Source organism: Capricornis sumatraensis, chromosome 8 (assembly GCF_032405125.1).
Source record: "Capricornis sumatraensis isolate serow.1 chromosome 8, serow.2, whole genome shotgun sequence".
NCBI lineage: Eukaryota > Metazoa > Chordata > Mammalia > Artiodactyla > Bovidae > Capricornis > Capricornis sumatraensis.
In genome coordinates this window covers 94,684,566-94,823,668 of record NC_091076.1, presented here as the reverse complement: position 1 = coordinate 94,823,668, position 139,103 = coordinate 94,684,566, and the positions used below count along the sequence as shown (strand labels likewise).

General features: G+C 50.5%; 7 protein-coding genes across 7 annotated transcripts; 4 read left to right on the top strand and 3 right to left on the bottom strand.

Annotated features, from left to right (window-relative positions):
• Positions 1 to 25,970: 25,970 nt before the first annotated feature.
• C1QL1 (complement C1q like 1) lies at positions 25,971 to 33,023 on the top strand. Its single transcript, XM_068978347.1, has 2 exons — positions 25,971 to 26,567; positions 32,464 to 33,023. Exons 1-2 carry the CDS (start codon positions 25,971 to 25,973, stop codon positions 32,641 to 32,643), a joined length of 777 nt encoding a protein of 258 aa, XP_068834448.1. The 3' UTR covers positions 32,644 to 33,023.
• A 7,379-nt stretch (positions 33,024 to 40,402) lies between these two features.
• On the top strand, positions 40,403 to 61,619 carry KIF18B (kinesin family member 18B). The gene is made up of 16 exons (XM_068978068.1): positions 40,403 to 40,510; positions 50,026 to 50,352; positions 50,865 to 51,022; positions 51,349 to 51,453; positions 51,663 to 51,773; positions 51,854 to 52,051; positions 52,498 to 52,674; positions 53,287 to 53,361; positions 53,501 to 53,601; positions 54,267 to 54,418; positions 54,744 to 54,870; positions 58,085 to 58,290; positions 58,498 to 59,050; positions 59,961 to 60,050; positions 60,586 to 60,689; positions 60,925 to 61,619. Exons 2-16 carry the CDS (start codon positions 50,034 to 50,036, stop codon positions 61,029 to 61,031), a joined length of 2,583 nt encoding a protein of 860 aa, XP_068834169.1. The 5' UTR covers positions 40,403 to 40,510; positions 50,026 to 50,033; the 3' UTR covers positions 61,032 to 61,619.
• Positions 61,620 to 69,524: 7,905 nt separating this feature from the next.
• GFAP (glial fibrillary acidic protein) lies at positions 69,525 to 77,410 on the top strand. Its single transcript, XM_068978460.1, has 9 exons — positions 69,525 to 69,973; positions 70,950 to 71,010; positions 71,208 to 71,303; positions 72,091 to 72,252; positions 73,610 to 73,735; positions 73,911 to 74,131; positions 74,911 to 74,954; positions 76,672 to 76,757; positions 77,369 to 77,410. Exons 1-9 carry the CDS (start codon positions 69,525 to 69,527, stop codon positions 77,408 to 77,410), a joined length of 1,287 nt encoding a protein of 428 aa, XP_068834561.1.
• A 523-nt stretch (positions 77,411 to 77,933) lies between these two features.
• On the bottom strand, positions 77,934 to 80,942 carry FAM187A (family with sequence similarity 187 member A). The gene is made up of 3 exons (XM_068977485.1): positions 79,760 to 80,942; positions 79,316 to 79,344; positions 77,934 to 77,945 (listed from the first exon to the last, which is right to left on the bottom strand). The coding sequence occupies exons 1-3, from the start codon at positions 80,940 to 80,942 to the stop codon at positions 77,934 to 77,936; spliced, it is 1,224 nt and encodes a 407-aa protein (XP_068833586.1).
• A 1,287-nt stretch (positions 80,943 to 82,229) lies between these two features.
• On the bottom strand, positions 82,230 to 83,991 carry CCDC103 (coiled-coil domain containing 103). Its single transcript, XM_068979056.1, has 3 exons — positions 83,849 to 83,991; positions 83,323 to 83,455; positions 82,230 to 82,661 (listed from the first exon to the last, which is right to left on the bottom strand). The coding sequence occupies exons 1-3, from the start codon at positions 83,989 to 83,991 to the stop codon at positions 82,230 to 82,232; spliced, it is 708 nt and encodes a 235-aa protein (XP_068835157.1).
• Positions 83,992 to 86,305: 2,314 nt separating this feature from the next.
• EFTUD2 (elongation factor Tu GTP binding domain containing 2) lies at positions 86,306 to 124,864 on the top strand. Its single transcript, XM_068979183.1, has 28 exons — positions 86,306 to 86,375; positions 89,338 to 89,446; positions 97,667 to 97,832; positions 98,498 to 98,576; positions 99,953 to 100,028; positions 100,504 to 100,569; positions 101,347 to 101,382; positions 104,108 to 104,198; positions 105,233 to 105,315; positions 106,775 to 106,941; positions 108,674 to 108,798; positions 112,819 to 112,882; positions 113,265 to 113,355; positions 114,725 to 114,860; positions 116,016 to 116,143; positions 116,901 to 117,094; positions 118,230 to 118,341; positions 119,164 to 119,304; positions 119,805 to 119,906; positions 120,861 to 120,943; positions 121,588 to 121,674; positions 121,896 to 122,022; positions 122,228 to 122,315; positions 122,936 to 123,054; positions 123,150 to 123,244; positions 123,690 to 123,843; positions 123,993 to 124,100; positions 124,438 to 124,864. Exons 2-28 carry the CDS (start codon positions 89,342 to 89,344, stop codon positions 124,531 to 124,533), a joined length of 2,919 nt encoding a protein of 972 aa, XP_068835284.1. The 5' UTR covers positions 86,306 to 86,375; positions 89,338 to 89,341; the 3' UTR covers positions 124,534 to 124,864.
• Positions 124,865 to 125,346: 482 nt separating this feature from the next.
• HIGD1B (HIG1 hypoxia inducible domain family member 1B) lies at positions 125,347 to 127,764 on the bottom strand. Its single transcript, XM_068978970.1, has 4 exons — positions 127,692 to 127,764; positions 126,787 to 126,937; positions 126,032 to 126,166; positions 125,347 to 125,411 (listed from the first exon to the last, which is right to left on the bottom strand). The coding sequence occupies exons 2-4, from the start codon at positions 126,884 to 126,886 to the stop codon at positions 125,347 to 125,349; spliced, it is 300 nt and encodes a 99-aa protein (XP_068835071.1). The 5' UTR covers positions 126,887 to 126,937; positions 127,692 to 127,764.
• Between the last annotated feature and the right edge of the window lie 11,339 nt (positions 127,765 to 139,103).

The following is a 139,103-nucleotide window of genomic DNA, read 5'->3' as shown; positions in this document are numbered from 1 at the left end:
TTGCAGTTGGCTCACTCCACTCCAGTACTCTTGCCTGGAAAATCCCATGGATGGAGGAGCCTGGTAGGCTGCAGTCCATGGGGTCACGAAGAGTTGGACATGCTGAGCGACTTCACTTTCACTTTTCACTTTCATGCATTGGAGAAGGAAATGGCAACCCACTCCAGTGTTCTTGCCTGGAGAATCCCAGGGACAGAGGAGCCTGGTAGGAGGTCGTCTATGGGGTTGCACAGAGTCGGACACTACTGAAGCAACTTAGCAGCAGCAGCAGCAGTTGGCTCACGCAGGTCCCTGGATGGCCCTGCAGAAGATGAGGATGGACAGACAGCTGCCCAACCCTGAGGCCAGGGCTGGACCAGAGCTTCCAGGGACAGAGTGATTTCCTGTCACTTGGCCCCAGAGCAGCTGCTCCCTCAATTAATTAATGGCCCCGATTCTGAGGATTTGATGAAGGGGGATCACATGCAGTAGCCTGCTGGAGTCTCCACGGAGCCTTCTATTAAGTAAGGGCAGCAGGACAGACGGCAGGGGCTGGGCAGCACACAGGCCACGTGCTGACAGCTGTGCCTGCTGCCCCCTCTCATCTTCTTTCCTGTCCTCGCCGTTTCTTAGCTCCTTGCTTCCTCCTCCCCTTGGCCAGTTCAGCGCCCATCCCCTGCCCTGACAGGCCCCCTCTGCATTTATCCTCTACCCCTTCTCAGAGCCTCCCCCGACTCATTCTCCTTGGAGTCTGGGTCTGGGAGGAAGTGGGCATGGAAGGTGCCCCCTTCCACCTACAGTTCACATCAACAGAGGCAATCTTTTTTTCTGAGTATTTGTTTGTGTATTGTTTATTTTTTACTTGGCTGTGTTGGGTTTGTTTCAGCACAGGGGATCTCCAATTTTCATTCTGGCAGTCATGATCTTTGGTTGTTGTGTGTGGAATCTAGCTCCCTGACTAGGGATTGAACCTGGGACCCTGCATTGGGAGGGCAGAGTCTTAGTCACTGGACCACCAGGGAGGTCCCCAGGGAAGCAATCTTGGGACTTTTCAGCCCTGCCTCGAGCCATGACCTTCCATAGATGGTCACTTCTAGCAACTAACATCCTAACTTGGGAGTTGGGAGGGTGATGGAGGTGTCTAGCAAGCAGCAGCCAGACTTCTCTGAGGACAGCTCAGGGACAGTGAGAAAAGCCCTTCCCAATCACGCTCTGCAGTGCTGGCTTGGATGAGTTGTTGGGCTGGTCAGATGGAGAGGAACAGGACAAGAGACCCAAAGGCGCCACTGCAGGCTGACCGGATGGGTCCCAGGAGCTGGCGGAAGTTCAGATTAGTGCTGGTCAGGGTTAGGGCAGTCTAACTGTGACCAGCAGACATCTGAAGAGCTGCAAAAGCACAGAGTCCAGCAGAAAGCAACAGCAAGTAGTCAGTGATGGGAGTGGGGACCTTGTTAGGTAGCATCTTACAACAGTGAAGAGGGGTCAACCTAGGTGGTTAGTTTGAGAGATCTGTACAGAGGGTCATTCCTGGATATTGAGGTAAACACGTTGGTGATGTGTGGCCAGTGTTAAAAGAATGTATTAGCCTGCTTATTTAACTTATATGCAGAATACATCATGCAAAATGCCGGGCTGGATGAAGCACAAGCTGGAATCAAGATTGCTGAGGGAAACATCAGTAATCTCAGATATGCAGATAACACTACCATTATGGCAGAAAGCAAAAAGGAAGTAAAGGGCCTCCTGATGAAGGTGAAAGAGGAGAGTGAAAAGCCTGGCTTAAAACTCAGCATTCAGAAAACTAAGATCATGGCATCTGGTCCCATTACTTCATGGCAAGTAGATGGGGAAAAAATGGAAACAGTGATAAACTTTATATTCCTGGGCTCCAAAATCACTGCAGATGGTGACTGTAGCCATGAAATCAAAAGACGCTTGTTCCCTGGAAGAAAAGCTATGACAAACCTAGATAGCTTATTAAAATTAAGAGACATTACTTTGCCTATTAAGGTCTGAATAGTCGAAGCTATGGTTTTTCCAGTAGTCATGTACAGATATGACAGCTGGACAATAAAAATGGCTGAGCGCCAAAGAATTGATGCCTTCAAACTGTGGTGCTGGAGAAGACTCTTGAGAGTCCCTTGGACTGCAAGGAGATCAAACTGATCAATACTAAAGGGAATCAACTCTGAACATTCATTGGAAATACTGATCTTAAAGCTGAAGCTCCAATATTTTGGCCACCTAATGCAAAGAGGAAAAGACCCTGATGCAGGGAAAGATTGAAGGTAGGAGGAGAAGGGGATGACAGAGGATGAGATGGTTGGATGGCATCATGGACTCAATGGACATGAGTTTGAGCAAGCTCTGGGAGATGGTGAAGGACAGGGACGTCTGGGGCACTGCAGTCCATGGGATCACAAAAAGTTGGACACGACTGAGCAACTGAACAGCAAAGCACATTGATGTCAGGCCAATAGGAGTGGCAGATATTGGACAGTTCGTTGGGTCATCAGTATTGGGAGCCTGAGCTGGGTGACAGGTGGTCAGTACTGCTGGGTCAGTACTCTCACTTGATTAGTCAGTGTTAAGAGGTAGATGTTGGGATCTCCTTGGTGGTCCAGTGGTTAAGAATCTGCCTGCCAGTGCAGGGGATACAAGTTCGATCCCTGGTCCTGGAAGATCTCATATACCTCAGAGCAACTAAGCCTAGGTGTCACAACTACTGAGCCCATGCACCGCAACATGAGAAGCCACCGCGATGAGAAGCCTGCACACCGCAACTAGAAAAAGCCCGAACTCAGCAACGAAGACCTAGCACAGCTAACACTAAAATAAAGTAAGTTTAAAAATGAAGAGTAGATATTGAAGAGTGAGTATGTGAAGAAAAGTGAAAATGAAGTCACTCAGTAGTGTTCGAATCTTTGTGACCCCACGGACTGTAGCCTTCCAGGTTCCTCTGTCCATGGGATTTTCCAGGCCAGAATACTGGAGTGGGTTGCCATTTTCTTCTCCAGGAGATGTTCCCGACCCAGGGATTGAACCCGGGTCTCGTGCACTGTAGGCAGATGCTTTACAGTCTGAGCCACCAGGACAAAGTGGTCAGTTTCCAGTCTGAGGGCATGGCACGCTCTGTGTGACTTTGCATGGTAACTGATAAAGCAGCTGAAGCTCAGCTCCTGATTCCCTGCCCCAGGGCCTCCTCCAGCCCCAGGCTACACTCCTGGCTTAGTCATAGCAAAGCTGTCCTGGGGCGGAGGTGGGGGGCTTAGTCTCTCGGGATTGTGGCCAACCTAGAAGCAATGCCTGGGGCATGGGGGATGGAGCAGGTTGGGAGCTGGAGTGCTTAGGGATGCAGCAAAGCTCCACAGGGGCTGTGGGCCTCAAGGCCAGGATGCTCATTGATGAATCGATTCCCATTATTGATGCTGCTGGGAGAAGTTTCAAAAGATGGAATCGGGGGAGAGGATGGGGTTCTCATAGAAAAAGCGATGGTGGAGCCTGGCCACTCAGAATACAAATGAGACCATCTGCTCACCTGGCCCTCCACAGCTGCCCCTTACAGTGCTGAGTGGGGAGGGGGAGGACATGCTCCTGGGCACATAATGAGCTGCAGATGTGGGTGTTGGGGCACCCCCCCCCCCCCGGTAGGCCATGAGATGCCATTCTTGAATGGAGCACTCCAGCTTTGGAAAAGCCACAGATTTGTAGGCAGACATGAAGGGAACACCAGGTTAGCATAGGGCAATCACAAGGAGATGGATTTTGGCTTCCAGTGGGGACAATTCCTCCAGAAAACCAGGCTGTCTCCATAAGAAAAAGCTTCCCTACTTCCAGAGGCACTGAATGCCATGGCCTGGAGGTGTCCAAGTAGAGTTTGGAAGACCCTCCTCCCAAAAAAGATGGTCTCTGAGGCCACCAGCCCTGCCCCTATATGGTCATCAGGGTCCCCTGAGTGATGCAAATGGTGGGAAATGACCGTAACCAGCCAGGGGCATTTGGATGGTTCCCATGAAAAGCAAGGCGTGGTGGCTCTGTTGACCATCCTGGCTAAGGGGCCAGGCTCAAGGAAGAGTGACAACTTGGGAGAGTGCTCCCGTGGGTAACAGGTACCTGGAATGAAAACACTGGTCGGCCCTTGGGCAGAAGCCAGGAAGGGACGGGATAACTCACTGCTGGGAGGTGGGGCTGGGGGTGGGGTTCAGGTTGGAGCTAAAGCTAGAGCTGCTGCGACCATCAGATCACAGGGGCAGAGGCTGGGGGCGGGGAGGAATCTGATGGGGGAAGCACGATCTCTGCCTTAGGTGAAGGTTGGTCTAATGGGGAAGACTCAGTTCCTGCCCTGGGAGCCCGATTTGATGGAAGAGATATCGTCTCTGCCGTGGGGAGCCCTCAAGTCTAAAGGGGGAAACAGGGCCTACCCCCAGAGTATCCATCCGTGGGGCAGAAAACAAGAGGCAAGTTGTCCTGATTGGAGCAGATAGGCAGTGCCCCAAACCTGAGAGCGGAGGCAGGAAGGTGGAGGCCAGCATGGCCCCAGGTCTGCAGCTGAGAGGGCTCAGGCTGAGGACCAGGCATGCTGACTTCCGGTCTCCACCTTTCCAGTGCTGGCCCAAATTCAGCACCGCTGGCTGTGCCACTCCTCACCCCATCCTCTGCTCACAGCTCTGTCCCTGATGAATTATTGAAGATGCTCAAACCAGCAGGAGGCCAGGACCGCCGCTCCCTGGCCAAGAGGTGGCATTCTCCGGGTGTGCCTCCTTTACGGAGCACACGTGTGCACGCTACGCCTGCTTGGGGTCCATGCCCTCTTCCCAGGGAGGTCCGTGGGTCTCCCTCATCCCCCGTCTCCTGAGCATCCCAGCCACAGGAAATCTCCAGGGGGACAGGTTTAAATGGGGAGACGTGCCCTCTGCATCAGACTCAAATCCCTAGCCCAGCTGCAGTGACAACTTGTTCTGGGACTCTGGGCAAGTCCCTTTCCCTCTATCCCTCTGGACGACGGGTGGATTGGACCCAAAGGCCCCCTGGGTCCCAGTAAGCGCTGACCCTCTCTGAGCAGATGGAATGATACAGAGCAGTATCTTGAGGCTTTGCCACGAAGCAGCAACACGTGACCTTGGGCAACAGTTTTACCTCCTGGAGCCTCAGTTTTCTGTAAAATGGGCACAAGAAGATAAAAGGACACAAGAGCTAAACTGCCTCCTGGGGTTGTTGTGAAGACCAGGGAGATAAAGCCAGTAAAGTGCCTGGCACGTAGGAAGTGCTTGGGAAACATGACTCATGACTCCTGCTTTTTGTTTCTCTGTTTATTTTAATACTTATTTTTATTTATAAATGTATTTGACTGCATCAGGTCTTAGTTGCAGCAAGTGGGATCTAGTTCCCAGACCAGGGATAGAACCCTGGGCACCCTGCATTGGGAGCTCGGACTCTTAGCTACTGGACCACCAGGGAAGTCCTCATGACTCTTATTGTTGCTATTATTTCCTGCCCAGGAGCAGCAAGGTCTCTGACACTCTTCTCTGGATCCATTCCCCCTTCTCCAGGCAGCTCTGCCACTGCTGGGCCTTCTGCCCAATCCTTGCCCCATGTGATCAGCTCCCACACAGCCCACCATTCTGTCCTCACAAGTGCCACCTGCCCACAGGGCCCCCCTTCCAGGGGACAAGGCTGCACAGCCCCCTCCCTCTATACCCGTTACCACTCAGAGGGTCTGGTCCCTCTCCCAGCCCCCTTCTCCTGCAATTATGTAGAGCAAACAAGAGCAGCTGATGGGAAAGGAGCTGCTATTAGCTTAACCTTTCGGGACTGGAGCTGCTGGGAGGAGATGGGGAGGCCCATGGGAGGGGGCTTTTGAAGCAGGTGGGACCGGGGAAGGGAAGGGAGGCAAAGGCGGGGGCACTAGCTCTGAGCTCCTAAAGGGTAGGATGCAGGCCCTGAAAACGTGAAAAAAAAAAAAAAAAAAAGGCGGGGGTCTACAGAGAAGGAAAGGAAGATGTAGAAGTGGAATTAAGGAGATGAACGAAGAAACAATAGAAGAGGAGGGAGGCAGAGGAAAGGCGAGGAAACAAAGCCCAGCCCAGACAGCTGTGGCGATGGCCCCTGCAGGCTCACCACAGTCCCCCGGTCCCAGAGGCTGCAGACAGGGTTACTCCATCTGACGCTACGGAGAACTGTAGAATGAGGATTGCTGGAGCTGCCAGAGACCTCAGACACCGCACAGTTCCACGCTCCCATTTTACAGATAGAGAAACTGAGGCTCAGAGAGGGCTTCTGCATTTCCCAAAGTCACAGTGAATGTTCAGAGAAACCAGGTGAGCATTCAGGCCCCTGACTCATGACCCTGAGCTCCTCTCTTCACATCACCTCCCATCTGTCCATCTTTCCAAGCAGGCAAGGCCCACTTCGCAGCCTGAAGGGGCTTAAATAGGGTGAGAGTGACCCATGGAAATGAGGAAATAAAACACAGAGTAGAGAGAGTCCCACAGAGAGACAAAGTTCCCATTGGGCAAGACATGCAACGGCCTCTTCTCAGTATGTTTAATATTATTAAAGTGTGTACAGCATGTTCTTCCATGTGAATCAAGGAGACTTCACGGAGGAGGTGACTTTGGTCTGGGGCTTGAAGGATGAATTGGAGAATGTTGTGACAATTGCAGTTTGCCCAGCAGGGTTGGCTCAGGCGCAAGTAGAAGCTGGGGCTTCAGAGGAGTCCCTTCCTCCTTTCTCCTCTGGGAAGGAGTCCTGGGAAGCAGAGTGAGGCAGGAGTGCAGGGAGGTGGAGAAGGGACCTCAGCTAAGCGCAGGCCTCTCCCTCAGAGGTGGGAGAGGTGATAAAGGGGCTCCTGTGAAATTGGTCTGGAGCTACCTGAAATTGGTCAGGTACCGGAGGGCAGCTCCTGCCTGTCTTCCCACCCATGTCTCCCCTGCCTCTCCCTGCCCAGTTCCGGTGGCCTAGCTAGGAGGGGGAGGAGCAGTAGGGAGCCAGAGATTTGGGGAGGCCTCTGGGGTGGAAGAGAGTTCTTCTGCCTGACCTTGGCTTGGCCAGGCCCTGAGGTCGCCCTTGACCTTTCACCCTGCAGCAGCCCATCCAGGGGATCAGGGGAGGGGTTGGGGGGGGCAGGGGGTAGGGAGGCTTGACTCACACTTAGCCCACAGCCTTGGTGGCAGTGGCGAGACAGCAAGGAATATTTTTAGGAGCTCATTAAACAGGGAAGAAAGAAAGGGAAGGGAAGGGAAGGAAGGAAGACGAGGATTATGCATTATTTTTCATCCAAGTGACAGCTCTGAGCATCTCCACTGGAACTGTCATGCAAAAGAAATGGCATGTCTAATATTATTACGGAACGGGAGTGAGCGTGCGTGTGTGTGTGTGCGTGTGTAAGCACGTGTGCCTCCGGTGTGCACTTCTGTGGGGTAGGGGGCCAGCAGGTGAGCCTGAGAGCGACCACGTGTCTGCGAGCGTCGGGTGGGGGCGGGGGGCAGTGTGTGGTTGCAGGAGGCGGTGTGTGTCACTGCGGGAGACGAAGCTGGGGCTGAAACTGTGGGAGAAACTCTGTGAAACTGTGTGTAATGGGGCGTGCAGGCTGTGTACAACTCTGTGTAATTGGCTGTGTGTAACTCTGGGTGCGTGAGACGTCGCCGGAAAGCTTGTACCCCCGAAACTGTGGGGTGGGGGTGGGGACCAGGGGGACTTATCTCAGGTGAGGCTGCACAGGTGGGAGGGGGGAGTGGGCGTGACTCAGAGTCAATCCCCCAGAAGGTGATGGGAAATGGGAGGGTGAGGGCAGCCCTGGGACCCCCCAGCCCCCCACCCTCTCACTGTCCCCTCTCTGATCCACCTGACTGCCCGACCACACCTGCCCCGTGGGTGTGAGTGGAAGGTTCTCTCTGAGCTTCAACTCTGCCGGGTGCTCCAGACGGTCTCAGAATTTTCACCCCTTCTGGTGAGGCAGGTACTGTTACTACTCTCATTTCATGAGTAAGGTGCTCCCCAGGGTAACTGAGGCTCAGCAGGGTCAAGAAATTTCCCTGAAGTTGCTGGAGCTAGCAGGAAGCAAAGCTGAGATTTGAACTGGCCTCTGCTGTGTCTCCACTTCACTTCATGGGACTGAAGAGCTGAGCGCAGGAGTCGAGGTTAGAGGGAAGGGGGTCAGCCTGGGGGGGCTGTGACTGTGAGCTTGAGGTTCCAGGAGCCTTCCCAGGACTTCTTTGGGGCTCTTGGGGGAGTCTGTCTCAACCATGGGTATCCAGTTTGGGAAGGGGACCCCGGAGAGCTGGTGGGATGCTCTGGAGCAGCTGGTCAGGCGGGGAGTAAGGAGATTCGCTCCCTCAGTTACTGAGCAGCGGCGCAGGCCATGCCGACTCGGTAACTAAAGCCAACCTCGTAAGTGGCTAATTGATTTCTGTTCTCTGATTAAATGTGCAGCACTTTACATGGCAGCAGAAGGAGGTCAGTGCTCCCCCCACTTCTCCAGCGCCGCGTGCGGAGAGACAAAGAAATTGATTTTCCAATCGATGCTTTGAGCAATGATTAAATGTTCTCTGCACAGCGGGCCTAATGAGTCCCCGAGGGGCGTGCCGGTCCTTTAATTAGAGACTCCCATGGGGGCCAGGGGTAGGGGCTGTCCTAGAGAGAAGGATCAGGCCGGGGGGCGGCCTCACCACCCCAGGATCGGTGGGCTGCGCCTCTGGGGGACCACCCTCACCTAAAAGATGCTATCGAGAGGTCCCTGAACATAGACTCTCTGTGGAGGGGTCCCTGGGTGCTCAGGCCCATGCCAAGGCCTCCCTGCCTTCGCCTACCCCCAGCATCCTGGTAGCCAGGGTTCTTTCGGTCAGTTCAGCTCTTGCGTCCTGGCAGAGACCAGACCGGACCACACCCCTAAGCGGCTGCGTTTTCATTGCCCAGCCACCCCATTGGAGGAGCCGACTAAAGACTTCAGAAATTCAAATGAGGCTCTCGGGGGAGAGCGGGGCTTAAACATTCCCCTGTGCAGGCGGCTTTATTGAAGGAATAAACTATATTTGCAAAGTAAGATATTGAGGCTGTCAGTTTCTCTTAGGGATATAATGAGATCCTGGGAGGGAGAGAGGCCAGCAGGATGGAGCTCCCGAGGACGGGAGCCGGAGCCAGGAGCTGGGGTGAGCCGCCTGCCATGGACCAGGCAGAGCCCTTCACCCTCCCCATGTGACTGCTCTCTGGTGAAACTCAGCCCCTCTCCCACCCCATGATCCTCACCTTCCCTGGCAGGGCTCCTGAGAGATGTTAAGGCAAGAAAATAGAATGACCCTGCTGGCCATGGAAACCCCACGACAGCAGAGCCCCCCAAAGTCCCAGACATACACACATACTTACCCACCAGCTCTCCTCCCTTGTGCCCTCTGAAAGCAGAAGTAGAGGGCAGGAGTCAAGTCTCTGGTAGGGCCAGTCAAAATGGCCATCATCAACAAATCCACAAAGAATAAATGCTGTAGAGGGTATGGAGAGAAGGGAGCCCTCCCGTACTATTGTTGGGGATGTAAATTGGTACAGCCCCTATGGAGAACAGAATGGAGGGGGAGCTCCTTAAAAACTAAAAATAGAACTACCATATGACCCTGCATTCCCATTCCTGGGCATGTATCTGAAGAAAACCATGATCCAAAAGGATACATGTACCCAGGTGTTCATTGCAGCACTGTTTACGATAGCCAAGACATGGAAGCAGCCTAATGTCCATTGACAGAAGAATGGATAAAGACGATGTGGTACATACATACAATGGAATATTATTCGGCCATTAAAAAAAGAATGAAACAATGCCATTTGCACCATGCATGCATGGACCTAGAGATTGTCACACTGAGCGAATGAAGTAGGTCAGACAGAGAAGGAGAAATACTGTGTGACATCCTTTAAAGAAATGATACAAATGAACTGACTCGTAAAACAGAAACAGACCTAGACTTGGAGAATGAACTTACTGGCTGTAGGTCGTGAGGGGAAGGATGGGGGCAAGGGATAGAAGGTTTGGGGTGGACATATACACTCTGCTATATTTAAAATGGATAACCAGGGCTTCCCTGGGGGTCCAGTGGTTAAGAATCTACCTTGCAATGCAGGGGACACAGATTTGATCCCTGGCCCAGGAAGATCCCACATACCATGGGCAACTAAGCCCCTGCACCACAACTACTGAGCCTCCTCTCTGGAACTCAAGAGCTGCAACTACTGGAGCCTGTGTGCGTCACAACAAAGAAGCCACTGTAATGAGAAGCCCCACACCACGACTAGAGAGTAGCCCCCACTTACCAAACCTAGAGAAAGCCCAAGCACAGCAATGACGATCCAGTGCGGCCATAAATAAATAAAGTGGATAGCCAACAAGGACCTACTGTATAGCACATGGAACTCTGCTCAACGTTGTGTGGCAGCCTGTATGGGAGGGGAGTTTGGGGGAGAATGGATACATGTGTATGTGAGTCCCTTTGCTGTTTACCTGAAACTATCCCAACTGTGTTCATTAGTTATGAGTTCAGTTCAGTTCAGTCACTCAGTCGTGTCCGATTCTTTGCAACCCCATGGACTGCAGCACACCAGGCTTCCCTGTTCATCACCAACTCCCAGAGCTTACTCAAACTCATGTCCATCTCATTGGTAACGCCATCCAACCATCTCATCCTCTGTTGTCCCCTTCTCCTCCTGCCTTCAATCTTTCCCAGTATCAGGGTCTTTTCCAGTGAGTCAGTTCTTCCCATCAGGTGGCCAAAGCATTGGAGTTTCAGCTTCAGCATCAGTCCTTCCAATGAATATCCATGATTGATTTCCTTTAGGACTGACTAGGTTTGACCTCCTTGCAGTCCAAGGAATGCTCAAGAGTCTTCTCCAACACCACAGTTCAAAAGCATCAATTCTTCAGCGCTCAGCTTTCTTTATAGTTGAACTCTCACATTCATACATGACTACTGGAAAAATCATAGCTTTGACTAGACAGACTTTTGTTGGCAAAATAATGTCTCTGCTTTTTATATGCTCTCTAGGTTTGTCATAGCTTTTCTTCCAAGGAGCAAGCGTCTTTTAATTAGTTATACCCCAATACAAAATAAAAAGTTTAAAAAGAAGACTCTGGTGGGGGCTGGGTCTGAGTCTAGGCTCTGCTATTTGCTAGTTGTTGATCTTGGGCAAGTTACTTAACCTCACTCTACCTCAGCTGTCTCATCTCTAAAATTTTAGTACCTGCCTCATTGGGTTGTTGGGAAGGTTAAATGAACTGTTACATATAAAGTACCGAGCATGCACCTATTTTGTGAATGACACTCAATTATAGTAGCTATTACTAAAGAAGTGGGGGAAGATATAGAGGAAGATAGTGACCAGTCAACCCCCTTCCCTCCAGGAGGCCCCGCCTTACTCTGATCACCACCATCACCATCATCTCCACCACCATCATCACTGTGACTCAGACAGAGTCAGACACATAGCTTTGAGACTGAAGGGATGATCGAAGGGGTTAGAGAGAGTGGAACTGTATGGAATGAGTCCTGGCAGGCTTCTTGGGGGAGGGAGCCTTGGACAGTGTGCCACCTGGTCACCATTCTTTGTCTCCTCTTCCCTTTCTCACTAATTCCTGGGGGCCAAGGTGGAGCTACCCATTTTTTTTTTTTTCCCAAGCAGGAGACTAAGATCCAGAACCAGAAAAGGATGAAGACCAGACCCCCATGCTCACCACCTCAGAGCTCAAACAGGGGTGAGGGTGGAGGGTGTCAGTTTCCATCCCTCCAGCTCAGTGCCAGTCCGAGTGGCTGCAGCCCAGGGAGCAGGCCAGAGGAGCCCACGGTCAGATCTGGGGGAGGGGTGTCAAGTGTAACGGGTCAGGCGGCAGCTGGGCGTCTGTCACTCTCACTCTGAGGCTGGGGAAGCAGACTGGAATTGACAGTGTAGAGGGTCACAGGAGGACAGGGGGTAGATACAGAAGCTGCCCTGGCGGCCTGATGAGGGCCGGGCTCTGGGCCTCTGTCAGGGCTGCAGGGGGATACACTGGAGGTCCTTCCATCCTCCTGAGTGAGACCTCTGCCCCTGCTGAGATCTGGAACAGAGAAAACAGCTAGGCTCTGCGTCTCACTGCTGCACGACCTTGGGTAAATCAATTAACCTCTCTGGGTCTCCAGTTCCCTACTGTCCATGTGGCGTAAGAAGGAACCTGGGGCTAGGAGTCAAAGGACCCAGGGCTTAAGTACCTTTCCATGTCTTACTAGCTGTGAGCTGGTAGCCAGGTCACTTGTTCTCTCTGAACTCAGTGTCCTTATCTGTAAGAGGAGACAGCGATCTCTGTGCACTGCTGTGGAAATGAAGTGAGCCCCACAGGGCCTGGTACGTAGTAGGCCCTCAACAGATCAGCGGGAACTAGGCTTCTTCCAGCTGTCAAAAATCTGAGCACAGGATTCTGAAATGAGCTCCTACCACCGCTATCACTACCTCTACCACTCAAACTATTATTACCTCCACCATCACTTCCATCATCATCACCCCACCCCCACCAATACCGTCTTTACCTCCACCGTCACCTCCACCATCAGCACCATCACCCTCCATCACCACCTTCACCATCACTGCACCATCCCCGTCAGTACTATTTTCACCTCCACCATCATCTCCATCGCCAGCTTCACCAACATCACCAGCCCCACCAACGCAGCATAGCCTCCACCATCACCTGCCTCACCCCTTCACCATCACCACCCTTACCAATACCTTCGTCACCTCCACCATCACCGGCATCACCACCACCCAATACCATTATCACCAGAACTGTCACCTCCATCACCAACTTCACCATCATCATCACCACCACCATCCCACAACCACCACACACACAAGAATGCTTGTTTATACTTGAGAGCCAGAGGGCGTGGACACAGAATGAAGAAAGGGGCTGTTTTCTGGGATGTGCAGGTGGTCCAAGAGACAAAGCCAGATCTCTCCAATCTTCTTACCTGCAAATAAGAGTCTTCCCTCGGAGGAGAACTGGACTTCCTGGGAGGACTGCATGAAGCGCAGATTCCTGGTGCATGACTGTCAGGATTTCCCAAGCCCCAAACCTCCCCTCAGTTTCCTCCCCCTGCCAGTGAGGAGAGAGGCAGTGCAGACTTCCAGCAAAGGGTAGAAGAAGAGGCTAGCATGAGTTGAGGCCCCCACAGTGTGCCAGGCTTGATATACGTAATATCAGCTGTATTGGTGCTTTATACACTTAATCTTTGGTGTTTTATATACTTAATCTCCTTTGATGCTAAGGGTACCCCTGTGACAGGTTTAAGTCACTGCGTTTTATTTATTATCTATTAGTATTTATTTAGATAAATAAATAAATAGGTCACACAGAGTCGGACACAACTGGCGTGACTTAGCAGCAGCAGCAGCAGTATTTATTTATTTAGCCCTGTTGGGTCTTAGTTGCAGCGCAGAGGTCTTCGCGACATCACGTGGATATTTTGTTGCAGTGCACAGACTCTCTGGTTGTGGTACGTGGGCTCAGTAGTTGTGGCATGGGGGCTTAGTTGCTCTGTGGCACATGGGATCTTAGTTCTCCAACCAGGGATCCAACTGGTATCCTCTGCATTGCAAGGCAGGACCTTGCACTGGACCACCAGGGAGGTCCTGCATTTTAAAAAGAGAAGGAAACTGCGACTCGATGAACGGTTTGCTTGAGGTCACCCGGGCAGTGGGTGTCCAAGCCAAGAGTCAGTCTCACATTTACACTCTTTCCGCCATGCTTAGCAGGCATGGCTACCCAAGAAGGCAGACCTGCAGAGGTGGAGAGGGATGAGAAGGGCTTGGATCCTGGAATGAGAGAGGGACTCTGTGTCATTTTCACAACATTCGGCTGCGAGAGCAGGACATCTGGATTTGTTGTCTGTTTTTTCGTGTGTTTTTGGCTGGGCTGGGTGCACGCATGTGAGAGCTTAGCTCCCTGACCAGGGCTCAAACCCATGCCCCATACATTAGAAGCACAGATTCTCAACCACTGGACCACCAGCTAAGCGGGGACAAGAGCCAGGTGGGGTCCCTAGATATTGCTTCCTGGCCTCCTGGGGGCACCAGGCTTTGTCATGTGTTTATCTTCTTTGATTGACTCTAAACACATGTGTGGGTTTCCCAGGTGCCTCAGTGGTAACGAATCTGCCTGCCAGGAGACTCGAGTTCTATCCCGGGGTCAGGAAGATCCCCTGGAGGAGGAAATGACAACCCACTCCAGTATTCTTGCTTGGAAAATCCCATGGACAGAGGAGCCTGGCGGGCCACAGTCCATGGGGTCGCAAAGAGTCGTACAGGACTGAATGACTGAGCGTGCACATACCCACGAAAACACTGTGCAGGCTAGAACCTTGCCTGGTGTTTGCCCTGGCTCCCAGAATGCAGCACACGGCCTGGCACCTGCATGAGTAACGGCTGTTGAGCAGATACGTGAATGAATCCATGAAAGCATGAATTAATCAGGACCTCAAAACAGGGGTGGAAAGCTGCACTGGCAACTAAGAAAACAGGAAAACAGCAGTTGGCCTAAGTTTCCCCATTTTCCAAGCTTTTCATTATTATTATTTGTTTGCCTTTCTAATTTTATAGAAATGGTTGCTCCCAGATGGCAGAGCACAAATTGACTGATTGATGCCCCAGAACTAATACCCTGAGACGAACCCACGGCGAGCAAGATGATTATTTAACTCAGCACCCAGGGGCAAAGTGTGGGGACATCATTGTGCGAGCAGGAAAGCAAATAGCATACAAGTTTATGCCAAAGATATGTTTAGTTCCTCCCAGTGACTTTCCTTCCCTCAAGCCCCTGCCTCAGGTGCGGGTTCCTGTCCACGTCCGCTGGATCCAGGGAATCCCGGGAGCAGAGAGTAGGCCCTGCTTCCCGAGCCCAGGCCGGAGGGCCTGGACAAGGTTTGGTTTCACTGCCTGCTTTGGCAGGAGGGGGATCTGGTTGCCTCCCTCCTCCTCTGTGGCCCTGAGAGGTAAGGACAGCCAGGCAGGTCACTGGTCTCATCTGGGTCCCTGTGGGTGATGAGATGGGCACTGATGGGTGAGTTGGCAGCCAGGCTGGAGTGGCACAGCTTGCTGCCCTGGGCACTGTCTTCCCTGCTTGTCACCACTCCCGGCTGCCCAAGCAGCAAAGCAAAACCACAGTGACAAGATCCAGAGGGGAGAGGCTCCAGCTGGGGGTTGGTGCTGGTCTCACGGGCCACTGGAGCAGCGACGTGACAGCTTCTCATGGAGGGAGGGGGCCCTCTGTCCCCAGTTCCCACCCGGTCTTCCTTGACCCTTGTCCATCTCCATTCCCTTGGCCTGCCTTTGCCTCTGTCTTCCTTCAGTTATGGGCTGTTAGCAGCTCTGAGGGGCTGTTAGTCCATACCTTCTCCCTCTCCCTTACCCCCTGACCTCAGGGCCTATTCCCTCCTGCTACACACGCACGCACACACACACACACACACACACACACACACCCCTCAGACAGAAAACAAGAGGCTCTCTCCCAGGACCTCTGATTAAGACCTGTGAGGAGTAACTGGGATCTGGGGCTCCACTGGGTTTGTGAGTGTGAACTGGTGTGTGTGTAAAGCAGGTGTGTGTGAGAGCAAGCATCAACATGGATGTGGGAGTTAGAAAGTGTGCGTGTGCGTGCCTGCACGTGGCACTGAATGGACAAGTCTTTCGAGGCTGTGTGTGAGGGCAGAGTCAGCACGGTGATGGCTGCGTGGATGCACCAGTGGGCTGGGGTGAGGGTGCCAGGATTTGACCATGCGGGAGTGACTCTGAGGGTGGAAGCAGAGCCCGGGAGGTGGGGGGGCGGCAGATAGACATACATCCTCTGAGGTGGGGTGTCTCAGTGTGGAGGCGGCCAGCCCCCACCCAATGTGATCACCCCCATCTCTGCCATCCCGGCTGGGCTCCCTCAAATCAGGTCAGGGGGTGGGGAAGGCAGGGTGAAGTCACTGAGCTCCACACAGGGCCCCTGCCCGCTCCTTGGGCCTGTCAGCCACTGATCGGTTCCATGTTCCTATAAATATTTACAAATCCCAGCTGCTGAAGAACAAGACATTCTCCACCAGCTGGGGCTCCCAGCCTGGAAGCTGAAGGGGAGGGAATGTGGGGGAGAAAGAGGGGACTGCCCTGGAGAGACAGGACCCCCAGGGCCCCCGCTTTCAGCTCCTAGTTAAGCCACAGGTTAGCCTAGGCACCCCAGTGTCTTCCTCAGGGACTATGGAGCCAGAAATCCTCTCCCTGAGGCCTCAACCTCAGGAAGCCTGTACCTCGCCCACCAGATGGAGAGGGGAAGCTTCACAGCCAATCTGCTGCCTCCTGTTCAAGTCTCTCATTCGAGGTGAGGGGAGGGTGCTGTGCTCTGCTTAGTCACTCAGCTGTGTCCAGCTCTTTGAGACGCCATGGACTGTAGCCCACTAGGCCCCTTTGTCCATGGGGATTCTCCAAGCCAGAATACTGGAGTGGGTTGCCATGCCCTCCTCCAGGGGATCTTCCCAACCCAGGGATCGACCCTTGGTCTGCCACATTGCAGGCAGATTCCTCACCGTTTGAGCCATTAGGGAAGCCTAACGGGACGGCGGTCTTACTTTTTTTCCTTTTTTGGCCACCGCGTGCTCATGCAAGATCCTAGTTCCCCAACCAGGGATCGAACCCGCACTTCCTGCCTTGGAAGCACAGAGTCTTAACCACTGGACCGCCAGGGAAGTCCCAAGGGGTCTTACTTTTGAAAAAACACAGAGAATTTTCCCCGAGTCCCTGGAAGGTATTTTTTCTCTTCACTCAAAATCTTCCCCAGGACAACAACCTTGTTAAATCCATCTGGATCTTTCTAAACTGGAGGCTAGAGGACTCGCTGTCAGTCACCCCTCCCCATCACAAGAGCCCCCTCAGTAGCCCCTGAGGACAGCTTAAGCATGCTCACCTGATCTCAGGCGCCACCCCTTGTCACTTTCAGAGCTGGGTTGCTCGTGGGAACGGGGAGAAAGAGGGGCTGGGTGGGACCGTTCAACACCATGGCCCAGGCTGGTGGTCAGACACCCTGGAGAACCAGCTCAAGAAAGTAGGCCTTGTCAGGCAGAGATTGATTATTGATTACTGAGAGATTGATTATTGATTATTTCCTCCATAGCTGGCACCCAGCACAGAGTCAGACACACCACAGGTCCTCTGGCAAATGTGTGGAGTCATCAGTCATGTGCCTGGATGACCAAAGCAAGTTTTCCCAGCTTCCAGCTCCTAGTCCTACAGGGCACGTGCCTGGAGAGTGGCCCTACAGTCCTAGGCGTCCGGGGCGTCCCAGCACAGGCAGACAGGAACTCCTGCAAGCTGAGCTCGCCTCCCCATCTTGGCTAGAATTTCTGATTTCTTCATACTGGACCTTCCTGGCCCGTGGGACTCCCCTTGGCCTTGCCCAGGTGATACCTACATTCTGGTGTAGGTCTGTCCAGGAAGTCAAGACACTGGAGTGGGAGAAAAAGAAGGACAGGGACCTCCACAATATTGTGGGGGCTCTGGCTGCTGCGTGGAACACCCAGCTGGAAACACAAAGCTAATGCAGCATCGAAGTCAGGCCGGCAGGTGCTGCTGCCCTGTGGCTTCCCATCTCCCTCCCGGGGGCCCAGACCAGCTGTTTTCACTAGGGTCGGGGAGCCTAACTATCCCGCTTTCACAAGATGAGAAGAAAGGGCTGGATGATGCTGAAAATGGACAATCTCCTTAGGCCAGAGCTGTGATGAGGAGGAGAGGGAGGGGTGCAGGGTTCAGGGGCCACAGATGGGCACTTTCCTTGGCAAAAGGCACCCAGCCCCACCCCCAGAAAACTGTCCTTCCAGCTGCCAGAAAGGAAGAGCAGGGGCCAGGGTCGGGGCGGAGGGAACAGGAGAAAGACAGCCCAGAGCGGGCATGCCCTCTGGAAGAGAAGTCCAGTGTTGGCAGTGGTATGGGAAGAGTTAAGAATATTCCTAAAATAGTCCAGCCAGAGCCTAAGCCAGCCGGCTAGTGCCTCTCCCAGAGAGCGGATCTATAGCTGGAAAAGTCAGCCTGCTCTGTGCCCACCGCCTGCTGCCTGGCTGGGGTTGCTAATTAAGCCTCCCTCTCTCCACCAGTTCCTCCTACTTGAGCCGGCAGGGATGGGACTAAGCGGAGGGGCCACATCTTCCCAAGACACAGGGAACTCCTGCTGGGACCAGAAGTCTTGTGGCCAGACATCCCTCTCCAAACACGCCCCCAACCTGGGTCATTGAAAGGGTCAGGCTTTGAGGGGGTGGGGACCCCCCAGTAGCTCATCGAACACCAGCTTCTCCTCGCTCTGTGCTTCCCTCCGCCTGGGGCCTCTGGGGGTAATGTTGGAACAAGGAGGAGGCAGGCTGCCTTGTTTCAGGGCAGGACCACCTGCAAAATTAACTGGCCCCAGAATGAAATGAAAATGTGGAGTTGCATGATCAAAAATTGTTAAGAACTTCAAGGTGGTGCTAGCAGAGAATTAAACCAAGTGCAGGTCCCTTCTGAGTGCAGGCCTCTGTCAGTAAACAAGTTGCATGTCCACGAAGCTGGCACCGTCAGGGTGCGTTTAACCAACATTTCCTAAACACCCACTGCTCTGTTCCACTGCCCTTGTAGCTCTGCCACCTCAGAGATCCCCTCTCAGTCACTCCTGTTCTCAAATGTACGAAGATGAGGTGCTCAAAGACCCCTCTCTGAACACGGAAGGGAGGCTGGGCCACCTCCCACCCCTGGCTGACTTGGACTCTCCAAGAATACTGCAGCCAGAGTTCCACCCCCTTCTCTGAGCTCCACCCTCCACTACTGCCCTCAGAGGGCCTTTGGGGATTACCCAGGATGTGGGTGAGCAATCAATCTTCTTCTCCTTGCTCCCTGACCGCCACCAGTGGGGTCCTAAGAAGAGCCCCCGCAGGTCCCATTTGACTCTGTCTCAGACTGGCCAATGACCTTGGGCCAGCCAGTTCCCCTCTTTGGGCCTTGGTGTCCCTGTCTGTAGAAGAAGACTTCTCTAAGACCTTTTTAGACCCTAAGTTCTAGTTTTCCTGGGTGAGAATGCAAGGAAAGGTTTTTTCTAGAAGAGGGAGGGCTTCCCAGGAGAAAGCCCTCCACAGTCTTCCTGGGGAGCAGGAGGCTTTCTCCCTTACACCCCCATCTTTAGGCCTGGGAGTGTCTTCCCCAGGAGGCAGGAAAGCCCCCATCAGCCAGGTCCCTCCTCCTCCGCCCTCTCCCCAGGACTCCTCCTCCCTGTCTTCCCCGACTTGAGTCTGGGGGATTTGGGGGCTCTGGGGGAGCTGAGGCCTGCCAGAGGAGGTGGGAAGCCCGTGCACTGCGCTGGCCGGGCGGGGCCTTCCCTCTGCTGCCTTTGCAAGAGGCTCAGCATAATTGCACTGCCTGTCACTCCTGCGTCCCGCTATCTGTCTCTCAGGCTGACCCCGCGCACCCGCCATTATATTGGTTCCTGTTGGGGCTGCAGAACCTCATTACTTATACATGCAGCTGGGAGATGCAGGCTGGGCTGAGGGGAGACGGCCCCTCCGATTAGGTCTCCCCTCCCACAGCCGGGGCCTTTTCAGCGCTGCCTCCCTGGAGCTGGATTGGGATGGCCTGCCCATCAGAAAGGGAGGGCGAGGGAGGGGGCCCAGGGCTGGACATGTCCCTAGAAGCTTCAGGCAGGAAACCCAGAGTCCTTTGGCAAAGGAGCATCAGAAAACCTGCCCGTGACCTGGGTACCTGGGCTCGGACCACTTCATCCTACTCTCTCCTCCTAGGATATGGGGCTGGGAGAGGGGCTCCTGAAGGAGGTTCCTCACCAACCTGAGTCCCAGCCTGGTGTGTCCTGCCTCCCCACCAAATGACAATACAACTTCCATTCTCCCAAATGTCCCCTCTCTAAAGAGGGACTGCGATTATGGAGGCTTTTCCTCTGGAGGATCTGCAAGTGTCTGAGTTGAAATGTCATGAAGGGATTTTAAATATTTTAACAGATGACAATGAGTTTTCTTTTAAAGAGAACCACAGCCTCTCAGAGCTGCCCTGGACAATTCTCCAGCCCACAGAAAGAAATGGAAGCCCTGCAATGTGATAGACTTCTCCAAACACATAAGGCAAGTTGGGGGCCTAACTGGGCATTGATAGCCAGTCTCTGCCTCTTGGTGCCCAGTTTCCCATTCTGCCCAAGACAGGACTGTAGACCAGTGGCATCATCCAAAAACCATAAATATGCCCTTTTATACAACTGAGCCTTAACTCAAGCTGTTCTTCATCCCTAAAGGATCTATCCTTGGTTTATCCACCAGGTATGCACCTGTTGGGCTAAGTGGTGAAGAGCCCCGACTCAAGGTCAAACAGACCCAAGTTCTAATTCTGACTTTCTCTCCTCCTAGCTGTGTGATCTCAGGGAAATACCTTCACCTCTCTGAGCCTCAGTATCCTCATCTCCAATGTAAAGATGACAATGCTTATTATTCCTTACACTTTTAGTGAGTATTAAGTGAAAGAGTACATAAAGTGTCTGGTACATATTGGTACCCAGGTAATGGCAAAACCACTCATCCACCCTTCATCAATTTCATAAACATTTCCTAATCTTTCCAGAAATCTGCAAGTCTCCTGCTCCCTGTTCCACCCCCATCCCATCCAGATCAGGCCACTATAAGCTCTCACTTCTGTTTTAATCCCTGCTCCCCACAGTAGCCAATGTGATCCTTCTAATCTGAAAAAGTCTGATACCACTCACCCGACACTCTTCAATAGTTTCTAATTGCCCTTTGGATAAATTATACATCTCTTGTCACAGCCCATGAGGCCCTGCAAGCTTGTCCTCAGAACATGCTCTTCCCTTTGCCTGCAATAATCTTTCCTCCCTCCCTCCCTCCCTCCCTCCCTCCCTCCCTCTCTCTTCCGTCTCTGGCAGCCATCCCCTTCACCAGTGCTATCCTTTCATCAGGCTTTAGCATAAATATCACCTCCTCCAGGAAGCTTCCCATGATTCCCCACCTCCACATTAATTTAGCCATCACTGCTGCATGTTCCTATAGCATCCCACACATTCCCAGGCAGCACGTCCAGTTAGATAGCAGTTGTTTGTTTAAGTATCCAAGTTTCTACCATATGCTGTAACTACACAGGGTCAGAAGACTTTTCATGCTCACCACTACATCTTGTGATAATATGAGATCAACCAATATGGGCTTATAGAATAAATGGAGATGGGCAAATGGATGAATAAACAAATGGGAAAAATAATACCTCTCCTGTAGAGTCCTCTGGGCAGGGAGTTTTCCATGGGTACCTCAGAATACCTAGGGCAAACCTCTACCCAAGCCTTAGTTTCCTCAGCTGTACAAGGGGGGAAATAATAGTATCTACTTGGGGTTATTGATACAAGCTATGTAATAGTTAATATAAGCTATGTAATAGTTCTTAACTTATTATTAATAGGCTGTTAAATTTAAATGAGATAATCCACGTAAAGTGCTTAGAACAAGGTCTCATACTTAGGGATGTCCCTGGTGGTCCAGTGGCTAAGACTCTTTGCTCCCAATGCATGGGGTCCTGGGTTTGATCCCTGGCCAGGGAACTAGATCCTACATGCTGCAATTAAGAGTTCACATGCCACAACTAAGACCTGGCCCAGTCAAATAAGTAAATAATATTTTTTTTAATCTTGTACTTTACCCGTGGCTGGTTTATGTCAATGTATGGCAAAAACTGCCACAATACTGTAATGTAATTAGCTCCAATTAAAATAAATAAAATATCTTGTACTTAGTAAGTACTTTTTAGAAGTTCATCATTATCATAGTATTTGTCATTTCTTTCTGCCTTTTTCCCCTGCCAAAATGTGAGTGCCTCAGGAATACTGCTTAGGATTTGGGGACACACCACCACTACCACCTCCCAGGGCCCAGCTAGGTGCTTTCAGTAAATGTTTACTGAGTGAATAAATGAACGCAGATTTGCCAGCCAATGAGTCAGGGCACTGCACTGCCTTTCATCACTCACAAACCCAGACACACACTAACGCAAACAGTCTCTTACACATTCACACCCACTCACATTCATTCAAAGAACCCCAAAATACCACAGAACTACCACCCAGCTTCCTGATGTCAGCCGTGCATCAAAGAAGAGCCTTACCCACTTTCCTGCATCCACCATACTCCCCCACCAATGCCCAGGACTCCTGCCTCACCTCTGGAATGACGGGGGGTGCAGGAGGAAGGAAAGCCTAGCTGGACCTTTAGCTCCCAGCATGGGCAGTATCCCATCTACAGATGGCACTCCCCTCCTCCCTTCCTTGGGGCTCACCTCTTTCCTCTGCTGAAAACCTGGATCCCTGGGCTTGGCATGTGGTTGAAGAAGAGGCCTGGGAGCCAGAACTCCTGGGTTCCTTCCTCACTCATCTAGTCCTGTCTCTGAATCCAGGCGCACAGTAGGCCATTGTCCTCCTCTCCTAGCACCAGCACAGCAATTTGTAGGAAAAAAGGCAGGAGGAGACCCCATGCCCGGAGTGGAAGGGCCTTAATGTGAAATAATTATATAGGACCCTTTCAGTTCAGTTCAGTTCAGTCGCTCAGTCGTGTCCGACTCTTTGCGACCCAATGAATCGCACGCAGCACGCCAGGCCTTCCTGTCCATCACCAGCTCCCGGAGTTCACTCAGATTCACGTCCATTGAGTCAGTGACACCATCCAGCCATCTCATCCTCTGCCGTCCCCCTCTCCTCCTGCCTCAAATCCCTCCCAGCATCAAAGTCTTTTCCAATGAGTCAACTCTTTGCATGAGGTGGCCAAAGTACTGGAGTTTCAGCTCTAGCATCATTCCTTCCAAAGAAATCCCAGGGCTGATCTCCTTCAGAATGGACTGGTTGGATCTTCTTGCAGTCCAAGGGACTCTCAAGAGTCTTCTCCAACACCACAGTTCAAAAGCATCAATTCTTCGGCACTCAGCCTTCTTCACAGTCCAATTCTCACATCCATAGACACTGGGTGCCTAATAAGGGTCAGATACTGAGGCCAGTGCTTTGCTACCTTCGTGATAACTCATTTAATCCTTACAACAACCCTTTTCCAGAAGAATTCCCCTGAGATGCCGCTAGTTAGCCTAAAATCACCAGCTGAGACTGGCGCGCAGGTCTTGAACCCCAGAATCATCAACTGTCAGGATTTAGACAGTTGGGGGCGGGTGGGGTGGAAGGGCTGGAGGTCCTTAGGGATGAACCTGGGGAAAGGGGTCCCCAGGCAGCACCCGTCCCCCAATCAGCCAGGCCCTGGCATTCGGGGATAAAGGGGCTCGGAGAGCCGCAGCGGGGGTCCCTCTCCTGAGGGGACCTGGGCGGGGCCGGGGCGCGACCCGCTAGCCCCGGGAGGCGCGGGGCGGTGGCCCAGGCTCATAGGCCAAGATGGCTGTTAATTAAAGTGCTGGCACCGGCTCCTCTCTGCAAAGTTTGAAGCCGTTATTTTCCACTCCAGCGAAGCGGGGAGAATCCGGCTGGGCTGACAGAGACGCCACACCGCGCCTGGGGAGCGGGCGCTATTTCTGTGGAGGGGGGCGGACCGCCCTGCCACACCGAGCTCGCCCTGGGACACCCGGGCGAGGCCGGGGGTGCGTGCTCCTGCCCCTCCGCGGCCTCGGGCAGCCAGCCGCAGTTTCACCGGCGGATTCTGGAAGGATTCCCGGTGGCGGACGAGCCCCAGCGGCGTAGCGGAGGAGGGACCCGTGTGCGCGCGAACTAGGGGGCGGGGGGGCGGGGTTTTGTATATATCAGACACCGATGACCGCGCACTTGTCCCTCGGGTCACCAGCCTGTCACTCTTGGGGGCAGTCATACTGGAGAAACCTCCGTGGGAGACGGGAGGCCGGACTGACAGCTGAGAGTCAGGACTACTCTTCCTGAGCCTGGGAAGGTCTCACTGACTTCCTTCTCCTGCGCTCGAAGCCTACCTCCTTTTGGGCAGTAAACGCTATTCAAAGACCCAACAGGAGGGTTGGAGGAGCTTGGAGTCAGGCTGCCAGTTTGAATACCGGCTCTGTCCCTTAATAGTTGCGTGACTTTGGGCAAATCTCTCAACTTCCCAGAGCCCCAGTGCTCCCTCTGTGAAATGAAAATAATGATGGGCTTTACCTCTTTGAATTGCAGTTGAGATCTGGTGTGATGGTGTATGTGAAGCATTCAACACAGGGCCTGGCACACTGTAAGCCCTGAATAAAATGCTATTGATTGCATTTTTAGCTCCTTCCATGGTGAGGGGATCACTCTAACCAGGGCTCAGCTGTGCTTGAAAGGTCCTGTCTCACCGCCCCTGCGTTGACATCCTCTTGTCCCTGTCCTCCTCCCAGCTCAGGTGGGGTTAATCAATCCCAGATTTGGGAGGGAAGAAAGGAGAGGGGCTGGAGGGTCATCCTTTAGCAGCAGCTAGTGGCCTCTGAATGGCAGAGCCCTCCCGAGTAGACTAGATACACGAGGGTGAGAGGAGCAGTGCAGCAGCATGAACTGGGCTTCAAATAATGTGACAAATATTTTGATGGAAGCAGACGCCTTTTAGTTTATGCAGCCTAAACACTTTACTGCACTTGAGGAAAAGGATTGCCTCATACAATCTGATGGAGAAAAGAGTTAGCAGCCCAGGAGGCTGGAGGCAGGGAAGGAGGGTGCGGGGCGAGGGGCTGGCTGAGATCAACCCCTCTTGGAGGCTGGGAAAGGGGGCGTCACCACCCAGGGACATGTCTGTACCCGTCAGAATGGAGAAATTACCTGGGGTGCCCACTTTCTCAGTGCCCCAATTTCCGCCTTGTCTAAAAGCAGGGAGAAAGGAATTGATCAGAGTAAGATGGAGGAGTCCCTGGCCCCATCCCCGGGGAAAAGCAGCCTGACCTGGCCTGGAGTGCAGGGAGGAAGAAGTAGAGGTTAAGGAGGTGTGGGTAGAAGATCCTGCTCCTCCTGGGGTTAGGCGGTGCCGGGAACATCCAGGTGCCCCCCCCCCCAAAAAAAAGAGGAGGAGGGAGCAGCTGCGGTTAGTACTTGGAATTCTGTGGGCACCCTGACAGGCGTACCGGCCCACCCCCATCTCCCAAAAGGGGGATCTGCGAGACCTGAGTGCAGACTCGGCCCATCGACGCCCTCCGCAGACTCGGCCCATCGACGCCCTCCTGCCTTCCCCTCTTCTCCCCGTTCATAACACGCTTCCTTGTCCTTCCTTCTTGCTCCTCTCTCCGTCCTCCTCTCAATCGCTCTTTGTCCCCTGAAGACCGAGGCGCCCTACTGCAGCCCCCACCTCCTGCGGGCAGTGGCCCCTCGCGCCTCTCTCTGCTTCTCTCGGTTTTCTGCATACCAGACCCTCGAGGCCTCTCCTCTCCTAGTCACCCTCGGGGCTCTCTAGTTCTCCCTAGGGCCCCCTCTTCCACTAGTCCCTACTCTCACTTTCTCTAGGGGAGCCTCTCCTGCGTCCCGGACTCTAGCCCCCTCTCCGTCTCCGACGCTCAGTCTCTTGCTCGCCTTGGCTCCAGCCCTCTACCCGGCGGCCCCGCCCCGGGCCCCGCCCCTCTAAGTGGGAGGAGTCACACCTCTCACGACCCAATTAGGCGCCGGCCCAGCCTTCAGCCCCACCCCTCGCGGCGCAGAGCGGGCGGGGCTGGACCGCGCGGAGGGGGCGGTGGTTCCAGCAGAGGGAGGCGGGAGGAATCGGCAGCAGGCGGCGGCCGCTGCGCTCAGTTCGGCCGCGCAGCGGGAGGGAGGCGCGAGGCAGGAGCCGGCGGCTGGGCTCGGCAGCGCATCCAGCGCAGCGCGGCGCCCCGGGCCCGGCCCCATGCCCGCAGTCCAGCCGGACCGCCCTTGAGCGCGGGCGCCTCGCCCGCGCCCCCCGCCCGCCGGCACCATTGCCCCGACGGCGCGGCCGGGCGGCCCGGCGCTCCCCAGGCTCCGCGCCGGCCGGAAGACTCTGCTGGCGGCCGCCGCGGGCGTGGTGATGCTGCTGGTGCTGGTGGTGCTCATCCCCGTGCTGGTGAGCTCGGGAGGCCCGGATGGCCACTATGAGATGCTGGGCACCTGCCGCATGGTGTGCGACCCCTACCCCGCGCGGGGCCCCGGCGCCGGCGCGCGGCCCGACGGCGGCGACGCCCTGAGCGAGCAGAGCGGCGCGCCCCCGCCCTCCACGCTGGTGCAGGGCCCCCAGGGGAAACCGGGACGCACAGGCAAGCCGGGCCCCCCTGGGCCCCCCGGGGACCCAGGTCCTCCGGGTCCTGTAGGGCCACCCGGGGAGAAGGGTGAGCCGGGCAAGACCGGCCCTCCCGGGCTGCCAGGCGCGGGGGGCAGCGGCGCCATCAGCACGGCCACCTACACCACGGTGCCGCGCGTGGCCTTCTACGCCGGCCTCAAGAATCCTCACGAGGGTTACGAGGTGCTCAAGTTCGACGACGTGGTCACCAACCTCGGCAACAACTACGACGCGACCAGTGGCAAGTTTACGTGCAATATTCCCGGCACCTACTTTTTCACCTACCACGTCCTCATGCGCGGCGGCGACGGCACCAGTATGTGGGCGGACCTCTGCAAGAACGGCCAGGTGGGCCCGCCGGGGGCATGGGGCTGGCCTGGGGGCAGGGCACCCAGGGAGCCCGGGGCCCACGGGTACGGACGGGCGCAGATGGAGACCCGGAGCGGCTTAGACATTACAGGCGGGGATGATCCAGGCTAGCGGGCACCCCTGATTCCTCGGCTCCTGGGCGCCAGCTCCAAGGCAAGTGCTGCTGGGCACCTGCGGCACGGAAATGCGGGAAACACATCCAACTAATAATCAGAGCGCAGGCCGCGCGGACTGGCCCTTGGGGGCTTGGCCCGTGGGAAACAGCATCTCAGAGCTAGGATTCTGGTTGATACCAGCTAGCGGTGAGGGGCCGGATTAGGATGGGCTCTGGGGAAAGGCAGCGTCTGCGCCCGCGGGCGCTTGGGCGCACCGCTAGGCGCGCAAGCGGAGAAGGCGAGCTGTAGGAGATGTTTTGCGCACAAAGGCAAAGGGAGCCAAGCGCACAAAGCCTTAGCTACAATACATCCCCCGCCCTTAGGAAGGGACCATTGGGCAGATCTGCCACCCTCTGCAAAACCCGGGACTGCGCGGCCCCTTGCCACTGTGTCAGAGCTAAGCGTCCAAAAAAGATGGCCAGAAGGGAAAAGTTTTTCCTTCTGAGACAGGACAAAGAGGTGGAAACTCCCCCTCCTCTTTGCCTGCCAGCTGCAATTCCTGATTCCTGGGGTGTCGGGGGATCCTCTTCCTTCCCTGTCCCCATCAGAGAGACCAGAGTGGCAGGCACCAAGCTCATGAGGTCTTTGGTACCTGGGACCATCGATGTCTGGTGTTCTCCTTAGAACTGCTGCCCCAGGACCAGTCTTGACCTAACCCTGCTCCAGGGTGACAGTTTTACCCAGCTCCTTTCGCTTTGATCCCCCCTCCCTTCCCAGTGCTCCCAGACCACAGGAGACCTGGGGCCCCTGCAGTAGTCAAGCAGAGCATCCTTGTGGAAGCAGGTGCCTGTGTGGATCAGAACTAAAGCTTTAGTGGGAGTTGGGAGGGAATCTCCTGTGACTGAGACCCAAGGTCCTGCTGGAACCCTTCCACTGCAGCCCTACCTGAGGTGGACCCCATTTAGGGGTGGGGAAAGGACAGGCCTAAGAGTCAGCTAAAAGCCTACCAGGTGCTTGTAAGTCTGCCCCTCTCCCCCCTCCCCTGCCTGCCCTCCCTCTTGTTTCCGCCTCTCCCTTTCCTCTTCCTCTTTCTCCCCTCTCCCCATCTCTTGTGCTTGCCTCTCTCCTGTGTCTACCAGTCTGATCTGTTGCTCCCTTGGTTTCTGGTCCCCCACCCCTGTGTTTAATCCCCCTTTTTATTCCTTGGGTGTCTCTCTCCCACTTGTGTCCGTCAGGCTTTCTGTGTCTCTCCTCTTTGTCCTTCATTCTTGACCAAATGGGAGGCCCCAGTATCCAGTAAGGACTCTCTCTGCAGACAGCCCCACAATTCCCCTTATTAATCACCAATAAGGGATTCAACAATGTCACCTTCATCAGTGGAATTTCTTCCTTTCCTAAAGAAAGTTTGGGCTGGCACCAAGTCAAGGTTTCAGGGGGCTGGGACCACAGCTTGCCTGGATAGGGAGGTGGTCACCAGGCCACCAGTGGGCCCCACTGTGCTACTCAAGAGGGTGCCGCAGGGCCCCAGAGGTGAGACAAGAGGAGGCCCCAAAGATGGTGGATGCTTGGGGCAGGCGTACTTGCTTCAGTCACTGGGAGGTGAAACTGACTCAAAAGGCTCTTCCTACCCCTCTCGTAGGGGCAGGGCACTGGCAGAGCCTGACAAGGAGGTGGCACCACAGGCTGGTAGAATAGAGGAGGTGACTTTAACCAGGGGTTTCAGAGACCTAGTATTTTAACAATTACTCAGACCATTTCCTGCCCCCATTCCACACACATAAATCCAAGACAGACAGTGGGGTGATAGGCCCTGGACCTCCTCCACATCCTTTGTGACTTCTTCCAGATTGTCCAAGAGACTCATTTCCTCTCACTAGTCATTCCGTATCACTAGTTCTGAGCTCCGAGTAGGAGCCAGGTTTGGGGTTCCAGGGGTTCAGTCTGCTTTCCCTCCAGGACCACATGGTCTGTGCAGGGGAGACAGCAGTAACCACAGAATAACACACCCCAGCCATTATTGTGAGGGAGAGGAGACCAGGAGCCCACTGATACTCCTGTTCTCAGATGTGTTGGCTGGAGGGAGTGATTCAATGGGCCCTAGCTCAGACCAACCTGGTCGGGGGAGAGGATGATGAACCTCAGTCATCCAGGGGAGAAGACACAGCTAGGGAGAAAATGAAAAGTCAAGTGTAGGGAAAGGCCGGCTCAGAGGTGGAAGAGGACATTTAAGCCAGCAGAGAGCAAAAATGACAGGGCTGGACAATGGGTGGGAACAGAAGGGAGGAGCCGGCTCCTCCCATGCCTTCAAGACTAGGGGCAGCCCTGGGCTCTGTGCTTTTCCTTCCTGGCTTCCTGCCTGCAGAGAGACTTCCAGAATTTCCTCTAGAAAGCAGAGCCGCATCTGGGCCCTGGTCCTTCCCTGGGCAAGATGGGGAAAGCGGGGAGTCAGCACCTTCCTGCCTGGTGCCAGGTCCCTTTCCCTAGGGGTAGCTCTGAGTCACCGCTGCACGGCCAGATGGCATTGAGGCCTGGTCATTATGACACAGGGACCTGAGGAGCCTGAGGAAGGGACTCTAGGCTGGAGCCGGTGCCCTGAGTGACAGGAGCTCCCTGCGGTTCCTTCTAAGACCACAGTTCAGATGTGTCCCAGAGAATGTGAAACTGATACACCGGGCTAGGGAAGGGGGGCTGTGGGGGGACGGTCAGGGCCTGTGGGAAGGGGAGTACTACAAATGGGCAGGGACTTGGACACCAGAGTCTGAGTGATGGGGGAGGTGGTGGGGTGTGTAAATTGGGGACTGTGGTACGCGAAGACCTGACTGGGGATCAGCCTCTCTCATGAGGGGATATGGCCTCTCTGCCCACCCCCCCCCCCCCATCTTGCCACTGTCCTCTCTGGCCTCTAATGCCTTTCACAGGACAGAGCACTGTGCCTGGCACAGTAGGAACTCAGGCATTGTGTGAAAGCACACAGGGGCCAGGCTGGCTGCCCATGAGAGCCACACCTACATACCCAAGACCCCAGCTTTGCTCTGGGGGCAGGGGCACATTTCCTGGGTTCTTGGCCCCTACCCTACCCCCACTCCAGACCTCTAATCAGACCAATGCCTCAGTTTCACTTATTGGCAGCCCTTGAGGAGGTGCTTCTATTGTACCCCCACATGACAAGTCCCAGACTTGCATTCCCACTTCCACAACAAAATGAACTCCCCAGACTTCCCCTCGACCCCCGGGAGGGACTGGATGCCTCTACTATTTCCAGTCTTGGACAGAGAATCAGGACCCCTGGGTTCCATTGCTGGCTCCCCCACCGTCTACGGATGGAAGAGCATTAATTCTCCCTGCCTCCATGGATAATTAGGATAATCACAGCAACAATCATGGTGATGAATAAATAATAAACATAAGCATAACAGTACTGATGCCTGTCACATCACCAGGAGATTCCTGATGACAGATGATTGTATTCTAATGGATCTGGCTATTAAGCAGCACACTGTTTTAATGAGTTAAGGCTAAATTAATCTGGGTAATAAAAATAATTGTTATTAGAAGTAATTTATTAGCAAAGATAATGAAATGCATGTGTAATAATAAATACCACCAGGATTAGGGCCCAGGGAACAATACAGAAGTTGGCTGCTTGTTTTCAGCTCTTTCCTGGTAGCTCAAAGCCCCATCAAGATTAAAATTTTTTTTCCTTTGCCATCAAAAGGCATTTATAATGGTGGCAGTGGGTGAGGCAGGATCTCATCCGTTTTCTAAACAGAGAAACCGAGCTCCTTAGACGGCATCCCTCCTTCATTTGATTTCCCCTCACCTTTAGCTGGACCAAGAGTTTTCCCAACTAAGTGTCCCCAAACAATTCCCTCCCAGGTTGGAGGAGAAAAGCTTGAGGGGTGAGAAGGGCCTGAAAGGATCTGGGCTTTCAATGGCAGACTGCACGCAAATATGTCAGTCGGGTCCTTCCGGTGCAACATTGTTGCTGAGTCAGGAGCTTTGGCACAGACGACCTACAGTGCTGCCTCCTGACCAGGAGGAGGGATGGGTCCCTCTCCTGATCTGGCTTTGTCCAGCCCTGACTGTCAGCCTTTGGGGGTGCTGCCTTCAGGGAAGGGGCAGGATGGAGAGGGGCTGTTGAGGAGCCTGGCTGAGAGGACCCCATTCAGTACAGGCTCTGCCCATCCTCCACTCAGACTATCCCGGAGAGGCCCCCGATCAGAGGGCTCAGGACTTGTGTTGGCCTCAGCGGTTGGAAAGGAATGCCTGGAGAGAATGTGTCCATCACCCCACGTCCTCAATATCTTATGATTATAGCTCCCCTCCCTCACCAATGATGTGTCAGGCTTCAAATCCAAAGGCTGGCGCTCCCCTGCCCCTCCTGATGCTCCTGCCTGTCCTTCCCCTCCTCCATCAAAACAAGGACCAGCAAGGATATCAGAGCAGACTGAGGATCACAGAGGGATGTAAGGTTTCAGAAGGGATGATTCCTTTCTTCCCATCCACTTCCTTTTACCACCTTCTACCGCCATGGGGGTGATGCCGCCGGAGGAGCCAGAAGTCCTCTTGGGATGGGGTAATAGTCACAGGTGTAGCTACAACTCCTTGAGGTGGGATGCAGGCCCAGCCTGAGCCTTGGGAAGGGAAATGATTCCCAGGCCTTCCATCTCACTGCTCTTGTTTGAAAGACTCCAGAATGGACTTCAGACAGGGAGTTGACACAGAATGGACCTCAGACAAGGAATCCACACAGAAGGTCTCAGTTTTAGGGTTGTTGCTTACTAGCAGCCTGGTATTGATCCAGGCCTAGACCTGTAAGGCCAAGGGGCACCCTCCTGTCCAGCCACTGACATGAGAATGGGTGGATGTGGCTAATGTAAGCATCATTATTGCAATAAAGCAGAGGGTGGGGGGATGGCAGGACAGGGGGATTTGCTTGGCTGTCTAATAGTCAAGAATTCATACTCCCATTGCAGGGGGCATGGATTCAATCCCGGGTTGGGGTACTAAGATTTCATGCCACATGACCAAAAAAAAAAGTTATATATATATATATATATATATATATATATATATATATATAAAATTTTAAAAAGGAGAGAGAAAAGAATGAGAGGGGACAGCTCTCCATCCCTTGGGGGTCCAGAGAATTCCTCTCTGCAAGCAGGAGTTCCAGGCTGGGGAGTTCTGGAGACACTGCTGAGGTCCTCAATGGGCCAGACAGTGAGTGGGGCTTCCCTAGTGGCTCAGACGGTAAAGAATCTGCCTGAAATGCAAGAGACCCGGGTTTGATCCCTGGGTTGGGAAGATGCCTTGGAGAAGGGAATGGCTACCCACTCCAGAATTCTTGCCTAGAGAAATCCCTGGACAGAAGAGCCTGGCAGGCTACAGTCTGTGGGGTCACAAAGAGGCAGACACGACTGAGTGGCTAACACTTCAGTGGGCCAGACAGTGAGACCTAGGGGAGTTAAGGAAGCTGATTACACTGAATTACACTGCCAATTCAGACCCAGATTATACCTGCCCTAGAAATCCAAGGCTCCTCTCTAACCCCTTCCCTAAACACACAGTCAGGATTGCAAAAGGGCAGTGCTAGGATGATGGGAGGAAAGCAGACTGAGAGCCCTGATGGTGCTGCAGGTGGGGATCTGGGACCCTTCAGATTCTTTCCCTGCCTTCTCTCTGACAATCCCCCTCCCTCCTGGACCCCGCTTCTCTCCCTTCTCCTCCACTACCCTCTCGCACATACCCTTACTCTCCTAACGGCCCAACCCCCACAGGTGCGGGCCAGCGCCATCGCCCAGGACGCAGACCAGAACTATGACTACGCCAGCAACAGCGTGATCTTGCACCTGGATGCGGGGGACGAGGTCTTCATCAAACTGGATGGGGGCAAAGCGCACGGAGGCAACAGCAACAAGTACAGCACCTTCTCCGGCTTCATCATCTACTCTGATTGAGCTCCTCCATCCCCTATTCCCCCGGGGCTCCCCCTCCGGGTGGGATAAAGGATGACTCGTCCACCCCCTCGCAGCCCTCCCGGCTATGACGCCCCTGGCCCGTCCTCACCACCTTCCGGGCGCAGCTAGCCCTCCCGCCGGCTCACCGCAGAGCCGGGTGCAGCACGCCCTGTCCTGGTTCCCCGGGAGGCGGCGTTGACCGTCCCCGCCCCGGCCCACACTGTATATTTGTACAGTAGGATTGTTTATTGCCCACCCTACCCACCAGCCCGCCCCAGCAGGTGTCGGGGAGAGGCCTCAGCGGGTTCCTCCCCGTGCTCGGATGCGCTGCCCACCTGCTCTGGGGGAGCGCCACCTGGGGGAGGGGTTGGTTGGGGGCTGGATGGCTTCCCAGCTACAGCCCTTGGCAGGCTGCTGCCCGTCTGACCAAAGCTATAATAAAACACTTCCACCCCGCTGGCTTTCTGACTGTGCCCTGGAGAGGAGTTGCAGGAGGGGACTGTGAACCCTGCACTCCTCCAGACGGGGAATGAGTCTACTGGAAGTTTCTCCTGAATCTGGGAAAAGCCAGAGTCAGAGGTGCTCCAGGAAGAGGTGGGCCAAGGGGCCCAAAGCCCACCATGGCCCAAGAGGGTCCGGGCAACTGGATAAGAGGCATAGGAGACAGCCTGCTTACACCATCATTTTCCAGGGTGGAAAAGCTCCATCTCTTTGACCTTGAAAGTCGCATCAGCATTGCAAAGGCACAGCCAGGTTTAAATTGGGAGACCTGGGTTCTGGCCCCAGTGCCACCCTGTAGGATGCTGGCTAAGTCACTCTCTTCTGACTCAGTTCTGGGTTAGTGATGGCAATGAAAGGAACTAGCTTTGTCTTAAATGCTGGTTGACCTTGACCCAAGCACTTCACCCCTGGGCCTCAGTTTTCTCATTATAATGAGACCTATCTCACTTGACTGAGGGTTGACGAGGATCATGTATGTGCTCAATAAACACAGCTTTTATTATTTATATATCACTTTAAAATTTGCCAAAGGCTTCCTCGTGGCTCAGATGGTAAAGAATCTGCCTGCAGTGCGGGAGACTTGGGTTCAATCCCTGGGTCGGGAAGATTCCCTGGAGAACTCCATGGACTGGCAGGCTACAGCCCATGGGGTGGCAAAAAGTCCAACACAGTCCGTCCAACACACACTTTCACATACCTGAAGTGAAAGTCTTCCAAGAGCACTGGGAGGTTGGATGAGTAGATTTTATTCTTCTTCAAAAGAGGTTAAATAGCTTTTTAAATAAGACACAATCAATCTTGATTGCACTTGAGTTCAAGAAGACCTTGCTGGCTGGAGACAACACACCAAATCTCTTTGCCTTGTCACTGCCTCCCTCATGTATAACTGGGGCCATGATGGTTGCACACAGTTAGAGCATTCCTCAATTATAATAGCTAATACTTAGAGTACATCCACTTTTGTCTGACACCATAGAAGAACTTTATAAATATTATCTCATGGAAATGTGTATGGGTTGGGAGTGGATTGGCAAGGAATACTCCCATGCCCTTTAACATGGATGCTGTTTTATCCATTTCAGATGAGGAAACTGAGGCTCAGAGGATAAATGCTTCGTCATAGTCACAGAACTAGGAAGGAGCAAACATCAGCATTTGAACCAAAGACCATCCTTTTACCCAGCACACCGTATATCATAAAGATTTGGGGTTTCCAAAGCAGAACCAAGGAAGCGGGGCTTGGAGACATCCCAGTGCTTCCACTCCAGTGCTGTCCTGTGGAGGCTTGATGGGATTTACAAGCATCTGCCCTGGGTGGCAGCCATGGGTGAGCCTCTTGGAGAATCCCAAGGCTCTACACTGAGGAAGAGTTCCCATCTGGCCTCCCCCTCCCAACCCCCACTGGCTCAGCTGGAGAGACAGGAAGGAGGGGTGGCCTCCCTCCCAGTCAGGCCCCATGTATGGAGCCTTGTCGTGGCTGGCAGACTTGAATGACTTTCTTTATCCTCTCTCCTCTCCCCTACTTCCCCCTACTGCCAGCTGTGGCCATTTAATAAAATTAGCTTAATACTTGTTCCTTCCCTGTGGGGTCTGGAGATTGAAATCTGCGGGTCCCCACAAACCCAATAAAACCCCTGGCAGGTCTGTCTGGAACGAGAGTTTCCTTGGGAAGACTGATTAGATTAGCCAGCAACACCCCCCCCCCCCCCCCGCTTCTTCCACCCCCCCAGTGCCACCCACAGCACAGCCTCTTATGATTCTTTAATGGCCGCGCTGGCCCAAAATTATCCAGTCACTGCACCTGGGAGGCTCCCCAGCCCTCTCCCAGAGACCACAGGTACTGGCCTAGGACTCTGCTACAGCGAAAAGCATATTAATCATTTCTGAAGGGAGTGGCTGGCTGGCTGGCTGGCTTTTCTTTCTGGTGACTGGCCGATCCTCACGTCACTTTGAGAGATGGGACTAAGATCTCCACATTGCAGATGAGGAAAGCATGGTCTGAAGAAAATCCGTGACTTGTCTATGGTCACACTGCAAGTTTGTCACGCAACTGGGACAGGACTAAAGCCAAGGACTTTTTTTTTTCCTGTGCAGGGCACCAGAAGTGTCTGGCAGTGCCAGCTGGTTGGGGAGCATCTCCCCCATCAGACAGGGGCTCCCCAAGGGCAAAGTCTATTTTTGTACCCCTCAGACTTGGCCATCCTGAGGACAATGACTTCATCTCTACTCTCAGAATGGGAAACTTGAAGGTGAGACTGTGCCTCCTCCATCAGACTGGGGGTGGGGGTCCTCAAAGATAGTGTTTTGGGTGAATTAAGGGCGAGGTGTGTATCCCCAGATACTGGGGATGAGGGTGCAGTTTCCCAGTTGCAAAGAGTATGGCTGCCCTGTCAGTGGCTCCAAGGGCAGATGCTATGCTTTTTCTATTTAACTGGGGCTTTCTGAGACCAGCCCCCGGGACTGGGGTTTCCCTGAAGCAGGCGTGTGTCTCCCCTCTTCCTCAGTCAGGGGCATTTCTGGCACAGAAACATTCCATGGGGCAGGGCTGGCAGATGGGAAGGAGGCTGGACAGGCAGAATGGCGGTTCCACTCTAGAGGAAGGAAGGAAGACGCCTCCCCAGGCCGCCTCCCCTTTAAAAAGATGTGTGATTAATTAATGAATAATCTCCCTGCCAAGGGAGAGTGAGGGTGGCACTGCCCCCGGAGCTCACTCACATGAGAAATGGCAGGCTATCCTGTGCCCAGACGGCTGTCAGCCCCCGGAGTCCATGCCACCCTGGTTTCTGGGGTCATGGGGAGCAGAGGAGGCAGCAGGAGCCCACCGCTGGGGGCTACCCTAATTGGATGACTTTGCAGGAAGGCCAGGCAGGTGCGCTCAGCTCTCCGCTTCAGCTTGCTACAAACACATCTGCCAGGGTGAGGTCTAGGGGTTAATTGCCTCCCGCCTCACTCCTGGTAACCGATATTTCATTTACTGCTCGGAGGGGAAGCTGCCCAGAGAATCAATCGTGGACAACCGTCCAGGAGACAGGGGAGCCTCGGAGGCATGGGAGCTGTTTCCCGGAGGATCTCAGCACCAGAAGAGGAGGCAGGACGCAAGGACCAATTGCTCAAGGCGACTCTGGGGCTCACCCACATTCTGCTGACCCTGACAACAGCTCCAGGACATCCATGAGCTGGGAGAAAACCCCAGGGGTCCAGAGGCTTTGCCACTTCAGCTAACTGTTGTTTCCTCTGCTGTGGTCCTTTATGCATGTACTTATCCAGGTGCCCCCATAAGTGGTAGCAGGTTAGATGCTGTTAATAAGGTTGTTTTCACAAGCGATGAAGGTATATTTGAAAAGCGGAACTGGAGGTGTGAGCTCCTCGCTCCCTTCCAGGTAACAAACCTTAAAATCCTACAAATGAAGTGATAATAAAGTGGAAGTGAAAAGTCTACACGTGTTTGGGGCTGGAAGGGTGTGGAAGGGTTACTGAGAGGTGGCAGCTGGGGAGCTGAGGGGAAAGGGACCAGAGGGCTCACCACCCCTGTGCTTTTCACATGCTCCCTATTTGCCCCATCTGCCAAAACTGAGAATCAGAATAACAGAATGGGTAACTCCCATTATACAGCTGGAAAAACTGAGACCCAAAGAGAAACTCCAGATTGCTCAGGCTGGTTAAGGGCAGAGCTAGAACCTAAGACACCAGGACTCAACAGACATGCAGCAACTGGAATTAGAAAAACTGGGCTCAAGTCCTGCCTATGTTTGTGTTTCAGGAAAAGACATTCACTTTTCTGAGCCTCAGTTTCTCCATCTGAAAAATGGGCCTAATAAAAATATCACCCCTTGCATTAGAAGGACAGAGTTTCAACTACTGGATGACCGGGGAAGTCCCATGAGAAACAATTTGTATGTTATAAAGGAGAATTCTTTTCTCTTGACCTCTATGATTCATTTGTCAAACAAACTCACTCCCCCTTCGGACCTCAGCTTCATGTCACTTTCCTCTGACATCCTCAGATGTTTCCATTATAGCCCATCTCTCACATCATTGTTAGTCCTTGTTTAATAGGGTGATTTCTCCATAGACTACGTGCTCTATGAGTGTAGGAGGTGGGTGTTTATCAACTTCCCTATCTTCTTAGCCCACTTGTCTCATAATAGTAAATGCTTGTTGAATGAATGATTATAAGAACCCCCCATTACCACTTCATTGAATGTCTGCAAGTTGCTTTACCTATATTATTTCTAATCCCTGTAACAAGCTAAATATTATATTCCTTTTAAAAAAATAACTGCAGAAACTGAGGCTCTGAGAGGCTGACTTGCCCCAAAAGATCAAGCAAGTAAGTGTTCCCTTTCCACTGCCCATAGGAGGACCAGCCTTGGCTCCTTGCCTCACTATGACTCACCTCATCGTCTCCAGCTAATTGTCAGGGGCAGAATAGGACCAGGAAAGACTTGGCTACAGGGCACAAAAGGCTCCTATTCCCCTGGTGGTTCCTGGGGACCCCAAGCCTTCAACCATACTCCAAACCTCTGTTAAAATGCATATCCCTGTGAGGAGGGAGGGTATCTTTAAGCTGGAAGTCATTCCTTCTGTTTTTTTGGCTGCACCGTGTGGCTTGTGGCATTTTAGTTCCCCATCCAGGGATGGAACCCAGATCCATGGCAGTGAAAGCCCTAGTCTTATCCACTGGATTGCCAGGGAATTCCCTGAAAGTCATTCTTTGACAGTTTTATTTCTCTTGGGTAGCAAAGATGGCAAGAATACCCTGGTTTTCTTGTAGTTTTATAATCTTTGCACTGTTGTCTTATTTTATTCTCACCAAACCAACAGTGTTAACCCGCTGGACAAAGAGCAATAGAGAAGTTCAGGTAGGTGAATGGAGTTTGGGTCAAATCAACCAGTTATTATATAGTGACTCTACCATCTTGATCCCAAAAGAAAGGCAAAGAAAGGCAATGCCAAAGAATGCTCAAACTACCGCACAATTACACTCATCTCACATGCTGGTAAAGTACTGCTCAAAATTCTCCAAGCCAGGCTTCAACAATACGTGAACTGTGAACTTCCAGATGTTCAAGCTGGTTTTAGAAAAGGCAGAGGAACCAGACATCAAATTGCCAACATCTGCTGGATCATCGAGACAGCAAGAGAGTTCCAGAAAAACATCTACTTCTGCTTTATTGACTATGCCAAAGCCTTTGACTATGTGGATCACAATAAACTGTGGACAATTCTGAAAGAGGTGGGAATACCAGACCACCTGACCTGCCTTCTGAGAAACCTATATGCAGGTCAGGAAGCAACAGTTAGAACTGGACATGGAACAACAGACTGGTTCCAAATAGGAAAAGGAGGATGTCAAGGGTGTATATTGTCACCCTGCTTATTTAACTTATATGCAGAGTACATCATGAGAAAGGCTGGGCTGGAGGAAGCACAAGCTGGAATCAAGATTGCCGGGAGAAATATCAATAACCTCAGATATGCAGATGACACCACCCTTATGATGGAAAGTGAAGAAGAACTAAAGAGCCTCTTGATGAAAATCAAAGGGGAGAGTGAAAAAGTTAACTTAAAGCTCAACATTCAGAAAACGAAGATCATGGCATCCGGTCCCATCACTTCATGGCAAATAGATGGAGAAACAGTGGAAACAGTGGCAGACTTTATTTCTGGGGGCTCCAAAATCACTGCAGATGGTAACTGCAGCCGTGAAATTGAAAGGCGCTTACTCCTTGGAAGAAAAGTTATGACCAACCTAGACAGCATATTAAAAAGCAGAGACATTACTTTGCCAACAAAGGTCCGTCTAGTCAAGGCTATGGTTTTTCCAGTAATCGTGTATGGATGTGAGAGTTGGACTATAAAGAAAACTGAGCGCCAAAGAATTGAGCTTTTGAACTGTGGTGTTGGAGAAGACTCTTGAGAGTCCCTTGGACTGCAAGGGGATCCAACCAGTCCATCCTAAAGGAGATCAGTCCTGAGTGTTCACTGGAAGGACTGATGTTGAAGCTGAAACTTCAGTACTTTGATCACCTGATGCGAAGAGCTGACTCATTGGAAAAGACCCTGATGCTGGGAAAGATTGAAGGCAGGAGGAGAAGGGGATGACAGAGGATGAGATGGTTGGATGGCATCACGGACTCAATGGACATGAGTTTGGTAAACTCTGGGAGTTGGTGATGGACAGGGAGGCCTGGCATGCTGCAGTCCATGGGGGTCACAAAGAGTCCGACGCGACTGAGCAACTGAACTGAACTGAACTGAACCATCTTCATAGTAGACCTGCTAGCGAACTACGACTCTTGCTTTCTTGTATGCCTCAACCTGCTTATGGTCCTGTCTTGGGGCAGATCAGACCAATGAAAGGGTGGAGCAACTGGCTCCTGACAGCCACTACTGCTTCATCCTAATCAGACTAGATAGCTACCCCCTTACATATGATGAGGCTTAAGACGGTTCTCCATCCATGCTCTTCTGATAAGTTGGAAGGACAGGATATTTGTCCCATTTTATAGATGAGAAAGAAGCAGCCAGAGAAACGGAAGTGACTTCCACAGTCTCAGCACTAATTGATGATTCCGTCACTAGTGACTGGAATCAGACTTCCTGACTCCAGTGCAAGGCTCTCAATTCGACCTCCACAAACCCCGGGGTTGGGGATCAGCATGAGTGTGGCCCACCAGAATCCAAGCAGCTGGCCGCCGTGGATGATGGAGACAGTGCTGCCCAGAGGTGCCCTAAAGTGTGCTACTCATACTCAACAGCCTGTCCATGATAATCCTGACACTGAAAGTGGGCCATTCTCTGCCTCCGCTGCCTTGAAGTTCATTCTTTGGATGGTCATGGAAGAGAAGAAACCCTGGCCAGCAACTGAAAATCCCTTTTGGGATAAGTGGAAGCCGACTGAGACCACAGAAAATGCAGGTTTGAAAACGTGTTTGACGTCTGGCTATTGCATTTGATGACGAACTCAGTCCCAGGGGTAAGTGAGACAGGCCATAACTGGCCCCCTGGGTACCTCTACCCAGTACTGGTTTCTGCCGCTCTTTCCGACCGGTGCAGTCTCAGGCACACTGCCTCAAACCTCCAGCAAGCAGGAAGACGAAGTGCGCAAGCGCACTATGGACTACGCCCGCCACCGCCGAGCTGTACTTTGTTTCTTAGGAAACAGCCAATCAGCGATCCGGGCAGCGACCAATGGGAAGCGCAGAAGAGCCGGGCCGGCTAATTTGAACACGCGGCGCGGGCCGGAGGTTGGCCCAGGTAGGGTACTTGGGGAGAGGGCGATCTCTCGTGGTCCGGGTTTCCGGTCTGCTGCGGCGGGACCCTGCAGCGAGCGGCGACACCAGCGACGGAGAACCGACGAAGGGTAAGCACTGGCCCAAGGCTGAGCCGGTTCCGCGGGTTCCTGCGCTCTTGTCTGGACTCGCGGACCGAGCTGCTGGCGGCGGCGGAAGCCGGAGCCGGGCCTCTGTGCTGTACACAGAGGTGCAGCCTGAAGACCAATCAGGTCCTGGGTGGTCCTCTCCGAACATTGCGTGGGGCGGTGCGGGGAAAAGTCGCTTCCTTAGATGCCTGCGCGGGAGATCTGAACCCTCTGCTTATTTACGCGACCTTGACTGGGGCCCGCACATCTGCACCTCGGCCCAGCCCTCTGTACATCCGCTCTGGGAAAGGTCTTCTTACTCACACGTAAGGAAGAATTGGGTCCTTCCGCGCGCTAGGAGTGGAGACCTGGGACTGCACATCTGTATGGAGTAGCTAAGACCCTCGCTGTACATCTATGCAGAACTGTTTGCAGAGCTGTGCCAGGGGCCGTAACTTAGTTACTGGGGCACCTAGTAAATATTTGATGGAATAAAAGAAGGAATGAAAGAACGTCTGCATGACAGAACACCAGGCCTTCTGCTGTTGCTTCTAGGATGCCCTTTCTCTTAGCTCTGACTCTTTAATGTACTGAAGTGACACGGAAAACATAAGCTTGGTCTGTCTTGGGAAATAGGTTTTTTTGTTTGTTTTAACTTCAGACTGTGGATCTTCTGGTATCAGGGGGAAATGCCAGTAGGTCATATAAATTCTGATTATGTTGGCTAACATTTATTGACTTACCAGGTTTGAGTTAACTCATTTAATCCTCACAACAACCCAATGGCATAGATACTTAGATTTACATTTTACAGGTTAGGACGCAGAGAAATTAAGCTTAGCTCTGAGGAGAACATCCACATTTTTCTGTATAAGCTTCTCCTGGATGTTACCTTACTTTCTCCAGTCTCATCACTATCCTTTCTGGTCACCAAATTCCATGCTTCAAACAACTACCAACATATCCAGTCCTCCTCTGCCTATTTCATGACTGAATTTTTCCACCCTCAGAAAGACTTTAAAGTGTCTCAATTTGTTGCTCTTTATATTTATTATCCAGCCTAACTCCATTTTTTTTTACCTTTTTTTGAGAAAAAAGTATGCAAGTAGCATATATTTAGAGGTCTTTATAAAAATTGTCTCTATCTGGCCACAAAATGAATCTAAAGAGTTTTCATAGTACTGTACAAACCATATTCTATTTCCACAAGGAGTTAAGCTTAAGATACAAAAGAAAAAGGAATAAACTCACACTTGGATTTAAAAAAAATTTTTTTAATGACTTAGTCAAATAGGATATCATTGTAATTAAAAATAATTAGCATTAAACAGTGATAATGCCATTTATAAACCTTTGGGTGATGCAGTTAAAGAACACTTAGAGGTAAATTTATAGTCTTAAATGCTTACATTAGAACATTTTCAAGCTCAAAGTGAGGCAAATATCCAATTTTAATAAGATAGAACAGAACAACAGAATAAAAGTGTAGAAAATAAAATGAGTTAAGGGCAAAAATTAATGAAATAGAATTTTACTATATGATAGAGATGATTAACTTAGCCAAGAACTGTATCTTTGAAAAGACTAATAAAAAAGCCAGACCTCTGGTAATATTAAGACTAAAGAAACATGAAAAAATGACCTTAGGAATTAAAATAGGGACATAACTTTGGCTACTCAAAGATTAAAAGAGAAAGACTTCAATGGGAACCCTTTTTGATAATGCTTTTGGGCAAATTTCTAAGAAAAACAACTCACCAAAACTGATTTAGAAGATATGAAAATTTTCAACAAACCTAGGACTATTGAAGAAATTTAATTAGTTTAAAAACTACCTTCTCTGCCATGCCCTGTGGTGCTAAGTCACTTCAGTCGGGCAACCCTATAAACTGTAGCTCGCCAGGCTCATCTGTCCATGAGATTCTCCAGGCAAGAATACTGGAGTGGATTGCCATTCCCTTTTCCAGGAGATCTTCCCCACCCAGGGATCCAACGGGCTGTTTCCGTCTAACCTGCACTGGCAGGCGGGTTCTTTACCACTAGCGCCACCTACCTTCAAACACATTAAAACCCCACCAAATTCCACCAGAAATATACAGGCCATCTAAACACCGAGAAGACAATGGCACCCCACTCCAGTACTCTTGCCTGGAAACTCCCATGGGCGGAGGAGCCTGGTGGGCTGCGGTCCATGGGGTCGCTAAGGGTGGGACACGACTGAGCAACTTCACTTTCATTTTTCACTTTCATGCATTGGAGAAGGAAATGGCAACCCACTCCAGTGTTCTTGCCTGGAGAATCCCAGGGACGGGGGAGCCTGGTGGGCTGCTGTCTATAGGGTTGCACAGAGTCGGACAGGACTGGAGCGACTTAGCCGCAGCAGCAAACATGCAGAAACTCTCCCTAAAAGAAGAGAAAAGAAAACATTTCCAGTCTATTTTGTTTTACCAAAAATGAGGCAAAGAAAATTTCAAGTCATTCTCTTTTATAAATGTAGTTGTAAAAATCTGAAATAAAATATTAGTAACCAGAAGCCAACAATGTATTTAAAAAACTACATTATGATCATATTGGATTTATCACAGGAATGGGAGAATAGTTCAATGCTGGAAGATCTACTCATACAATTTACACATTTACAGATTAAAGGGAAAAAAACATATTCCATTAGGCACAAAAGTATAAGTCAATAGCCATTTATGTTTTTTTTTACTGGTAAGCTGGAAATAGAGGCGGGCTTCCCTGATAGCTCAGTTGGTAAAGAATCCACCTGCAATGCAGGAGACCCCGGTTCAATTCCTGGGTTGGGAAGATCCTCTAGAAAAGGGATAGGCTACCTACTCCAGTTTCCTTGGGTTTCCCTTGTAGCTCAGCTGGTAAAGAATCTGCCTGCAATGCAGGAGACCTGGGTTCGATCCCCGTGTTGGGAAGATCCCCTGGAGAAGGGAACGACTACCCACTCCAGTATTCTGGCCTAAAGAATTCCATGGACTGTATAGTCCATCAAACACGACTGAGAGATCTTCACTTCACTTCACTTCAGAAATAGAGGCAAATCTCCTTAAACCAACAAAAAAGTGAAATAATAGGAACATTCCCTGTAAAATCGGGAAAGAGACAAGACTGCTCACTATTGCTGCTTTCTTTTTTTTTTTTTCAGTCTATATTTTATTTATTTATTTATTTTTGGCCGTGCTGGGTGCTGTGCAGGCTTTTGTCTAGTTGTGGCAAGCTGGGGCTACTCTCTGGTTGCAGTACGGAGGCTTGTTATGTTGCAAAGCACAGTCTCTAGGGCTCAAGGGCTTCAGTAGTTGCAGCACATGCATTCTGTAGTTGCGGCTCCCAGGTCCTAGAGCACAGCCTCAATAGTTGTGGCACGAGGGCTTAGTTGCTCTGCAGCATGTGGGATCTTCCCAGCCCAGGGATCAAACTCGTGTCTCCTGCTTTGCCAGGTGGATTCTTTACCACTGAGCCACCAGGGAAGCCCCTATTGCTGCTTTCAAAATTGTACCCAAGGTCCTAGCTAGACAAGAAGAATAAATATCCTCGCCTGCAAGACAAGAAGAATAAAAAAATGATTAAAAAGGAATAAACAAAACTGTCCTTAGTTACAGTTTTGTCTTTTTCAAAAAACAAAAGAACACAGTGCTATCTCTGCACTACCACCCATAGAAAGAAACAGTCATCTTTGGATGTTTTTCACTAAGGTGAGGGGAAATAGGACTTGCAAAAGCTCAGGTAGAGGGCAGAACAGCCTTGGTTGAAGAGTAGTGCCTCTGATGACAAGACAAACTGAAGTTCTGGCCTTGCTACTTACCACCGACGTGACAATGTCCTTCCTGAGCCTCAGTTTGCTTTGTAGAGTAGGGAGGTAACAATTGTATCAGTAACTACAGAATGAGATTGTTGTGAAAATTAAATGAAACACTTGTAAAGCACTTAGCATAGTACCTGACATATAGTAAGTGCTCAATAAATGTTAGCTATTATATACTGCATATTATATATATAATATATATTATATATATATAAGATGGATACTTATGGTATCCATCTTATTTCCTTTTATGCGCTGGTTATTAGGAATCTGGAGAAGGAAATGGCAACCCACTCCAGTATCCTTGCCTGGAGAATCCTGTGGACAGAGGATCCTGGTGGGCTGCTGTCTATAGGGTTGCAGAGTTGGACATGACTGAAGCGACTTAGCATGCATGCGTAGCATTATATATTAATTATTTTTAGGCTTTTGGCTTCAGCCTGGTTTTTCTGGCCTTTATTCATTCATAGGACAAATATTACACAGTATCTACTGTGTTCTGGATTTGGTTCCGAGTTATCTGGGATGCACAGAGGGTCCCAATCTCTTGGAGCTTAACGACAAGAAACACTATGTTAGAGTTGTGAAGAAGCAATGAAGGGGGCCACAACAATTGCTGTAAAAAGTACAACACCCAAGGATAGGGACCTGCCTTCTGAGCTCCCAATGTCTGCAGGCAGACCCCCTCTAGTCCTCAAACATTCTTCTTCAGGGGCTTCTGAGGAGCATGGGTTTGTTTGTTCTATCCGTCCCTATGATGGTGGGCAGAGGAAGCTACCCTGAAAACAACTGAATCTTGGCTTCCCAGCCCCAGCTTGGCAGCGAACTAGCCTCCGGGTTTTAATGAGCTGCCCCGGGTTAGAAACAGGACGTGACTGTGGCTCGCTCAGAACCCTGAAGATCTTATTAAAGAATCATCTCCCTTGTACTTTGGGCTGAAATGCTCTTTCCAACTGAGGATCAAAGCAAACTTGACAAACGTTCTCTCATTAATCTCCCATCCCCCTGGGGCAGGCGCAGATCAGTAGCTGTTCTCTCCAGCTCTCAAAGGGAGAAGCTGATGTGACATCCACGAGGTGTGGCTGGTGGAAAGACCTCCCCAGCAGTCAGAGGCCAAAGCAGAGACCAGGACCCAGGTGTCCTGACTGGGGCCATGCCAGTGTCACCCTCCCCCCTCCCCACCTCCTACCCCACGCCCCCAGCACTTTCTCGGTAAGAAGGAAAACATCTCATTAGGCAAACAGTCTGCCTCGCTGGCCCTCAGGAGGCGGAGAGGAGAGAGCTGCAAAGGTTAGGCGCACTCTGCTGCCAGTGCCCTTTTTAATTTCCTGCTTTGAATGTGACGCCGCTCTGTGGTTCCTCCTCAGCTAATACCCTCTCAACGGGGAGCTGGGACTGGCCTTAAGGCAGCCAGTATAGACTCAGACGGTGGGACCAGGCACCCTCTGCCTTCACTTGCCTGGTCACAGGAGTGGAGTTCCTAGGAATTGCCTGGCAGTCCACTGGTTAGGACTCTGTGCTTTCACTGCCAAGGGCCCAGGTTCGATCCCTGGTCAGGGTACTAAGATCCTGCAAGCTGTGTGGTGAAACCAGAAAAAAAGTGAAGTTCCCTGGAGGTGGGAATGTGAGGATAGGAAACAGGCATTCTGAGTGTCGAAAATTAGGTCCAGTCCATTTATCTGAAAGTGTTTGCAGAAGGCGTAATGCTAGTTACATGAAAGGGATTATAATTATTATACAAACATAAGGGACCATTACAACAGTGTGAGCATGAGAGCGTAGTATATAATGTCATTATGAGGCATTGTAGCAGGCTCTATGGCCAGACTGCCTGGGTTGGAACTAGGATTCATCACTCCCTACCACTGGGATCTTGGGCAAGTTGTTTAACCCTTTCTGTCTCAATTTTGTCCTTGAAAAATGACTGAGAATAGTATCTATTAGAACTTACCTGGCAGTTCAGCAGTTAAGACTCCCTGCTTGCACTGTGAGGTTTCAATCCCCTGGTCTGGAAACAAAGATGCCTCATGCTGCCAGGTGTGGCCCAAAAGTAAAAAATAGAAATAATAATAATAGTATCTATCTTGTGGGGTTGCAACAGAGTCGAAAGGAGATGAAAAGTGTAAGGTGTCCAGAATGGTTCCTGAGTGGACACTTACCTATTATGTTTATTATTGTGATGGCCTGATGGCTGAGACAGGAATAGAATTAATTACTCAAAAAGATAATCATTGGTTGACATCTCTGTTCTGTGTGGGAAGAAGTTGGGACGTTTAGGGGTGAAGGACAAGAGTTTGAAATCAACTCAGTTGTGCCTCATCCCCCAAGGGAAGCATAAGTTGTTTGCTGGAGTATTAGGTAGAAATCCCACGTTTCTTTCCTGCATGACCTTGGTAATGGTGACCCGTTGGCAGAACCTAGTCTTTCCTAGGAAAGCATTCATCTATCCCTATCCCCCCAACCTTGAACAGCTGCCCCCCAACCCCCACGGCCTTTTCTTATCCCTGTTAATATATTCCTGGACTTGAGCTGAACTTTTCCAGGAATATCTGTGATTCCTGCATTCCAGAAATTCCATCTCTACCCTTGGTAGGCTGGCTTGAAGGAGAAATGAAAAAAGCACACAGAAAGGTCTGAGGGGAATTCAAGAGGGAATACATAAATAAGCTTTTGAAACGACTACCAGGGCAACATTAGGAAATCTATCCATGTCACCCTCTACAGGAACAGACTAAAGGAGAAACACCGTGTGATCATCTTAGCAAGTGCCAAAAAAGCATTCGATAAAATTTAGCACCCATTCCTAATGGGTAGTGGGGGGGGGGGGACTAAATATAGAAGAGCTAAAAATAGAAAGTAGCTGTCATTATTTACAAACTTATCATCATTTAATTGAAAACCTAAGAGAATCAATGACAATCTAATAGAACTCATAAGGGAGTTCAACAAGGTGGCCAGATACAAGATCCGCATATACGAGATCCGCATACAGAAATCGGTAGCTTTCCTACGTTCTGGCAAAACGAATTAGAAAATGTAATTTTTAAAAGAGCCTATTTCCAATATAGCAAAGACTGTACAGTAACTATTTGTAAATCTATCGAGAAATTTGCAAAATTTATGTGAGGAAAATAATAAAATTTTACTAAAGATTATAAAGTTGTGAATGATGAAAAGAGATACAATATTCCTATATGGGAAGACTTCATATTGTAAAGATGCTAATTCTCATATTAATCTATAAATTCAAAATAATTCCAATTAAAATCTTAGCAGGGTTTTTCATAGAACTTCATAAGCTGACTCTAAAATCATATAACGATAAGCTGCCCAAGAATGACCAAGAAAAAGAACAGTAAGGTGGTATAGAACCACAATAATTACAACAGTGAGTTACTGGAAAAGGAGAACAGAATGGGGAATCCAGAAACAAATTAATGTTTACATGAGAATTTAGTTATGTTAAATGTGGCATTTAAATTAGTGGAGAGTGAATGCACTGTTTAATAAATGATCTTGAGATAATTGCTTGCCATTTGGAAAGAAAAGATATTTAGAAATATTCTCATACCATTCACACACACAAAAATAAATTCCATCTGGATAAAGACCTAAATGTAAGAAAGGAAGAGTACTAGAAATATTTTTTTTAAGTGTTTATTACTTTGGGGAAGGACTGTCTTCTTAAATATGACATAAAAATAACAAAAGAAGAGGTTGACATATTTGACCATTTGAAAATTGGAAATTTCAAGTATGGCCGGAGTAGGATATTTCTTCAAGAATGCATAGTTGGGGTACCTCCCTGGTGGTTCAGTGGCTAAAACTCTGTGTTCCCAATGCAGGTGGCTCAGGTTCAGTCGCTGGTCAGGGAACCAGATCCTGCGTGCCACTAAATGGTTTGCATGCCGCAACTAAACATCCCACATTGCCAAAATGAAGATGGAAGATCCTGCATGCTGCAACTAAGACCAGGAGCAGCCAAATAAATAAATAAAAATAGATATTAAAAAAAAAGAATACATGATTGATTTGATGCCAAGAATAATATCAAGTAATTTACCACGCTAACAAAATAAAGGAGGAAAAAAAGCATATAATCATATCAGGAGATGCTGAAAGAGCATCAGATAAAGTTCTAGATATTCCTGGTAACAACTCTGAGTAAAAATAAGAACAGATGAAATTACTAATATGATAATGACCTATTTGTCTAAAAGTCAAAAACTAATATCTCTATAGTGAAGCAGTAAAGATCAAGATCCTTTAAGATCAAAAATAAGACAGGGGTGCCTATTTTCACCATTAGCATTTAACTCAAGGGAATGCAATAGACAATAAATGAAATATTTAGTATAATCGTGGAGAAGAAAGGGTAAAATAATTATTTTGTGATATATAATTGTGTACTCAGAAAACTCAGTAAGCTCTAATAAAAAACAGTTGAAATTAATAAGAGAGTTTGAGGATTGTAGGTAAAAGGCAAATATGTAAAAATCAATCTGTTTTTCCCTACTAGTGTTTACCGCTTGGAAATAGAGATTGGGGAAGGTATTCCATTCATATTAGCAATTAAGTTCATAAAGTACTTGGGAATTATATTAAAAGAACAATGATATTAAAAAAAGAAAAAGAAAATATCTGAATCTACAAAAAATACCTGAACAAATCAACAGGTAATAGCCATGTTCTTATATGAAAACATCTAATATAAAATAAATATGTAAATTTAATATTGATTCCAATTGTAATCCCAGCTAGGTTTTTTGAGGGGGAATTGGTTCTGAGATGGAGATGGAATTGATAAAGATATTCTTAAAGTCAAATAGAAAAAAGAAATGATTGAAAATAGCCAAGAAAATCATGAAACAGTAATCTGGGGGTAGGGTTAGGTCTGGCCTTGCTGGATAAGAAGCAACTGTGGGGACTTCCCTGGTGGTCAGTGGTTGGGACTCCATGTTCCTATTGTGGGTGGCTGGGTTCGACCCCTAGTCAGGGAAACCGTATCCCGCATGTCACAACCAAGACCCACTGTGGTCAAATAAATGCATTAAAAAATTTTTTTTAAGGAATGGTGTTCCTTTTAAAAAGAACTGTTGTGTTGGCACAGGAATAGACAGACTAGTGGAACATAATAGAAAGTCCACCTATACAGTCACTTGGATGTGGCAAAGGTGGTATTTCAAGAGAAAAAGATTTGTGCTATGCTGTTCTTAGTAGCTCAGTTGTGTCTGACTCTTTGTGACCCCATAGACTGCAGCCCGCCAGACTCCTCTGTCCATGGAGATTCTCCAGGCAAGAATACTGGAGTTACTATAGCCTCCTCCAGGGGATCTTCCCAACCCAGGGATTGAACCCAGGTCTCCCACTTTGCAAACGGATTCTTTACCATCTGAGCCACCAAGGAAGCTCAGGAATACTGGAGTGGGTAGCCTATCCCTTCTCCAGGGGATCTTCCCTACCCAGAAATCGAACTGGGGTCTCCTGCATTGCAGGCGGATTCTTTAGCAGCTGAGCTACCAGGGAAGAAGAAAGATATTTGTTAGTGATTGGTGCTGGCATCAGTATTTTTATTCTCTCGAGGTATAAAACGGAGATGAGCTATAGAGGAGGTGGGAGAAGGTCCCTGAATACTAGACTGAGGGATACCCGGTCAGGCCTGAGTCAGATTGGGCCTCATCGCCATCGCCTCTGTGCCCAGGTGTTGCCATGGTGATGGCGGTGGAGGACAGCATGTTGCGGGTTGTGGTGCGTCTGCGGCCCCCGACTCTGAAGGAGCTGGAGAGTCAGCGGCGGCCTGTGGTTCAGGTGGTAGACGAGCGTGTGCTGGTGTTCGACCCTGAGGAGCCCGATGGGGGCTTTCTTGGCCTGAAATGGGGCAGCGCCCAAGATGGCCCCAGGAAGAAGGGCAAAGACCTGACGTTTGTCTTTGACCGGGTCTTCGGTGAGACGGCCACCCAACAGGATGTGTTCCAGCACACCACCCACAGCATCCTGGACAGCTTCCTCCAGGGCTACAACTGCTCAGGTGAGCCGGCCTGCCCCTCCGCTGGGCACCAGATGAGGAAGGCTCTGGCCCTGCCTTCTCTGTGGGCCCCTCAGTCTTCTCTGATGTGGGGGCCACTCTGCTGGGCCCTGGGATACAATAGGTCAGACAGACAGGGTTCCTGCCCTCTGGATGCTTACAGTCTAGGGCAGGGAGAAGACACGTCACAAAATCACACCTGCAAGGGTGCGCTTATCAACTGATTCCATAGAGGAAGCCACCCAGGCTGCAGAAGGTGCCCTGAGGAAGGGATGGATAAGCTTCCACCCGCGGTGGCGACCCCTCTGCCCTCACGTCCACAGGCCTACAGGGGGACCAGGAATGGACACGGAGAACTCGACAGCTGGGAACGTGGGGGCTGCGGGTGGGTGGGAGCAGTGCGACCATGCACGTGGAAGGAAGCAAAGGGGTTTGGAGGAGAAGAGGGGCTGAGCGGATGAAAATGCACTGGGGGAGCCCTCTCACCACCCTCCTCCCTACTCTGTCCTCTCTAGTGTTTGCCTATGGGGCCACTGGGGCCGGGAAGACACACACCATGCTGGGAAGAGAGGGGGACCCTGGCGTCATGTACCTGACCACCATGGAGCTGTACAGAAGACTTGAGGCCTGCCAGGAGGAGAAGAGATTCGAGGTGCTCATCAGCTACCTGGAGGTACGGCTCTTGGCGCCCCAGGACGGGGCAGCCTCATCCCTCATTCTCACAACCACCTGAAGAGGGAGTGGGGTGGAGCAGGCAGGAGGGAAAGAGGGTAGTAGGAAGTGGGAGGACAGGGGCCCAGAGGGCGGACACAGCTCCAAGAGAGACTGCGTGTGAACTGACCCTAGTCGTCACATTACGTCATCTCGCCAGGGTCATTCACCAAGCATGTCTTGTCATTTTCTCCAGCCCAGGAACTCTGCCCTCCCCCAGCCCCCTAGGGGAGAGACTTCCTGACCAGCCTCTCCACCAGGCCCCTCCTTGGCCTCCTTTCTCCTCAGGTGTACAATGAGCAGATCCACGACCTCCTGGAGCCCAAGGGGCCCCTTGCCATCCGTGAGGACCCCGACAAAGGGGTGGTGGTACAAGGACTTTCCTTCCACCAGGTAAGACTTGGGCTTAGGTGGGACGGGCAGCCCCACTGGTCCTCTGGGATCCCCTCACCAGGAAGTTTGGGGATGTCCTGGATCCTGTCGGGGGGGCAGTGGTGATAGGTGATAGTGGGGTGACATTGGTTCTGAAGAGCTGCCCTTCTGCTGGGGAAAAGTCCTGGTTGGAGAGACCACAGCCCCCGCCCATTGTGTCTCCTCTGCAGCCAACCTCGGCTGAGCAGCTGTTGGGCATGCTGACCCGGGGGAACCGTAACCGCACACAGCACCCCACTGATGCCAACGCTACATCCTCCCGCTCCCATGCCATCTTCCAGGTGAGCAGGGACCACCGGCCAGGATCTGAGTTTGGACTCCTGGTGGCCAGCATCCCCTCACCCTGGCCTTCTGCCCCCAGATATTCGTGAAGCAGCAGGACCGGATCCCAGGTCTGACCCAGGCCCTTCGCGTGGCCAAGATGAGCCTCATCGACCTGGCGGGCTCCGAGCGGGCATCCAGCACCCACGCCAAGGGGGAGCGGCTACGGGAGGGAGCCAACATCAACCGTTCGCTGCTGGCTCTCATCAATGTCCTCAATGCCCTGGCGGACGCAAAGGTAAATCCGCATGGAGCCAGGCTCCTCCCCAGGGCAACAACCCAGTGCCAAGGACGAGGGTCCCTACCTCCAGCCCTGGGCCAAGATTCCCTGGTGGTCCAGTGGTTAGAACTCGGTGCTTTCACTGTAGTGGCCCTGGTTCAATCCCTAGTTGGAGAACTAAGATCTTGCAAGCCCAGTAGCTTAGTCAGAAAACAAAACAAAAGCAAAAACAGGGACTTCTCTGGAAGTTTAGTGGCTAAGACTCCATGCTCACAATGCAGGGGACCTGGGTTCCATCCCTGGTCACGAAACTAAATCCCGCGTGCCACAATCAAGACCCAGTGTAGCCAAATAAATAAATTTTAAAAAATATATAAATACCCCCCAAAACCCCAAAGCTATCGAGTCTCGGCTTGGGTCTGTCTAGTCTAGACACTCACTCCACACCCGCCCCCCGTCCCCAGGGCCGAAAGTCTCACGTGCCGTACCGGGACAGCAAGCTGACCCGCCTCCTCAAGGACTCCATCGGGGGCAACTGCCGAACAGTGATGATCGCTGCCATCAGCCCCTCCAGCCTGACCTACGAGGACACCTACAACACCCTCAAGTATGCCGACCGGGCCAAGGAGATCAAACTCTCGGTGCGTGCCAGCCGGGACGGCCAGCCTGGGGTAGGGGTGTAGGGGTGTCGGGGGAGCCCCCAGACTGGGAGGAGGAGGGGACAGGACCCAGCAGCTTCCTCCAGTACCTGGAGCGAGCATTCCCGCAAGGCCCAGAGGAGAGGTGACCCAATCTTCGTCCTTCAAATACCCCAGCACTGGGATGGTTGAGGCTGAATGATCTCGAGAGGAAAGCAACAGAGAGGAATGGCCGAGTGTCAGCCAGTGATCTTTGTCAGATTTGTTTTTAGCAGCAGGCCCTTATTTTTGGTAAAACAACATATGATGCAGATAGAAGCAGAGTTGCCTGGTTTCCCCTGCCTCCCACAGGGAGCCCCGGGGCTCCCGGATCCACTGCTGCAAAGCCCCTGGGCTGGGGAGAGTGTATAGGTCAGGGAGCCCGGGGTCTCAGGGTCAAATGCAAGCTCTCCTCCTGCTGTGTTAGGTGAGCCCCTGGCCTCCCCGTTTCCTCAGTCCTGAGGGTGAGCAGCCGGGGTGTGAGTGAGGTGCCTAGCAGTGTCTGGCTGTTGGAAGTAGTTGCCAAAAGCTGCTTTGAATAAACAAACAGATCTCTCCCCTGTGTCCCCACCTCAGCTGAAGAGCAGCGTGATCAGCCTGGACTGCCACATCAGCCAGTATGCCGCCGTCTGCCAGCAGCTCCAGGCTGAGGTGAGGAGCCGCCTGGGGAGCTTGACCAGGGGGCAGGGCACTCGGAGGGCAGGCCAGGAGCGCCGGGGTGCCGCCAGGGTGCTCTGCCACCACCCTGCGCTCAGCCGGTGCTCTGAGGGGATGGGCCGCTTTGTTCCAGGTGGCCGCCCTGAGGGAGAAGCTCCGGGTGTATGAGGCAGGAGCCCAGGCCCCACCGCACGGCCCTCCACGGTCCCCCGAGCCAGGCGCTCCGCGCCAGCCGTGAGTTCTGTCACCCTATCCCGCCCTGTCCTTTCCCCAGCCTGTGGAGGGCTAGGACTCCTCGACTCTGTTCTGGCACCTGGGGTCAGGGATTCTCATTCAGTGCTCAGCACTCTGATTGTCACCTAGAATGTTCTGTGCTGGAGGAGTAAATCACACCCCAGTCCATATAAGCAGCATCTGCTGTTCACAAGAAGGTGCGTTCAAGGAGTGGGTGTCATTGTTTTCCGGGCTTCCCAGGTGGCACTGCTGGTAAAGAACCTGCCTGCCAATGCAGGACATGTAAGAGAAGCGGGTTCGATCCCTGGGTTGGGAAGATCTCCTGGCGGAGGGCATGGCAACCCACTCCAGTATTCCTGCCTGGAGAATCCCATGGACAGAGGAACCTGGCAGGCTACAGTCCATGGGGTCGCAAAGAGTTGGACACGCCTGAAGTGATTTAACGTGCCCGCACGTTAAACCAGAAAATCCTTGACTCCTTCTTCACCCTCAGCTACTAGCCACCTGTTACCTGAGCATCCAACCCCTTACAGACTCTGTACCACCTGAAGCCACAGAGGTCCTGCCCCGCCCTGCTTTTCCCACTTGCCGCTGCTTCACACCTCGCAAACCTCTCCTTTCCTCCTTAGCATCCCCAGCTGCCCCTCACCATCCCACCTCCCCAGCCAGCCCCGCACCCCAGAGCTCCAGCCAGGGTCAGCAGTCCTTCAAGAGGAGAGCCTGGGATCAGAGGCCCCAGGGGAGAAGGTGATGGACGGGAACTCCTCAAATAGGGAGCAGCCCCCAGAAGATAAGGATGAAGGCCCGGCCAAGGAGGTAGGGCTTGGAGCTGGTGGAATATTAGAAGAAAATCCCCTCTCCCAACTCATGGGTCCCTTCAGTCTTGGCTTCTCTGCTTGGATGGCTTATATCTCAGTCATTGGAAGACTTTCAGATTCTGTGCAGGAAGAACTAGTCAGATCCGGTGTGTCTGAAAGCAGGGAGCCTGTGTATTACCAGAAGGGGAGGAGGGAGGGAGGACCTGAACTGGGAGAGAGAAGGACCCTACTAGGACCAAGTCATTCTGGGAGCTGTCATTCCCGCTCTTGGGGGATGGGTGGGTTTCAGGAGGCTCTCTACCTGTGACACTCTTCCTCTCCAAATTCCAACCCAGGTGCCAGAACAGAACCTCAGACACCCTTCGCCCAGGTCCCCTGACCTGACCATGCAGCCCAAGCCAGTCGTGGACCCCCTCCCACCACCAAACTTGGACAGGGACCGTTCTAAGCAGTAGGTATCTTCTTGCTCCTCTCCAGACTCCAAAGTGGGCGGTGATGGGTTCCAGGCCCCCTGGAAGGAGAAAAGTGAAAGTCGCTCAGTCGTTTCTGACTCTTTGCAACCCCACAGACTGTAGCCTGCCAGGCTCCTCTGACCATGGAATTCTCCCTGGAAGGAGAAGTGGTGCCAAGCATATCACAGAAGCTCTGTTTGTGTTTTAGTTAAAGAGGCAGGTCTTTATTTTTTTGGCTGCTCTGGGTCTTCATTGCTGCACATGGGCTTTCTCCAGTTGAGGCGAGCAGTGAATATTCTTCATTGCAGAGGCTTCTCTTGTTGCAGCTTGTGGGCTCTAGAGAGCAGGCTCAGTACTTGTGGTGCACAGGCTTAGTTGCTCCAAGGCATGTGGGATCTTCCCAGATCAGGGATCAAACCCCATGTCCCCTGCATTGGCAGATGGATTCTTAACCACCACACCAGGGAAGTCCAAGAGGCGAGTCTTTCGTCATCCAATTGTCCCATACCTGCTGTCAACAATTTGAGATTATCGCCTACTCTGTTTACGTAGCAGCCTCTCTTTATTACTCTGTGTAGCTGGCAGTTTGACAAGAGGGAAGCAAAACACCAAATTCCATCCAGACAGCTGGCGAATGCCAAGGTAGGGCAGGGCTGCCTGGGGCTGGAGCTATGCTTTCCAGTTTAAGGGCCAAGCTGCCCGTGCTCAGCCAAGAGAAGTTGGGCAGCCGCTGAGGATGGGACAGCCTTCCTGAGTCAGGTGTTCGTCGTCTGTCTCATTGACAGATTGACTGAGGCTATTTCTCCTCAGAAGTAAATACAAACCCAGAGAGAAATGGCTTTTGGACCATTCTTTCTGTGCTTAATAGAGAGGTGCTGCTAGTATTTTCTTCCTTGGCCCCCAGAACATAAATCCTTTGCCACTTAGCTTTGCTGCTGCCAACCCGACACCTCCCTCCACAGCACGCCTCACGCTAGGCAGTGTATTTAAAGCTTCTGGACAGAAGGGCCTGTTTAATTTTATTTCTTGTTGAGGAGTATCTGTTCCCGACTCAGCAAAAATGCTGCAGCCTGAATAATCAGTGGCTTATTATCTGTCTCCTGCTGCCGACTCCTCAGGGCCCAGGAGTGGCAGGAATGTACTGGCAGGATGTCCCCTGGGCCCCCAGGGAACAACCACGGGCTGCCACTGATGACTCAGGGTCTCTTGGCCTGGAGTCCTCTGTTGCGAAGACAGGGGACACCAGGGTTCTCATTTCTGCTTTGCCTCTGATTTTGTGGTTTCTGACAAGCGGCTTCAACCTTGGCTACGATTTGGGCATCACGGTCCAGAGCTAAAAATGTTGTTTAGTTGCTAAGTCCTGTCTGACTCTTTTGCTCCCCCATGGACTATAGCCCACCAGGCTCTTCTGTCCATGTTATTTCCCAGGCAGGAATACTGGCGTGGATTACCATTTCCTTCTCCAGGAGATCTTCCCGACCCAAGGATCAAACCTGCGTCTCCTACATTGGGAGGCAGGTTCTTTACCACTGAGCCACTAGGGAAGCAGAGCTAATAACAGATACTAATAAAAGTGATGGGAGACCCAAAGTATCAGGGGTTGTGGAACATTCTAGATCCGCAGCCCCTGATACTTGGGAACACCCTAACAACCAGATAATCGAAAGTAATTTCACTTTGACTTTAGAATTTAGAATCTTAGACCACCGGGACACTGAGTAGATTTTAGATTTTCCAGTTCAGTGGTTTTGCAGAATTTTTTTTTTAGCAGCAAAGCCCTGTCTTCAAATGAAATCTTATCCTGAGGTCTAATATGTAGAACAGATAAAGCAGAGCTGTTCCATTAAAAATGTCCTCTGATGGGTTTCTTGAAACCTAAATTGAAAACTCGTGGTATAGGCCAGCTCCCCGTTTGCCAGGGCTACAGGACAAGAGGGACGGAGTCAGACCTGGGTCATCTGACAGCCAGGTCAGACCGTTTGTCCCTAGATCCCCACTTTTCCCAGTTGTCTTATTTTCATATGATTTGTGGCTCAGGCAGATATGGAATGAGTTTCTGCAGTGTCCTTTTTAATTTATATCCTGCCTTCTTTCACAGGGGCCTGGAGGCTGCTTTATAAAATGAGTTTGGGCTCCCTGTGCACACACTGAGGGCAGAGGAGGGGGCTCAGAGATGCCCAGGCAGGAAGTGCTGCCCAAGGATACATGATTGGCCATGAATCATTCCCACCGAGATAACTGTGTTTATTCTTTTATCATAGGTGTGCCTCACAGAAAGAAAATTTGCTTTATTAGAATCTAAATTTATAACATCAATAATCACATTATCCTCGTAATTTCCTTTAAATAGCCCCTCAGTGCATGCAAAGTACATGTTAATACACACACACTCTTTTCAGGATCCCAATTGTTAAATAGAAAGTGCAGGCTGAATGCATTTTTGAGGGTCTCCTCAGAACCAAGATCAACACGCCTGTCTTATTTAATCTCCTCTTACCCTAATGAGGTAGACGGCATGATTATTATTATTATAGAATACAATAATTAGCTAACCTTACAGTGCTGAGTATGTACCAAGTACTCATTAAACAGTTTATATCTAAAATAACCCGCTGGAGTCTGGTGGTTAGGACTCTAAATTTTCACTGCTAAGGGTCCGGGGTTCAATCCCTGATCAGGGAATTAGGATCCCGCAAGCCGCCAGGCATGGCCAGAAATTTTAAAAATAACCCATTTCATCTTCCCAGCAATCCTATGAGGTAGCTGCCTGTGTTATCCTCATTTTAGGGATGTGGACACTGAGGGTGCCAGGTGATCCAGGGTCACACAGCTAGGAAGTGTTGGAGCTGGAATTTGAGCTGTTGGTCTGGCTTGAGCCGGCCTCTTCCCTGCGACCTCTCATGGCCCCTGGGAAATGGACTTACTCACAGCACTCGTAGGTGGCAGAGCTGAGAGGAAACTCAGAAGTTCCGAGGCCATTCACTCCCCTTTCCCCACTTCCCGAGTACCGTCTTTGTCAGGGGACATTTTTAGTGGGTGAAGCCTCCCACCCTTACCCACAGTCATCTCCGCCAGCCTTGGTCTTCAGCACAACTGGGAGGGTGATGAGGCTGGCCAGGCGGTCCCGTCAAGGCAGAAGGGGTCCAGTGTGTGTGTGCTGCTCACGGCCGAGAGAGCTGAGGCGGGGCGGGGACCCCCTTGCCTCTCTTCCAGGTTGGCCCTGAGGGTGCTGCGCCTGGCCCAGCGCCAGTATTCCCTGCTCCAAGCAGCCAACCTCCTGACCCCCGACATGATCGCAGAATTTGAGACGCTACAGCAGCTGTTGCGAGAGGAAAACGCTGAGCCTGGAGGGGAGGCTTCTGGGGAGCCTGGCCCAGCCAGGAAGGCACCTCTGGCTCAAGAGCTGCGTTCAGAGTCAAGTGAGTCTCAGCCCTGCTCTGCTTCCTTCTGCCAAGGGGTGCCCACAGCCTCAGATGCATGGTTTGGTGGGAGGCTGGACCCCTGGGACTATGGGCATCTGCACAGAGAGGCCCAGGAGTCACGCAGACCTGAGGAGTCAGGCGTTCCTGCCTGTCTCGTGTCTCCCCAGATTCTAGAAACTCTTCTCCCTTCAACCCCTGATCCCTCTCCGCACCCTCCTCCTCTCTGCCCAGAGTCTGCAGGATACTCGGGCCCTGTGACTCGGACCATGGCAAGACAACTGAGTGCCCTCGCACACACTCTAGGGGTCCCCCGTGGGCCAGACTGCACTCCACCCCAGGCATCTCGGGAGGCCACAGAGAAGAAGAGGAGGAGACCGAGCCCCTCAGAGCCAGACAGCCCCCCAGCCCCAAAACTGGGGACCAAGCGCCAGCGCCAGTCCCTCCTGCCCTGCCTGAGGAGGGGGACCCTGCCTGAGGCTCGGCTTCCATGTGGGCCCAGCACCCCCACGGGGAAGAGGGCCCCCTCTCCCTGCCCATCCCCTCGCTTCTGCCCAGCTACCGTCATCAAAAGCCGGGTGCCCCTGGGCCCTTCCGCTCTGCAGAACTGCTCCACTCCTCTGCCCCTGCCCTTTCGGGACCTCAACGCCACCTTTGACCTCTCCGAGGAGCCCCTTGCAAAGCTGGGCCTCCACGAATGCGTTGGCTGGGACAGTGTGCCCCAGGAGCTGAACAGGCTGGATCAGCCCTTCATCCCCAGGTGAGTCTCCCTTCCAGCCTCCCAACAGGGGATCAGGGGTCAGCGAGGGCCAGAGGTGCTGTCAAAGGGAAGAGGAGACAGTCCGCTCTGAGTTGACTCTACGACTCTCTCCCTTCGGTCTGACCAGCATCCTGGCCCAGGGGAGCAGAGGATGAGTTTCTGTCGAGGCGTGGCTTCTCTTGGGGGTCCTGCCTTGTCTGTCTATACTTCAGAGCCACCAGCTCTGTGCTGGTTTGTGACATGCCCACAGTAGCTCACAGAAGCCCCCTGCCAGCAGGGAGTAGGAACTAACCCGGGGTGCCCACCCCACTCTGTTTTTCTGCATCACTCAGGCCTGGCCTGAGTTGTGTGTTCCTCTGAGAAGTACCTGTTTCCACCACTTCCACCCCAGATCCAGCCCAGCGTCTGGAACTGGGAAGGGAGGGAAATCCTGAGAAAACTTCATTTGGCGTTTTCAGGTGGAAAGCTGCTCTCCCCCCTTGCCCTCTGCCTGCATGGCAGGGCAGGGGAGCAGCGGCCAGCTCAGGACCACAAACAGGCTGCAGACTAACCTGGACTCAGGAGGCCAAGGGTGGCAGGCTGCCCGCTACCCCCATCCCTCCCACAGCCTAAACCCTCCTCTCGGTAACAAGCTCAGAGCCAGGCAGGTGCAAGGGTGAAACTGTCTGAACTCCAGTTCCCTGGACACGCCACAAACTGACACCTGGATGTTCTCCCAGAACAGGGCTGTCACTCAGCTGTCAGCCGAGGCCGAGTGAGGCAGGGAGAGGAATCCGCCTCGTAGGAGAAGGAAACCTCAGAGGTCATCCTGTCCACCCTCCCAGCCCCGCCAGCCCAGGCGCCGGAGAGGGGAGTGGCTGGCACCCGTTTCTGGTTCCCTTCTGATCCCTTCGTCTCCCTCCCTCCCCAGCGGCCCCATGCCCCTGTTCACCATGAAGGGCCCCAAGCCAGCATCTTCCTTCCCTGGGACCTCAGCCCGCAAGAAGAGGCGTGCTGTGAGGTGAGGTTGGGGGGATGTGTGGGGTGGGGGCAGAGAAAGAGCTTTTACCAGGGCAGCGGATGCCCAGGCAAACTACAGGCTTTGTACGCGCGTGTGCACGCGCGTGTGCGTGTCCGTGTGTGTGTGAGTGGACCCCTTGGAGCCAGTAGTAGTGTGGGAGTCTTGTGAGCAGGGCCAGCATCTGATTGTCTGACTGAGGGTCCCAAGTTCCTGCTATTACGGGATTATACTAGAGGTGGGTGTCTCCCCGCTTTGGTAAAGGCTGCGGGCCCCCTCTTCACGAGCGAGACATGTTCGTTGGATAACCCAGGCAGTGGACTACCCCACCCTTCACTGCTACTTCCCTTCCAAACCCCACTCAGCTCCCCTTCCTTTTGATGCTCAAGTCTCCCCCTGCTCCCAAGGCTCGGTGTCTAGCTCTCACCACCACCACCCATCCCCCACCCCGACCCCCACCCCCACCCCACCCCCATAGTCCACAGACTTGGCTGTGACCTTCCCACCCTTCTTGCTTCCTTCCTTCCCCCCACTGCAGTTCCTCCGTCTTCCGCTCACTGGGAGTCGCCCGGGGCTGCAGCCGCATCGCTCGCCTTCCCAGCACCACCCTGAAGAGGCCAGCTGGGCCCCTGGCAATCCCAGGTGACTGGCATTTGGGAGCAGGATGATCTGGGCCACAGTGGCAGATGGAGACAAGAAGTAGGAGGGGACAGGGTGGGCTGAGACCTGGGTGAGAGGAGGGCCTAGGGTCCTTCCAAGCACCTCAGTGACCCTAGTAGGAGGGGAGACATGGGTTTTGGGGTGGGGGAAGGGAATTGTGGGAGGTAGCCTCATTTTCTCCTTCCTCCCGACCGCCCCTCATCCAACTGGCCTGCAGAGACCCCCTCCAGTCCCCACTACCCTGGAAACCAGAAAAGCCAGGAGGAACTGATGGGGGTTAAGGGGGCACTGTCAGCTGGGAGCTGCTCCATCAAGGTGTCCTGACCGCCTGGCCCCTCTTGGTCCCTGGAGCCGCCTGCATCAGGAGCCCTGACCTGCCTTCCTGACTCACAGCAATTAAGGCCAACACCCTCTTCCTTTATTAACAGTCCTCCCCCAGCTGTTCATTCTGCTACTCACCCTCTTTATTAATCTCTTGTTACACTCAGCTTCTCAGTGTGTATATATTCATCTGTGAGTGTTAACGTGTTGCTATTTGAAAGGGTGCTGCCATCATTCCCCCCTAGTTTATAATGCCCTCCAGGCAGGAAGCTAGCTATGGGGGGCTTTGTTTCCTACTCTCCTTCCCCCACCCCCCACCCCCCCCATCTAACACAGGGCTCTGTGCAGTGGAGGAGGGGTGAGCATGGGAAGAGGAGCAGATGGGGGAGAGTCCCAGCTTGCCTCTTCTTCCTGGCTTTTAGAGAAAGGCCTCTTCAGCCCCATCCCCCGAGCCTGAAGCAAGAGCCCAGCCCCCTGCAGCAGTCCTAACGATCATGCTGATAATGGTGCCTTGATTTCCAAATGAAAAGAGTTAATCATTTTTACCCTATTGTAAACAGGATACACACTCAGTGTAAGAAGAAGTGTAAACCTTAATGCTACCACCTTGATGTAAGAACTATTAATACTTGGGTTTATATCCTCTGATCCTTTATTTCTGCATATATACACCCACATATATATAGGTGGATATATATTTTTTTATTAAAATGATCAATAAACCATCTCCATCTTTGGTGTGTGTTTTTCTCTGTATACCTAGATAGAACAGCAACCTCTTCTGACTCTAAGGCCTCAAGAAACTTTATTTTTTGCCTTTGCGTCCTAGGGAGATGTGGGATGTTAGTTCCCCAATCAGGGATCGATCGAACCCTTGCTCCACTGCAGTGGCAATGCAGAGTCTTAACCACTGAACTACCAGAGAAGTCCTGAAACAATCTTTTTTTTTTTTAGAAGCATCTGGGTATAAAAACATCCCCGCTGTGCCTCCTTTTGCACCCTTCTGGGTGGGACCTGCCCCTTATTCTGCAGCACCACCTGCTACTAAAGGTCTCTCTGAGTGAGTGAAGGTGTGATCGTACTTGAAGGCTCATTCTATCCTCCTAAGCCTGGGTGTGGGTTGCGCCGAGTTCCACCATCAGGGAGAGCATTTCAGTGGTCCCCAGGTCTTAGTAAGACTCCAGGCTGAGCCCTCACCTGCTTGAACCCACCACAGTCCTCCTCCCTCTAGCTCCAAAAGTCCACTCCCCATGTCATTCGCGGCTCTCCTCTCCACTCACTCGGATTGCGACAGTTCAACCCAAGTTTACCTCTGTCTCCCCAAGAAGACGTGCCTGGCTATGAATGAATAGCGTAAACAAAATTACAGGAATCTTGTGTTTAAATTGCTTCTGAAAACAAACATGTTAAAGGCATTTAGCACTTTGTGAGTAGTGTGTAAATAATGCTGCTTATTTCAAACTGCTCTGGGGGTGCCTGCTCCCCTTTTACCTGGGGCACCCCTCCTTGCTCAGTTTCCATGCCTTTTTGGAGGAGCGCAGCATGCAAAGGGGTACCTTGCATTCCTTCTGGCTGTAGGCAGCTCACAACTTCATGACCTTACGCAGTATAATGAGGAAATGGACAGAAAGGTTAACAAAACGTGCCTGGAGTTAGATGGCAAGTGGCAGCTTTAGGACTCATACCGGAGTCTAGTTGGATCTATGCATGACACCAAGCTGCTTCCCTTTAGAAGTGAGCAGACATCATTTCTTTCCACGAGCTGGGATTTCCTCCTCTCCAATTAGTCTTAATGAGTTTTTTCCCTTTGTGTACCATGTCCCACAGAAGCAGTCACCGCCTCACATCTGGAGCCCCCAGCGGCCTGGTGTGACGCCTTGACCTCAGGAGGCCTCGCTTCTTGCTGGTTGGATCGACATTGAATAACTTCCACATTTCCTGGGGCCCTCACATACATTATCTCATTTGATCATCACCATCACCCCTGCAAGTGCAGAGGCGGGCAGGCACAGAGCAAAGCAGCTGGTAACCAGGGCCAGGAGGGCAAGCTTCGCACAACAGGCTCCGTTGTAGGAGGCTGAAGTCACTTGGGCTGGGGGCCGCTCACAAGAGGAAGAGGTCACTCTTGACAAGGTTGTTCTGCAGCCAACCATTTGCTAGGCAAACACCCATGGCTCCATGGTGCAAAATGTGCTCTAGGGTGACCCATTAAATGTACAAAGTCTCCGCCGATGGAGTTAAGCATGTGGGCTCCTGGTCTCAATCGGGGTCAGGCTGAGGTGTCCAGCTCACAAGGAGGCAGCCTGGCTGGTACAGGGAGCTGGCAGAGGCTAGGGGGTGGGGGGACAGCAAGCTGACAGCCAGCTCCCAGCTGACCTCCGTGGGCAGCGATGACACTGAGATCGGATTGTTCTCGCGTAGGGTCATCCATGAGAGGCGGCAATCGATGGCTCCCCCATCCGCTGCCCTAAAGCCCCCTCCCGCTTCAGCCTGCCAGCCTTGGCAGGGAGGGGGGGGCTCGCTCTACTTCAGGGAGTTCAGAAGTTCTCTCTTCCCCTGATCTTCACACCCACCCCAGGCCCCGCAGCTCAGGTCTGGGTCCCACCCAGGGGCACCAATTCCGGCCCCAGTTCAGAGACCCAGGCTCAGTGCCAGGAGCTGCAGACAGAACGACATGAGTCAGGATGGAGTCCTTGTCACCTGTGCGTCAACTCAAACCTCCATCACTGTTGAGACCTGTCGGGAGGAAGGGACTGGGCTTTTTCCACTGGGTCCTTCCCACACCCAGCCATTAGCTTGGCACCCACAGGGAACCTCATCACCGCATGGGGATCCTCCTTGGCAGCTGCTAAACTCAGGCCTCCTGCCTCCCAGACCCCTCCTCATCAGTCTTCAGACTCCCAGAATATTCCTTTGGCTCTTAGGCTAAGTTTGGGGGATCCTGGTTCCCAGATAGAATCTAGGTCCTGGCTGTGTTCCCCTTCTCCATGTTTTTTTTGGTGACTAGGAACCAGGAGGCCTTGGGATGGAGTTTGTTGGGGGGAGGGGGGAGGAAGGAACCAGTCATGCCCAGGAACCTGGAGACCTTGGCTGTGTCTTCCAGCTCATCCCGGGGCTCTCCCCAGCTTGCCTGCAGCGCTGCCCTCCTAGCTCATCCTGTCCATTTGGAAGACCACTGGATTGGAAATAACACGCTGCCCGCCAGCCCTCTCCTCCCTCCAGGGACACATCTGGTCTCCGCCTCTTACTCTCTCAAAGGGACGCAGTCAGCCAGGGAGATGGAAGGGAGCATGGCGCAGAGCAGATCAAAGAAAGCAATTAAAGAGCTGGTCTCAGAGTTAGAGGCTGGGAGGTGGGGGGCAGGCTGGAGCAGGCCCTGGCTGGGTGGGGAGATGGGGGCAGAGAAGGGCCCAAACTTATTAACCCCAAAGCAGCAGCCTGGCCCCTGGGTCTGTGAAGGTGAATGAGCTGATGCCTCCGAAAGGCTGAGGGACCGGAGAAGAGAAGGGGAAGGAGACTGGGTGTTCGGCTGAGAACACTTCTGCAGCCACAAGAGTTGGATGCTTCTAACCTACAGGGTGAGGCTGGGCACAGGCTCAGGATGGGAGAAGGAACCATCCCCGGCCCAAGGCAGCCGTCCTCCAACAGAAGGATGTTGCCTGTCCTCAGAAGCTCCCAGCTGACAGTGAACCATGGATCCTCTGATCAGATGGGTCCCACCCAAGGAAAGAGGCAGCTTCTGTCTATGGTTGCCTTAGTCTGAAGTGGGAGACCGACTCTACCCTTAGATGCATCCCAGTCTGATGACGACATAGACATAGCACTGGGAAGACCCCATCTACTGGGGGCCTTGTCCTTGGGAAGCCTCAGGTTCAAGTGTAGAAGAGATCCATCCCCATGGGAGATGTTGACACACCAAGAGGTTCTCAAGCCAATGGAACTGTGGGTCTCAAGTCCACAAGGTCTGGGAAAGGGCAAAGAAGGAAGGATAGAGCCCACGGGGGGAGTCAGGGAGATGAGAAAGCAGGGTGGGAAACAGCTTCTATTCAGTCTCCACTAGGACAGTGGGACCTAACTCTCACGTGTTCCCTGGGAGACCCAAAGCTATAAACAACTAGTGGTCTGGAGTGAAGAGTGCTGACTCCCACCTTCTCTTCACTGGCTGCCACCTCCTCCCACACTGCCCTTTGTGGGGTGCTGCTGCCCACATGCTGTCCCTGCCCCAACCCCAATGGAGTCGACAGGACATGGCAGCTCCCCTGGAAGACCCAGCTCCCAGCCGTCCAGGCCCACCCCATCAGAGATGTGCTAACACGGAAACAGGTAAAGCACTTGGTGCACGTGTGCCAAGTCACTCAGTCGTGTCTGACTCTTTGCAACCCTATGGACTGTAGCCTGCCGGGCTCCTCTGTCCATGGAATTTTCCAGGCAAGACTATGGAATGGGTTGCCATTTCCTCCTCCAAGGGATCTTCCCAACCCAGGGATCGAACTCTTGTCTCGGGCACCTCCTGCGTTGGCAGGTGAGTTCTTTACCACTAGCGCTAGCACCACCCAGGAAGCCCCTGGTAGGTGTTATTAAACAGAAGCTAGGATTTGTCAAGCACCTGCTGTGTCTGGCTTTCACTGATAGTTATTCTTACAACTACCTTGGAATAAGTTTGTCTAGACCTCATTATACAGATGTGGAAATGGAGACTCAAAGAAGGTTCCTGAGTCATCCGCAATCATACAGCTATTGAATGGCCTTGCTCTCTCCCCTAGAGGGCGCTGCCATAACAGTCAGAGGCAATTCTAGTGACCGCTCTTTTAGAGGTTTTAGAAAGCCTGATGCACTTTGGGGTTTTAGAAAGCCTGAGACCAGCTTTCTTCCTGCCTCCAAAGGGCTATGGCCACCAGGCCGCTCAGATCTGGGCAGCTCAGCACTGCCATCTAGTGGTCACTCAGTTCCCTTCCTCAAGGATGGGTCCCGGAGTGCATGGACTCTGGCAAGGGGTTGCCCAGAGACCCATGTTCCCTCCATCCCACTCATGCTTGCCAACCCCCATGCTGTGTCAGGCACTGGGAGAGCAGCAGGGAGTCAGTGGGCAGAGTCGAGGGACAAAAGGGCCCCTTGAATTGGAGGCTGGCAAATTTGGAACATGCTGGGCACCTTTTGTGTGGGTGGAGGGTCGATCTGTCCTGGAAGGTACTTGGGCTATAGACAGGAGGTCATCCTGGAAGATTCTGATGTAGAGGATGGGCATAGCAAGTGAAAGGTCATCTTGTTCCCAATGCAGCTTGAATTGTTCCCAGCTCAGCTTGAAATAAGACCTGATTTGGCTGAAAGCTGTGGGGATGGGTGTCTAGGCATCCTCTTCCCAGAGCCAGCAGCGTTCTGCTGTCCAGTCCAGAAGGCCATCCAGGGACTGGCCTGAGGCTTTGCATAACGAGTCTTCCAAAGATTAGGGAAGCAGGAGAGGAGGTGCCAAGGAGAATGGGGCTTCAGCCAGACAGGGAGGAGGCGAGTAGAGGTAGAGGCTGGGAGCTATGTCTACCTGGAGCAAATGTGCATCACAGTGTAATCTAGAACAAAGAGAGAGAAAGGACAGAACTGTGCAACAATAGGGCCTGGTTACAACCATGCACGGGCTTCCCTGGTGGCTCAGATAGTAAAGAATCTGCCTGCAATTCAGGAGACAGACCTGGGTTTGATCCCTGGCTTGGGGAGATCCCCTGGAGAAGGGAATGGCTACCCACTCCAGTATACTTGCCTGGAGAATCCCGTGGACTGAGGAGCCTGGCGGGCTATATAGTCTATAGGGTCACAAAGAGTCGGACACGGCTGAAGCGACTTAGCAGTCACACACATTCATGCACATGGTGGAAAACCATGCAACTGTTAAAATGATGATGGGGATAAATATTTATGGATATGAAAAGATGTTCACAATATATTGTCGAGGGAAAAAAAAGCAAATTACAAAATAATTTGTACAGCATGAGCCTACTTTTAAAAAATGAATTTATACATGTAGAAAACAAATCTGTTTATATCTCCAGGTGGCAAAATGATGGCTAATTTTTTTATTCTGCTTATCTGTATTTTCTGATTTTTCTACAATGCATGTACATAAAAAGTAATGAAGTTTTGACAAACGACCATGGCCAAATCTGTCCACCACCTCTTTGCTTCTGTGTGTGAACATCACATAGATAAGGGCTGAGTGTAGGGATGTGTTTGAAGGAGAGACAGGGGTTGAAGATAGAGGGAGAGGATGCAGGTGGGTGACAGGGGCCCAGTGAGGTGGCTGAAGCGGGTGAAGAGGGGACCTCACCTGCTGCTGCTGAAACAAGCCTGTGTTTCACAAAAACAGTTTACTGAGCGTTCCTGACAAGCCCTTTCTGCTCTATTACAGCTTGTCCCTCCAGGACTGCTCTGTACTCATTTCAACTAGATTTCACTTGGACAAAGAGAGAAGGATACACTGTGACTTGCCTGGCAAGCTGGAAGAGCAGCCACTCCAAGCCACAGAGAGGAGTTGGGACAAGGGCTTGTCCCCAGCCTTGTTCTTCCTCCAAGGTCACTCCCCACCCCCATCCTTCCTCAGCTCCCCAAACCACAACAGGATCAAGTCACTGGGTGCCCCCTTCTCATGATTCCCCTCCCCGTGATACTGCTCAGGCCCAGCAGCAGACTCCGCTAAACAATTAGGAAGTCCCTGGTGGTCCAGTGGTTAAGACTGCGCTTCCAAGGCAGGGAATGCTGGTTCGATCCCTGGTTGGGGAACTGAGATGGCAGATGCTACGAGGCATAGCGCCCCTCCAAAAAAAAATTAGGAGTGGTGCTCATCTCTCTTTGCCTGAGACTAACAGGGAAATCTCGTCAAGCAGCCTGTAAAACATGCCCAAATGAAGAGTACCTCCCCTGGTGTGGAGGAAGGGGTATTGCTGGGACAGGGGCTTAGGGGCTGAGCTGGCTCTGAGAGCAGGGGAGGGGACTAGCAGTCAGGCCTTGTCTGCAGTGCTGGAGCCCTGGCACTGCTGGTCCACCCCCCAGGGCCTTTCCTGGTGCCCACTGAATGACTCACCTTGGCACAGACACAATGGTCAGGGTGGGCACAGAGCCCGCTCCCCGCAGCACCCCAGCTCCCCTCAAATGCTTTCCGAGAAGCTCTTTGAGCAAGGGGCTTGGGCTGCACCCCGCCCAATGGGCTGGCATCTTGGGATGAAAACAGCACAGCCCCCCGCAGGGGCTGCCCTCGCTGAGCGACGCCCTCACCAGTGGTGGAGAACAAGGCTTCATTCAGCAAGTGCCCGGGAAAAGGGATCGGAGGCCCAGACATGGGCAGTGGGCAGCAAGAGGGGGTGGTGCAGGAGAGGAAGGCTGCCTGCTTCCCAGAAGTCCAGGGGCACAGATGGCTGAGGGCCTGGGTAGACCACCAGGCAGCCAGATAGAAGGGGTGGATGGATCTGAAATCTCAAGGGCCCACAGGGCACTGGACCCGGGTTCCCAGTTCAGAACCACTGGCTCCTCAGTACCCAAACCCACTCATCCCCAGAAACCTTTCCCAGCCTTTCAGCCTGGGAACTTGTGTGGGAACTTGAAGGAGATAAATCTCCACTGTGAGAGTGAGGTGAGAGGGGGCCAGGGAAATGGGATGTTACAGGGACAAAGATGGGAGTTGGGACAGCCAGCTCATTCATAAGTGCTTTGTGGAGCTGTCAAGGCCTGGGCTCTGGGAGGGGTTGCAGGGAGGCTGGGGTGAACCCAGTGAGGCTGAGCCCGGAGCTTCAGGGTGGCCCCAGGGGTGGGGTGGGGGCCTGGGAGTGCAGCACCTGCCCCCTCTGGCCCTTACAGGAGCCCCACATTCCTTCCATCATCCCCCCACTGCTAGATAGAGGCCTCGATTGACCCTCCAGACAAAGGGTTGGTTCTAATTCCAGCCCACAGCCCCAAAACTCCAGGGGATGGGGAGACAGCAGGAATGCAGACGCCTGCACTCAGAGGGGAGGATGGCAGGAATATGCTGGGACTGAGGCTGTCAGGAAATCTAACACAGGCTGTTTCTTGAGAGTAGGGAACAGGTTTATTCAAGTTCCCAACATCTACCAGGCACTGGAAGGAGAACGCTGAAGGAGGGCCTGAGTCATGGGATCTAAGAGTTAGAAGACGGGTCAGGGGTCATCTGGTCCAGCCCTTCCCTGACCCACCGTCCCAGAGAAAGAGTCTGCTTGCTCAGTGGTCAGAGTTTCAGACACAGCATCGGCCCCAGGAACTGCCCACTAGCAGCTCTGTCTGGAGCCAGACGGAGGCTGGCATGCTCTGGTGGCCCTGCCTCGGGGCACAGTGGCCTCGGTGGGGTGAGAGGCGCTCTCCCCGTGGCTGGGCTGTGGCCCAGCACCACCCCCTCAGGCTATGCCAGGGGGCGTTGCCAGGGGCAGCCTGGGCCGTGCCAGGCCGGTCCCCTCCTCCTTAAAGCCTGCACATCTCAGGAGCGGGCAGAGCGAGGCCAGGATGGAGAGGAGACGGGTCACCTCAGCCGCTCGCCGCTCCTATGTCTCCTCCTCGGAGATGGTGGTGGGGGGCCGCCGCCTGGGTCCCGGCACCCGCCTGTCCCTGGCTCGAATGCCACCTCCACTCCCGGCCCGGGTGGACTTCTCCCTGGCCGGGGCACTCAACTCCGGCTTCAAGGAGACCCGGGCCAGCGAGAGGGCAGAGATGATGGAGCTCAATGACCGCTTCGCCAGCTACATTGAGAAGGTGCGCTTCCTGGAGCAGCAGAACAAGGCGCTGGCTGCCGAGCTCAACCAGCTGCGGGCCAAGGAGCCCACCAAGCTGGCCGACGTCTACCAGGCAGAGCTGCGCGAGCTGCGCCTACGGCTCGATCAACTCACCGCCGACAGCGCCCGGCTCGAAGTGGAGAGGGGCAACCTGGCACAGGACCTGGGCACCCTGAGGCAGAAGTGAGGAGGGGGGCCGCAGAGGGGCCTCCTGAACCGGGAGGACTGAGTCCCGGGAAGGGGCGCCTGCAGGTCTCAGGCGGGGCTCTGCCTCCCTGTTCCCGTTTCCCGCCTTTAGGAGGGAGGGCGATCCTTGTTTCCAGATGATGGAGGGCCTGGCGATCCTTGTTTCCAGATGATGGAGGGCCTGGGACGAGGCCCAGAATCTGATTTCCGGGGATCTGATTCCCAAAAACCTTCTTCCAGGGAGCCGCTGTACCGTCAGCACCTTCCTGCTGAGGAAAGCGGACAGTCGGGGACCCTAGCGGGCAGGCTCTCTGTTTTATTCACTGCGGGGCCTTGCGACTGTGCACAGAGAATACACTTATTCTGAGCTCTGTCTAGAGGAGGAACTGGAGGGGAATATGGGGGTGCACCAGGAGGACTGGGCTGGGGTACAGGCCATAGGGAGACAGCAGGTAAGCCTGGCTTCAGAACACAGGTGACTCTGCCTGTCCCCAGCTTATGACCCTAGTCAAGGTGCTTCAACTAGCACAGCTGTAAAGTGAAGATCTTAATAAACCCATTTCCGAAGGTCAGAGGAAATGCCAGGGGCATGGTCCTTGCCAAGCTGGCAGAGTATGCGTGTGTGACTTCAAGTGCGAGAAGACGTGTGTGGGGTGTGTGTGGGTGTGTGTGTGTGTGTGTGTGGGTGTGTGTGTGTATGGCAGGAGCGAGTATAGGTTGGTGGAAGCGCCTGTGTGAGCAGGAGCAGGTGCAGCAACCCTGATAAGGCACCTTGGTAATGACTTCAAGCGCAGGCTCTTGTCTGCTCACCCTTCTGGCCAAGGCTCTGTCTAGAATCCTTCTGCCCCTCACTCCTCCTTCTGCTCCACTGCTCCTGAGGGTGGGAGAGTATCTCTCTGGCAGAGGGATCAGGGGAGAGGTCCCCATAGTCATCAGAAGAGCCCAGACCCAGGAGTGTATCTCCCTACCTCAGGCTCCAGGATGAAACCAACCAGAGGCTGGAGGCTGAGAACAACCTGGCTGCCTATCGACAGGTCAGGGTGGTGGGGAAGGATCAGGGAGGGGGGAAAATGTTGATGGCAGCCCGCCCAAACAGTCCCTAAGCCCAACCCTCCAGAGCAACGTGCTCTCCCTGCCCCCCACCCGCCGCAAAAGGAGAGATCAGATTAGACTAGGGAGCAGAGAGGATGAGTCTGGGGTCAGAGTGGCCCTTTGCCCCGCCCTGCTCCAGGAAGCAGATGAAGCCACCCTGGCCCGTCTGGATCTGGAGAGGAAGATTGAGTCTCTGGAGGAGGAAATCCGGTTCTTGAGGAAGATCCATGAGGAGGTAAGATCGGGAAGGAAGGGAAAAAAGGCCAACACAGAGACTGGAACTGAGGGAAAGAGATGGGGAGACAGAGACACATATTCAGAGAGAGAAAGGGACATATTGACAGAGAAAGAAAATGAGAGAGAGACAGAGAAAGAGAGGCAGAGAAAGACTGAGGGAGGCAGAGCTAGAGACAGATAAGAGAGCACCCCCAGCCCCTAGTAAAATGCACCCAGACACACCCTCCACTTAAAGTGGGCCCTGTTACCTCATTCTTCTTCACTACAGCCCTGTGAGATAGGGATGGTTCCAGTGTTATCTCCTTTTCACAGAGGAGAACCCTGAAGCCCAGAGAGGCTAAAGAATGTGCTAAGGTCACACAGTTGGTCTCTATGACTTCACTCCCTCTGCCATCTCTTTCCATTGAAATGACAGCCATACATTAAAAAAAAAAAAAAAAAGACCCCACTGAGCTCTGATTTCAGATAATAGATTCAGAATCCATGGACTCAGGGAACCCAGGAACCCATAGGGACACCCACACCACAGGACTCAGACGTTCTTTCATGAGAACACAGACATGCTTCCAGTGCTCCTGACTTCCGGGCCTGGGAGAAGGACATCCCGGGGCCCCCAAACTAACCCGCTTCTTCCCTTATCCTGGACAACACCATTTCCTCCAACTAGGAGCCTCCCATCTCCCCTAGCCAACGTCCATGTCCAAGGAAGAGGGCATGATGCTAGGGGGAAGCCCCAGTTGCAGCTGGTCCCTGAGGCCTGGCAACCCTTCTCTCACCCTGGCCAGGAGGTGCGGGAGCTACAGGAGCAGCTGGCCCAGCATCAGGTCCACGTGGAGATGGATGTGGCCAAGCCTGATCTCACAGCGGCTCTGAGAGAGATCCGCACACAGTATGAGGCAGTGGCGTCCAGCAACATGCAAGAGGCGGAGGAGTGGTACCGGTCCAAGGTAGCCCTGACTTTGGGGCAGCCTGCCTTCTCCAGGCAGCCCTCCTGGCTCCATACAAAAGAATCAGGGAAGGAGGGTGGAGGAAGCTGAGAGAGGATCCTCTCTGAGTGACTGACCTTCACCAAAGAAGTGAGGTGACTTGCCCAGGGTCATACAGGCACTATTACTTCCAATAAGTACTTATTAGTATCTGTTGCGATTGACTACTAGCCAACACTCTTGTGTTTTAGGCCCTGTGCTTTGCAAGGATTATCTTACCATGAAGTAGGTACTGTCCTTTGATAGATGACAGAACTGAAGTCCAGAGAGGTTAACCAATTTGACCAAACTCACACAGCTCCTAAGCAATAGAGCTGGATTTCTAACCCTAGCTGTCTCACTTAAGAGCCTGTATTCTTTTCTTTTTTTTGTTTTTAACTGTTTATCTGGGGGGCTTTCTTGGTCATGCCTCTAAGCATGTGGGATGTTAGTTCCTTGACCAGGGATCAAACCCACACCTCCCGCATTGGAAGGGAGGAGCCTTAACCACTGGACTGCCGGGGAAGTCCCAAGCCCACATTCTTGATGCTTCTGCCATCTGCATCCTGGGTTATTGAGTATCTGCTGCATGCCAGGCTCTGCCCAGCATACAGAGACACGTCTGACCAGGGAGATGTGATGTCACTCAGTCTGATGTCTATGAAGAACACAGCAGGGCAGGGTTTACACGCATTGTGGAAGCAGGACAGATTTCATGGGAGGGCAGTGGGGCCAGGCGGGACTGGCAGCCTATGAACATAAAGAGAAGAGAGAAAGGGCATTCAGGAAGGGCGTGCAGGACACAGCCTGAGTAGAGGCCATAAAGCACAGAAAAGTGGGGGCCCGGAGATCCTGGCCCAGGGCATGGAGCTGAGGAGTGTAAGTGGCAGAAGTCAGTGATGGTTCTGAGCAGGTTAAGGCGTGATGGAACCATGAGGGATTCAGAGCAGGCTGAAGGAGAGAGGGTTATTAGAACCTGGTCTCTGCTCACCAGAGCTCCCTGTGTGTGACCGAGGAGGACAGGATTCAGTCCCGAGGATGGAGCTACTGGAGAGTCTGGGCTCTGTGACACCCTCTGCTCATTCACGCGTTCCCTCATCAGGCACTGAGCTAGATGCTAGAGAAGTACCAGTGTCGCCTGTGTCTGTGTCCATGGGGCACGGGTAACTGTGAATAATCCCACCCAGTGCCAATGGCGTGGGGTGGGCTGGAAAACAGCCCTACCGTCCGGCCCATCTCCCTGATGCTCCAGACCGCGTACCAACCCCCCGGGCCCACTAAGCTCCCGCGATATGCGGCCCCAGACCGCCTTCCAGCATAAAGCCCTCTCCTCATCTAGTTTGCGGACCTGAACGACGCCGCCGCCCGCAACGCGGAGCTGCTCCGCCAGGCCAAGCATGAGGCTAACGACTACCGACGGCAGCTGCAGGCCTTGACCTGCGACCTGGAGTCCTTGCGCGGCACGGTGAGCACGGGCGGGGCCGCAGGCGGAGGAGGGGTACGGGTGAGCGAGCCGGGGACCTAGGACCGACAGCCCTAGCACCGACAGCCCTAGCAGACGCTGAAGGACCGGCTCGGGGCGGAGCTCTGAAAAGTTTCTTGGGGCGGGGCCTCGGGGAACGGTCCGGCTCCACCCACAGAACGAGTCCCTGGAGCGGCAGATGCGCGAGCAAGAGGAGCGCCACGCGCGGGAGGCGGCGAGTTACCAGGAGGCGCTGGCCCGGCTGGAGGAAGAGGGGCAGAGCCTCAAGGACGAGATGGCGCGCCACCTGCAGGAATACCAGGATCTGCTCAACGTCAAACTGGCCCTGGACATCGAGATCGCCACCTACAGGAAGCTGCTGGAGGGCGAGGAGAACCGGTGAGCCCAGACCGGCCGCCTGCCCTACTGCCCAGCCCCAGAGTCGCCTTGCTCCCTTCACGCATACACGTGTGCTCGGACATGTCCAACTCTTTGCGACTCCCATAGATGGTAGCCCGTCAGGCTCCTATGTCCATGGGATTTCCCAGGCAAGAATACTGGAGTGAGTTGCCATTTCCTTCTCCAGCGGGTCTTCCCGACCCAGGGATAGAACCCACGTCTCTTGTGTCTCCTGCTTTGGCAGGTGTGTTCTTTACCACTGCGCCATCTGGGAAGCCCCATCAGGGACTGTCTTATTCAGCCTCGTGACCAGCCCCCTCCTATCCCAGCGCCCAGCACAGTGCTCACCTAACACACAGTTGGTATTCATAAATGCCTGATGAATGAATGGATGGATTCAATTCAGCCCATGTTGATCAGATCCTAGGGTAAGGACTTGGGTTATCTTCCAAACTAAAAGGCTCACTCCCCACCCTCCCAACAAAGACTGGACTTCTTTTCTGCTGACCAATCTCCTCTGCCTCCTGGGAACTCTCTTCACTGCTCTCCCCTCCCCTCTGTCATCCTCAGAGCACTCACTCTCTTTTGAGTGGAGGTGTTCCCCCAGAGCTCTTACAGCCCGGGGAGTGTGTTGGCTGCTGGAGAAGCTAAGAGATGGAGGTCTGCCTTTCCTGGCAAGGAAGAGGGCCTCGAAGCTATTATGGTGACCCTGGACCAGGATCTGGCCTGGGAATGTCCTCTGGCAGGCTGGTCACCCCTCTCCTTCTGCTGTCTTTCAGCATCACCATTCCTGTGCAGACCTTCTCCAACCTGCAGATCCGAGGTCAGTAGAACAGGGTTTTGTGGGCAGAGTGTTGGATTCCCGCCCCCTTCCCCAGGCCTGTGGGTTGCTCTTCTGGTCTGAGGCCGAGGACCAGGGCAGAGGGGCCCAGTGCTCTCTGTGGGGATCTTCAATATTCACGGCAGAACTTCCAGCCAGAACACACCATTCCAGAGCATTCCAGGTGGGGCTTGCAGCCACTCCTGTCCTGCTCTGCCCTTTGTCCCTCCTCCCATGCCTACTCCCCATTCCACTGCAGAACTGAGTGAGGGTCTTAACCTCTCACCTGTCTGCAGATCCCTGTCCAGCTGAGTGTTTGATGTTTGTGTGTTTTTTTTAACTGCTTGTCACTACAGGGGGCAAAAGCACCAAAGAAGGGGAAAGTCACAAGGTCACAAGACATCTCAAAAGCCTCACAATACAAGTTATACCAATTCAGGCTCACCAGGTTGTAGATGGAGCCCCGCCGGCTCTCGGTTAGCTGCCTGCCTTTTAGACATGGTGCTTTTCTCACCTTAATAGGGAGCAAGCTCACCAAGCCCACTTTCCCCATCTTCTTGAGCTCCCTCCTCCCAGGTTTCCCTAAAGGGCCAACCCTGTGTCATTTCCCCAGCAATCTCGGCACCCAGTCCAGGACTTGGCACAGGGTAAATGTACATTAAAGTAGTAGAGTTGGCCAGTGTTCAAGGTGCTAAGTCCTCGGGTACTCAGCTCAGATGCTCTGGGCCTCTGAGCAAACACCAGCTTCTGCCTCACCTCTTCCCCATCACCAGGAGGGCCCCTAGAGTCTCACGGTGCCTGGCAGCCAGGCTCTTGGCCTGATTCCTCTGTCCCCGAGGCTCGGTTGTTCAGCTCAGGGCTGATTCAGCCCAGAGGATTATTTCCCTCTAGACTGCTGCTCTTGGAGTGAATAAAGTTCTATGTCCCCTGCTCTTAATATTAAACATTAGTGAGTGTGACATGTTACATTTTTCTCTCTGCAGGGGGGAATAAATTACTTCTTACTTGTATGTGGCCCTCAAATAATTCTCAGCTGAGGGAAAAAATAATTCTTCTGGACTAGAAATTTAGGAACACTAGCTATGCATGTCCGAGGGCTTAGTTCAGTATCAGAAGAGTTAACCAGCAGACCAGGTAGAGGCAATACTGCCACATGCCAGACAGAAAAGGGTCCTAGAGAAGTGGCAGAGAGAGGCAGGAAAAGGGAAGAGGGACGGGAGAGGGACCCATGTGTACGGAACACGAATACGTGCCCATTGTTTTACACACATTGTTTCAGTTAACTGACTCACTACTTCGACCTAGGAAGTAGGCAGCAGCATCCCCATTTTGCAGATGAGGACACTGAGGTTGGAAGAGGTAAATTAACTTACCCACAGTCGTGTGGCTGAGCTGGGACTCGAGCTCTGGTCTGCCTGACTTCAATAACCACATGCTCTTTCCTTGGCGTGATACTGGGTTGTCAGGGAGCCAGGGGCCAGGTGAGGAACTGCAGAGGGGCTGAAATGCAGCCAGGCCAGGACAGCAAGCAGGGAAGTGAGGGCTTGCTTGGCACTGTGGGGACCTAGGAGGTTGCCAGCCCCTCTGGGAGAGCCTAGGACTTCTCTGGTTGGATAGGCTTTTGTACTCACGATTAGGGGTCTCAGGGGGAAACCAAGGGTGGGAGAGGATGTCTAGGGCCCTGAGAGCCTATGGAGGCCTCCTCTCCTCATGTCTGCAGAAACCAGCCTGGACACCAAGTCCGTGTCAGAAGGCCACCTCAAGAGGAACATTGTGGTGAAGACCGTGGAGATGCGGGATGGAGAGGTGAGGAGGGCAGGCCCAAGATTCTGGCCCCAGCAGGCTCTGGGAGAAAGCCTGGACTGGCATATAGAAGGTTCTCCATAACTCCCAAGAGTTCCTCTGGGAGGCTCTGGAAGAGGGGAAGGAGCCCGGATATAATTCCATTCCCCAGTCCCTACACTAAGGGGAGCCTAGATGCTTAGGCCACAGGTCGGGGTCCTGACTTTGACTTTCTTTCTCCCTTTCTCACCCTCAGACTCAGGTGCCCCCACAGCAGGCCTGGGGGAGACAGAATGAAAATTAAATTTAGTAACTTTCACTCCCAACGTTCAACTTTCAGCTTGGTGAAAGGGACCTGGCAGAAGAATGGGAAGAGGAGATTGGGCATATCCCCTCCCCACCGTACCAGCAGAATTAGCTAATCTTACAACAGCAGCTCAGCATGTGCCAGGCAGATGTTTGCTAGATGTTTGACAGGATTAGCTCGTTTCACCCTCTGCTGCGTGGCGGCATTCCGGTTACTATCATAGAAAAGTTGGAAGGCTGGGAACTTGTCCCAGGTCACATTGCCTAGCCATGGTGGACCTGGAGTCTGTGTGAGCTCCTAACTGTGGCACCTTCTCTGTCCCCTTCAGGTCATTAAGGAGTCCAAGCAGGAGCACAAGGATGTGATGTGAGCAGGACCCATCTGGCGGTCACTGCCCCACCGTTTGAGGTGTCTGCAGCAGGAGTCGGGGTAGCTGTCTCTTCTCTGCTAGTTAATTTCCCCAGAATTGAGTTCCCACCCAATCCAGTTGCTCCTCTTCCTGCTCCATCTCTATGCCAGCTTGCCACCCTAGGCTCCATCAGCATTAAGCCTGTCAGACAGCACCCACCCCACACCCAGCAACACTAACAGGGCACTCACCCCAAAGGGCAGCCTGGAGGGGCACGGCCAGCAGCTTGGGTTAGAATTGGGAGGGAGGAGAGAAAGCGGGGAGACCTCATAAATCACCCTGCCCGCTGTATCGCGAACCTCTGTTGTCATGGCAACTGTTGCCAGAGCTGGAGGTGTCTGGGGGTATCTGGGAATGGGGCCTTTGGGCTGCTGGAGGAAAACTGAGAGTCTGAGACAAGCAGAGGAAGTCCCCAAGGCAACGTGGCCTTGGCCAGAGGCTTATTCTTCTAGACTGACTCTGACCAGTCTGAGGGTGGGTGGGGCTATCCTGCCAACTGGGAGAGTCAGCAGACAGAATTCCTGGCCTGCTCAGATTGCAGAGGGGCCTCCTGAGCAATGTGTCGAGTGTCTCAGCCCCACTGAGCTGCCACGTGGGCATGCCATGGGCCCGTGGGAGCTTGATTCTCCATGCTTGGGGGAAGTATAGTGTAAGTGCAGAGGAAAGGGGTGCTGGGAGGGAGTAGAAGGGGGCCTTGCCCATTGCTGTGGGTACAGAGAGGTCAAGCCCAGGAGGACTCTGATACAGGCTGGAGTGGGCAGGTAGAGATGGTGGGGGCAGTGCTTGGGATGATGCTAGACATCAGAGTGGGGGTCGTGGGTAAGCAGTTACACTTGGCCTTTGGGTTGTGGGAATCAAGAAAGTGACTCATCCTCTTGAAGATGCTGACACAGGAAAGGAAGAGGCTGGTGTTCATGGGAGTGGGGCCTGCTTTGTCCCAGCTCTCAAGGACCTTTCCTTGCTGTGTAAACCTTGTCCACCCAGGCCTGTGAGCCCCTGCAACTGCCACCTGACCCCAGGAAACTCTGCTAGGCGAAGCCTCTGTTGCCACCCAACCTCCTCTCCCCACAGTGATCACTGCTCTTCCCTAAACCAAGGACCCTATAGTCCCCTCTTAGTCAAATACAAAACGTACCCCCCTCCCCATGTTTTAGGTAGCACTTTATTTTATGATTTGGAACCCGAGGCCCATGCAGAGTGAAGACACTGGTTTGTGTTCCTGCAGCCTGGAGGCAGGAAAGCTTGGGGCAGACACTTTCACCCTGAGCACCTGTTCTGCTGTTCACAGGGAGACTGATGGGCATGAGATGATCAGTGCCCACAAGAGGGTCCCCATCTCCCTCCAAGTCAGAGGGACTTGACTGCATACCCTTCCCCTACTCCCTCCTGCCACCCACTGCTGCTAACCTTCAGGGCATTGCCACGAGCTTTAGTCACTGACATAAATGCAACAAATAAAGACGACTGCTGTGGCCTTCCCCAGAGTGGACTCTGATCTGTTCAGCGGAGGCTGAGGCTGGGGCAGAGGACAGTAAGTAGCCTCAGGCAAGACACAACTTGCTTCTTATCACTGATCATCTTGGGGCCCCCAGCATCCCCAGAAGTGGCCACATGACAAATCCCGCCTCCAACCCTGCTCTGCTCTCCAGCCCTGGTGCCCCACGCACCCACTGCCTTTGCTTCTGGCTCCTCACCTCCGGCCCCAGGCTGGGTGCCATCTCTCAGGAAAGCCCTGAATTCAGTCTCCACTTTCCTCACCCATTTCTCCTGTCCTGGTCTCTACCTTTATTCTCAAACTCACCATTTCTACCTGCTGGTTCCGGGATGAGGCTGGGAAAGAAGGCAAAGAGGATATATACTAGGTACCCCAACTCTTTTCTTCCTCTCTCTGCTACCTTCAGTTCAAACAGCACCCACTTGGCAATCCAATAAAGCACATCGAACACAGAAGGCAAGAAAATAAAGCACATCAAACATAGTCAGCACCAGACAGATGATAAATATTAGGGTCACTTCTTCCTTCTCTGAGCATGAAGTCAGAAGACATGTGTACTCCGACTACTTCCATCCTGGACGCAGTTCCCCATCTCCCACCTGCTCAGGCTTCCCTGCTTCCCAGATGAGGTTCTAGACTTGCTCACGAAAATGGGGGGCAGGTTCGCATGCCCCGCCCCCAACCGGAGGCATCTGGTACCATTTAACGAACACATTTGAGCACAGCTGGCCTTCAGAGCTAGGGGAGAGAGAGCCTAGGGGAGAAGTTGGGACAAAAACGGAATAAGTAACAGCAGCAACGACAAAGGTGAATGCTGATAAAGATGACCGTGATAAGCATGTAGCCTATCAGAATGAGCCCCAGGGCGGCCCGAGTCTCGGGGTCGGAGAAGGAGACCGGGTAGCGACCTGGAGATGTCACGCCCAGTCGGAACCCAGCAATGCGCTCGCCCTGCCGCCAGCAATAGTAGATGCCCCGGTCTTCCAGCTGGGTGAAGCGGATGTGGAGATGGTTGCCGTGGTCGATGAACACCCTCATGGATCCATTGACGCCCTTCAGGTACTGCGTGCGGTAGAGGTACTGGTGGTCCTTGTCCCAGGCCACGGCGTGCTCTGGCCGGGCTCCGGGGCAGGAGATGATGAGTCCATGGCCCAGCCTCTGCTGGTGGAACTGAATGGGCACCTGGGGCAACCAGGGCCGACTGCCCACTTTGGACACATAGTTGAAGATGGCCATCACGCCCTCCTGGACCTTCTTCTTCTTCTCGCAGGGCATCAGGCAGCTCCGAACCAGCAGCTCGGGGTTGTGGTCGCTGGCCTTGGCCCGGAGCTGCCTGGGCACAGCCCTCGAACCACAAGACACCACGTTGGGCAGTATCTTGCGGTAGCGGGGAGAGAGGTCCGGGCTCTGCAGGTAGCACAGACCGATACGCCACTGCTCCCCGCGCACCCCGCAGCGGTCGCAGGGGGTCCACTCCCAGAAGGTGGTGAAGACGCGGAGGCTCCCGTGGTACTCGTCTTCCAAGGGCTCCTGGCCCTGGTCCTTGAAGGTAGCCACCATCCCCTCACTGCTCTGGATGTCCACGTCGTAGGCGTAAAAGTAGTCCCCCTTGCGGGTGCCGCAGAAATACAGGCCGGAATCCTCTGGCTGCGCCCGGAAGACCAAGAGGCTGAACATGCGGATGCTGAAGCGGACCAGCATGTCGCTGCCCACGCGCACCTGGGCTGCCTCCGTCAGCACCCGCCCATCGAAGTCCGTCAGCACTTTGGTGTGGCTGCTGCCCAGGTGCTTCTGATAGTACCAGACGACAGCGGACACCTCCTCCGGCTTGCAGGGGCAGGGGAGCTCGAAGCTCATGTCGGCCAGGTAGGCCGCGTTGTCAAACATCAGGAAAGCTGGGCAGGGGGTCCTCTGAAAGATGTTCTCTTTCTCCACTATTTCAAAGGCCTGGAGGCTCCCCCACGCCCACAGGAGCACAGTGGTGTGGGCCAGGTTCATGCCTGCGCAAGGGAAGGGTCAGAGGGGGCAGGGCAAACCCAAGGCACTAAAGGCCTATGGGGCTTCTAGAAATCACTGCTAGGAGGAGGCATCTGTATGAGGAAAGGATTAAGCAGCCAGGAAAAGAAGCAACAGTCTGCAGAGGAAGCTGCCATAGGCAAGGCAGTTGATTCCTAGTTAACATACAAGATGCCCTTTTCATGTTCCAGATGTGCTCTTGAGGAGAAAACCATTCTAGAATCTGGCTCCCTCTCCCCTTTCTAGAACTCTAGCATTCTAGAACAGTGGGTCAGGGGAAGCCAGGAGGAGAAACAAGGGCCCAGGTACAAGTTCGGGAAAATCTCTGCCCTTCTGCTTCAGACTCTGCCCTGCCTGCGGGCCTGGTGCAAAGATCTTCCCTTTGGATAATCTGAGAGTTGAAGGAAACCCTCCCACCTGCACATCTGGCCATCTGAAGATACCTGGGAGGCTGGCCAGGCCTGAGCTGAAGGCTTGGGGCTTTCTCAGGCCCAACCTGCATGGGAACTCAGCCCCTGGAGAAAAATAGTCCACTTCAAATGAGGTAGCATTTGATCATTTATTGACTTAAATGTCCATTCATTGGTTTCTGGTGATGAATACTCTTGTTTAAGGGCTATGGAGGATGAACTGGGAGATTGGGATTGACCATATGTACACTGCTATGTATAAAATAGATAACTAATGAGAACCTACTGTGTACCACAGGGAACTCTACTCAGTGCTCTGTGGTCACCTAAATGGGAAGGACATCAAAAAAGAAGATAGATAGATAGATAGATAGATAGACATATAAATGATTCACTTTGCTATACTGAAAAACTAACAACATTTAAGGCAACTATACTCCAATAAAAATCAACTTTAAAAAAAGAACTATGGAGATCAGTATTTGTTAACCATGGAGGATTAACAATTTTGTTTTTTCCTTGTTTTGAGCGGAGGCTGCAATGGGTGGTACCAGTGTTTGGTTGGGTGCTCACCCATATCTCAGGGCCATGGGCTAGCAGACTGGCAGACTCTAAGGGTGGGAAGCAAAGGTCTTTCAGCTTGGCCCTTGACCATCCTGTAGATCTACAAAGTTCAGAATATGAAGCCCCCAAGGGGCTGGGGGAAAAGTGAAAATTCAGTTCCTGCTTTGGTTGTGAAAATTCTAAATCCAAATGGGAATCAGGTGTGGGTTTCTGATTAGAGTCCTGCAGAGCCCCCCAAGACCATCAGAAAATGCCTCTGATGACCACTGGGGGCCTCTGAAGGTAAATGGTCCCCTCAGTCCAGGTGGTATAGCATCAGCAGCTCTTGCAGCAGACCTTCCTCCTCCTGAAGCCCACCCAGCTGCTCCCCCAGACCCTGCCCCTCCAGACTGGGGGTGCCCATGGCCTGCAACTTCTGAAATAAGGCTCTGCAGCTCTCTCTCTCTGCATGGCTCATCAGGCTCAGGTTCAGGGTGAAGCGCCCAGTGCTGGCCAGGCTGTGCAGGATCCCCAGCACCGCCCAGCGGTCAGCAGGCCTCACATGATCGGCCAGTGCCACCAGCATCTCCCCTAGAAGTCCAAACCCCACGTCCATCTGGAAGAGGCGGCTCAGCTTCGGGCCCCCGAGCTGCAGCAGGGCCTCGTAGCGCTCTGGCCCGCTGCGCAAGTGTCGCCGCCAGTCACGGTAGAACTCGGCTGAGGTCTCAGGCTGGAAGAGCGTTTTCTCCTGGATCACAAAGGAAAGGAAAGAGAGTCCAGAGCTCTTCCAGCTGCGCTGTGACAGCAAGGGGAACCCATGGGTTTTCAGCTCTGGTATTAGTCTCTGAGCATTGGCAAGGTCGCAGTCCCTGTGGGCCTCATTTTCAGATGAAGGAACAGGGGATGGGATGGGGAGGGAGGGTCCCAAGAGGAAAAAATGCAGGCCACGATGTGAGATTCTTAGCTGTACCAAGACTTTCCTACTGATGAGTGTGGACACAGCCCTGTTCTACAAGTTTAAGTCAGACTACACTCTGAGCAGGGTGGGGGTGGGAGGTATTGGGAAACTTCAGGAGGAGAAAAAAGAACTCAAGTGTTCAGGATCTGACAGGCTGTATCTCCTTCCCAACCCTGAGGGCAGACTCTCTACCATATAACCCAAGGCAGGGCACCCCAAATCTGATCTGGGAATGCAAGCCAAGGGCTGATGGACAGGGGCCTGCCAAGTACACCTTTCTGACTTGATCTGGCAGGTTTGGGCCTCATCACCCACAGGTTGCTTTTCTTGCTGGAATTGGAGGCAGAAGGTTGCTTCTGTTGGCTTTACATGAGACACACGGAAAATATATGTGTTGTAAGAAGATAAGACGGGAGGCTGAGGGCAGAAATTCCTGCTGGGCCTCACCTACCGGGGAGAGTTCAGTGGTTTCATCCTGGGAGGGCCTTCCCTGACTAGTGTGACAATTCCAGAGCGCAGGCCTCTTTCCTCCCATTTTGTCCTTCTGTTCCAGCGGCTTCAGATGTGATGCAAGGACGATACCCCTATGGGCAAAGGCCAGAGATTAGGGGATGGACCTTATGCTGCCTGTAAGTATGAGGTGGCTGGACTCTGCATGAAATAGGCTGGACCTGTTGGCAAGCCCATATGAGAAAAATAACAACAGCAAAAGTAACTGATAATTTTTTAGCACTTTCCATGTGTTAGGTATCATGCTCAGAATCTTATGTGCAATAATGTTTAATCATGACAATAGTTACTCTCTGTTACAGATGAGGAATAGTGGCTTAGATAGGGAAAATAATTTGCATAAGATCACACAGGTAGCAGAAGGTAGGGCTAAGACTGAGCCCAGAATGGTCTGAGGCCAGGTGCATGCTCTTATCCACTATAGTAAACCAGAACAGGAGAGCCTGAGAAAACAGCATTAAGCTGACCTGAATTCCTCATAGGAAGCTACCTTCTGTTCCACTGCCCGTAACTTGGCAGCATTCTCCCGTTTGTACTTCTCATCAGCAATGAGTGCAGCCTGCAGCTCATTCTCCAAAGCCTTGAAGTTGATGACATCATTCCTTTTCATGGCCGCTGCCTAGGAAGGCAAAAGGAATGAATGTCAAACAGAAGACGAACATCAGGGATGGGGAGGAGAGATAGTGGGCGTTTGCATCTGGATTCTTTGCCAGCCAACAAAATGACCCCAAAGCACTCTGGACATCTAGTCACTTATCTTGGGGAGTATTACAAAAATCTAGTTCTCTGTTTTACAGAGGGGAGCGGAGTCACACAGTGAGGTCTTGCTTAAGATCTGTTGTCGCCGAAAACAGTCTTGACTTTCAATTTAGTGCCTTATCTTAATTTTGTTCTCTGCCTCTGAAAATATTTTTAATTGTAATTTAATCGACATTAAATGTTATATTAGTTTCAGGTGTACAACACAGTAATTCAACATTTATATACATTACCAGATGATCAACACAATGTTTAGTTACCATCTGTCATAATTTATTACAATATTATTGACTTATTCCCTATTCTGTATGTTACATTCTCATAACAATATATTTTATGGCTGGAAGTTTGTGCCTCTTAATCTATTTCATCCATTCCCCCCCTCACACCTTCCCCTGTAGCAACCACCAATGTGTTCTCAGTATCTGTGAATCTTTGTTTTCCTTTTTAGATTTCGCATATAAGTGAAATCATGCAGTATTTAACTTTCTCGGTCTTAAAATACCTGGTAATACTCTATAAAACCCTCTAGGTCCATCCATGTTGTTTCAAATAGCAATTTTTCATTCTTTTTTATTCTGTCTCTAAAAATATTTTAGATTGGTGCCTTGGCTGAGGAAGCATTTCGATTTCAGAATTTAGTTCCTTCACATTTCCACAGGACTCACTATATACAAGTTGCGATAGAGGCCCTCACACAAAATCAGAACTACTGTAAGCTATTCTTGAGCCCAGGGATAAAAATTCACCCATTGCTAAATTAAGCATCAGTCGTTCTGTCCTGTCACACCTGCGACCTCATGGATTGTAGCCCACCAGGCGGCTCTTGGATGGCATCATCGACTCGATGGACATGGGTTTGGGTGGACTCCGGAGTTGGTGATGGACAGGGAGGCCTGATGTGCTGCAGTTCGTGGGGTCGCAAAGAGTCGGACAGGACTGAGCGACTGCACTGAACTGAACTGAAGGCGGCTCTGTCCATGAAATTCTCCAGGCAAGAGTACTGGAGTGGGTTGCCATTCCCTTCTCCAGTGTTTATATTCCCGATCCAGGGATCCAACCCGGGTCTCCCACACTGCAGGCAGATTCTTTACGATCTGAGCCACCAGGGAAGCACCCATACTTAAATGTCTTATAAGGAGAAAAGATACTTTCCACCCGAAACCAGATACAATGACTGAGCAGGAAATCAAGTAGACGCGACAGAGGAAGGGGCTTAATGATCCCCGTTCTCAAATCCCTCTGTCCAGCCCAAGGCTGGAGCATAAATCTCTAGGTACTTGGGCAACCTCTTTAGTTCTGTCTCTGTACTTCTGCAACTTCCGCGTGTCTGAGGCTGACTGATTCGTTCTATAGAGATCACCTATACGAGTTTTAATCTTGGATCCGCGTTTACTGCTGTGAGACCTTTCTGAACCTTACTACTACTGCTCCGAGCTATTAGCTAAAGATCACGTGGCGAAGTCATCCCCACCAAGCTCCTCAGTCCCTGGGATCTCCCAGGCAAAAATACTGGAGTGGGTTGCCATTTCCTCCTCCAGGGCATCTTCCTAGCCCAGGTCTCCAGCACTGCAGGCAGATTCTTTACCGTCTGAGCCACCAGGCAAGCCCCAACACGGAAGCAGGAGGTCTAAAACCAACCCTCCACCCTAACATGGGTAAGCGAAAGACCAAGAAGTAGGGTGGGCTGGCCAGGAACTGAACTCAGGTGTCCTGACTCCTGCCTAGTTCTAAGCCTTTCCCAGTCGCTGAAAATCTAGAACACCTAATCCTCCTGCCCCCTGACCTTCACCCCACCAGCCGGGGCCTCGGTTTCCTTTCTTTCTTTGGGGATGCCCAGATACTGCCCGAAGAAGTCAGCTCAGCGTAGACCACGCCCAGCAGCTGTGGTTGCCCAGCAACTGCTACATCAGCCTCCCACGTGATCGCCCCGAAGGCCCCCAGTCAGGGTGGCCCCGAGGCGCCTGATCAGATTCACGCCTCCTCAGGCCTCGCTTTCTCTGGAGCAGCCCACGCCGTGGTTTGGGGACCCACAGTTCCTCTTCTCAGGTTCCGGTGTCCGCAGCCGGGATTCCTCCGAGCTGGTCCACAGGCAGAGGGCTGCCCTCCCGGGAAGAAACGCGACAGCGGCGCCTGTGGGGTCCTTCCGAACGGCGGGCGCAGGCGGTGGGGCGGCGTGGGGCGGAAGCACGATCTCCAGCGGCCGACTGGGAGTTTTTGCCTGAGCAGCGGGAGGTGAGTGACGCTGGTCAGCGTCAGGGGAGGCTTGCTCTGGTGGAATGGGAAATTAAATGTCAGATCTGGAAGAGGTGCTATATGTTATATGCCACTTTCACTTTACAGATGGGTAAATTGAGGCGTGGAGTAGGAGAGAGAATGAAAGCCCCCCCCACCCCCCCAACCGATTCCTGGGTTCCCTGCGTGTCGTCCGTATATAAAACCCTTTCCCTGGGCAGGGGTCGTTCTTGCAGTGTCTATTCCCCTATCTTATTCTCTCTTCCAACTGTGCCGCCTTCACTTCTCTATCAAGTTCCCTCCGCCGTTACTCTGTGTTCCTTTGAGAGCCTGCATTGTAGCGGGAAGCTGCAGTGAAGTTTGGTACCGAAATTCACTAGTTTTGTGCAACTGTGGGCAGGTTAGCTGTCTTCTCTGTGCCTTGTTGGAGCCATACATTTCGTCATTCAGTGAGTGGTTCTGTTTTGTGGCAGGCACCCTTTTAAGTGAAAACAAAAACAGTCCTTGCTTAAACTGTAGTTGGAGAGGTGACGGTAAATACACGAAGATACTTGTCAGCTAATGATAAATGTTAATAAAAATAATAAAACATTGAAAATAGGGGTTGGAGAATGTGTGTGTGTGGGGGAGGAGTTTTTTAGAGTGACAAGGGAAGGTTTCTCAGAGAAGGTGCTGTTTTAGTAGAGACCTGAGTGAGATGAAGGAACAAGGTATATATGCCCAAGGGAAGAGCATTTTGGAAGAGAAGAGTGAGTGCAGTGGCCCTGAAGCAGAAATGACTTGGATTATTTCATGAACAGCCTTGTATAGAAATTTCTGCAGTCATTTCATGGGTGTCTTGGGAGAATGAAATGTGCACAGAGATGATAGCTCTTTGGAAATAAAAAGAATATGCATATGAAAGTTTTCGTGATAATTCACATTTACTTATTAGTAGTGGAGCTCTTAATTCTCTATTTTATCCACAATCAGCACTCAACAAGGGGCACTGAAGGAGGTGGAGGGATTACCGTTGTGGAAGAAATACCAGTATCTCAAAATTGAACGTTCTGGTCAGTTAACATTTATCTAGTGCCTACTTATGTGAAGTGGTGTCTTGGGCATTGGCACATGGGCACAAGGAGCACAGGGTTCCTGTATTCAAGAATGGCCAAAAAAGTTTTTTAACTAAAAAATACAAATAAAACAGACAAAAGAATGGCTAAAAAATAATGCCAGTTAACACTGATTGATCCTGGAATCGTGATGAATTCTTTACACAGCCTATTTTGTTTAATTCTCATAACGCTTTATGTGGTGAAAATTAATCACTTTATTTTCCCATTGAAGAAACAGGCTTGGAGAGGTGAAGGGCTTACTTAAAGTGACATAGTTATCATAGTTATTAAGTGACAAAGTTTGGATTCAAATCTAGGTCTGCCAGTTCCAGAGCCCTGACCAGTAACCCATGCTCTGGTCTGTTGCCTATTACTTGTAAGCTGTAGAGTTGTTGTTGAGGGTAATTAATGCAGTTAACTACCATTGATGACAGAAGTAAATGCTGATAAAGACACAAAAGGCTGTGGCATCATAGGTGAGTGAGAAATTGAGGCTCAAGGAGGACTTGAAGGAAATGGTCTTTGAACAGTTATTTTGAATAGAATTTCAATACTTGAAGTGGAGACAGCCCACGAAATATTTATGAACTGCAGAGAGAAAACAAGTAACTTTATACAGTGGAAAAGCCTGGTAGACACCACCACTATCAAGTGGTTAAGTTAACATCACCACTGATGGGAGAAATTAAAATCATATGCCACTTGTTAAGAGTTGCACCGAAAAGAACACAGCCTCACTACTGTGATATTCTCACCAAAAAAAAAAAAAGTATAACTTGACTCTAATCATGAGGAAACATCAGACAAACTTAAATTCAGGAACATTCTACAAACTCACTAGCCTGTAATCTTCAAAAGTGTCAAGTCATAGAAATCAAGGAAAGGCAAGGATTGTTCCAGATTGAAAGAGACTGAAGACATGATAGCCAGGTGCAAACATGGAATCCTCTGCTGTGCAGGACATTAGTGGAACAATTTCTGAAACTTGTATGGGGGCCTGTGGATTAGGTGTAGTAATGTGTCAGTATTTTCTGATTTTGATGGTTGTATTGTGGTTATGCAGAAGAATGTCCTTGTTTGTAGGAATCACGTGCACTAAGAGCAGGGGTTGGCAAACTTGGTCTATTAAGGGCCAGATAGTAAGTATTTTAGGCTCTGTGGGCCATATAGTCTCAGAGGCAGCTACTCAGCTGTTTCAGGCTGAAAGCAGTCACAGACGGTATAAAGAAATGGGCATGGCTGTGTTCTAGTAAAGCTGTTTTCATAGACACTGAAATTTGAATTCCATAGAACTAATTGTCATGTATCATGAAATACTCTTCCTTTGACATTTTTTTCCAACTGTTTAAAAATATTTTAAAAATCATACCTTCCAGGCCGTTATGAGAACAGCCAGATTTGGCCACAGGCTATAGTTTACCAACTTCTGCACTAAAGTCTGAGGAGGTGATGAGACATTGTGTCAGCAACTTATTCTCAAATAACTTAGGAAAAAGTGATGTGCACTGTTTTTGCAACTTCCTGTATTTAATTATTTTAAAATTAAAATTCTTTTAGTATTAAAAAAAAAAAAAACAAGTGGGCTGGGACTTCCCTGGCAGTCCAGTGGTTAGGACTCTATGCTTCTACTGCAGGGGGCGTGGGTTCAAGCCCTGGTGGAGGGGAGGGAGGAAGTGGGCACAGTGTATGTAAACAGACACAGGACTAGGACAGAGAGGAGGGAAAAGTACAGGGCTTTAGAGGAGCAGTTGGTGGGTTGATGTAACTGGAGAGGAGAGTGTGTGAAGGGATATGGTCAACCATAGGCTAGGGTGGAGGCCTCGGTTTCCTCACCAGCATCTAACTTTTCTCTTGTTGAATTTTAGCACCATGGATACTGACTTGTATGATGAGTTTGGGAATTACATCGGACCAGAGCTTGATTCTGATGAAGATGATGATGAATTGGGCAGAGAGACCAAAGATCTTGATGAGGTAAAACAAATATATTACTTTTTCTCATCTCTGTTTTTTAAAAAGCAACGAGATAGTGAATCTTCTGTGCTCCCGTAGTAACGTGTATTTATCTCTAACATTGTCCTTTTTATAATTATTATGATTTAATTTGGTTCTTACACTGCATCTAAGAAAGCTTGAAGTTCCAAAGAAGCATATAAGGTAATTTCGTTGGTAGGGTGGTTTTATATTCTGAGTTCTAGTTCTTCAGGTAGTAGCTCTTCTTGCGTCTGCTTGAAGTGCCTTTTGGCTATCATGAATAGTTCTAACTTAGAAAAAGTTAGTCAGCTCTTTCAAGGACTGCTGTCCTGGGAGCTCCCTCATAAACTCAGGTTTTAAAAATGCATAGGGACTTCCCTGGTGGTCCAGTAGTTAAGAATCACCTGCCAATGCAGGGGACATGTGTTTGATCCGTGATCCAGGAAGATTCCACATGCTGTGGAGCAACTAAATCCATGCGCCACAACTACTGAGTCACAGCTCAAGGGCCCTTGAGCTGCAACTAGTGAAGCCTGCCTGAAATAGAAGTCTGTGCACCACAACGAAAAGTAGCCCCCAGTTGCCGCAACTAGAGAAAGTCCACGAGCAGCAACGAAGCATAAATAAAATTAAAAATACATACCACTCCAGTATTCTTGCCTGGAGAATCCCATGGACGGAGGAGCTTGGTGGGTACAGTCCACGGGTCGCAGAGTCGGACCCGACTGAGCGACTTCACTTTCACTTATATATATAAAACTGAATCACTTTGCTATACACCTGAAACTAACACAGCATTGTAAATCAACTATGCTTCAATTTAAAAAAAAAGAAGTTCACATTAAAAAAAAATTAAAAATACATAAAAGCAGTAGAAGGGGAAGACGCAGATTCCTGTGCCTCCTCTTCAGGAGAGTTACAGAGGGTGAGGTTCAGAATGGTTTGAGGCTTGCAGAAGACACCAAAGGCGGCTTTTATGTTGTAACACTGTTTAGAACAAAGTGAGTAAGAAGCACACTGATGAGCCCACTGCTGCTCAGTGGAGGCTTGCTATTAATGGGACGGCAGAAGAGCAGGAGAAAAGTCTTGACTGCCATTTGTCTTCTTCATCAGAGAAACTGTCCTTCAAACCAGAAAAAATAGAATAAACACTGGAAAAAGAAAACTGAAACCATGTAGGTGAAAAGGGAGTGGCTCGCACCTTTAGATGAGTTCAAGTCTCCAGGCCCCAGATGATTGTATCCCGGGTGGGATGGTGGGGGAGACACTGCACAGGTAGGCTAGTAAGCGTAAGAAAATGAGGCATGGCCATGGTGCCAAAAGGTGAATCGGGCAACTCCTCCTTTTCAAAGAGGAAGGTAAGGTACTGCCTTCAGAAACTGCGGACCAGTGAGTGCTGTGCACCCATGGTAAAAATTATGGAAGGAATTTCAGAACAGATGACTGTCGAACACTTAGGAAGCCAGGATGAGTTTTTATAATAATAAACTTCTCTTGATCCCATTACTAGCTATAAGTCATAGGTATATTGTGGATATTATGTGTATCCTGGTTTGGGCAAGGCATTTTTTTTTTTTTTTAATAAGCCAATTTTCTTTTAAAAAATATTTTAAAGAGATTATTTTTCATTATACAAGTAACTCACGAATCCAGTTCAAACCAAACAGGAAGGCTTCCTTGGTCCTCATTTCATTTTACTCCCTTTCCCCACTGTAATTCATGATGTCCTTATGGAAAGACAATGGGCTGAGTTATAATACAATTTGGAGAGGTTCCAGCCAGTTGAACAGTGGGACCCAGAGAGTGTTAGTTACTGGATCACCACCAGAGCTCCTGTGACATAACCTGGGCATCCATGCTTGGTCCTGTCCTTTTTAATCTTTTTATCAATGACTTAGGTGAAGATAGAGAAGAGAGGTGTATAAGATTTGCACATGACATAAGCCAGTATACTGGATGCATGCTTAGTTGCTAAGTCATGTCCAACTCTGTATGACCCTATGGACTACAGCCCGCCAGGCTCCTCTGTCCATGGGTTTCTCCAGGTAAGAATACTGGAGTGGGTTGCCCTCCAGGGGATCTTCCCTAACACAGGGACCGAACCCGTATCTCTTATGTCTCCAGGGGATCGTCCCTAACACAGCGGATTCTTTACCACTGAGCCACCTAGTATGTATATATATATATCCGGGTGTGTGTGTGGGTGTGTATGTGGGTGGGTGGGTATTCTGGTATAGAATCTAAGGTCAAAGATTCTTGAACGTGAATCTTTGAATACTGAGCTAAATGAAGTCCATGAAGTCATTCAGTATTTGTTGAGCACTTACTGTTTGCAGGAAATCCTGATGCAAAAGGGAGCCAAGGCACTATCCATGCCCTCCAGGCACAAGCTCCTTGCCAGGAGAGATGAAGTACAAGCAAGGTTTATAATAGGATACAGGGAGGGACAAGCACCGTTTAAGTCCTAGTGGCTTGGCTACAGTCCATGGGGTCGCTAAGAGTCGGACACGACTGAGCGGCTTCACTTTCACGCATTGGAGAAGGAAATGGCAACCCACTCCAGTGTTCTTGCCTGGAGAATCCCAGGGACAGGGAGCCTGGTGGGCTGCCGTCTATGGGGTCGCACAGAGTTGGACACGATTGAAGTGACTTAGCAGCAGCAGCAGCAGCAGCTTTTATCTATAGGGACATCTCTGGAGGTCCAGTGGCCAAGACTCTGTGCTCCCAGTTCAGGGGACCCTGGTTCAATTCCTGGTCAGGAAACTATATCCCATATGTCACAACTAAGATTTCACATGCCCCAACTAAAGATTATGCATGTGGTTGTTCAGTTGCTGGGTGGTGTCCGACTCTTTGAGACTCTTTGCTGTGGACTGCAGCATGCCAGACTTCCCTGCCCTTCACCATCCCCCGGAGCTTGCTCAAACTCATGTCCATCGAGTTGGTGATGCCATCCAACCATCTCCTTTGTCATCCCCTTCTTCTCCTCCCGCCTTCAATCTCTCCCAGCACCAAAGTCTTTTCCAGAGAGGTGTCTCTTCCCATCAGGTGGCCAAAGTATTAGAGCTTCAGCATCAGCCTTCCCGTGAATATTCAGGGTTGATTTCCTTTAGGATTGACTGGTTCGATCTCCTTGATGTCCAAGATCCCTCATGCTGCCAGGAAAATCAAAGATCCCTCCTGCATGCTGCAACTAAGACGTGGCACAGCCACATAAAAATAATTTTTAAAAAAACTCACATTTTTAGTAATAATATATAAGGAAGGGTCATTCCTGGCTAGATTGACCACGAAAAATACCTGAGGAAGTCACATTCAAAGTGGGCCTGAAGAATGAGGGCATCTGTGGGGAGAGAGAGAGTAAAATGATTAGTGACTGCCCAGGCTGGGGACAGGAACTAGGTGGGTAATGACTAAAGGGTACAAGGGTTTTAGGTGGGAGGTGATACAAATAATCTAAATTTGATTGTGCTGTTGGTTACCCAGCTGTGAGTATACTGAAAACCATTGAACTGTAGGCAAATTGTGTGGCATGTGACTTATATCTCACGAAAGCTGTTAACAACAACATAAACTAAAAATAAAAGCAGGGAGTGGGGGGTGACGATTAAGCAATGTTTGAATGTTTTCACCTCAGTCCAGAGGGTTGAGGGAATCATACTCTAGCTGAAGCTCCTCAGTATTATGGCTTGGGCAAGGCTCTCTCCTTGTTTAATGAACTCACGAATTCCTTTCTATTTCATTTTTATACCTGTCACCACAAAAATTCTAGTGTACACATGCTTTTTTTAATCTGTAGAAGTTACAAAGTGTGTATAGTGGCATGGTGCACCTGAACTTTTGTTTCAGTCTTTCTTCCTTTGGCTACGTTCTTAGTTGTAGCACAAGAGATCTTTGACCTTGTGGCATCTGGAATCTAGTTCCCTGACCAGGGCTCGAACCCAGGCCTCTTGCACTATGAGCACAGAGTCTTTGCCACTGGACCACCAGGGAAGTCCCTCTGCACATGTATTTTTAATGAAGGTAAATGGTATCATGTCGTCTACATCATTCTGTTTCTTGCTTTTGCCACTCAATCTTGTGGTGGGTGATGTATTTTTAGGATCCATCCCTGTTGCTGTGTGTCTGTCTAGTTTGTGGCATCTGATTGCTGCTCCATTCTCCCTGGTGTATATCACCCAGGATACCTGCCAGAAGCCTTTCCTCATCACAGATAATACTGCAGTGAATATTCTCAGGTATATCCAGTTATGCTCCATGTGAACATTTCTGGGGGTTATATTATATTCCCTGAAGCAGAGTTGCTGATGATAGGATTGTATATATACTTAATGTGTTCATACTGTCAGGTTACTCCTTAGCGTGGCTGTACTCGTCCATACTCTTTCTAGCAGGGTGAGAATCCTATAGCCTCCTAGTCCACATAGATGCATAGATTTTTTAAAAAACACTTTTTATGGAGGTGTGTAACAGTGAAGAGCTTCCCTGGTAGCTCAGCTGGTAAAGAATCCACCTGCAATGCAGGAGACCCCAGTTCTATTCCTGGGCTGGGAAGATGCCCTGAAGAAGGGATAGGCTACGCACTCCAGTATTGGGCTTCCCTGGTGGTTCAGATGGTAAAGAATCGCCTGCAGTGTGGGAGACCTGGGTTCAATCCCTGGGTTGGGAAGATCCCCTGGAGGAGGGCATGACAACCCAATCCAGTATTCTTGCCTGGAGAATCCCCATGAGCAGAGGAGCCTGGTGGGCTGCAGTCCATGGGGTCACAAAGAGTTGGACACAACTAAGTGACTAACCACAGCACAACAGTGAAGAGATGCGTAGGGTTTTAATAATGGAGACAGGGAAGAAGGAAGGCTGTGCTAGAAAGGAGTGGAGTTTGCAGGAACCAAAAGGTTTGTTATTTCATTGTAATCCTTTCTTGACCCCAGAGCTCCCTTCCATTACCTCCCATTTCCCTCTTTCCCAATTTGGCTCATCTCCGAAGAGTTGTTACTTGCTGTCTCCAAATCCTTTTTTCCCTTTTTTTCTCAAACCTACTTCTGTTCTTTGCCTCTCCCATTCCACAGAGGGCTGCCATCAAGGTCATCAGTGACCTCTGTGTCAGACCCCATCCTCACCCTGCCTGCCCTGCCCGCAGCACCTGACCCAGCGATTACTCCCTCTTTAAAACACTCTTTCCTGGACTTCCAGGGAACCTCTGGACTTTGCTTCTCTCTTCTGGCTGGTCCTCCTCATCTCCCTGACCTCCTAACTGTCAACAGGTTCCAAAGCTCCATTACGGACACCTGTTCTCTGTCTGCTCTCACTCCCCTGCTCATCTTATCCAGTGTGTCAGATACCTTCTATTAACTGAGGACTCTCAAATGTTATCTCCACCCTGGACTTTGCTTTTGAAGCTCAGGTGGTATGTCCAGCTTCCTCTTTGGCATCTCTATTTGGTATCTAATGTAGCATCTCAAACTTAGCATATCTGAGACCTAAACACAGAACTTCCCCACCCCCTGTCTCCAGTTACTCTCACTGTCTTCCTCATCTCATTAAAGACAGTACATTCCCCGGATCAAAAACCTTGCCTCCTTTTTTTCACTCCACTTTGAATTCACTAGAAAATATTTTTGACTCTATCTTTAAAAATATATGCAGAATCCAGCCTCTTCTGACCACTTTCCCAGCTGCTCCTCTGATGTAGGTCACCATAAGTGCCATCTCTCTCCTACTTCACTGCAGTAGCCTTCTATTGAATCTCCCTCCTTCCCGTATATTCTCGGTATGAGAACCAGAGTGATTCTTCTAAAACAAAAGCCTGACTGTATCACTCCTCTGCTCAGAACTTCTAGATCCGGACTTCTCAGCCTTGCTACCATTGACATCTGGGGCCAGGTAATTCTTCATTGCAAGAGCTGTCCTGTATTTTATAGGATATTGATCAGTATCCCTGGCTTATGCCCACTAGGTCCCCCCACACACACACCCAGTCATGACAACTAGAAATGCCTTCAGATGTTGCCAAATGTTTCCGGGAAGGCAAAATTGCCTTTGTTGAAAAGCACTGCCATAAAGTCAGATCTATAATGATCCAGAGGATCCGACATGGTCATCTGCTGTGTGATCTCAGCTCATACTGTTCTCCCGTTATTTACTGAACTCTCACCATCCTGTCTTCTGACAGGAAACTGGGCTGTCTTGTGAGTAAGTGCTATTATTATTGGAAGTATTCAACAGGGGCAGGAATATGTAGGAAGCCTTCCTGCATTTGATAGAGTTGGCTGTGTGCCAAGCTGTGAGTTGAGCACACAGAGTTGACTAGTTCCCACAGAGCTCCAGTCCTGTGGGATTCCTGATGTGTGAGATGCAGGGCAGGGTCCAGAAAAGTGCCTTCCATCTGCATCCACTTGTGACCAGTGGCCCTTAAGAAAGGGTTCGTTTTTCTTTTTTCTTGGTTAGGATACATAGATTTATTTCTTTGTTATATCAGCTGAGAGGGCCTCTAAGCAATTCCCTGGTGGCTCAGTAGTAAAGAATCTGCCTGCCAATGCAGGAGACTCGAGTTCAATCCCTGGGTCGGGAAGATCCCCTGGAGAAGGAAATGGCAACCCTCTCCAGTATTCTTGCCTGGAGAATCCCATGGAAGGAGGGGCCTGGCGGGCTTCAGTCCATGGGGTCACAAAGAGTCAGACTTAGGAACTAAACAAGAACCATCTAGCGCATGTCTAGTGCCCAGGTCTTGGTTCTGTAATACCATTCTCCAGTGAAGGGACTGTGACTCCTTAGATAAATGGCTAACTCTGGACAGGAGAAATATGAGATGAACCTGGAGCATCCTCTGGTGCTGTAAAGTGAGACGTGTTTAAGAACAGCAACCACACAACAATGGAGGCATATTGAAGGGACACAGGAGCCAATTAAGAGCTCCCAGTGACCGAAGATGCTACAGTTTGAACAAAATTTAGGTATTACTGGATTCTTTCCCAAAGCATAAGATGAATATTCATGAGCTCAAATGGTAGAAATTAATAAATGAAGAGACCAATTTATTTCCATAGGATTTCAATTAACTGATGTAAACATTCTACCCTTAAGAATACCACAGCTCTACACTACTCTATATAAAATAGACAACCAATAAGAACCCATTGTATAGCCCAAGGAACTTCACCCAATACTCTGCAGTGACTCAGATGGGGATAGAATCTAAGAAAATGTGGATTTGTGCATGGGTATAACTGATTGACCTTGCTGCACAGCAGAAACCAGCACAACCCTGCATTCAACTGTACACCAACAAAAATTTAAAAAACAAAAACATAATTCCACTCTTCTTAAGTGTAGGCTGTACACAGTGACTTCATTCCAAAGAGTATAATAGTGGGGAAAGAGAGTAACTTTACAGAGCAAAAACCTGCAAATAAGACCTTGGCTCAGTGATCAAGGTTAACATCAACAGTAGTAAGTCATGCTGAGAATATATATATCCTTGATGTGGGGTGAAAGTGGCGCTGTCCTCTGTGGTCATCCTTTCAAAATCCCTTAAGGTTTTAAGATCCCAAATCCTACTTATGAGAGAGACTCAGTCAAATTCATTGAGAAACTTTTTATAAAATGCCTTACCCAAAACTGGAGGCCATGAAAAACAAGGAAAGTGAGAGAAGCCTAAGAAGACATGAGCACTCAAGGTAGTGTCCTCGGTGGGATCCAGATTGTTTTTCTTTGTGTGACTTCCTAGGCACTGAGCCACCTTTTTGTGTCCCTTTGGTGCCTGTAGAATTTATTGCCCTGGGGTTTTGTTTTCATTACTTGGTGGCACAATGGCTTTCAGACCTCTGAGGTCCCAGTGGAGGAAAGTTTCTCACTCAGATCAAGGCATCTAATAACTCTCTGCACAGACTGTCTGCCACTAATCTCCTGTCTTCAGGAGGGTTAAGAATGCTTTACTTTCAAGTCCTGCGGCTGCATCTGCCCAGAGTCCACAGCTGGCCCCTCCTCACATATCCCGAGAGAGGGTTCATTTGAATCGGAAGAGTGGTCTATGCCCATGGCTTACAGTCTTCTCGTTGTGGAGATCACACACGAGTCGACCCTGCCTTGCTGACTCCTTAGTGCGGAACTCAGGAAGCTGCCAGGCGTGTGACTTTATTGCTTTTAACTCAGGTATTGTAGTCAGTCCCTGAGCAGGAAGAGGGCATGCCTTTTCAGACTCCTTTCTGCTTTTGCGTTCAGGTCGATGAGGACGAGGACGACGACGATGTGGGCGATCATGACGAAGACCACCCTGGGATGGAGGTGGTGCTGCACGAGGACAAGAAGTACTACCCCACCGCCGAGGAGGTGTACGGCCCCGAGGTGGAGACCATCGTTCAGGAGGAGGACACCCAGCCTCTCACAGGTCAGTGAGAGGCACCGCGTCGTGAGAGGTGAAATCAGAATTGGAAAACCTCATGTGATAGCCAGAAGCAGTCCGAAAAAGTTCAGTGAATGAACGGATTCATTTTTCTTTCAGGTGCTATTCCTGGATTGAGATTGAGTTAACCCTGCTTTGATAGTCAATAAAACAGCTCGTTACTAAACAAATATGAGTTGCTTCTTTACCTAATATCTGTTTAGGTTCCCGAAGACTGTCTTTGAGTTCCCCCTCCAGTCTGTTCTGTTTTTCTTTTCCCATCCAAATAATGCCAGTTCCTTTAACCAGTCCTCTTAATGATTATAGTCTACTTCCTTAATAATTTCCACTGATCTTCTGGAAACTGGTTGTATTTTATAAATTAAGGGGGAGTTCTGAGCTGCATTCACCTCATCTTGTCCTGTATCCAGCCCCTCTCCCCTCCTCCTGCAAAATGAAGTCCAAACACCTCAGTCCACAGTTCAGGATCCTTCACTGTTCGTGCTAAACAGCATTGCCAGAACTTTCACAACCTGAGTGGTCCTTGAGAATAATACAAATCGGTGTCCTGTATCATCCATTCCAAAAGCTGAGTCTCATGGAATAGGGCCTTTTATTTGCATGCTTTATGCCTACCTGTACATCACTCCTTTTTTTTTTCTTCCTCCTAGAACCCATTATTAAGCCAGTGAAAACCAAGAAATTCACTCTGATGGAGCAGACATTACCTGTCACGGTGTACGAAATGGAGTAAGTTACAAGGTCCTGCGGCCTCTGCGCGAATATTGTGGGTTCGATTTCTCACGGAGGTTGGAGGTAGTTTAGTTGCAGTAGCCAGTGAGTTGGGGGCAAGCGGTGGTGAGAGCAGTGGCACCTATTTGTGCCTGAGTCACTTTACTGACTCATCTCTGTGACCAGGTTCAGCTCTGTGGCTGGCTATCTGCTGCCAGATCCAATCTGACAGCTTCCAGCTCTATTTGGTAGGTAAAAGGGCATATCCATGAACTGTTTCTTATTAATTAGTTTATTGTTTAAAAATTGAGGTACAGTGTTTTGTTAGCTTCAGTGTACAGCTCAGTGATTCAGATTCTTTTCCCTTGTATGTTATTACAAAATACTGAGTATAGTTCCTTACGCTGTACAGTAAGTCCTTGTATATACTAGTGTTTATATGTTAATCCCAGGCTCCTCTAATTTATCACCCTCTTCCTGTTTGGTAACGATAAGTTTGTTTTCTATGTCTGTGAGCCTATTTCTGTTTTGTAGATAAGTTCATTTTTTTTTTTTTAATTCTACATGCAAGTGATATCATATGATATTTGTCTTTCTCTGTCTGGCTTACTTCACTTAGTATAATAATCTCTAGGTCCATCCATGATGCTGCACCAGTGAATTATTGTGAAAGCAAAAATCACTTCCTACAGTTTGCCAAAATTTTCCGTCATCTTATATGGTTGCTGAGATATTTAGGCTCCATCTTAACTTTCTTCATGGCTCTCCTACAGATCTCAGCTGTTTTCTCTTCTTCCAAACCTTGAGATTGGTATTGGAAGCCTACCTCTGAGACAGACTGGGTATTGTAATTATCATTGTTAGGGCCACCAGAGCCTATTTTGACTTGGTAAGGTTGCTAAGTGTTTTGGAAACATAACAACTCTTTATTTTGAAAAGGAGGCACAAGTAGGTATATGTGTAGAATCATTTAGACTATTCATACTACAAACTGTTTGAGAAGATTTTCATTGATAAAATGGCACTTATAAGGTCCTCGTATTGAGACACTTGTGAACCATTATTAGATAATGAAGCTTTTTTTCTTTTTTTCAAAAAAATAAACAAAACATGTTGACATCTTGTCCGAAGGAGTGAGGTCCCTTCTGAAACAGTCAGTTCACCTGCCATTGTTCATACTTTTTTTTTTTCCATTTATTTTATTTCTGGCTGTGCTGGGTCTTTGTTGCTGCGTGTGAGCTACCTGCTAGCAGATCTAGACTGACAGCTTTCAGTTTTTTCTCCAGCTGGTCTGACAGTTATCCCTGGCCAAAAATACCTAACACACCTCTGTGCCACTCGCCCGTTTGAAAACTTGCCAAAGCTCCCTTTTCTCTTTCCCTTTGTCCTTACAGTTTCTTGGCAGATCTGATGGATAACTCGGAGCTCATCAGAAATGTGACTCTCTGTGGCCATCTGCACCATGGCAAGGTAAGTGAGCTTTTGGCTACTTGGAACAGGGTTGCTGTTCATTTCTGCTCATTTTTTTTTAGCCCCCAGAGTCACATGTTGGGGTCTGAGGCCTGAAGGCTGGACCTCCTGACTCCTCCATGCCTATTGTGAAACTGAGCTGTGAAATTCCAGCTTTTTCTGAGCAGCAGATGGAAAGCTAAGCCACTGGCATGCCTGAGCCTCGTGTTTACATCTGGACAGAAGAGGGGAATTTGAGCCTTACTTTGATTTTGATTTTATAAGTTTTTATTTCCTGGGGGATGCTTGTCTAAGAAAGATTTCATCTTTCATTTGAAAATAATCCTGTGGCTTTATTGTTGGTCCTTTGCTGTGCCATAATCCTCCCTGCTCTCCTCTTCCTCTCTTTATTCCTAAACTGTACGGTGTACTGGGGGAAGGGTAGAATAGATTTTCCCTGGTGGGTGGTAGAGCATAACTTTCTCTTCTCTTTCAGACATGTTTTGTAGATTGTTTAATAGAGCAGACTCACCCGGAAATCAGAAAGCGCTATGACCAAGATGTAAGTGGAAATCCTGTTCAGGGTTTAGGATGAACCATTCAGAATATACAGGGGTGGGTGTCTCTCTCCTTCCCCTTCCTTCCACCTTGCCACTCTCATTATAAATAATGATGCCTAGGATTGTGTGCCTTATAATGTGCTGCTTTATGATTGTAATTTCTATGAATAGCCCTTAAAATGGTTTCAGCTTTCTCAGGAACAGAGAGAATGTTAACCTGCAGTATTTTGGGGTGATCTGTTCTTCACTTGGGATCGCTCCTCTGTTCTGATATATCCTGACTTTTGTGGCCTATTCTTTCCTGTCATAGTATTAATAGCCTACTCTATAAATATAATACAATTGGACCTTGTTGCTTTCATGATAAATTCAAATGCCTGTGAATAAGGCCAAGTGTGGCTGCAAGTCTCAGTGCAATAAATGTTCAGTCTCCGCCAGATTGACTGTTTTGACGTGCAGGGTCCACGAAGGCCCGCTATGTCTCCATGTACCACTGCGAAGAATTCAGTGCATTTAGCTCTCCAGCCATACCTGGTCTTTAGTGACTTTCCCCACTCCCCAAGAAAACACACATCCAGGAAGGAGCATTTTCTATCTGGCAGGGCGCCAGTCTCATTGTCTAAAATGTCTGTAGGGGTACCCTGTTATCTTCCATCTCTTCTCCTGAGGGAGAGACTCTGGAGCCAGGGAGGTGGTGAGGGAAAGTGATTGATGGTTTGTGTGGGAGAGGAGTCTGAATTCAGATGGTAACCACAGTTCTTTATTATTTTTATTTTTAGCTGTGCTACACTGACATCCTCTTCACAGAACAAGAGGTAAGTGTGCCTTTGGAAATCTGATTGTTGTTCACAGCAGTAGTAGTTCTGTAGGGAGTGTAGAGGAGCCTTTATGATAACGGTTTGGTCCATACCACTGCCCCCTCTCTCACTCCCATCCCTCACCTCTTTATCTCCCTGCTTCTCCTAGTCATCCCAAGGTCAGTAACTTAAAAGAGAGCTGGGTAGGCAAACTGTCCTGTACAAGGGGGAGCTTCGTATGCTTGGCTGGATATAATTTAGCTTAATAGGGCAAGTGCCAGGACGTGTTGAGAACATTTATGCTGTAAGTTTTACAGAAGCTAAACAGGATGTTTCAAATGACATCATCCTTAAAAATCTGCTGTAAGATGACTCCGTCCATATGTTGATCTCTGGGAGTAGCTTCTCTTGGTGAATGAGTTCGTCTGTCTTTGTGGTTTTCTTTCTGATTAAAGGAGTGAGTATACATCTTGGTCTTTGCCATTCCACCTGGTTGGGCTTTCTTTGCACCTGGATCTTTGTCCCTCCCCTCCAACCCCTTTTGTTTCCCTGTCTCTTTTATTTCTATCTCTGTTAAATGACCACATGGAAAGTACACCGAGTATAAGTATGATTAGCCAAAGGAGCTTTAAACAGTCCTGGCATATGTTAAACACTCAACAGATATTAGCTGTTGTTTTTATGTATATGAATATATTTATATATTTGTGTGACTGAAGTTGTTTTAGTACTTTCTGTTACAGCTTTTATTATATATATATTATATACATAGATGGTTTGGTTTAGTCACTCAGTTGTGTCCAACTCTTGGCAACCCTACGGACTGTAGCCCGCCAGCCCCTTCTGTCCATGGGATTTTCCAGGCAAGAATACTGGAGTGGGTTACTATTTCCTTTTCTCATATATGTATATATTTAAAAACCTAAAGTACCCCAGCTTGTTTCTTTTCACTTATATGGTGCTTAATTATTTTTGTTTACACTGTATGAGGAGGGTAAGATTTTAGGCCTCTAGATTCTCTCCTAAAGTTTAATACTGTTTTGCTGGACTTCCCTGGTGGCTCAGACAATAAAGAATCTGCCTACAATGCAGAAGACCCTGGGTCAGGAAGATCCCCTGGAGAAGGGAATGGCTGCTCACTCCAGTATTCTTGCCTGGAGAATCCCATGGACAGAGGAGCCTGGCAGGCTATAGTCTATGGAGTGGCAGTCAGAAACAACTGAGCGGCTAATGCCGGGGTCCAGCCCCGGTGGATCCAGGGAAATTCGAAGGGGAGACGGATAGGCGAGAAAAACTTATTTATTTAGAGATATAAGGTTAGATTAGGAAGAAATAGTGTAGTAGGGAATTTAGGTGGAGAAAAGAGGCTGAATAACTTGGTTTACGTGGAAAGCCAATCAAGTTCCAGAGAAGGAACTTGCACCGTCTACGTTAGGCCACCGGCGTCCGTTTGAATATCAGACAGTGCCCCTCCTTGGGCTCTCTCTCTTATGGATCTTAGAAGCTGGGACAAGTAAGTAAACATGGTGAGCCTCCATGCCCCAGATGGGAATTCAGCCGAAAAAGGGAGAAAAGAACGACATGCCCAGCATCAGTGCAAGACTCCAAAAACTATTTTTCAAAATCAGCTTATATACCCCAAGTTGTACATAATGGAATATGCAGAGTTATGCAGGGGCAGCAGTCTTGACCCTCATTGAGACAAGGCTTTCTTTTTGCATACCCTCCCGTATACAAAAGGTCTCAGGTGGTTTACATTATCTTCTGGCCAAGAGGCTTGTTAACATTTTTATGGCTCTCTTCCTGGATAGTTGTCTATCAACCGGAGAACTCCTTTTCCCTAGAAGTGTTTTTTCTTTACTCTGCATCACCCTCAAAGTACTAAATAAAGTTACATTCCTGTAGAACAAAGGTGCAGTGGGTTATAACAAAGAAAGTACTTAACTCAAAGATTTAATGTTGCTAATACCAGGTCTACTACCTGTTTTTCTATATGCCAACTATATCTACAAATAAAAGATATGAAAATTTGGCAGCAAGTATTGGCTCAACAAATGAAACCTTTAATCAGTCCTATTCTAATGATTTTGACTCCTCGGAAGCCCCTACATTCCTAGGAGGTTTTAAGCTTCCTGTGCCTCCCACAGTCAGGAGGCCTCAGACAGTCTCATGCGCAGCTGTACGAGTCCTGCAGGCAGGCTAAAAAGCCATCAGAGGGGTTTTTGAATTGAAACACCCTTTCAAATGCAGAAGACTAAAGCCTTGAGATGACTTTTTCCAGAGTGTGTCAGGAGAGTGGAAAAGTACAGTACAATAAGGCGGGCATATTCTTATTTTTTGGGGTACATGCTCAGGAAATACCAGGGGGAAAACCTGAGATCTGACTCGACCTTGCACATCAGATCTCTGCCACATGACCTTGTCACCGGTGGGATTCCTCACGCTGGCTCCCGGCAGGCTTAACACTTATTTACTGCTTTGCTAGCTTGTTCATTTATTTTTAGCTTTTTGTATTTGAACCAACTCCTCCCCGCCCGCTGCCCCTCCCCCAAAGCTGTGTAACACCCAGATAGTTCATCTTCAAGGTCATTCTCATTAGAGGCCTAGTTAAAAATCACACCCATTGCAAAGAGAGACATCAGGATAATTTACTAGCAACTGGAAAGACCCAAGAGCATCATGAAGCCCTCTGGCATAGGAAGAGGCCTTGATCACTCTTGCCCTCTTTCTCTATGCCTTTCAGAGGGGTGTTGGCATCAAAAGTACTCCTGTGACAGTGGTCTTGCCAGATACCAAGGGGAAATCCTACCTCTTCAACATCATGGACACTCCAGGTAGGATATCCCTGACCTTTTACCTTCAGAACCTTGCCCAGCTTGTTTCTCAGGGTCCCACACTTTCCAGAACAGAGGTTGCATCTTTGGTTTCACATTTCCTCGCCTTTGTTGAGATAATTTTCTTTTTTTAACTGTCTCTTTTGCATCTAATGAGTTAATTAGCAAGCACTCTGCTCTAGACCTTCTGTTTTGTTCCTCTGTTGACTCTGCTTTATAAGATTTAAATTTGGGGGAATCTTATAGTCCTGTATTCATTGGGGCAGCAAAGCTGAGTCACACATGGTCCTGGGCTCAGGCCGTCTCAGTCTTTCAATCTTTTGAAAGAGACTGGGGGAGCACACACCAGTGGCTGGGCGACTTGCAGGTTACCATACGTTGCCCTGTGGCTGACTTTCTCTTTGGAAAGGCCCAGCTCAGGGTTTTCCTGTTTGGTTTTTGTTTTTTAATTTTTGTCCACAGCATGTGGGACCTTAGTTCCCCTACCAGGGATTGAACCCACACTCCCTGCATTAGAAGGTAGAGTCTTAACCACTGGACCACCAGGGAAGTCCAAGGCTTTTCCTTTTTTAAATAGGAAAATTTGGGTTTTGACAGATTGGCCTTCTTTGCCCCATCAGATGCCTGTTGCCCTCATATCTCTCAGCCTCTGACTCCCAGCCTGCACCCAGCAGCCCGCTCCTGTGCTGCAGGCCCTCCTTTGCCCTTTTTCCTGCCTCCAAATTGTCTTCTGTCTCACAGAACTCTACTCACTGATGAGACTGGTTTAGTCTGTGAGTATGAATGCCTTATGCCCTCCTTGGTGAAACGCTTCTTTTGTGTTTGAGGGTCTCCTGGATAAAAACTTAATCCAAGCTTTTAGTGACTCTCATGTGGAATTTTACACCCTGCAGGGAGCTGTGGGGAGAAGGGAAAGAGAATATTCGTGGGTTTGTGTGCTTTGAAACCCCACCCCGCCGCCAACCATGTACAAGTTAATTGTGCCTCATCCTGCCACCACACAAATTGTGACTTACTTGGTATTTGTTTTCCAGGACACGTGAATTTTTCTGATGAGGTCACAGCGGGCTTGCGCATCTCAGATGGAGTGGTCCTTTTCATCGATGCTGCTGAGGGCGTGAGTCCGCCTCTGTTCTCTTAGGCCCCTCCTCCCTGTTACGTTTGCCCCACATGATGCCCAGAGCTCTGAGTGAGCTGGGAGCTAGAGAACGTGAGAGTCTGTGGGATTAAGGTTCACATTTGCTGTAAAAATGAAGGCAGCAAATGAAAGTCAAAATTAGTTCTCATGAGACCCTCACTCCCTACCCAGTGAGGCACAAAATGATCACAGAAATGCAAAGGTAAATAAAAGAGAGGGAGGAGAGTTTGAAATGTTAAGAGTTTGTCTGAGCTAAAGAGTTTGAAGTTAAAAGATCCAGGGTGTCTTTTATATTTCTAAATAGAAAGATTCGGTCATTTGACTTAACCTCATTCACGTTGTCATCAGTGACATAGCCAGCAGAGGGAGCCAGAGTTGCCCTTTTTAAAATTGACTTCACTTTGGAATAATTTCAAACTTGCTGAAAAGTTGCAGTAACACAGAGCAACTCGCCCTCATTTGTAATTCTCTCTCTGTACATGTACGTATGCACTCACATGTATATGTGTTTCCCCCTCGTACCATATGAAAAGGAAATATTTCAGAATATATTTCCTAAGAACAAGGACATCACTTATGTAACCATAATAGGCTCAGCAAAATCAGGGAACTTAACATCGATACAATTGTTGTACAGAAATTTTCCTGTAGACCTTAGTCAGTCCCAATAAATGTCCTTTATAGAATTTTTTTTCCTAATCCGGGATGATGCATAACATTTAATTTTCATGTGTCTTTAATAGGAATGGTTCTTTTAGCTTTCTTGGTCTTTTATGACATTGGCATTTTTGGAGAATATAGGCCATTGATTTTGTCAGTTGTCTTTCAGAGTATGTTCATGGCTACTGGGGTACATTACTTCTAAAATTTCTCACTGAACACAGATAATATACACCCATACATAACTGTTTCTATACATACATATTAAAAAACATTAATGTAGTAAAAAACGAAAAAATCAGTGTATCTTAATACCCACAATTCTTTTTTGTTTGTTTCATTTGAACCTCGAGGCTTGTAGGATCTTAGTTCTTAGTTCCCGGACCAGTGATTGAACCTGGGCCCACTAAGTGAAAGCACCAAGTCCCAACCACTGAACCATCAGGGAATTTCCCTAATACCCACAATTCTATTTCCGCACCACAGCTTCCTAAGCCTTTCTCGGTTCCTTCTCTGGCACTGAGAAACTTGGCTCCCCAAAATCATCAGTGTATTTATTCATTTCTCAACCCTACCAGGTCACCTCTTAAAATTTCCGACTCTGCTGTTCAATAAGATACCCTCTGCTTCCCCCTCATAATCTGTTTCCTCCCTTCCACATCCTTCATATTTTATTTATTTATTTATTTATTTTTCATATTTTAAACTAGAACTTTCTTTGACTCTGTGTGGGCCTGTTCTGCCCTCTTTGCACTCATCCCCAGCTTCTGTGTCTCAGGTGATGCTGAACACAGAGCGGCTGATCAAGCACGCGGTGCAGGAGAGGCTGGCAGTCACCGTGTGCATCAACAAGATTGACCGGCTGATCCTGGAGCTGAAGCTGCCACCCACGGATGCTTACTATAAGCTGCGTCACATTGTCGATGAGGTCAACGGGTTAATAAGGTAGAGGAGCCCCCGAAGTAAACCTCCTGTCCCCGGCACTCTGGTTTTTATAAATCTTAACCTTGAACACCTCTGGGGGCAACTCTGAGCTCTTGGCATGCATTGATGAGCTTGTTGGACACAGCTGGAGGAACATTCTGTGACTCTGCAGGGACTGACTCCCTAGCCTTGGCCTCGTTAACTCTGCTCCTTAACCAGATAGGCAACTGGCTGCAGATCCTCAGTTTATTACTGCAGTTTATTACTGAGCTCTAGAGTCAGTCTCATCTTCACCAGCCAACCATGTAAAGTTGGAAAGATTCCTTAACCTCTTAGAGCCTCAGTTTCTGCTTCTATAAAAAAAGAATAATAGTATTTGCCTAATGAGATGTTACAAGAAATTAAGTAGATAGCCGACATAACATACTTAGCACAGTCCTCAGTGATAATAACTTATGGGTGAATAATGTCAGCTGCTGTTATCTTATTAGCACAGACTCAGTAAGAGAAGGAACTCTTGGCTTTTGTTTCTTACGGAGCTGCTTTTCAACAAGATGGATTTGGGGTTTAGGTTAATAAGTATGAATGATGGTTGGGAGACCTTGGAATCATGGTGGCTTTGAAGAATAGGTTAAATATTTCTTAAGGACAGTTTAACCTATAGCGCAAAGATGTACGGATAACTTCTTGAGGCCCCCTGCAGGGCTTGGGAGGAGCCTGTCCAGCTGAGAAAACTCCTCTCCACCCGAGGATCCAGGACAGACCCCTCGTGGCCCGGGACAAGTTCACCTTTAGGAACACCCCCAGTTTGCAGTGCTGGTTCTCAACAGGGGTATCTTCTCCCTGACACTGGAGAGGCTAAGAATGGCCGGAGCCCAGTGTTACAGCCAGAGTCCAAAAGATGAAATGATCCACTTCTCTGAAGACAGGGCAGGGGTCGTGTAGGGCTGAATCGTGATCTACTAGAATAGGAAGTTAGGAAGTCAAGAGGTCACATCTCAAGCGCCAAACAAGAAATATCACCATAAATATATTGTTTAGAAATATGGAGGTAGATGCTCTAGAAGCAGCTTTTAAAGAAGTTGAAAACACTTGCCTCTGGGGAGCATAACTTGGGAGTGTGGTAGGGGAGTGCTCTGTAGAAGCCTGTACTTGTATTTCTAGATTAAGAAATTCCATAAAGCAGTGTGTCAGGAAGGCTTGGGTTGATTCCTGTGTGCTGCTGGTTTTCTTATAAATGCTAGTGAACTTGGGGGTACTGTGGCTTCTGTATGACTTTTAAGACTAAATGTTTTAACGTGAGTTTGTAAAGCAAAGCCAGACGAGACCGTATGAGAATGGGGAGCAAAGCTGCTTTTTTTTCATTCATTCATTCATTTACTTATACTGGTATTTCTGTTTGTAAAATTGAGATTTCTCGAATGTACTCCTGTTTTATCAAAGTAGTTTCATTTCCTGTGTTCTGAGGTGTTTGTCCTCCAAGTTTCTCTTTGTCTCGTGCAGTTAACTTCTCCAGGATCATGCAGTGTGTTTCCAGCTCTGGAAAATCATCTTGTTACTGGGAGTTAGGGAACAGCTCCATCATGTCACTTTCTTGGAGCTAGCTGTTGGCGAAGCTGTGTGTGTTATGCAAACCCTTTCTGCCTGCAGCCGCTGGAGAAAGGCTATGATACCGAGTCCTGCCCTTCACCCTTCGCCTCGGGCCCACATGCAGCCCAGCCCAGCCACACACTCAGGGTCATCTCTCTTCCAGCATGTACTCCACGGATGAGAACCTGATCCTTTCCCCGCTCCTGGGCAACGTCTGCTTCTCCAGCTCCCAGTACAGCATCTGCTTCACGCTGGGCTCCTTTGCCAAGATCTATGCTGACACCTTCGGTAAGCTCTGGCTGGCAGTCTGTCTCACCAGCTTCCCCAGAGTCCTGTGTGCGTTTCCTGCTGAACAGTTCAGAAATGGGCCGCAAGCCAGAGTCTCTGCCAGAGAGAGCACTGTATCAACTGTTACCAAGTCACATTTGGGGCTCTTTTTGGCCCCGAGACTCTTCTAATCAGGCTCTGCTGCTGCTAAGTCACTTCAGTCATGTCCGACTCTGTGTGACCCCATAGATGGCAGCCCACCAGGCTCCCCCGTCCCTGGGATTCTCCAGGCAAGAACAATGGAGTAGGGTGTCATTTCCTTCTCCAATGCATGAAAGTGAAAAGTGAAAGTGAAGTCACTCAGTCGTGTCCGACCCTCAGTGACCCCGTGGACTCCAGCCTTTTAGGCTTCTCTGTCCATGGGATTTTCCAGGCAGGAGTACTGGAGTGGGTTGTCATTGCCTTCTCCCTAATCAGGCTCAGTGGTCTCCAAACAGTAGAAGGATGAAGGTGCCTGGGAAGAAATGGGTGAAGAGGGGGCTCATACCAGGAACAAGAATCTCAAGTGAGACAGGTTTTGTCAAAAAGGAATTATCCATGCTCCCAAAGCCTTGCAGGCCTTTTCCTCAAAGATGGAATCTCTCTCACCAGTGGTGCTTCAAGCTGTCTTTCCAACCGTATCCAGACACATAAGGGGCTTCCTTGGTGACTGAGTAAAGAATATGCCGGCAATGCAGGAGATCCGAGTTCAGTCCCTAGGTCGGGAAGATTCCCCTGGAGATGGAAATGGCAACCCACTCCAGTATTCTTGCCTGGGAAATCCCATGGACAAAGAAGCCAGGTGGGCTATAGTCCTTGGGGTTGCAGGAGTCAGACATGACTTAGCGACTGAGCCACCAGCACCACCAGGCACATAGATGTTTCATAGGCCTACTTGAGAACTCAGGTTGGATTCACAGCCCACTGGGACACGCAGCAGAATGATTTTATATGTAGGTCCCTGGAGCCGTAGCACCCGCGCCCTGGGACCAACTTCCCAGCTCTCAAGACAGTCCCACATGCTCCACCTCTGTGCCTCCTGGGGCGCCAGTGTTTGTTTGCAGCAGTCAGTGGTCCTGCCTCACTTTCAGTGTAGAATTATTTGCTCTGGTGGAAGTAATGGGCCAATTGAAACTTGGTCTTTTTTTTAAACGTGTATATATTTACTGCATCCTTATTTGGAAAAGTGAAGAATAAAGTAAAATCTAGTCAAGGAAACAAAGTTCACCCATAGCCTCATTGCCATAACTACTGCAAGCATTTAGATACAGCTCCTCCTTTCTCTGTTCAGTGTTTTACAGCAGTGAGATCTTATTTCATATATAGTATAATTACATAAGATAAATATTTACATAGTATTAGATCATAAGAATTTGTCTGTTAAATCTTATCTGTAAATACTATTTTGGGACTTCCTCGGCAGTCTAGTGGTTAATACTCCAAGCTCCCAGTGCAGGGGATGCGGGTTTGATCTCTGGTTGGGGAACCAAGATCCCACATGCTGCACGGCACATCCAGAAAAAAGATTTTCTATAACTGCCCATTGGTCCACTGAATGGATGTATACTTTCTCATCATTAGGCATATATTTTGGTTGTCCTCCAGATGGTTCTTCCTAAAAAAAATGGTTAGATGGACAATAAATGAAGATCATCTGAACGGGGTTCCAGTTTATGTTTCTGAATGTTCTTTGAATCAGCATATGAAGCAAAATCCAAGACTGTTTATGTAATTATATTACATTGATGTTTCAGTTTCTGACTGAAAATGGCCCTGAGCCTCAGGCAAGATTTATTACTCATCCTTTGAACCCAGTGTTTATGCAGACACCAGCTCTGGGCCCCAAGATCATTCTGAGACGCCATGTATGGACTTGTGGAATGTCAGCCCTGGAAGGAGTCAGGTCATCGAGCCCTGCCCCATCATTTCCTACGTGGGAAAGCTATGCCCAGGGACACAGAACTTACTGGTGGGCTCGGAGCTAGAATCCACCTTGTGCTTTTTCTATCACACCATCCTGCCAGAATTGAAACCATGTCCTCCAGCCAGGATTACAAGGCGTGGTGAACGATCTCTGACCTCAGGGAACTTCCTCCAGTGGGTAGACAGAACTCCACAGTGATGAACGACAGGAAGGTGGTGTGGGCAGAATGCGGGTGGCTGCTGCGGGTGGGTGGGGCTGAGGGAATTCAGCTCCAAAGGCCCAGGGGTCTGAGAAGGCTAAAGGAGAGGGGGATTGGACGGTAGAGAGTAAGGAGCCAGGGCTTCCGGACTCCCTGGGCAGGAAGAGGAGGCGAGGATGGAGCAGCAGCTGTTGGGGAACAGGGGATTCTTCATCAAGGAGAGGCATTCAAGCAGGCCTGGCAGCTTGGGTTGGGAGCACATGGAGGAAGTTTGGACTTTATCCTGTAGGGAATTAGGAGCTAATAAAGATTGGGGTGGAGCTTCCTCAGTGGCTCAGAGGGTAAAGCACCTGCCTGCAATGCCGGAGACCCGGGTTCGATCCCTGGGTCGGGAAGTTCCCCTGGAGAAGGAAATGGCAACCCACTCTAGTATCCTTGCCTGGAGAATCCCGTGGATGGAAGAGCCTGGTGGGCTACAGTCCATGGGGTCGCAAAGAGTTGGACACAACGGAACGAGCTCACTTCACTTCTTCAAAGATTAGGGTGGATTGGTGTGTGCAGGGCTGGCCTATCTTTGGCCAGAGAGGAAAGGGACATTTCTTTACACATTTTCACCAGTATCAGATAGAGGGTTGGGAATACTGGCTTGATGTTGACTGTGAGATTGAGGGTGGGGAGTGGGGGTCGATTAGAGAGATATTTGCACATTCTTTGTGTCAGTGTTTATTTAACTTCTGTCACACACTGGGCCTGGTTCTTTGCCTACACAGCTCAGTCTAGTGATTATAGTATAGTGTGTGTTAAGTGCAGGAGTAGGAGGAGTGTAAAAGACACAGTGGTTCACGGGAGAGGGAGAGTTTCAGTAACTAATAACATGGGAAAGAAAGGAAAATACGGTGCACGAGCTCTGGACTTAGAAGATCTTGAATTTTAAAAACCATAATAGCATTCTTATTCTTGCTCTTGCTTCTCTTCCTGGGCTTCCCTGCTGGCTCAGATGGTAAAGAATCTGCCTGCAGTGCAGGAGACCTGGGTCCATCCCCGGGTTGGGAAGATCCCCTGGAGGAGGGCATGGCAACCCACTCCGGTATTCTTGCCTGGAGAATTCCCATGAGGAGCCTGGCAGGGCTATAGTGCATGGGGTTGCAGAGTTGGTCACGACTGAGCGACTAAACACACCTAAAGATTCAGTTAGGTAGGGATATAGAGGGATAAACCGTATATTTCCTGTTAATTTTTTGAGGTCTTGTGGGATAAACAAGTCCAATAAAATTTCCTTTAAAAAAAACATAAAAGCCACAATGGCTTGCTTCAGTCTGGTGAGGATTAGCAGTTGCAGTCAAACTAAAAATTTTCAAACTGAAAAAATGACACAAGGGTGGGCCTTGGTGTCTTCTCTCCAGAGTGCCGGGTCCTAGAGTGTGGAGGGCTAGTTGGAGCTTCGGCGTGGTGCTGCTGCTCCGCCCACACGGGCAGCGGAGTGGACCTTCCATGGATCAGGAAGGAATGAAGGAATTTTAAGCATCACTGCAGAAGGGACAGGTTTAGGTGCAAACAGAGGATAGAATTTAGGCAGTTGAGCCTGTTCCATTAAAGGAAAGAATATAAACTGTACCTTTGTCCATAGCTCAGTCATAAGCTGCCTGGAGATGGAGCTACCTGGGCGCTCATTTGGCTCCAGCATCACCTTGGCAGCTGCGGGCCAGTCGTGTCCCTTGTGCTTCAGTATCTTTACCTCCCTGCCTGGACAGAAGTGAATGTCTGGACCTTGGAGAGGAAGGTGCTAGAATTCCTCAGCTGGAAACCACTGGTGGCACATTCAACAGAATTCAAACAGTACTTTGCTAGGTAGATCATCATCGTATGGCTTTTCTTACAGGTGACATTAACTACCAGGAGTTTGCTAAAAGACTCTGGGGTGATATCTACTTCAACCCTAAGACGTAAGTAGAGCGTGGGAAGTGGACTCTCTGGAGGCATGATCCATCCTCCCAGTAAGTGAAAACAGAGAACGAGTTCTGGCCGTGAAAACCTGCTTCTTGATTAAACCTGAGCTACCATCTTGCCTCCTCTAAGTGAGCCGGCTTTGTGTGCTCCAACAGGGTTTGAGGCATTTCCCTTGAGGTCCCCACAGCTCAGACCAGATGTGCAAGAGGGTCGTGACCCATGCCCTCTCAGGTGTCCCTATTTGGAAGTTTGATGACCACACACATTCTTTCCTTTCAGCTTGGCTTTGCTCAGGTGCAGAACTTAGGAAGTGCACCCTTGGGGTTGGTGACACTGCCTTCTCCCTTCTGGATCTCCCGTAACTCTTGATCTCTTTAGGCGGAAGTTCACCAAAAAGGCCCCAACCAGCAGCTCCCAGAGGAGTTTTGTGGAGTTTATCTTGGAGCCCCTCTATAAGATCCTCGCCCAGGTGAGTATGTCAGGTCCCCTGGCTCAGGTCTGCCCTTCTAAGCACAAGGTGGAAAAGCTGGTGAACCTGGACTTCTCCCTGGCCCTGAGCCTGCTTAGTTTTGTATTACTCAGTGTGAGGACGGTTAGTCAATCTTCTGGATCTTGAACACTCCAGTCCTTTTAAGTGCTGTTAAAATCAGAGTAAAGGAGGAAGATAGAAAAGGCACAGCCTAGAGAAATGTACAAAAATTTTGACTATTCCAAAGAATGTGACACTTGAGAAATAATAGTTTCAGTTACAGGGCTTTGCCTTGCAGATATAATTGTTTCTCAGACTTCTCCAGTTCTTTTTTTTATACATACATAAAAATATATATGTATTAAGATGTATATATGTATTATAGCATTATAACATCAGGAAAAGGCGGGGAAAGCTGGCAGTAAGTTTTCATCGGTGAGAATCTGATGAAAGAATTATGGTACATCCCATAAAATGGAGTATTTTATAGCTATTAGATGAATGATTTTGTGAGCTTGATTTTCATGATGATTTTGGGCATGTGTGTATGTGATGTTTGTCAGATTGAAAAGCAGGCATGAGATGGTGGTAAGGATGCAGCTAAACGCATGCCGTGCTCCAAAGAAAAGGGTATAATGTTGCATTTGTATGAATTTGTGCTCTCTGAAAGGCAGAACTAAAAGGGCAATAATGTTGGAGAGAAATTTTTCATGCAAACCTTTTCTCCCAAGACAATTACACTTTATAACTGTGTTATATGTTTATGCAGGTGTTTAATAAGCACTGTGCACAATGAATGCACACACATAAACAAAATGTGTGGGGCCATTCCAACTGACAAAATAGTGAAAACGTAGCAACAAGACAGAATAACACGATTAAATTTATTAGTGCTGGAAAATACTTTGTATCTTGTGTCAGACCAGAATGGATTAATAAAAGAAATTTATAGTGCCTCTCTACACAGAGACCTCGAGTCTGCTGGGGATGATTTAGCTTGGCCCCATCCTGACAGCCGATAGACTGCTAGGTGACCTTTTTTGGTTCCTTCCATTGCAGTGATCCTCTAAATCTAAGAAGTCTCTAAATAGGGAGGGAAGGGTATGGATTCCCTGAGTGAGATGAGATGCTGCTTTTCAGACACCAGAGGGCAGCGCTGACACCGGTCTGTCTGAGAGAGCAGGTTTATTGGCTGGTGTGGGCATTTAACCGAGCTTGTACCAAAGATTTCCCTGAAACCAAATTGGTATCCTTGCCCAGAGCTCTCTGTGTGGAAGAGAACGCAGTTCAGTGACCCTTCCTATTGCCCTTTCGTCCTCCCTTGTCCTCTGGATCACCCAAGCTGACGTGGTGTCTGATGCCATCACAGGTCGTGGGTGATGTGGACACCAGCCTCCCGAGGACCCTGGATGAGCTTGGCATCCACCTGACCAAGGAGGAGCTGAAGCTGAACATCCGCCCCCTGCTCAGGCTGGTTTGCAAAAAATTCTTTGGCGAGTTCACAGGTAAGAAGCTCGTCATCATCACCATCTCCTCCATGTGTATCGTGGAAACGCTTCTTTAACCCTCAATCAGGGTACTGGTCACCTGGGTTTTTTTTCTGAGCTGCTTTACTTAGTGGATGGTACCAGGAGTTCTATCTTAGGAAAACAAAAGCAATTAAATTTCCCTTCCAGGAGAAGCATGCAAGTAAAAGGGAATGGAGAAGCAGATTCTGAAGTTGTAGTATTTTTGCCAGAGGGCAGTTGGGAAAGTAGACTCGTAGGTGTCATGAAATGGTAGGGAAAGCCCCCAACTAGGACTTGGGAGACGAGTTATAGACTCAGATCTCTCCCCTGAGCTCCTCTTTCTGGTATTTTAGTTATGCAGGAGGCAGGTGCTGTGGTAGAACAAGGCCTAGACTGGCTGGGAGATGACCTGAGTCTTGATCTTCCTCTGGCCCAGTCCCAGGGGGTCATCCCAGGTCAGCCACTCAGTCCTTCTGGGACTGATTTCTCATCTGTAAAATCACGGAGGCAAAAACGGTGATGGCACAGGGCTCTCTTAGCAACCGCTTGGTTCTGTGTCTGTTGGGAATTAGGTATCTGAATCCCCCGAAGTGCATAATTTTAATGGTTCATTCTGGGCTGGCCATCCATCCGACAAAGGAGATCCCAACTAAAAGCAGACATGCCAGCACCCCAAGGTGCTAATGGAGGTTCTGTCTTGTATGGCTTACTGGCTGTTAGAAAAAGAAAATAGCTATTTGAACAGAAACATACGCAGTGTTTCCCGGAGGGAAGAGTCAGTTCGGAGATTGTTCTAAGAAGATCTATAAAGAAGAGATGAGGTACTTATTCGTGGAAGAGCTCAGTAAGTGCCTATTCACTGAAGGTCATGGACTGATACAGATATTTCCAAGTTTTTGTCAGTTCAGTTCCAAGGAGCCACTTAGACCTGCTTCTTGCTCTTCCCTGGCATCCATGTGACTCCAGATCCTTTAGCAGCATGCACCCAAGAAACAGGGTATCATGTCTGCCCAGAATCGTAGAACCGTGGCTTTTAGAGCTGAAAATCAGTCTCTCACTGTTAGTTTTCTGATCATCGTGAGTGGATGAGAACTCCCCACTCCCTTTCCCTGTGAGAGTTCATACTAATGGTCATCTCTTCTCCCTCCGCAGGCTTTGTGGACATGTGTGTGCAGCATATCCCTTCTCCAAAGGTGGGCGCCAAGCCTAAAATCGAGCACACCTATACCGGTGGTGTGGACTCCGACCTCGGCGAGGCCATGAGTGACTGTGACCCCGACGTAAGGAACATGGCCCCCCTGTTCTCTGATTCCCATCCCTGCTTTGTGGGAACTCTGTGTTTTCAGTTGCAGGAGTAATCCCTTCTCCATCCCTGCATGGCCCTCCCCCTGGGCATAGTCAGACTGACCTGAATTCAGAGCCCAGTGTTACCACTCCTGGTGATGAGATCTTGGGAACGTTGTTCAGGTTTTCTGAGTCTGAGAGTTTTGGTGTATAAAGTGATAATAAGTTGTATGTGGAAGTTATGAGAAGTAAGTAAGATTTAAGAAAGGGTTGTGATTGTGTTTAGCTTGGTGCATGACAGATAAGAAAGATTCAACGAATGGTAACTAATCTCACTGGTCCTGGCTTTTAAGACAATCTTTCCCAGTCATTCCTCAGGCATTCTCTAGTTTCTTGGAGTAAACATTACAGCCAGTTGAGAATTACGAGTTTCTTCTTTGAAGAAATTTGGGACCAGTTAATGTTGTAGTCTTGCAAGTTCACAGTGTTAGTTTGCCATCCTAAACCTGCTTCTCTTCCCCAGTGCCCTCAACCCCGCAGGAAAAAGGAAGAGGTTTTTTTTTGCTATGCCTGTGACATGTCTTAACTCAGCCGAGGGTAGGCCTTGGTTGTAATTTTTTCAGATCACCACGTTATCTTCTCAGTTTGGGCTGCTTCCTCATGGAGCTCAGGTCATTGCTGACAAGGGAGGGGGAGACGGTGGAACTTATCCAGAGTGCGTGTAGTTGAGGGACACTCTGTCCCCACCTCCAGGGTCCCCTGATGTGCCACACGACCAAGATGTACAGCACAGATGATGGAGTTCAGTTTCATGCCTTTGGCCGAGTGCTAAGTGGCACCATCCATGCTGGGCAGCCTGTGAAGGTACTAGGGGAGAACTACACCCTGGAGGATGAGGAAGACTCCCAGATATGCACCGTGGGCCGCCTTTGGATCTCTGTGGCCAGGTACTGCCATCCAGAGCCCCTAGACATATGCCTGGGCCTCTGCACTGGCACTGCCCTGGCAAGCTGGAAGGGGTGGAGGGGTGGTCCTCCTTGGACACACAGAAGCTGCTGGCTGCCTGTGATAGGGGTAAGGTGACCTTCCCTCAGCAGGTGTGTTGACTTCTAGCGCTTACTGTCTGAGGTTGCTGGGATCACAGGGCAGCTACTGTTGGGATTGATGCCAAGACTGATGCCAGGAAACCTGCCTTTGCCTTTGGGATGCTTTGAATGAACTCCTGTAGCAGGATTTCTGTGTTTACTCATCTCAAGCCTCTCTTCCTCTTCTGTGTTCCTTAAATCATAACCTGCATGTCTCTTCCCCAAAAGACATTATTTCCCAGCCTCTACTGGCTATTCTTTGACCAAGAGAGACAACTTTGCTGAATCCCTTGGAGCATCCCAGTCTGCAGAATTAAACTTCGCTTGGACCTGGGGGCTGCTCGTCAGTTCATCAGCTTGGCATTTCAGCTAGAAAGCAGAACCAAGCCTCGCCTGTTCCTAGCTGCTGTGTCTTGCCAACAGCCCCTTCCCCCACCCCCTCCAGATGGATCCCATTCTCTAGAAGATTAAAGAGTTAGAAGAATTAGAAGAGTTAGGGAGTGACAGAGCATGAGATGGTTGGGTGGCATCACTGACTCAATGGACATGAGTTTGAGCAAGCTCCAGGAGGTAGTGAAGGACTGCAGTGCTGTAGTTCGTGGAGTCTCAAAGAGTCAGACACGACTTAACAACTGAACAACAGGAGAGCTGCAGTATGCTCTGGGGTGCTTTGTGCATCTCCTCACAGTCCACCCCTGAGGCAGTGGTTTGCTTGTTGCACACATCCAGCTTGAATTAGATTTGCCTGTGTTATGCTCATGAAGTACCTTGCGTTTGTTTTTTTCATGGCACCTTCAGTTTGTAACCACACACATGTGTGGCCATATGATTGTTTAATTGCATCCCTCCCCTGGTAGAATGTATCTAGCTTTCTTTTTTGTTTTTGGCTGACCCTGCTCCTGGCTCAGTTTCTGGCAAGATCTGGTGCTCAGTTAGGTTTTCTGGAATGAACACCCTGCTCCCAAGTTTCATTGCCGCTTACTGGACGCTGTTCCAGGTACCACATCGAAGTGAACCGTGTTCCTGCTGGCAACTGGGTCCTTATCGAAGGTGTCGATCAACCAATTGTGAAGACGGCAACCATAACCGAACCCCGAGGCAACGAGGAGGTAGAGTTTCTGAAAAGGCAACTGGGTTGGCTTAAGCTGCAGGATCACAGGGAGCCCCAGCACGTGTGAGCGACAAGCACCAGAACTCAGGGGAGCGTGAAGTGGAGTCACTGCTGCTCCTGCTGCTGGGCCTCAGCATGGGCTCCACCTTCCAGATCCAATGCCCCTGGATTCTCCTTGGACTGAGCTCCTAGGAATTAGGAGGGGCTTCCCTGGTGGCTCAGATGGTAAAGCGTCTGTCTACAATCCAGGGGACCTGGGTTTGATCCCTGGGTTGGGAACATCCCCTGGAGAAGGAAATGGTAGCCGGCTCCAGTATTCTTATCTGGAAAATCCCATGGACGGCGGAGCCTGGTAAGGCTACTGTCCATGGGGTCGCGAAGAGTCGGACACGACTGAACGACTTCACTTCACTTCACTTCTCTTTTTCTTAATATTTATTTATTTGGCTGCATCAGATCGTAGTTGCAGCATGCAGGATTCTTGTGTCATGCAGGATCTTTTGTTGTGGCGCCTGGACTTAGTTGCCCTGTGACATGTGGGATCTTAGTTCCCTGACCAGGGGTCGGTCTCATGTCCCCTGCATTAACCGCTGGACCACCAGGGAAGTGCTGGGGGGCTCTTTTTATTCATGTCTTCTTTTTGTTCTGCCAGCATACATGGGAAGACGTGGCCCTGCAGGTTGCCTCCAAGCAGCGCCCTGGCTCCCAGTGCGGGGGTAGTCCTCCCCCGAGCAGTCCCTCAGCTTCTCCCTCATCTCTGCACAGTTTGCACCTGCTCAGGCTAGGTGTCCTCACAGCTCTGCTGTATTTTGGGTCTCAGGCTCAGATCTTCCGGCCCTTGAAGTTCAACACCACGTCTGTTATCAAGATTGCCGTGGAGCCAGTCAATCCCTCTGAGCTGCCCAAGATGCTGGACGGCCTGCGCAAGGTCAACAAGAGCTACCCGTCCCTCACCACCAAGGTAGGCCCAAGGCCACAGCCGCTGCCGCGCCCCATGAGCCCCGGCAGAAGGGTCTGCTGGTGCCACCGCTGCTTTGCATTCATCAGGCAACTCTGATACCTAGAAAGCACAGTTTGAATTGATTTTCTGGAAGATGTACAGGGAAGAGTGAGTCATTCTGAGCCTGCCAACATACCTTTCAGAGGAGTTGGCCAGGGCTAAAGGGTTAGCTTATATCCACGGACATGATGTTTTTCTCCTAAATGGCTGTGATGAGAATTCAGTCCATGACATCACACCCAGTAGCGCTGTGCTCGGTGGTCCGGGTGTCTTGAGGACTGACTCGTAGGTCACTGCTCCCCACTAACCCTTCCCAAAGGGAATGGAACCAACACAGTAGTGGCTTTTCCGATAGTGGGCTCGGCACCTCCTCCCAGCTTCTAGCCTCAATGCTGTCTCTGTCTGCTGTGGCTGGCACAGGAGAGTCCAGCCTGTGACCCCCAGGGCTGTTGTGTTTTCAGGTGGAAGAGTCTGGCGAGCATGTGATCCTGGGCACTGGGGAGCTCTACCTGGACTGCGTCATGCACGATTTGCGGAAGATGTACTCGGAGATCGACATCAAGGTGAAGCAGCTGCTGCTGTCTTGAGCGCCTGCTTGGCCAGGAGCTTGGCTCACAGCTCCAGGTTGATTGTTCAAGCAACCAAACCCTTGATTCCCTGGGAAGGTCCAAGGGGAGAATGGTGCAGTACAGGAGGTGATCTGCATGGGAGAAGCAAGAACTCTTGCTCCCGGCATGGAAAGGATTTGAGATCTGGTTTGCCCTCTTCGGGGGATGTTATTCTCAGTGTCTGCGTTCAAAGCCAAGGCTCCCAAGCCTGAGCTATTCTTGGTCTTTCGTTAAGAAAATAGTTGCACGACTAACCCATCTATGCTGATCAGGGCTCAGCATGTATGGTTTCAAGGAGGGAACAGGGACTGGCTCTTCTGGATTCCCTGTGAAACCTTAATACAGCCTCTGAATTAAACTGCCTGTCTCACAGCCTTGGTCTCCCAGTGGACACATTGTCTCCAAGGCTGTGGGGGGTGGGAGTGAGTGCCCTCAAGTGGCCCCTCTTAGCCAAGACTGGCGCTCTGAAAGACACCAGGTATCCTGATAGGGGGCCGTGTGAGAGCTTCCAGGAAGAGCCATGCTGCCAAGGGTCGCTGAAGATGGAATGGGCGCTCACCAGTCAGTCTCTCAAGCCAGTGCTGACAGACCCACAGGTGTCAGTGAATGGTGGTGGGACAGCTATACGGCTGTTGAAAGATACTTTGAGGGACTCTTAACTAAGGCCCTTATTTGATCCTCCACTCGCTCTTGGCTCAGGAACATAAATTGTGCACTACGCTCAATTTTCCAGGCTTCTCCTCAAAGGTACAGACTTTTAGCCTGAGCCTGCTACGGTGCTTGTCACTAATTCTGATCAGGACGGGTTCTCACAGAGATAGTATCAGGGGAACCTTGCAGTCCCCTTTGGCAGAAGGTTGTCCTTCCAAGAAAGTGACACCTCACCTGACAGTGTATGTTATGCCTCAGGTGGCGGACCCTGTTGTCACGTTCTGTGAGACGGTGGTGGAAACGTCATCCCTCAAGTGTTTTGCTGAAACTCCCAATAAGAAGTAAGTTGTGGGGGGTACTTCCCTGGCGGTCTTGTGGTTAGGACTCCGCACTTCCATGGCAGGGCGTGCAGGTTCGATCCCTAGTCGGGGAACTGAGATCCTAGATGCCACGCAGCACGGCCAAAAATAAAAGTAGAAGAACCCTGGGGGTCCTAGTGATCCTGGGACTCCCCCCAAGCCCACCCTAGCCACAAGCACTGTGAAAATAGAGACCCTGAGTCTCGAGACTAGGTTACTTCTAGTACCCGGGTTTTATCCCAGCCCTCACATCCCCTTTGCCTTTGTTCACAATACTGTGGAATTCTTTGCCTTAGTTACTCCCAGGGTGAGTGTCTTAATGGCCACTTCTCCTCTCTGTGTGATGTAACTATCTTAAAATCTCCCCTAGCAGCAACTCTGCTGTTTGACTGGTTAATATACTAATACTGCTTAAAGCTTTAAAAAAGAACATTTCTCCCCAAGCCTTACTCTTTTTCAAGTGATGGATTCAGATGAAAGAAGACAAGCCGTTTCTGCTCTGCCCTGCCCCTGTGGCTTTCCTTGATGTCACTGCCTTCGCTCCTCCTCCTGTCATCCTCTCCTTGGGAACCACCCTCCTGCTAGTCCCGCTGACCCGCCTCATTACCTGTTTCCTTGCTGACCAGGAACAAGATCACCATGATCGCCGAGCCTCTGGAGAAGGGCCTCGCAGAGGACATAGAGAACGAGGTGGTCCAGATCACATGGAACAGGTGAGAGCGTGGTTCCGATTCCCGAGCCAGACAGCTCACCTGATGAGCCTCTGACATGACACGCCCCCTCTCTGGGAAGTGCTTTTGCCTCCCCCTTTCGCAGTTGTCCCGGTCAGAGTGTGGGTAGCTGAGGGCATTGTTGGCCAGAAAGGCAGGATCTGTGGCCCGGGAACTGGCAGTCCCAGACTGTCTGACACCGTCATTCCCCTCCCCCACTCCAGGAAGAAGCTGGGAGAGTTCTTTCAGACCAAGTACGACTGGGATCTGCTGGCTGCCCGTTCCATCTGGGCTTTCGGCCCGGATGCCACCGGCCCCAACATCCTGGTGGATGATACCCTGCCCTCGGAGGTACTGCAAGACTGGTGGGGATCATGCGGCCCTTGCTTATTAGCTCTTGAGTGGAAGAAACTCCAAAGCATTCTTCTTTTCCCGGAAGTACTGTGTGTCTTCCGGTGAAGAAGAGGATCCTTTTACTAGTGTGCCGACCTTCTCCTCCCTCTAAACTCTGGCTGTGGCCAGGGTCACTGCTAAGGGGCCCTCCCATTCTGTGCAGGTGGACAAGGCTCTTCTCGGCTCGGTGAAGGACAGCATCGTTCAAGGTTTCCAGTGGGGAACCAGGGAGGGGCCCCTCTGTGATGAGTGTAAGTCGACCAGCACCTCTGCCTTCTCTGCCCTGTCCTCTGGGGTCCTTGCGTCTGGGTGTATAGTCCGGGTGGGCTCATCTTTCGGACCTGGCAGGAGACACAACTTGGGGCCCACACGGCTATCCGGTGTTCTGAGCCAGCTTCCTCTCGTCTCCTTCCCTGTCCTGGTGGTACGGCTTGGTACATCCTAGAAATGGAAGTCATGTCTAGGTGGACATTTGCCCTTCATTCCTGGAATGTGTTTGAGGACGGATATCATCAGGAGGATGGGATTGAAGTGGTTTATAGAGTAGGACTGAATTCAATGGGGACAAATGTGCAATTCCTAAAATTTACTCTACATCCAAAAATAATCAAATATCTGGAAAAGAAACACAAACTTCTCGAGCTACTTTATGTGGTCTGAGTGTGTCCTGAGACCAACACTGCAAACGTCTGCCTACCCTCTGACCTCCATATATGCTGTTAGAATACACACCTGCAGGCTGATTCTGTACCACATCCCTCATGGATACAAGACAGCTTCAGTGCCGCAAGAGGCTCCTTGCTGCTCGACCCCTGCGCCCTTGACTAGCACCAGACCCACTCCCAAGGCTGCTCCCCCTTTTCCTTTTCAGTGATTCGGAATGTCAAGTTTAAGATCCTGGATGCAGTGGTTGCCCAGGAGCCCCTGCACCGGGGCGGGGGCCAGATCATCCCCACAGCCCGGAGAGTCGTCTACTCAGCCTTCCTCATGGTGAGCGAGGGGGGCTGTTCTGACGGGGCCCCTCGAGACTGCTGTCCCCCAGCTCTGCCCAAGCTGAGGAGCCCTGTCATCCCGCTCTGCTGCAGGCCACCCCTCGTCTGATGGAGCCCTACTACTTCGTCGAGGTCCAGGCCCCTGCGGATTGTGTCTCTGCTGTCTACACGGTCCTGGCCAGGCGCAGGTAAGCCACCAGGCACCTGAGGAAGGGGGCGGCAAGCCTGAGTTCCAGTGAGAAGGAATTCAGAGGGGCTGGCCTCCCCACAACCTCCACTCCTGAGGCCTAGGTTTACAGAAGGAAGCAGGAAAGGGATGAGGCATCCCCAGCCTCACTACACATCATAGTTTGAGGTTTCTCCTCGGACCCCTCCTCAGAGAGCTCCTGAGGGATGTCAGTCAGTGGTGGGGGGGTCTGCAGGGCCTTGTCCTATCAGTCTTCCACTCTTGCCCACAGGTCGCTGCCCCTTTGACTTCCATGGGGAGCAGTGGGAAGAGCCCCAGCCGTTTCCGCCCTCTGTGGGGCACTTGCGGTTATTCTTTTCTCTGCTGGTCAGCAGGTGGGGGTACATTGCTTCTCTGCTTTTGGCCTCCGCAGGGGTAGGAATTCAGCCTTTATTTTTCTGTCTCAGGGGACACGTGACTCAGGACGCACCCATCCCAGGCTCTCCTCTCTACACCATCAAAGCTTTCATCCCAGCCATCGACTCTTTTGGCTTTGAGACTGATCTGCGAACTCACACGCAGGGCCAGGCCTTTTCCTTGTCTGTCTTCCACCACTGGCAGGTAAGAAGATGGTGCAAGCTGGCCACTGCGGTCTCCCACCTCTGCAAGGCCGTCCCCTCTGACCTGCCCACCTCCAGGGGGATCGCCAGCATCCTAGAGAAGCATCTTGCTTCTCGGCCTGGCAGCTCTGAAACCGCTTTGCCTTTCAGATTGTACCTGGTGACCCTCTGGACAAGAGCATTGTCATCCGCCCCTTGGAGCCACAGCCAGCTCCCCACCTGGCCCGAGAATTCATGATCAAAACCCGTCGTAGGAAGGTACATGTCCTCAGGCCCACGGCTGTCCCTCCACTCCCAGGTGGTCTTGCCAGGAGCTGGATCGCTCTTTGTTTCTTGCTTTTGGACCCTCCTCCCAAAGACTGAGAGCATTTTACTGCACAGTGTGGGGAGACGTGGTCTTCCCAGGCTTCAGGCATCCAGGCCTGGGGCCACATGCCTGGGAAGGGAGAGCCTTCTCCTGCTCTGTTACGATACCCTAATGGCAGGACTCCCGAAATAGCTCAGCCGGCACATGCCCCCCACCCCCCCGCCCCTCCACTCAAGTACAGCGCAATCATGCAAGACTCATTTTTGCATCTGCCCTCACTCTCTGCAGGGCCTGAGCGAGGACGTGAGCATCAGCAAGTTCTTCGATGATCCTATGTTGCTGGAGCTCGCCAAGCAGGATGTGGTGCTCAACTACCCGATGTGAGCGCCAGGCCTCATGGCAGCTCCCGCTCCCTGCGCTGGGCCACACCCTGGACTTGAAGCTGGGCCCTGGTGGGCCTCAGACTCCACGTGGTCAGAGCATGTCTGGGGCTGCTGCGGCCATCCTCAACAAGCCCGGAGCCCCCAAGCCTCCAGCCCAGAGGGAGGAGCATTGGGCCTCCTGGCTCCTCCTATGGCCTCAGCCTGGCTCCATTCCCAGAGAAGAGAGAAGAGCTCAGGGTCCGGGAAAGAGAAGGGGCTGGAAGTGTTGAAGCCCAAGGGGCCCTGTCTTCAGGATTTATGTGAAATTTTTTTTTTTTTTTTTTTAGTCAAAATTTGATCTTAGACATGTTATAAAAGTGAACAGAACATTCTGACCTCTGCCTTGGTCCGTTCCTTTCATCCCCACTGCTCCACCCTCTTCCCTTCAGGCTCGTCCTGGCACTTGGGTTCTGGGTCTCTGTCATCTCCCACGAGGCCTTCCTGTCTGCTCCCAGCTGCAGCCTTCTTCCTGCCTGGTCCCCAGAGAGGAGCGCTTGCCTCTTCGCTCAGTGTTCCCATGAGCACTGAGGCCTCTTACCGCCCTTGCTCCCACTCCTGTGGGCGGCACCTGAGAGGGCTGGGGAGTGGTTGGGTCTCTGGGTCAGAGGTCTCCTCTGCCCCTGAAGATTCTCCTTGCCCTGGAGTTGGGGACCAGAGCCTTCCCTCGCTCTGCTGTCCACTGTGTGAAGGAGAGACTGGTGAGTTGCCTCGAACTCCTTTATTAGGTGCACACCCAGGATTGATGAGGTCCAACCGCCCTGGGCCGGTAGGACTCCTACTTCTCCCTGGTATCCTGCGCGGTTTTCTTGATGTAGTCTCGGTACATTGTGTACACAGCGCCTGTGTGAGGGAGAAGGGAAAGCGCCCCGTGACATCGCCCCCTCCACCCATCGCCTGGCTCTCCCGGGTGTCTGGGGGCGCTGACACTAGCCGTTCCCTCGAGAGTCCACCTCCCTGCTCATCTGTCCGCTCCAGGTCTCAACAGCTGCTCCAGACACTTGGCTGCACAGCCTGGAGAGACAAGCCATGTGACAGTTGACAAAACCCTTGCACGTATGTTGTCTGAGAAACCTCTCAGCAGGGAGGGAGGGAGGCGGACCCCGGTGGTTCTCGCCATGTTGCACACGGGGAAACAGAGTCTGAGAGAGAGGGGCTTGCCACTGTCACACGGCGAGGAAGTAGCAGTCTGCCTTCTGATCCAGAGAGGAAGAGAAACTGCTGCGTGTTCTCTCACCTCAAGACAGACTCATGAAACAGACTATGTACCTTCCCCTGAACACGGGAGAATAATCAGGGACCCCAGAAAATGTCTCCTTACACAGGTTTCACCAAGGCCTTGCTGTGGAGCCTGGTGTTGGGAACAGGGGGTGAACTCGTGTCCTATAACTGTCAGGGCTCACAGCCAGATTTTGCCCCGTCAGTTTTGCCCACATTCTCCCCCAACCCCACCAGCTACTCACCCAGCATGATCGCGCCCACAGCACAGGCCTGTGCTGCCACTCGGGTGTGAATCAGGTGTATGGACATCTTGGTGGAACCCCGGGCCTTCAGCCGGTAGATCCGGTATGCTGCCACCAGCAGGCAGCCTCCTAAGCCTGCAGAGGCAGAGAATGTGCCGCTTGGGCCGCAGTCACCAAGCACACTGCTCTCCTGAAGAGAGACACTCACTAGGCCGACTGGGTGTCTGGATAACCAGCTGCCTTCCTGCTGCTGCTTTGGGGCGGGGGGCACCTGAGGGGACTGGGGAGTGGTTGATGGAGTAGGGGCTGTCATTAGAACATTGAACTGTTCTCAATGATTTTTTCAAAGTGACCGCCTCCTTGCAATAACTGCCCCCCCAACTTCCCTGTACAAGTAGCCCATCAGCACAACTCTCCCACCTCCCTGAGCTCTTCACCAACCACTGCCAGCCCCCATAGCTGTTCTCTTCCCCTCCCAGGGCCTCGGGGCGAGGGGGCCCCAGACTGCCCCTGCCGGTCCTGGCATGTGTCGGCATCCCACGCGCTTGGCTGGCTGCCACCCCCACCCGCCCAGACTGCCTTGCCTATTGTCAGATGTGCCGCCTTTGCTCTTGGTTCATTCCCTTCTAGCTGTTGATTAGTCAGTGGGCAGGACCACTCGAGTTCAGGGCTTCATTCTTTGAAAGGACTAGCAGACAAGTGCGCTCCAAGAGAAGGCCCCCTCCTCGCCCCCCATTCCTTCCTTTCCCACTCACCTATAGGCACCAGCGGAGACTCCCTCGTCTTCCTCAAAAGCTTCTCAGACATACTGTCCTCGCCCTCGGGTGGCGCCCACCAGCCTCTGTTAGCAGACATGATTCTGCGCCCAGATGTTAGCAGCTGGGGCTCCTAGGCTTCAGCCCAGTCCTAGAAGGAGGCACCCGCAGCAGTAAGAACTCCAGTTCTCCTCAGTCTGGGCTGGGAAGGAGGAGGTTGCCTGCTGAGACCTCTCTTACCATGCCCAACATAGCCGCCACTTGTTCCGGCTGTCCTGTCTCAGATGGCTGGACTACTAGTGCCATTTCTCCCATCTCTTCCTCTCAACATCTGCCTCTTTCCCCAGCTCATTCCAATTTCACTGTTTTCTCTGCCTCCCCCTCTACCATCTGCGTCCCTATGGGTATGATCCTTGGGCCAAGAAAAGCAGCTGAAAAAATCCTCAGATGAGGGTGGGAGGAACAGGCCTTTAACCTTGGGTCCCCCATGGGCCTCGAGTCTGTGATGGTTATTCCCAAGGGAGGTGCAGAGGAAGACCTGGCCCTGGGCAGCCAGAGCCATCCCAGTGTTACAGCAATGGTGACCAAACCACCAGAGCCAGAGATTGAAATAATTAGACGTGGACTTGTCTCCAGGTCCATCTTTTGCCAGGTTCTTTTCAGTTGCCAACCCCCTGCCTCCCTGTCCTGGGGACCCTTACTGCTCTACTTGTAAACCCCTATAAATGTCTGCTCTTATCACAAACTAGATGGAGCCCCAGACTGGGGATTCTGCCTGCTGGGCTCCTAAGTCTCACCCCAAGACAAAAGTCCCTGCTTGAGGCAACTTCTTATCCCTAGTTGCCTCTCCTCCTGGAGAAGCAAGGACTACCGGCCCCACAGGTCCTCAGCATGCCAGTGCTTACCCTAGGAGATGGCTAGAAAGTGGAGTGCAAGCAGTCTGGCTAAGGCTCAGCGTCTGCTGTTTTGAATTGGCCAAGAGCTGATGATGGAGCTGCCACTATGGGGTCAGGGACACAGTGTCCGGTTTTAAGGAGACTTTGAAGTCAGGAATGGAGAGGGGAGGAGATAGGTCAGGACATCAGTCTTAACCCCCCATCTGCTGAGTTCCAGGCTGGAGCTCCAAGCACTGTGCTCAGATGCTCAGTTGTGTCTGACTCTGCGACTGTAGCCTGCCAGGCTCCTCTGTCCATGAATTTTCCAGGCATGAATACTGGAGTGGGGTGCTGTTTCCTCCTCCAGGAGATATTCCCAACCCCAGGGATCGAACCCTCGACTCTTAGATTTCCTGCATTCTTTACCACTAGCGCCACCTTGTGAAACTCCAAGCACTGTAAAGTAATAAAAGATCAGATGGAGGGGATCCCCTGTCTCAATTCAGTCTTAATCCTGTGGAGGTTCATGGCTGGATCAGAGGTGGACTTGATTTGGAGAACTGAGACAGGACTATACAGGCAAAAATGGGCAGAGATCCTGAGTTTTCCCCCAAATTATATGGCCTCAAATACTCTTAAGAGGGGGACTTCCCTAGTGGTCCGGTGGCTAAAACTCCACACTCCCAATGCAGGGGGCCAGGGTTCAACCACTGGTCAGGTAACTAAATCCTGAATGCTACAACAAAGATTAAGGGTCCTGCATGGCCCAACTAAGAGCCGGCAGAGCTAAATAGTTATCTTAGGGCTTCCTTGGTGGCTCAGTGGTATAGAATCCACCTGCTAATGCAGGAGACAGGGTTCAATCCCTGGTCACGTAAGATCCCACATGCCACAACTACTGAGCCTGTGTTCTAGAACCTGGGAACCATAACTGCTGAGCGCATGTGCTGCAACTGCTGAAGTCCGAGTACTGCAGGGGCTGTACTCTGCAACAAGAAAGACACTGCAACGAGCAGCCCACGAGCCACAACCAGAGAAAAGTCCATGCAGCCGTGAAGACCCAGCACAGCCAAAAATTAGATGTTTTTTAAAATACCCTTAAGAACAATGTGGGATGTAAATGCCATAATTGTGGGAGACAGCCTGTCTGGTGTTGGTCTTGACCCGTCCAAGAATGTTTTCTGGACTAAGGAGATTTGTCCAGGAATTTGAAACAATTGTGACTTCCCTCACATCTCCAGAACCCTTTCTACTGCTGCCTGCAGGCTGATGCTTAGGTTATGGAGAGGCCCATGGCCATCATTTAGCACCTCTTTTGTTTCAAGTATTCATATTTCAGAACTTTCCACCATTCTACGCAGTAAGTAGCAGCTTGTCCCTGGACCAGGAACTGAGCTTCTGAAAGGTTAAATGAGTTATCCAAGGGTACACACGTAGTGAGGGCTTCCCAAGTACCTCAGGTGTGAAGGGTCCACCCGCCCATGCAGAAGCCACAGGAGATGAGGGTTGTATCCTGGGTCGGGAAGGTCCCTCGGAGGAGGAAATGGCTACCCACTCCAGTATTCTTGCCAGGATAATCCCATGGACAGAGGAACCTGGTGGGCTACATGGGATCACAGTCGGGTATGACTGAGCGACTGAGCATGCACACACACAGCTAGTGAATGTCATGATTTGAACCTGGGTCTGGCTCTCTCCAAAGAACCTTCTTGCTAAGAAATGGAGAAGGACCGGGTGCACTGTAGAGACTCCCACGCCATCCCAGGCCCTGTTTCTCCCCCAGATTACTCTGTCCTAAAACGACTTTTCAGCCCTGGACATGTGTCCAGCAGCTGATGTCTCTCTTCTCTCCCCAGCCTTCACTGCTCCAGGGAGAGACCCAGGGTCACAGTTGCTCCCCTGGGGCCTCCGCATATCCCCAGCGTCCCTGGGAACTCTCCTCCCAGGCATTCACACACACTCCTGTGCTGCCTCTCCTGGTCCCAACGGTGGCTTGAATTCTCCAGAGATCAATGGTCTAGGCCAGAAGCAGGAGAGTGGAAATGTCTGGCTGAGACAGGGCAAGAATCGGGATCAACTCCGAGTACTTTAGAGAACAGGGGCCAAGCTAAAGAGAGCGAATTTCAGCTTCTCGCTGTTGAGATGATCTCCTTGCTGTCCAAAGGACTCTCAACTAAGATCCCACAAGCCTCGAGGTCAATATATAAATTAATAATTAATTAACTAAAAAGATGAAAAACTAAGGCTTGAGTTAAACATCTTGCTCAAGGTCACAGTAAGTGACAGAAAAAAGCACTAGACTTCTAACCATTTCTAAAATCAAAGCTGGAGAACACCTAAAAGTTGGAAGGAAAGTTTTGAAATAGAAGAAATAAAATTGCTTTTTATTTCAAAAACCTCTGAGAACACACATTAACCAAAACTTCAAAGAACAGATTTCTGTAGAGTCCTATTTTAGTAAACAGATAAGATAAAATTATGATACCGTTTTTGTTAATATGCCAAGTCTTTAATAATTACTTTGATTTAACCTTTCTACATTAGTAATTCACTTAATAAACCTCTTTCTTCCAGATCAGGTCACACTAATATAGATTCTAATTTAGAGGGGTCTAATTGAATGACGCAGACAGACTTAATGAGCCAAGAGTGCAGGCCAGAGTCAGACGTGGGGTCACCTCCTTAACCGACTGCTCTCTAAATATCTGGTCTTATACCACTCAACCTCTTTTGAGTCTATGTCATCATCTGTAAAATGGAGGTAACATCTACCCATAGGATCAATGTAAGGGTTAAATAGGGCTTTCCAGTTTGCTCAATGGTAAAGAATGTGCCTGCCACTGGGTTCAACCCCTGGGTCCAGAAGATCCTATCACATGGACAGAGATCGGACACCACTGAATGACTGAGCACGCACACAAGGGTTAAAGAATATGATTAGAATTCCCGTCCATGCTGCCTACTCCTTTTTTTCCAGAATGAGCAAGGTGGGGGGATGGGTAACAGGCTGGGGGAGAAACGGAAAGTCACTGACAACAGACGGGAAGCTTGCCATGTTCTGGGTGGTCCTGAATTCAGCATACTTGCATCCCTCTGCAAACCCCGTCCTCCCTGTTGGAGGGGCTTCCCTGCCCTAACTGAAAGCTTCAGGTTTGTTCTCCTGATTGTGTTGGGGGAAGGGAACGGGTGGGGGAGGGGGACTTGGACTTGAGGCTGTACACAATCTAAAGACACAGCTGTGCTATATATAGCCCGAGGGAGCTGAGTGACAAGAGCGGGGCAGAGAGGGACGTGCAGCTTTTGCCTTGAGCTAAGGAGTGCTGTGAGTGAGGGGGTGATGATGACTGAACTGGACAAGGAACAGAGAATGCCCTGAGTTGGGGTAAGAATGAGAAAGACCCAGGCTGGAGGGCTAGGGTAGTTACAGGGGAGAAAACCCTGGGCCACAGAGTAGTTTCGGGGGGCTTGAGGAGTAAAGAGAAGGTAGCAGGAACAGGCCAGGGCAGTAGAAGTTTCTAGATGAGATGGCTAGGCTGAGGCAGCCTCTAGAAGGTACCTGGGGTAGGGAGGGTGGGGACATCCCCTCTCTTTCTAAAAACAGGCACTGGTTCCAAGGACCTTGTAGCATTTGTTCAAGGACAGCCCCAAGAGCTACAGGCTTGGGCCAAGAAAGTGCCTTTTGTACCCACTAATCATTATGACCAACCTAGACAGCATATTCAAAAGCAGAGACATTACTTTGCCGACTAAGGTCCGTCTAGTCAAGGCTATGGTATTTCCTGATGTCATGTATGGATGTGAGAGCTGGGACTGTGAAGAAGGCTGAGCGCCGAAGAATTGATGCTTTTGAACTGTGGTGTTGGAGAAGACTCTTTGAGAGTCCCTTGGACTGCAAGGAGATCCAACCAGTCCATCCTAAAGGAGATCAGTCCTGGGATTTCTTTGGAAGGAATGATGCTAAAGCTGAAACTCCAGTACTTTGGCCACCTCATGCGAAGAGTTGACTCATTGGAAAAGACTTTGATGCTGGGAAGGATTGGGGGCAGGAGGAGAAGGGGACGACAGAAGATGAGATGGCTGGATGGCATCACTGACTCGATGGACGTGAGTCTGAGTAAACTCTGGGAGTTGGTGATGGATAGGGAGGCCTGGTGTGCTGCGATTTATGGGGTCACAAAGAGTCGGACACGACTGAGCAACTGAAATGAACTGAACTGAACTGAACTGAACTGAATCATTCTGGAAGAATAATCTCCTTGGAAGAAAAGCTATCACAAAATTCAACAGCATATTAAAAAGCAGAGACATCACCTTGCTAACAAAGGTCCATATAGTCAAATTTATGGTTTTTCCAGTAGTCATGTACGGATGTGGATGTGAGAGCTGGCCCATAAGGACAGCTGAGGGCTGAAGGATTGATGCTTTCAAATTGTGCTGGAGAAGACTTGAGAGTCCCTTGGACTACAAGGAGATCAAACCAGTCTATCCTAAAGGAAATCAACCCTGAATGTTTATTGGAAGGACTCATGCCAAAGCTGTAGCCCGAATACTTTGGCCATCTGATATGAAGCACTGATTTACTGGAAAAGACCCTGATGCTGGGGAAGATTGAGGGCAAGAGGAGAAGGGGGCAACAGAGGATGAGATGGTTGGATGGCATCACTGACTCAATGGACATGAGTTTGAGCAAACTCTGGGAGATAGTGAAGGACAGGGAAACCTGGTGTGCTGCAGTTATGGGGTCACAAAGAGTTGGACATGACTCTGACTGAACAACAATAATCATTCTTGAGAGACTGCTCACATTATTTTAAAGATTCTAAGAGGGTGTGGATAATGGTGATTGGAAGGCTGAATGAGAGTGTAGTGATAGAATAGAATCATGTCTCATGAAGAAAGAATTTTGAGCTGTGGAAGACACCAGTACAGACCCCAGTACTAACAAATGGATGCGCCAGAGGACTTGAAATGTTTTGCTGAAGTTCTGTGTTGGGTCCTTTTGAATACCCAAATTCCCCAAAGCACACTGTGAGAGGGGACTAAAGTCTTGAGAGCCTACAAGATTTAGGTACTTCACATATTTAATCTTCACAACAGCCCCAACTGGTAGATATCATTATCCCCACTTTACAGATGAGGAAATCAAGGCTGAGAGAGGTTAAGTAACAACCATATCATACCACAGGTAAATGGCTCCGCTATCCAACCAACAATGATAATCACTATAGACCACCTTACAGTGAAAATTTAACATATGACAATGGTTTCCCGTACATTTCATCACATTCTCACACCATCTTAGGCAAAAATCAGGAGGCACAGTGTAAAGAATCTGCGCGCTAATACAGGAAACATAGGAGACGCAGGTTCAATCCCTGGGTTTGGAAGATACTCTGGCGTAGGAAAATGGCTGACCACTCCAGTACTCTTGTCTGGAAATTCCCATGACCAGAGGAGCCTCGGGGGCTACAGTCCACGAGGTAGCAAAGAGTTGGACACAGCTGAGCACATGAGCGCTAAGCACTCATGCCATCTTAGAAATATGTGTAAATGAGGGGCTTTCCTGGTAGTCTAGTGGTTAAGACTCTGCTTCCAATGCAAGGCACTCAGGTTGGATACCAGGTCTGGGAATGAAGATCCCACATACCAAGTGGCCAAAAAAAAAAAAGAAAGAAAGAAAGAAAGGGGATACACATAAATGAATGTAAACAGCTGGGCAGGACAGACCTCTGAACCCAGGGCCTCCAGACATTCAAGGACTCTCACCAAGGCAGGGTAGCTCGTGACCCAGCACACTGGGTTGTGGGCATGTCCAAACATCCCTGTCTGGGTGGTACCAGAGAAGATCTCTTCATCTCCCATATCCTTCTCCCCACCCCCAACTCCTGAGCATATTTCATGCATCCTTCATTTGCAAGTAAATTGACCTTAACTTGAAATCCAGCATTAATACTCAAAAAACTGCTAGCTGGGCTCTGGGAAGCACTGGTAAGGAGTCATCTTACTGTTTCTTTTATACTACTTGTATTACCCATTCAAAAAATTCTTTGACAAAAAAAAATTTGCTTTAAACAAAACCCCTGTGGCAGGAAGGAGTAGTATAATGTATATCTTGGACAGGATTTAGCAACAGAACAACCACAGGTTAACTGAGACTGCTGGGGATTATAGCAGGGAGGGGGTTGTGATAGTAACATGCCCCCTCCCAATAGCAGAAGGAATCAACAGCTTCTTATTCAGCCTGTCTGTGGCAGGCAGGGCTTCCTATTGCCAACAGGGAGCTTTCCCAAATCCTACCTCTCTAGGCCTCTGGTCCCATCCCCTAGGACAGAAGAATGGGCTCTGAACCTACCAGCCAAGTGGAGACCCTGGAAAATGTGTAATGGAAATAATGACACACTGCAGCCTTCAAGTTGACCCTACAGTTTCTAAACCACAGAGCCCCAGGGTGACTCTCAAGTTCTCAAACTGGGTTTTGATCCTTTCCTGCCTGAGCCCCATGTGAATAAAAAGTGACATGGTTCTCACAGCACCCGGCTCCTTGCTCCCTGCCAGAGGCTGGAAACCAGACCCATTTCCCCATGATTTCTCCGTTTGAAACGTGAGGGTTCCCCCCCCCCCCTTCCTGCTGGTATCCTTTTTATGTTTCCTTCCCTCTGGTAGCCTTTTTATATTAGCCCACAGTGGCGAGCCTTCCTTCACGCATTCACTCTGTATACAATTGCCAAGCACCTACTATGTGTTGGGCTGGGCTCTAGGAGCTGTGATATAACTTCCCTGCCTCCAGAGAGCTCATATTCTAGCAGTTGCCCTGATTTGCTCGGACCCTGGTCAATACTTGGACCACTAGCTTAGGTTTCTGGCCTCAGCTCAGCTATAACTGGATTAAAGGATGTCTCTAGCTGGGAAGGTGATAAGAGGAGAGGAAGGAGTTCTGACCAGGAGACAGAGTCTGACTACATTTCTATTTTTTAAACAGTCTGCAGGTAAAACAGCTTCCTTGGGTTTCATTTCCATCTTTAAAAGGTTGTTCTAGGGAATTCCCTGGCGGTCCAGTGGTGAGAATTCTGAGCTTTCACTGCAGAGGATGCAGGTTCAATCCCTAGTGGGGGAACTGAGATCTTAAAAGCAGCGTGGCAAAAAACCAAACCCAATCAACCAAAAAACTGGTTGCTCTATCTAGATAAAGACAAGCTGCATGCTTAAGAGTAAGATAACAAATATAGGAAGTGTTTGGTTCTCAATCTCCATGAAGAACGGGTAATGCTAAAAGATGGAGAGGCTTCCCGGCCATGTCCATCCATGAATTTATAGGAAAATAATACCTAATAAACATTTGAGTATATATGTATATATAATTTACATGTATAATATATAATACATATTTGTTTATATATATATATATACTTAGATAACCAAATGTTTTAAAAGGTTATTAATTGGTCTTAACATACCATAGAAAAGTAAACTGCCCCTATTGAAAGAGAACAGCTCAAATGTGGCAACTAAACACACCTGTGTATCTTGTATTTGGCATTCAGATCAAGAAGAGAACAAGACCAGCCCTCTCCCTTCTGGTAACTATCCTTTCCCTAGGATAACCACTATCCTTACTTCTAACAGTACAAATTAGTTTTGCCTGTTTTTGAACTTCATATAAATGGAAAGTTTGGGGAAATTAATCTATCTTAAAGCTGCCTGTAAAGATTGTTCATTTTCATTGTTGTGTATTGTGTGAATGTAACATTTTGTCTATCCTTGCTGTGCCTGATGGACATTTTGGATAGTTTCCAGTTGCTTGGCTGTTACAAACAATGCTGCCATGAATATTCTAGAACAAGTATTTTGTACATATTTCTGTGGAATTTCAGTAGAACTACAGATTCATAGTGCATTCCTAGGTTCAGCTTTAGTAGACATTTATTGCCAAATAGTTTTCCAAAGTGATTTGCGCCAATTTATACTTGTACTAGCAATTGTTGGGAGTTTTAATATTGCAGTCAGTTTTACAACGGTGTTGTCTCCTGTGTTATCTGTACTTTATTCCTATTTTCACATATTTATAGGGTCTTCACACTTGTCATTTTAATTTTTAAATATTTTTATTTATTTATTTAGTTGTACCGGGTCTTAGTTGCAGCATGCAGGATCTTTACTTGCAACATGCAGGATAATTTTAGTTGTGGCATGCAAATTCTTAGTTGCCGCATGTGGGATCTAGTTCCCTGAGCAGCGATGGAATCTGGGTTCCCTGAATTGGGAGCACAGAGTCTTAGCCACTGGACCACCAGGGAAGTCCCCACACTTGTAATTTTAAATACATTTGTAGAGAAGTAACAATGACAGTGGGGAGGGCATGTGGCTCTCAGGACACGGCAAGTATAGGGGGAAGATAATTTAAATACTGAGGCCAAGCAGCTAATGAAAATGATTCAAGATGCTGAGTGGAGAGGAGCTTGAGCCTGGTAGACAGATGCTACTCACAAGTAACTGCGAGGGGAAAACAGAGGCTCAAAGTGAGTAAAACTTTTAACTTTTTAGAGAGAAGCCAGAAAGACAGATTTTTAAAATTTGGCAACTGATTGACAATTTTGGAAAACGTCCTACTGGCCAAACAAAACATTTGTCAGTGGGCCAGATGCTCAGCCCTCAAGTTTGTTTTCAACCTCTCGACTGGCCATAAGGGCTTGGCTTTCCGTCGAGGGCGCGGGGCGCGGGGTGGGGGTGGGGGGTGGGGCGGAGGGATTTGATTTATGCCAAGTCATCTCACTGGTTAAGAGTTTAATTTCCTCTGTGATCAAAAGGGTAAAATAAAAACCCATCCTTCTGTATGGTGATGGTCAATAAAATAATTTAGGAGCACTTTACAAAGTAAAGTACTCCCCCATCTCCTGAGTTCTACTTCCATTGTTATGCATGGACACCTCCACTTAAAGCATTTGAGGAGTTTTCGTATTCCTACGGTGCAGTTCAAGGTTCAAGTTACCTATTCCTACAAGTTTTTAAAGGATCCCTTTGAAAATGGGATCCTGCCGGGATGTAGGGGGTTAAGAGGAAATGGCCTATTAGGGTCTTGCTAATTCGAGAAGTCCAGGACCTCAAAAGTATCAGTAAAAGCCAAGCCTCGGAAGAATTAAGACCATTAACCCGACGAAGGCCAGTAGGATCTTCGAGTAACTGCAGAGCAGAACCTAGAACCGGGAGTCTGCGTCCGGTGTTACATCCCCTGGCCTTGGCCGAGCGCAGCACAGAAGACAACTCCGGGGCTCAATGGTCCAACCCAGGATACCCAGGTAAGGCGTGTCTTCACGGCGCCGTTAGATGCCCGCTCGAAGTGAGGCACGGACGGCCGGGGGCGGTTGCTGTCCCGAGAAGCAAGCTGGAGGAATGACCTGCCCCGGAGGCGAAGTCTGCGCCCACCCGGGGTCTAGATTCCTAGCTGGTGGGTCGCTCCTACACGTGCCGCGTCCCGGGCCGCTGGGGAGCGCGCAGACCCGACCGCGGAAAGTTGAACACTCGCGCGGCCGCCCGCGCGCTCCGGGCGCCCCCTCCCACCCCAGCGCCGCTCGGCGCGCCCCCCGCTCCCAGGCTGCGGCGGGACGCCCCCGCCCCCATCGCAGCGCGCAGTGCGCAGGCGCCTCCCCGTGGCTCCGGGCGGCGGGAGCGGGAGGCGGCGGCGGGAGCGGCTTCGGCCTCGGCCGGAGACTGAGGCGAAGGCGGCGGCGAAAGAGGTGGAGGAGGAGAGACGACGGTGGCGGCGAAGGCGATGGCGACGCGGGGCACATGAGGCGGCGGCCGGCGGGACGGGCCGAGGCCCGGCGGAGGAGGCGGCTCCGGGGGACCCCGCCGGCCGGTGAGGGGCGGCCGCGGGGCCGGCTGAGAGGCAGCGGGCCAGGGGCGGGGCCCGAGGGGAGGCGGGAGAACTTGTGAGGAGGCTGGAGAGGGGTCTGGGGCCCGGCGGAGAGTGCGGCGGGGGGCGAGTGGAGGGAGAGGACGCCACCGAGGGCTTCCCGCCGAGCCCCGAGGGGACGTCGCGACCCGCTGGCCGCCGCTGCCCCCGGCGCGCCCTCCCCCTTTTGTCCCCGGACGCGCGGTTCCCAAATTGGGAGGGAAAACGGCTCGGGGTGGGCCCGGGCCGCGGCGGTCGCGCCGGGTGGGCGGGGAGCCCGGAGGACCTGGGCGCGCACTTCGGCGGTGCTCGCAACTCCTCGGGCGGTTAGGGGCGCAGGGCCGAGCCGGGGCGCTTCGCGGGCTGGTCTTTGTCTCCGGATGCTCGGCCCCTGACATCTCTCCGGGCGGCGTGCCGTTCGTCTGGCTCTTTCCTCGAACATCCCTGCCGGGACTCCCGTCTCTGTGAATGTTTGAGAGATGTAGTTCGCGGGCTTGGAAGTGAGGGGACCGGGGAATATGGTAATCGCCTCTCGGTTAACACGTTTTTGTTTTTAAAACTTAAAATGATTTTTTTTCCCGCTTGGTGAAACTTTGAACGACCGGTATGTTTGTGTGTGTGTGGTTTTTTTCCTCCTTCTGTCTCCAGATTCAAAATTACGGGAAGGCGCTAACACTGTGATTGTGGCCAGTTGTGTGGTTGGCGGCTGCTGTTGGAGCTTTGAGTTGAAAAGATTTATGTGATTGTGTGGTTTAGAATTGTTTGTTCTTTTCTTTTCTGTTTTTGAGACTGTTTCTAAGATTGGGATTACTTTTTCTTTGGGAAATGGGCGGATTTGATTTACCATTTTGAAGGAATTTTTGTTCATTGAGAACCTGCAGTAGTACAGATTTCATTGTGCTCGCGCTTTACTTTGTGGGATCGAATAAATCAAGTTACAATAAGTTATGGATAAGCGTTATCTTGTATGCCTGATCAGTCTAAAAATTATCATACGTTCGTGTTGTCTATATGTTCCAGTGAATATATGTGAAAGTGTTGTAAAAATCAAACTGTATATGTGAAAAGGATTTTAATTCTCTTATCAACGGAGTACATTAACATCTGTAGAAAAAAAAGACAATGTAATTTAGGAATCAAATCCCTTACTCCAAAAGAGGGCTTTAGGTATCATCCAGAATAAGAATGCAGAAAAAGAAAACTTAACTCCTGAGCTCCTGACTAAAAGTACGTGAATTGTGATTGTTTGCTGCGTTTATGTGTGTTTATTTTTTGGATTTTACCATAGTTTTGTATATTGCAGTTGCTTTGGATTCCCTAAGTGCTGTGTAATGACAGAATTAAAGAAACATGTGAACTAAGTCTTCTGGGTGAAAGGTAAAAAGCTCTGGTAAACAAGTCTGTGTCTTAGTTTTCACCAGATCATTGTGTTGTAGGAAAAGGACATTTTGAAGAGAATATATGGTAGTTATATGAAATTCTCCTTTTATTATTTGTCCTGATTTATGAAGAATGGTTTGATACTATTTACTAACTTTTGGGTCCTTTTGCCA

Bases quoted from the DNA above. Each gene is read 5' to 3' on its own strand.
- C1QL1 (XM_068978347.1), top strand. From the start codon at position 25,971: ATGCTGCTGGTGCTGGTGGTGCTCATCCCCGTGCTGGTGAGCTCGGGA. The intron at 26,568-32,463 runs GTGGGCCCGCCG...CAACCCCCACAG, and splicing joins ACCTCTGCAAGAACGGCCAG to GTGCGGGCCAGCGCCATCGC.
- KIF18B (XM_068978068.1), top strand. From the start codon at position 50,034: ATGGTGATGGCGGTGGAGGACAGCATGTTGCGGGTTGTGGTGCGTCTG. The intron at 51,774-51,853 runs GTGAGCAGGGAC...TTCTGCCCCCAG, and splicing joins GCTCCCATGCCATCTTCCAG to ATATTCGTGAAGCAGCAGGA. The intron at 52,052-52,497 runs GTAAATCCGCAT...CCCCGTCCCCAG, and splicing joins ATGCCCTGGCGGACGCAAAG to GGCCGAAAGTCTCACGTGCC.
- GFAP (XM_068978460.1), top strand. From the start codon at position 69,525: ATGGAGAGGAGACGGGTCACCTCAGCCGCTCGCCGCTCCTATGTCTCC. The intron at 69,974-70,949 runs GTGAGGAGGGGG...TCCCTACCTCAG, and splicing joins CTGGGCACCCTGAGGCAGAA to GCTCCAGGATGAAACCAACC. The intron at 74,955-76,671 runs GTCAGTAGAACA...TCATGTCTGCAG, and splicing joins CTCCAACCTGCAGATCCGAG to AAACCAGCCTGGACACCAAG.
- FAM187A (XM_068977485.1), bottom strand. From the start codon at position 80,942: ATGAACCTGGCCCACACCACTGTGCTCCTGTGGGCGTGGGGGAGCCTC. The intron at 79,345-79,759 runs GCATTCACCTTT...TTTGAACTGAAG, and splicing joins TATCACGGTCATCTTTATCA to GTAGCAGAGAGAGGAAGAAA.
- CCDC103 (XM_068979056.1), bottom strand. From the start codon at position 83,991: ATGAAAAGGAATGATGTCATCAACTTCAAGGCTTTGGAGAATGAGCTG. The intron at 83,456-83,848 runs GTCAGCTTAATG...CTTTGCCCATAG, and splicing joins GCTTCCTATGAGGAATTCAG to GGGTATCGTCCTTGCATCAC. The intron at 82,662-83,322 runs GTAGGTGAGGCC...TTTGTGATCCAG, and splicing joins AAACCACTGAACTCTCCCCG to GAGAAAACGCTCTTCCAGCC.
- EFTUD2 (XM_068979183.1), top strand. From the start codon at position 89,342: ATGGATACTGACTTGTATGATGAGTTTGGGAATTACATCGGACCAGAG. The intron at 105,316-106,774 runs GTGAGTCCGCCT...TCTGTGTCTCAG, and splicing joins TCATCGATGCTGCTGAGGGC to GTGATGCTGAACACAGAGCG. The intron at 124,101-124,437 runs GTACATGTCCTC...CACTCTCTGCAG, and splicing joins TCAAAACCCGTCGTAGGAAG to GGCCTGAGCGAGGACGTGAG.
- HIGD1B (XM_068978970.1), bottom strand. From the start codon at position 126,886: ATGTCTGCTAACAGAGGCTGGTGGGCGCCACCCGAGGGCGAGGACAGT. The intron at 126,167-126,786 runs GTGAGTGGGAAA...CTGCCTCTGCAG, and splicing joins GTCTCCGCTGGTGCCTATAG to GCTTAGGAGGCTGCCTGCTG. The intron at 125,412-126,031 runs GTGAGTAGCTGG...TCCCTCACACAG, and splicing joins TGTGGGCGCGATCATGCTGG to GCGCTGTGTACACAATGTAC.